Below are 144179 nucleotides of genomic sequence, written 5' to 3'. Positions count from 1 at the left end.
GTTCACCTGCCACCTCAGCACTGAGACACCACATGAGCTTTCCCCTGAGAGAGGGAGAAAAAAAATAAACCCAGATGGAGCCAAGGAGCAGCTACTGATGGCCAAAAAAGCTGGGGCTGCTTTTGCAGGCTGAAGCAGGTAAGGTCTCCAGCAAGGCTAAACAGAAACCAGATCATCACTGCATCCCCAAGTTTTGCTTCAAAGCTGGGGTTTTAATGCATTTTTCAAGTTTGAAGTAGAGATTTTTTTTTCTGTGCAAACAGAAGAGGATAAAACAGCATCAGCTGACATGAAATTATATCTTTCAAATAGTCACAGTGGCTCACATAGGCTCAGGTGGCACAAACTTTCCCATTCAAGGTATGCAGAAACACCTTACAACGTTCAGGCCACTGAAGGTGGTTTGTAGACAGATACTGAACCACCCTCACTCACAGTCCCACCTTCCCCCTGCAGCCCTCATTTTCAAAGGGTCTGATTCATAAACACACAAAATCCAGGGAGGCTTCTCGTATTGCTTCAAAAGAAACCTCAGGGACAGGCCTGCCTCTAAACGCTTTCTTACATACGTATTTACATTTCAGTGGAGAAACTGTATAGGTCACCCAAACCGTAAACTTCACCAGTTACGCTGCTGCTCTGGTGTTCACTTGAAACTGAGTTTTGCTTCACGATGAGATTATTTTCTCTTCCTGCACACAGCTGCCAACCGCTTCTTGAGCCTTCTCAAGCGTGGCACGTTTCCTTCGCTGGGAGAGAATTTCTGCTTTTCAAAGCACCGAGACCCTCCCCGCACCCCAGTCTGTCCCCCGGTTACTGTATACAGCCTCTCAGAAGACCAAAAGAAATGTGAAATGCTGACTTGTTTGGCCCTTTTGTATTTTTTCATTGGCTTTGTTCATTAACTGTACGTGTCTAAACTTGCCTTTGCTCCCCAGAGCAGGCACACGGAGGTAACATTAGCACTTAACTGCAGAAGGGAGCCCAGCTGCTGGTTTGCGTCCCTCCTTTGTCCCCAATTCTGAATAAATCGGCACCAGTGATTGCCACTGACTTTCCGTTGCAAAACAAGAGCCCTGCTAGTCTTGAGAGAGTTATGCCTACTTAACCTGTCTCTTTTACCTTATTTTTACTAGCATGGTAGAGCTGGCACATGCGCCGCGCTGTTCCGTTTCGCCTTTGCAACGCTGCTTTTCATGTGCATACAAATAGACACGGTGTCACAGGTCACAAAGGGCCAGGGAGGAACCAGGTCATACACTTGAGAGAAGTCGTCTTTCACTCAATAGCTGACAAATGATGCTAAGCAAATCAGAGATCACAGGCTTATAAACATGTAAGAAACTGTGTTTATAAATACGTGAGAAGTTTGTAAGCGCAAATTTATATAATTATATAAGCTATATATTGCACATAACCCATAATATATAATTAATATAGAATTAATAATTATACAATTATGCACAATTATATAATTTATAATTATGGCATTTGTAATATAAAACCCCATTTATTACAGATATGTAATAGAAACACTTCAGAAATTTTGTAATAAAAATTTTACTTGGTAAAGCCAGCTATGAGGTTTCTCTGCAATTCTGGAAAGTACTTTTTACTTCAAATTTACACCACGCAGTGAAAATCTGGTTTATAGCTTCAGCCCATTCAATGTGTAAAAATTTTGCCTGTAAGCAAGCGTTTCCGGAAGCAACGTGTCTGGGCCTTATTGTTTTGCTCCTCAGACAGGAAAAGTATTGTACTGCGGGCAGCCTCAGCAGCTGCCCTAGCAAGGGCGATTCTGAGATACGACCCTCATGAGTCCTGCTTGTCACAGTAATTCTGCCTAAGCTGCTGCGATTTACCCAATTTGAGAACGTGCCACAGTGCAAGTGTAAATTGAAACACAAAAAGAAAGGAAGAAAAAATAAAAAAAAGAAGAAAGAAAAATAAAAAGAAAGAAAAAAAGAAAGAAAAAGGAAATAAAAAAGAAAAGAAAAAAACAAAAGCACTTAAGCTTTTCATTTTTAAGCAGTTTTTTTTTATTACTTCTCCGCACATTTCTTCCCACCTCTTTTTATCCCATTGCAAAGTAGCCAAACTTGCCTAACACCTACACAGGTGGCAGAGGTGCAGAGCTCAGCTTTGATGTTACACTCTGGATCGGTGTAGCTTCATGTGGGGAGAAAAACAAACCCTCAACCATTTCTGCTAACCGAATTCCATCCTCAGGGTGCAAGCGCAGGAGGGGACGTCAGGAGGGAAGAAGCTGCGCTGTGCTGTTCCCAGAGCAGCGTTACTGCAGTGACACCACAAATGTACAGACTTAGAATCATAGAATAGAATCGTTTCGGCTGGAAAGGACCTTTAAGATCATCAAGTCCAACTGTTAACCCAACACTGCCAAGTCCACCACTTAAGATCTACTCGCCTTTTAAATACCTCCAGGGATGGTGACTCCACCACTTCCCTGGGCAGCCTGTTCCAATGCTTGACAACCCTTTCAGTGAAGAAATTATTCCTGATATCCAATCTAAACCTCCCCTGGTGTTTACTTCAGGTTGTTTCCAACCTAAAGTATTGAGGGGCTTGGATTTGGGACCATCCATTTGGCGCCTGGACGCCCCACAAGTTAGAAGAGATTATTTTTTTTTCTGGTGCAGCCTGTTACTTCTCAATAGAAACACCATTTTTAGAGATGTTCTCACAGAAACCGTGGACACCAATGTCATGGTGAGCTGCTTCTGGTCTTCACCTTGTGGTGTCAGGTGTTGGTTTACTGCAGGATCATACAGGTGGGGGAAAAAAATGGGACAAGGCAGAGAGGAGAGACTCTACAGTGAATTATACATATTTTGCACAAAATACAGCTAGTTTATTCACAGCTGTTATACCCTTACAGTCTGGTCTATGCAGTCTAATCTAGGATGTATTTGCTCTCTGGTATATATGATACAGATAATAATTTTAAAATATTAGGGGTAAAATTAACAAATACACAGATCATTAAGGAAGAATAAGAACATAAGACCTTCACCTACATTGGTGGCAGCTGGAGTCCTGCCTGTCACACTGGAAAGAAATAGGAGCATTAACCATATCCGATAGGACACCAAGGCTGCGGGTTACTCCATGTCTCACTGGTGTTACTATAATTTCACATTTTTCTGGAGTACATGTTTCAGCTGCTGTAGTTTATGCGTGATTATTACTGAGCTAGATACCAACAGCCCCCTCGCCTGTCTACTTTACGTGCTTACACTGAAGTCCTGCCTTGGTGACTGGCTCCCTGTGGACATTAGCTACCACAGGCTGGGGGCTTATTTTAGAGGAGAACAGCCTGCACAGTGTTCACAGCGTGAAAGAAAAAGGCATACCAAAGTTATCCTGGTTTCTTCCCTTTCCCTCAAAGTCACTCCTCTCAGCTGTCCCCTTATGTCCTTCTCTACTTAAGCCCTCTGACAGGCGATGGATGATGCAGAGCACTCGCATGCGTGGCCATCCCGCCTGCGTGAACACGTTGCCGTGCTCCTTGTCAAAAGGACATCAGATAGCGAGCAACGACAACCAAGTCCCCTCCACAGTTTTCAGCCCAACCAGACCCGAGGACTCTGCACTATCAGGTTGTTATGGGGCTTTGGCTAGACTGACGGGAGTGGTTTGCAAGCCCAAACTGATGGCTCTGAACTTGGGACTCACTGGGAATGGGGGAGGATGTTGGGATCCAGCTGGGCAGGCAACTTCCCACTGCCGCAGCCAGCTTTTCCTCCCCTGTGTTTTCTGAGGCCCCTTGGAAAATCTTTCAGGGAGGCAGAAGAAAGAAGAACTTTTACGACACAGTTTACTTGTCCCAGTATCTTGACAACCCCAGGAATTGTTCTGACTTTAAAAAAAGGCTTTGATTCACTAGCTTGATAAATTATTTTTATCTAATGCTTACACAAAGTTTCCTCTAAATTTTGTCTATTGAAATTGTAGCAGCAAAATCAGTCTGCTACAGCTTCGGTGGCCATTCCAACTCTCCATCCAAGAGCTTTCATTAGGAATGTGTGCAGGGAAATGCCTGGGACTGGAAAAAAACACACAATTCGGTGACTGCAGAATTTACCAGTTAGCTGAAGCAGAATTAGATGACAGCATGATGCGACTGCTTTTTGAACCCTGCGTCTACTGCCCTCTCAATACATGTATTTCTTTTTTCTCTCCTTTGAGGAAGCCATCTGAAACCCATCTCGAGCGCAGCTTGAGACAGACACACGGGGATGATACTTGGTAAACCTATTTTTTCACATGCTACCTGAAAATTAGGATTTATTTGTCATGCACATCTAACCAGCTGATGACTACAGCACTGGCTTGAGTTGAGAAGGCTGCCCTGTGCCGGTGTTACTGTTATATTATGACCTAAAGGGCATTTCTCAGGGTTAAAGCAGCCACACTCTTTGCTCTTTTAAAATAGGTGTATCTGGGGACAAGAGACGGGCTCCAAGTGTTTTTGTGTCCAACCCCAACACTCGGCAATAGCCTGCAGGTCACACGAAGCAGCAGGTTGGCAGAGGGGTGCGCAAGTGAGCTCCCTTTGTTCTTCATCTCACTCCCCTCGGTAAAAACCAGCTGAAACAGCATTTCACACGTGTATGCACGCAGCCAACCTGTAAATGTCAGGGCTGGGAGAATGGGTTTACTCCATTAGCCGCCCTCTCTGACAGACTACCATGCAGCACTGTGAGATAGCAAGGTAAATTATGCTTTTCTCAGCAAAAATCCTAAGCCGCACGCCTCCACAGCCACCTCACATACAAAACTGGAGAGGATAACTCAAGGGACCATTTACTGGTACCTCTCATGCACGTTAGAGCGTGCACTGTGAACGTGTGGTTTCTGGTTTGAGGTGCTGCAATTAAACCAGGAGAAAGCAATCAGTGTAGGCTCTGACCTCTCACGCTAGATGTGTGTTAAGTGCACCATCATTAGCATGCCAATTATCCGTGAGAAAATTGGCCTGTAAAGCCTCCATCCCTGTCTTTTCCTGGGGGAAAAAAAAGTAAATATACTTTCCATCAACCTGCTAGACTTTGCCTATATCTCACAGTATTCAACATTTTTTTCCTGTTTGCAGATTTTTGACAGGATTTCCAATGGAAGTGCAAGCCACTGCTTTGCAGGTGTGGGACTCTGAACAAAAGGCTGATGTTTCTTCATTCTCCTCCGCATTTTCATGGAGGTCACTCACAGCTCACCAAAGCGTCATCGGCCGAGAACAGCAGCGCTGTGTTACGGAGCAGCCTGACCCAGCAGCTGCCAAGGCGTAGCCCAGGATACCCTCCCCACACCAGGCTCCCAGTACACCCCTGAGCTCTTCCAAAGCCAGGAGCCTACGAGTGCCCCCCTCTCAGATGCCAGCCGGGGGTGACACCGCTGCACCGCGGTGGAGAACCCATGTGGAGAGCCAGGAAAGCTTTATTCACATAGTCCCTGGTTCCCCAGGGCACCCCATATACCTTTGGGTGAGGTGTACCTTTGCTAAGCAGCATTCCTGGGCAGTCTCGTGAAAGAGAACAGGGCTGCGAGACAGTGAGATGAGTACAGAGAGAGAGCGTGAGAATACATGTGTGTTTGGGGGCCAGGGGCTGTGCAATCTTCCCCACATGCAGCTGTGACCTTGTCCTGACCTATTTAGATGTCGTTCTCGGGCTCATGCCCCACTTACTTACCCAGTAAAACTGTGTGTGATTTACTAGGTGTTGGCCTTAAACAGGCCCTCCCCACCCTTGTTCATGGGAGATAAATTACTTGCAGCATAAAATCTTGATCTGACACTCCTTTCGTGGTCTCTTCCTTGCCCATTTTGTGACCTGTACCTGATGCTGCTTAGACGCCTCCAAGAGCAAAGTTGGCATTTGCTGTGTCACAGCGCTGGTGTGTTATTAACCATATCACACTTCTGCAACATGAGTTTAATAAACTGAAATGCCAAAGTATTTCTCTACAGTTTAATGAGTAATTTCAAGCTGTGACAACACAAGGTTTCAATTTTTATCTGTGATTTCAGCATAGCAAGATTTACTATCTGCTGATAGGCATATTCATATGAAGACACTGAGCAGCACAGAAAAGACTGATTTTGGGCTTACTGGATTCACCATCAGCTTCCAGAGAGCATGGAAAGCTGGGAAGGCTGCTTTGGCCAGTAAAGTGGAGGAACTAATTGGGTACACTCTTTCATCAGGAAACAGCATCCAGTTCTGAGCATCGTGCTTTGAACAAGCAGCCGAATTTTAATCTGGAGAGAGTTCATAAAACCACCAACCTCAGGGACCCTGAGGAAGCGGATCTCATCAGAAGCTGCAGCTGACACATGAATCAAAAGTGACAGTATAAATGCACAAGAATATGCTTTTTTCTGAAAGCCCAGGAGACTCCAAGGGCCCTAATGGAGTAAGTTGTGAACTCAATGCAAAAAACCCAGCCACCATTAATGCCCCCACAAAGCAATCCCGAGACTGCTCTGACCTACATTGCTCTTACCATCCGTGCTGCAGCTTCAATCATGCTCTGCAGAAGGGAACGCACAGCCCTCAGCTCTCGCCGCAGCAACAGCCGACGCAGCATCATTAGGAGGTCTGGCAGCCCACAGAGACATAATTACACACATTGTGAAGCAGTGACAGCGATGACAGGCTCAGAAGGCAGTCCCATAATCAAGTGAATGTATAGATAAGAACAATAATAGCATATGGTAACTCAGAGGAAAATAACAAGTGGGTTATTGAAATATGCTTCAAGGAGTGGAAAGATCAACTCATGAGGGAACTAAACTGGCATTTCTTTTGATTCAAGTTCAGCCTCAGCTATAATCTATACATTCAGGGTTATGTCCAGTTCAGACTACCAACAGACACCCCCCACCCACCACCACTTCAGCTAGATCACTTCAGACCTCAGCTTCAGTAGAAATATTTCAAAAAGTGAAATAGCATTCCAAAAGTGTTCAAAAGTGAATTTTTCTTTAGCCCATTTTTGTGTTGCTAAGCAAAGGATGTAGGAATCGTTCTGATTGAAGCTTAGACCCAAGGGGCTGAAGGATAATTTAAATCTTGATTCCCCCCCACCAGTCGTCATGAGTCACTGCACCTGTCTGAATTATGGCACATTGAAATGTATACTTTATAAGAGATTTTAAAAGTATTGGTAGTCTTCAGAATATGAAAAGTTTTAACACACTGGAAGTTACATATGAAAAAACCAGAAGCATCCCTTTAACGTTACACCTGTGGCCTCATCAGCTGCACTTGGTAGCAAGTTGTGCAAGTTTTGATTTTGGGGTGAGATACAGCATTTTATGCTAAATCCTGAAGCCTGTCGGTTTTCATTGTATCCCATTTACAGTGGATCCTTCTAGACAAGCATGCAGCAAACCAGCATCAGCTCTTGCAATACCTGCCTTAGAAAAAAGGAACAGAAAATACCTATAGACTTTCTGGGTGCAGGTATGCCTATAGTCCTCTGTAGATATGCGGACATTTATTGGTTTCTTTCCTCCCCCAAAATACGCAGCACGCACTTTGATGTCGTGTATTTGAATTCCAACAACTAGGGCAGGACCTTCCCAGCAATGGGGCTTTTTTCCTTCCTAAGTATTGAGCAATTTAATAAATAAAATAAAATAAAATTTTAAAAATCCCTGATTTGAGTTCAGTAATTTGGATAAAATTTAGATCATCCCGTCAGCATGTCTGGAAGCTGTAGGTGGACTGGGGGACACTGGACATGTAACAGATGCACAGGTAAGCTGTGTACAGGCACCAGCTCTACATCCAGGAATCCCACTCTCATTTCTGCACCTGAGCTGCTTGAAGTCAAGCCCTCTTCCACAGGACCTGGATTAACAAGGAGGATTTCACTACTCAAAGCGGAAGAGATGACGAATATGAAAACTATGACTCAGGTTCACTGAGAGTTCACAAAAAGCACCGGTTTGAGTTTCTAGGTGGAGCCAGACACAATACGGAGTCAAACCCTTTTCAGAAGGAAATGAATTTGCCGGGGTTCGTGAGGCTGTGCCAAGCAGATGCCCATGCTCCGGACAGGGTGCGAAGGTTTGCAGCAGCGTTTCCAACTTCATTCAGCTCTTGCTCGCCTTCAGGACAAGCTGGTGGCATCTGAAAGGTGGGGAGGAAATGACTGGGGATTTTGTTCGTTTTTGTATTTATTTTTTTTGGTGCTGTGGCAGATGAAAGCTTTTCACAGCACACATAACTCGCTGTCCCAGCAGCGTGGTTTCTGTGCTGCAGATGGTTTCCTGTGCGCTGCCACAGCCCGTTGATTTCTCTGTGTTAGTGCTGAAGTGCTCACTGTGCAGCAGGGATTTTGGTCAAAAACAAATGGGGTTTCAGTAAGCTGTCAGGAATCAAGTGCCCGGACGGTATGGCAAGAGTTATTTTACAATAATATATTGGATCATTTAAGTCAACATTAAGCTCCTTTATGCCTTTTGTTATTCTGTTCCAAAACAGATCCCCTTGTAATATTCCCACAGCTTAATACAGGACTTACTATAGTCAGAGGATCAGTCCTATTGAGTTGCCTCAATAAAAACCTCAGACACCACTTAGGATCAAATTCTACTCTATTAAAATAGTTTGAGTTGTGCTGGTTTTATGCTGTTGCAGCTCTGAAACATAACATAGCCCTTCAGAAAACAGTTTCATTTATATAGCACCAAGACCATGCGCAATAGTTTTCTCAAAGCTCTATCGGCTCTTTGCTGTATAATTTCTCTATTGTTTCCTGCTGTAGAGAATAAGATACATGTACGAATGGCTCTTGCTACTCTGCAGATAAAAGGTAAACAGTATTTTTATGATGCCTTTGATTTATACCCCAACGATACGTTTACTTACCAGATTATTATGCAGTACAGCAGTAGGCCCATTTAGCTATTTTATTCTTTCACTATTATAATTATCAAATATATGTGTATATTTTCTATACTAATCTGAAACACTGAACCCAAAGGGTATCTGTGCAGGTCTACTATGCCAAGTTAAAATCTTCCCAGTGAAAAAAGATATCTTTCAGGTTAGTCACTTTTTTTTTTTGCAACTGCTTCATTATACGTAATCCGTTTAATGCCCTTTTAGATAAAATCCACAGCTTGAAACCAACCATACAGTTTGGGTCTTCAAAAGACATCAGTACCAGACAGTGCTGCTTTGAATTATATGATAAAATGAGCTACAAGGACTTTTAAGCTTTTAATACAGCTGCTTCTCATTTACCACTGACATTGTACATAAAGAGATGTGTTAACTGAGTGCATCTTTTTGCATTACCTCCAGAAGAGTGAATCCCTTCGCTGTTTAAGAAGCAAGCACTGCATTCTTTCGCTTGACATGCGAAATTCAGATGACCCTGTACCTTTTCTGGTAGGGACACTTAGGGCAGCATAAAGGAGAGTTTTGCTTGTTTGGTTTAAATCACTGAATGCGTGTCTATAAAGTGACTTCTTTCAGCATTTAAAAGAAGTCCCAAGTGGTGGAATACAATTCCCCAAACTTTCATGGCATTTGACAGGTTTTCACAGCAATGTACATTCAAGAGTGATTTGCATTACATCCTCTCTCTCTGCATCCACATCAATGACTTAAATTAACCTCCAAGAGGCTGCTGTGAATGAGCACCAGGGAAATGCTCACACACAGTTGGAGATGTGCTCAGTATTCTTCAGGTACTTCCTTTTGCTTGCGTTGCTCCTTTCTGAGGACATATTGCTTCTTTCACAGTGTCCCAGTGAAAAATCCTGAAATAATCCTGACTAGGGAAACACATTCATGTGGTTCAGCCATTTTTCATCTGTGCCAGACCTCCAAGAAAGGTGACTTCAGCAGGGCTGAGATGTTCTAGGACTGGCATTGATTCAGGGAAAGCAAATCCTTAAAATAAATAAGTAAATAAAAATCAGTGAGTTTATTCCATGATATTTAAAGCAAAGAATTAAACTTGTAAAGTGGATTACAGGGAAATTCCAGCTGGAACAAACCCAAGGATTGCCTCGTCCAGCCTCTGGCTCAAACCACGGTCAGCTGTAAGGTCAAACCTGCTCACTCAGAGCTTTAAATGTCCTTGATATGGCATTTTAAAGAGGTCAATAAAAGATTCCTTAGTGCCTGCACTAATACCCAGCTATCCCATCTATTATCGCTGAAAACGCTGCAGTTGTAAACCTTCCCAGCAGATGCCACTACAGTAAAGTTGTTATACAATACATTGACAATCAATATGAAGACCTTTTGTTCCTTGGTACATCTTGGTACCTACCCAGCAGCTTCACAGAATTACTTAAATCAGAAGCTGGTCATTGGAATGAAACCCCCCAAATCCTGCACCACTGCCATCCCTCCCAGGGGACTGAGTTTTCTTGGGTTTAGCACAGAAACAAAACCACAGCATTGCAAAGCCTGAAGGTATTACTTGATGCAAGCAGCAGGGCTGGACGTGGCAGCAGCTGGTCACTGCATTTAACCTACCCTGGCAGATACTGAGGGGGACAACGAGGGCCATGACCGAAACCTCAAGAAACAGCCACACTTGGAGCATCCTACCTGCAGTTTATGCTGCCTGAATCCTCGGAGACCTGCTGGTGCTCAGGCAGCCTGAAGCATCTCAGCTCCTTCCATAAGGAAGGGACTAGAAAAGGGCTTGGGTTTCAGTTTTGGTTTGAGTTTTTTGTTGGTTTGTTTTTGAAGTTTCTCCATAAACTGTTGCTTCTTGATACAAGAAACCTGGCTGGGTACAGGCATCGAAAGCCAGCAATCAGCAGGCACCAGCAGCCATGTCTAGGGAAGATCAGGCTCCGCCTCAGCTGGAATATTTTCTTGGTCAGGTCTCTGTTTGGCTCTCTTACACTTTTCAGAGAAGGAAAGTTACTATTGCTAGTAAACTGGCTGGACAAAACATGTCTGTCCTTGAAGAGGCTGTGGGGAAGCAGTGGTAGAACCCATCTGCCTTTCTTGGCCTACGTTAGCTAGAGACAGTTACTCAGTGACAGGAGAAGCCCAGATGCAGAAACAGTCCTGCCTGCTGCCAGTTAGGCAGCCTGAGAAGCCTGATAAGACTCAAAATGCCGTGCTGGGGCTTGACAGTAGTGGCCTATGACTTATCCAAGCAGCAGCTCGCCACAGCAGCAAGGCAGGCAACACCACGCCCTGACCTCCCGCAGCTGCCTGAGGATCTTTATTTTTTAAATTAAACTTATGGTTACAAAGGCACCGTAAAGGAGATAGGAGGGACATGATGTACAGTGGGTCATGTACTGTAAGAAAGTACATGACATGGAGGTGGACCTTCAAATCGCAGAACAATAATTAAGATATCACCACTTCTGAGGACAGTTGTGGTGGGCAGAGGAAGGTGCGAAAACATATCTATAATGACTTTACTGAGAAGGGGGAATAGGAACAAGGCAGACACTTAAACAAAAAACATGGCATCCACACAGTTCCTGGACATCCTATGAACTAAGGGAGCCCATCAGCTTCTGAAAGAGATGGAGAGGGACACAGGAGAAAGCCACTCTGCTCCCAAGAGGAGAGATAGGGAAGTCTCCCCTGGGCTCTTGGGTTTCTCAGAAGGGAACTGCTCTGCTCACTATGCCCTCGGGGAAGGAGGCGCATCCACAGGAGCCCACAACTTGTTTAATGAGTCTCTCTTCCTTTGTAATTTCACAGATCTCAAGTTGGATGATAGAAGCCTACTTATGATAGCACCCAAACCACCAGCTGCGAAGCAGTCAGGGAACTAGAACAAATTCCTTGGGAGAAAAAGAGCCAAAAGGAACAGCTCCTTGAGCAACTGTGGCCCCAATGGCCCTGTATTGTCAAGCCACAGCCTGAAAGAGACAAAGCCTTCATCCTCCGGAGATGCTGTTTTCTCTCTCTGTCTACTATTACCTAGGCTGAGTAGTTTAGAGTTGAAGATCTAACCCAGGTGTGAAAACTGAGATGGTGCCAATCACTCCTGAAGCTGTAGGTTTCCTTTAGGGCTATCAGCACTACCCTTGGGAATTAACACTTTTGACCTTCTCCTGTTCCCAAGAGGTGGTGATTTCTTCAGTCTCACCTGGGAAAAAGAGGATGTCTCAGCACCACTCCTCAGGTACTTCTCTGCCTCTCTGTGGACAGAGCAGACTTTTAGTGAGATTGCAGATGGCATCAGTTGTGCAGCAAGGTGCTGAAGATGCAGTAGCTCCCCAACACACACACCACCGTGTATTAGCACCAACGTTCAGCTAAACAAATAATATTTCCAGGCTCCTATCAGCAACAACTCTAAATTTACTAAATCCCAAAGCCTTTTTGCCCCACCAGCCTTAAACTCCACTAGCCATGGGATGGTACCACTTGTACATCTCTATTCTGAACACATTGGCAGGATTAGCAGCTTCCACAAGGCAATTTTCTGTGAACGTAGATTAACTGTATGTTTACGGCACATGAGCGTGTTGCCTCATGGCAGGAAATAACATAACTCAAACCACAGAACCAAGATTTCCTTCCCTCTTTTTTCTTTGCAATTTTAGCATCAGCTTTTTCGGTCAGCTCTTAGAAATACAATGGTGTCACGGTGAGATTTTTGTTAGAATAAAATGCATTTATTTTACTGGTTGATTATTTGAAGGATGATTATTTTTGCCTTTCAGAAAATTCTACTTGCACCTAACACCAAGGGCTGAGATCAAGAGCCATTCAGTCACTGGAGTAAAATGAAAGGAATAGAGGAATCCTTCAATAAAATCACTTAGAAGAATGAATGCACTTGAGTAAAAACATCACTAATTTGCACCAAGTGGACATTTGACAGAACTGAAGCAGCAGATGCAGACCTCTTCTCCTTTCCCCCCACCAACTATTGGTATTGATGATACTCTACCATCATCACTTGACATTTTAACTGCTCCTTTTGTAACTCAGCCTGGTATTCGTGCATGCTCAATCTAAATTGTAAGCCATGAGTAAAGCAGACTAAACACAGAGAGCGTGTCTTGCTGCCCAGAAACAAGAAGTCCACTCATCTGCATCTTTTCCGCTCTTGCAAAAAGCAGAAGCCATTGTAATTGTGGGCTTAAGTTAAGTAAGAGTTAAGATTTATTTATTAAATCCTCTAATCAAAATCCCTTTCTTGCCACAGGCTACTGTGTGTTCTTGCATAGAATTTCTATAGACAAAATCTCCATAGATGTAACAGAAATGTGGGTATGGATGGGACCTCCAGGTGTCATCCACTGAAACTCCTATGATGAGATGGGATCAGGGAAGCCTTGGTCAACATCACTGAGATCTTACTATAAAATCCTCCAGAGAAGAAGAATGCATGTTTTTTGTAATCCGTTTCAAGCTTTCACCCTATGAAATAATTTTAAATAAATAATTTATACTTAAATAAGTAATTTATACTTAACTTAAAATATTTTTAACAAATAATTTAAAGACATTTCTTAATAAAATAGGTCTTCACTGCATCTAATGAAGATTATTATCTTTCTGAAAAGCAGCCATGGAGAACATGGATCTTTATATCTTTATAAACAAACCTTTCATGTTGGAAGACCAGTGTGCTTTCTCAGTTGTCTCTTTTCTAGAATCAACATGTCCAGTTCTTTCTGATTGATTTTCCATGAGGGTCGCTCTAGCTCTCTCATCAGCTTGTTCTCTTAGCCCTTGACTGAAATCAATTAATCTACTCCCCTCCTCCCTAGTTCCAGGTTGGATGGTGGATGGGGTGAATGCTACCCATGCCACCCATATATTATGCTTTTAAACACCTCTCCATTATTTCATGGGGGTTTAGTTTTGTCTTTCAACAAATATTACATCATGGGCTCCCATCAGGTGTGACACCCAGCTTACTCCCCGTTTTCCTCACAGCATCCCATTCCCCCGCCTCCACACCCACAGCACCAGGTGAACGTAACACAACTATGTTTGTGTGTTTCTCTTGCACTCCGGTACTCTGCAGTTCATCTGCACTGGATGTCATATTTAGATTTTTAGGCCATCTCTTCAATTTATCACACTTATTCTGAACTCTCAGTCATTTATTTAAAACGACTAAAAGAAGTGAGCCCAGGACAGACGTTCATCTGGATTCCACGTGATAGCACCTCTTCTTCCCTCTCCATTTGGGCAGGGAAATAAATATTCTTTGCAAGTATCTTCTTCCTCCAAACCAGTTTGAGCCATTACCATAACAGTAGGGAGCTCTAGACTACCCCTTATGTGGTCTTGGGGGACATTCTCAGAGCATCATTAAAATTAAGATACAATCTTGATATCTTCCTCCTTATCACCTAAGCACATGACCTCATTCAAGGAAATGGTTTGGATAGGTTTGTCCTCTTCAAATCCACGATAGCTTTTTTTTTGTTTTGTTTTAAGCCAAATTACTTTTTGAATACTTACAATTACATGTTTTAATAATTTCAGCATCTTTTGAGGATCAAAGCTATACTGATGCGTCCACAATTCCTCCAGTCCTCCTTTTCCAACCCTCTTCTCATTGGTAATGCAGACTGTGTTTCCAAAATCAGCTGATACAGACAGAGCTTTAAACAATCATTTATGTTCAGACATCAAACCACATATTTCTGGAGCCTATCAAATGCAAATTGTAAGACAAAGATGCCTTAGAAAAGCCTCTTTTCCCATGCAGTTTTACTGCTGCTTCAAGTGCAGTTGTTCTGCAAAAGGGATTTGTAGGAGCGTTGTAAGGCATCATGCTTTTTGCATCAATCTTTCTATGACTTGTTCATTTTACAAACTCAGAGACAACTCTTCCAATTGTCAGTCCTAAACATTAATCTTGCCTCTGGAAGTCAGCTGTTTCTTTTCTGGGAACCCCACTGCTATCAACAGCAATTGACCTTTATTAGCAATAGCAATCCCACAGCTGGAAATATCCCAATTAACAATTTTGGGGGCAATGCAGAAACAAGAATGTAGTTCAACATGACATCATTGGCTCTGTGGGATAATAGGCACTAAAAAAAAGTCCTCCCTAAAGCCAGTAGAGGCATTTGAACTGAAGTGTAATCTTCTACCTTTGCTGACATTCAGGAAAAGAAACTAAAATTATGAGCATAGATGCAAGCACCCAAAAGTCAGGAACTGCTGGTAAGAAGCTGGCCATTTTACACAGAGGAATTAAATAGGCATTAAAATATTCAGCCCTTACTCCAGGGCTTCTTCTGAACATGAAGAACAGTGCTGACCAACAACGCCTGCAGTTGGCGTGAGGAGCTGTACTTGCTGTCCCCACAGCTGCACATCAGTTGGGAGGACATAACTGCCTTTTATTTCCTCTGACTTACCCCCAAACAGGTACAACCCTTTCTCCAACTCTCAAACATTGCCATCATTGCTTCCCAGTTACTGTTTCATGAGATTGTCTCTGCCATCGATGACGTTTTTGCCTTATGTCTGTCTTGGTCCAGATTTATCAGTGATACTTTTGTCTCTACATCCCACACAGACTGCCATTTAATCAATCCCAGTATAGCCTGAGATCATAGAAACACCTTTGTTCATTTCTTTAAATTTTAAACAAAATCTTGTGTGTTTAGGAATAGAAATCATATGTCAGAGCATCTTCCCTTTATTGCCCCATCATATTTTTGCTGAAGGTAGCAGGGTGCAAACACCTCCCCCCCCCCACCATTACAATTACAGAATCACATTAATGCCTCTGTTCCCACAGACCTTATTTTTTGTCTTCACTGGCTCCAGCTATTTCACACGTAGCCCATGACATAGCACAATACTGGGCATTGTATGTGGAGTGGAACTGCCCTGTGATTTACTCCAGCTGCTGCCTTTGCTGGGTGATTTCACAGCAAATAATTATTTGCTTGTTAATATGAGTCATGTGAGTAACACTCCAGTTTGAACATTCATGCGGGGATATGCTTTTATTTTTAAATTGCATTCTTGATACTGGAGTAAATGCTTGGGTATTTGTACTGTTATGTCCTAAGGCTCATCAGATATTTTTTTGGCTTGTTTAATGGCAAAGAGCATTATGCCAAGCAGCACAGTCCACATCGCCTGTCCCCTCCTCCGTAACTGCTGCCAGACTATTTTTCCATTCATTACAGCATCACTATTTTTGGATATAACTGAATAAGATCCTGATATGGTGGGACTCTGGCTGCAGTGAACCAACACAATACTAGTGTAAGATTGCTAATAAAGCCCCAGTGAACTATGGTGGGGTGCAGGTCTTCTGGAACCTAAACTTAATTACTACAACCAAAGTCACCTTAGCAAATATTTGCAAAGTAGCTCCATATCTAGAGGCTCAGAATCACTCTTTGGCTGATGAGGCGTGCCAGAAAATCCCAAACTCTGACCTGAATTGAGCAGGACATCTCATCTACTGTAGCCCTGGAAGCTCAGTAACTTTGAAATATGAAACTCTGGATCAGAGTTCATTAAAAAAAAAGAGACTCTGAAGGTCATATATATGATCAGTAGTGCAGAAGTGTCTCTAAACTCTGAGTTGAAGACCCTTTTATTTGTACCAACCTGTATGAATCCCTTTATCCCTCAAAACATACAATTGAAATACACAGCACACAAAGGAGGTAGCATGCTATGGATGAAGGACAATTGAGGCATCAGCAGAAAAGAATGCAACGCCATAATCAGTATTTAGGCACAGTGGTATTAAATACCATAAGTGAGAGAAGGAGAGAGAGAAGTTAAGAAGTCAAATAGTCAAAGTCAAGGCAGAAAGCCAGAATACACAACTGACCCCTTAAAGAAGCTCACCCTGCTCCAACAGTCTTAGAATGTGAATAACCTGTGTGTAAGATAGCATCACATGGCTCCAGACCAGCATCATTTTCAAGAGCAGCCTCAGGGCCCTCCCTTGTTTGCATCATGCTGCTTTAAAAGGCTGCAGTACACAGCACATTCAAAACAGTAATAGAGAAAAAAAAACCTCTGATAGTGAAGAGACAATTCCTGATTGAAGTATGGGGAAAAGCACTGCATCCTCTGTAGCCTGAGGGATGGAGTTGGGGGTGAGGGCTGTTCATCAGCTGGCATTTGGATGAACTGGCAGGGGAACGAGGTTCTAAAGGGGGTTCTAGATCGATTTATGGTTCTGGGCTGGGTTCTGGATCACATTCTAGGTTGTAGGGTGGTTCTAGAGCAGATAAAATGGGAACTTCCATAAATGCTTAGTTCAGCAGCCTTGACTTCATTAAATTAAGTACATTTCTGTAAACCGTTACAGTATTGACGTCGTATTTCTTCTGTATCTTAAGAGGCCAACAAAACCACTCAAATCTTGAGTTCACAAGGAGCTACAAAAAGTCTTCTGGGAGTATTTTGATAGTTGAGCAACGAAGCTGCATTATTTGTGGCAATTTCTGGAGTATATTCTACTATTTTGCACAGTGATCCAGCTTGAAAATTGCATAATTTATGTTACCCATAAGGCGTTAACACTGCATGGGTAAGAAATCAAGATGGCTCAAAGATCTTAAAAAACCAAATGAACACACACACACCCCCGCCCCCCCCCGCCAAGACCTGCCTTGTGCCAGCAAGCTCCATTTGCTTTGGAAAGAAAAAATGCTGAAAATACACTTGCCATTTAGAGCTTCTGCACTTTATTGTACAACAGTCATCTTTATCTTCACAGCACCTGGGAGAAATTTAGGTGTCCAATTTTGTACTGTTCCCTACTATGAGGTTTTCATATGACAAAATTGATCAATTTTAAGCCTGACTTGCAAGAAAATAATTGTATTTGATCCCCTTTGCATTTCCTTCCCACCCTGTCCTCAGAAAATCTTCATATCTTTTGTCCCAGTGAAGATGGATTCTATTTGGGAAGACCACCTAGATAAAATTAGTAAAGGACACCACAAAAAACACAACTGTGAAAACTGAACGATGGAAAACAGTAAATTTAAAAGTCTCTTTAAACCCATGCAAACATTGAGTGAAGTAACCCAGTCCCCCTCTCTGAGCATATTTAGGCCTGTATGTTCCCACGTGTTGTACATTTATTAAAAGTGGAGACGACAGCCTTTACAACGTGCTTCACAGAATCACAGAATGTTAGGGATTGGAAGGGACCTCGAAAGATCATCTAGTCCAATCCCCCTGCCGGGGCAGGATTGCCTAGACCATATCACACAGGAACGCGTCCAGGCGGGTTTTGAATGTCTCCAGAGAAGGAGACTCCACAACCTCTCTGGGCAGCCTGTTCCAGTGTTCGGTCACCCTCACCGTAATGAAGTTTTTCCTCATATTTAAGTGGAACCTCCTGTGTTCCAGCTTGCACCCATTGCCCCTTGTCCTGTCAAGGGAAGTCACTGAGAAGAGCCTGGCTCCATCCTCATGACACTTGCCCTTTACATATTTATAAACATTAATGAGGTCACCCCTCAGTCTCCTCTTCTCTAAGCTAAAGAGACCCAGCTCCCTCAGCCTCTCCTCATAAGGGAGATGTTCCCCTCCCTTAATCATCTTTGTGGCTCTGCGCTGGACTCTCTCTAGCAGTTCCCTGTCCTTCTTGAACTGAGGGGCCCAGAACTGGACACAATATTCCAGATGCGGCCTCACCAGGGCAGAGTAGAGGGGGAGGAGAACCTCTCTTGACCTGCTAACCACACCGCTTAACCAGATAAGCTAAAGGTTTCGCATCTCCAGAAACATTTTAAACATATAACCAATGGCTACAAAGACTTTGGCTCTTGAAAAAACACTAGTCTTGAAGTGATGTCTTTTGGTATCAAATGCAATTCCTGCAACCCTCACCGTCAAGCAGGTGACAAGGCCAAAATGATGACATGAAAGGGGCAGCTCATCCTTAGCATCGTGCTAGATGCTCTGCTCTCCCTACAAGCCCTCTGCTCACACTTCAGGAGTTTTCTTTGCAACCAAACTCTGAGATCATGCATAACACAAAAGCAGTTTGGAGGAAGAGCTGACACATAAACCAGCTATATCCAATTTCTGTTATCTGACAAGATTAAAGTAACTGTGAAAACAGAATCCCACCAGCAGTCTAATAATACTGCTCAAGATCACTAGGGACACTATTAAATGCTGTAGCAGAAAGGTATGCATCTGCTTTTGTTCAATTACAAAAATCAAGGAAGCAGAAGTACTAAGAAAAACCAGCTCGCTGTAGCTTAGAGGAAGGTTGCTGTGCTAACAAAGCCAGGAGCACAATCCGGAATCCGTATTGTGCATCCTTGACACAATACTCTTTTCTAGGTGAGGTCAGACAACCTGGTGAGGTCAGTCCACCCCTACGCCAGCTAGAGCACGGAATTTAAATTTATAATACAAAGTTAGCTGTGGCTTTAACACGTAGTTTGTAGCTTAACTAAAAAAAATGCCTTTGAACTATAAAAAAGGCCTATTTAGCTTAAATAAAAATGCTGTCAGGCTTACAGGGTTAGTCTCTGCAGCTGACCTAAACAGGGCTTTGTTAAATATGGCTATGCTGTTTCTAACTGCTGGATGATGGCAGGCTCAAGAAAAAAAGCCAGTGAGCTCAGTATGTCAGCAATGGAATGACCATTACAATTATTTCCTACTGCAACCTATGTGGAAATTAAGTTTCAGCAGCAGTATTTCAGCTCTCAGGTTCTTGTTCTGGTTAAATTGGAGTTGTTCCCTCAGCAGTATGGGGCAAATCATAGAATGGTTTCAGTTGGAAGAAACCTTAAAGATCATCTAGTTCCAACCCCCCTGACACAGGCAGGGACACCTTTCCACTAGACCAGGTTGCTCAAAGCCTCATCCAATCTGGCCTTAAACACTGCCAGGGAGGGGGCACACACAACTTGTTGTATTTTCTTGAAATAAGCTCTATGTGATGAACATACATGAGACAGGATGTAGAAGTTCATAAAGGAAGGAAAGCATTTTTCACATTGAGCATTTAAGCAGGCATATGGAGGCCTCAGGTTTTGGCAGGAAGGTTAAGGTTTGCTTCACAAGGTGGGCACTTGTATAAACCCAGGCCTGATCACAAAGAGGTTGAAGGTTATTCCTATCTCCAGGCAGCCTGGGCTGATCAACCACCAGACCAGCTAGCAACAACAAAGCAGGTAAAAAAAATAAATAGGCTAGAGAAACTGAAATGCTTTGTTCCTGCCTCAAAATCCAGCTCAGGCTCTGCCATGTGTGAGGCAGGAGAGGACAGCCTTGGACAACAGGCAAGTGAGAGGCTGCTGAGGGAGAAGTTTTTGGGAAGCCTGAGGGAAGAACATGAATCCCTATCCATGTGTCTTCCTTTAAAGATGAATTTAAGCCTAAAGAGACCATAGCTGAACAGTCATCCTCTGCCTTTTCTGAAGCTAATTTAAGACTAAAACCAGCTAAAGTTATTCTCCAGGTTTTGAAGGGAACAGTTCAGCGATGTTTCAATTGCACATTAGGATATCCCCTAGGCTGAAGCTATGATGACTATGAAACAAATCTATTTTGATTTTCCTCATTGTTCTACATGTTGAGCACTCTTGTTGAAAGCAAACCATCACAGAGCAGAGACTTCTGGTTTCTGCCCTGTCTCAAGCACTTGAATTACCTTTCCACAACAACAACAACAACAAAATCAGTACTCCATTGCTAGAAAAAACCTACACATCTTACATTCATCCCAAATAATCAGTATTTATTTCAAAAATAAAGCTGATACTGTGCTGTATCAAAATAGCACCTTTTCTAACCAGGAAAGCATGGATATGAGGAAGAAAAGTTAATGCATTTTCACCAAGAAACTTGTAATACAAGCTTTCCCCCCCGCCCCTTTCCAAACCAACCTATTTTCAAGAGGAAAAACTGAAATTAACGGTTCTATGTGCAGTTCATAAACTACAAAAGGACCATTTTAAAACCACTGTTTGCAATGCAGAACCTCAACCCAGCTCTGATGCATCTTTGCAGCACTGCACTCAAGTTTTCCTCCATGAGCATCAGCTTTGGTAATGACCTCTTAAAAAAGAGAGACTCTGAGATAACTCTGTAATTGGAACATTTTCATTTTTATTCCTTTTAAAGCAGACATCAAGCCATTTCTGAATTATTAGTGAGGAACTTCTCCAGCAAAAGCTGTTTTCCTTACCTCTAGCAAATTTAGTATTGCTGAAACTCAGTAGTGGAGTTCAAAAAATCCTGTAACACTTGTAATTGCTGCATCACTCTGTAATGCCGGCTCCAAACTGCACCTGCTGACGATGCCAATCCAGCTCCTTACTCAAAACCGAGACGTTACTTGTCAGTAATTGCTATTAATTTATTCAGTATCTGTATCTCAGTTATTTATCACATAAATTTTAGTTGAGAAATACTGCCAAATGCCTTTTATTCTTTACTCACAGCACACTACAGGTGCTATATTGCAGTCTCGTTACACCATGTGAAGTTACTAGGCCATTCATAACATGCAACACTGTTATGTAAAGGCAAACCATTCCAGAGTATATAAACTGGAAGGAATTAAAAATAGTGTGAGCCATTCTGTTGCACCCCTGATGGTATTAGAAGCAGGATTCCCAACCTCCAGTAAAAAAGCCATTTCCTGTAATTCAGGTTGTATTTTATTGCTTACATATTTTTCATAGATGCATAAAAAATGCTAGGCTGTATTTACTAGATAGTATAAATACAAGACAATTACATCTGATGCTTGGAAACATTTCAGACTAAAAAGACCAAACTCTAATACAATGTGTACTGACTTCAGAGAAACTGAGAAGACTCAGGGCTTGAAGATGTCCAACATTTTTATTCCTAATAGCTGAGAGCATATATAGAAACATTTGTGATTTGGGTCCAGTTAAACAAAGCACGAAACCTATTATTGCCTTTAGAATAACGTGCAGGGTAAATATATAATGACCCATTTGCTCTAAAGGTTGCAGGCTGACTGATGGACACTTAAAGGCATCATTTCTTTCTCTAGAAGGCCAATGACTTCATGGCAATGAAGCTGTCCTTCAGCAGATATATACAAAATGTAATTAACAATTTATTACGCAATGAAAAAGCCAAGACTTTACTGCTGGCGCAGGCCCTGGTTGTGCTCAAGTCTTCACAAGAGAGGCTGTGCTGGGTCTGTCTGCACAACGTTCAGACCTCAAGCTGTAACCCTGCCACGCTCTGCACTTCGGAAGCCGTGCTTAGACCTGAACTCCTCTCCCTTTGTGTTAGTCAAATACGTAAAAGACGTGACTTCGGTTATATATTTCACCTTACATTTCTATGCTGTTAATGAAAAAATAAAAGCATTTATGTGAAAAGTAATGCAGCAAGAAAATGCAGTATTTTATGAAGTGCTCATTCCCCTCCCCTTGATTACTATTATTAACACTGTCACCTCTGGTTTCCCTCAAACACAATGTTTGGGAACACATGAAACCCAGTTGCTCCAACCAACATTCATTATTTCGATCATGCTACATGTGCCACCATCTTCAAGGCCTTTTACTATTCTATTCCTGCATTTTTGGCTGTCAGAAACCCTCTCTTCTGGAGTCCTCTCATTTGCCTACCGCTGCTGTGGACTTGCGATTTCTTTACCTACTTTCCCTAAAGGTGCACTACCCCATTCCCATCCCTAAGTTCACCCCTGGAGATTTCTACCTTCAGGTGACTTTCAGATGCATTTCTATTACACCATGTCACATAGCTCACATGAGGATTTTCCTTTCCAGTCACCCTGTGCCACTAACTGCAAGAGGTAACCGAGCCCAGCCATTCAGCAGAACTCAAACAAAACTGCTCGTTCCCGAACGAGAGCACAGAGCATCTCGCTGACTCTAGTATAAATTCTTACAGCAAGTAGCAGCTCACCAAGTATTACACAAGTGAAACAAGAGATGGAAACGCATTTGAAAAGGAATACAAACAGATTTGAGTAAAGAACTGAAAACTGGTGTTTTCAGTTACAACCAATAAATTACAGAACCTGCATATTTTCACCTTGCAAGTTATCATTCTGTAAAAGTCGTCTTTGAAGAGTGCTTTTCTGTTTTGTTTTGTTTTTTTTAAATAATTTATTTAAAGAGTACTTGAAAGCTGTCAATAGTATGCAGCCTGTGTGTTCCCCTTTCACATAGCTTGAGATCTGTGTGGGAACGTGACCTTGTGAAGACTTGGTGTGAGTTTGTCACCACAACTTCACAAATGTTTGCTTGACTCCAGAGTATCTGAGAAGAATATTTAAATCTCTGAAGGATATTTTTTTTCCCCACGAACCAGAAACATGACAACCAAAGCAGATTTAAAGGCCTCATCCAGCAATGCTGCCTCCAAAAATGTCCTGACCACACATTGACCCACCATGTTAGAGAGATACTCCAATCTCCCAACTTACTATTCTCTTTAATAACAAGGACTTTGGCAGGGGCAGGGGGAGAAAAGACAGCAAGCATTTGATTTCCTTTTACTGCTGGAATAAGGCCTTCTGATGATGAGACAAAGCCCGAACCTGCACATCCCTAGCTAACTGCACTCTCCCTTTGGGTACACAGTATTTATTAGGCACTGCACCTCTGATGCACCTGAACTTCCAGTGTCATGACAGGATTGCACTCCTCAGCTTCCCCACTGCTTCTGGGTGTGGTGGTCATCTCCTCTTTACATATGCTCCATTAAGTCACGTAACAGTGCTCATTTCAGTTTTCTAAGTGACTAACTCCTACTTCAAAAGTCACTTTTGGGAAGTCGAACACGTAAACTGGCTCCGTAACAGAGACATCCACTCCCATACAACTAACAACATATAGCATAAGGGTAGGATATCAAAAGGCTCTCACCTCTGACAATCCAAACACTCTGGCAATATCTGAGTTAAAGAAAATCATGTTTAAGGCTGTGTTATATGCAGAATACAAAGCTTGGCCCTTCGTGTCAGGCTATGACGAGCGTTGCACTAATGCAGATCGTTCCAGTAATTCTTAAAGAAGATCTGCTGACAAAACCAGCATATGTGCCAATAGTATTTCATGAATGCCAACGCCTTTCTAGCATCGCAGACACCCAGCAGGATCAGCTAGTACTCCTCAGGCTGCATTTCTGTAATCGCTCACTCTGAACAAGGGAAAGGATTTCTCACTCACCCCGTGAAATCCCTTGACGGACCAACTCCATCGGGGCTGGACTCCTCTCGGGCCCCTCTCTGCTTCTTACACTGTAGCGTGTTGTCAGCCTGTGGGACTGAGAGCCATGGAGAGCTTCTCTCATGAGTGGAGCAAAGATTACTGGGCAGAGATAAGGCACATTTTTGGTCTATTTTGTCTCAAATACAAGCATCTTTCATAGCAGAGATAAAGGTCTCAGCGTAAGAGTCACATAAAACTCTGTTTCTCATCTGCTGCAGCCAGAAGGCTTCGTGGCAGTGACAGATTTCCCTAGATCCACGTTCAGGAGGCATTTATGAGAGTGTTTGCAGTCCCCCTTCCCTCAGGGCTGCATTTCAGCTGATGGAGCTGGTTCTGCAGCATCACAGGACTTAGCCACAGAGGGTCAAGCTGGTTTCACAATACAATACTGGGGAAAAAAAAGGTCAAGCAGCAGATAATTTACCTTCAACACAGAGGTAGTATCTTTTCTTTCTTTGTTTAAAATGTACTGGGCCTACAACGATGGGCAAGCAGCCTTAGGATTGCCCAGAAAGCCACCTCTGCTGCCTATCTCAATTTGCAGATTCCAGCAGCATCCAGACTGGGTTTGAAACCTGTTTGTAAGTTTTCAGGCCTCTTGCACCCCCACTCATTTCTAGCTGCTTCCTTCCCTGGAGGTATCAGCCTACACTGAACACTTCCAGAACTCCCTTACACTTTATCATACACCTGCTTCCTCACCACTTTTCCCTGCCTGTGTCAGCAGCTTGTTCAGCACACTCACAGGGCAGTTAGCATACATAACTATTGCTGAGTTGAAGGTTGTTCAGAGAGTAGGTAGGGACTTAGGTGGCTCCAGCTGGCTGGTGATAAGACATTACACTTAAGATGGTAAACATAGGATGGTGATGGGAGATCACTTCCAACTCTACTGTGCTTAAGCAGTTGCAGAAGAGACCTGCAGTTGCAAAGAGAAGTGAAAATGTCACACCAGTAACAGCTCTAAAATAGGCTGGGAAGGGAGGAGAAAAAGATCCACATAACTGAACCACAATGATGGCAAAATTAAGTATCTCAACAAAGAAAACTGCTGCTGAGAGTTGCAGCAGCTAGAGCAGCAATACAGTTCATCTGCAGGAGTTGTTCCACGTCTTTGACATTTAACAGTTTATCAGGGTAGGAAACCAGACAAAGAATATTCATTGAGCAAGATTCAGGTCACCAAGTTCCATAAAATAAACGTTAGAAAATGTATTTATTGACTGAGAGTTCAACTGGGATCCATTTATAAACTGGAGGCAATTTTACAAAGCTCCTTGACCTTCAGCAGCACTGTGATGACCAACTACCTGAAGAACTACCTGTGCAATGAATTAAGGTGCTGATTACCAGGTAACATGCAGACACTAGTGCTATGTATTTAAGGTTCTGCTGAGCTTTCCCAACATCTAGAGCTACACCTTTTTTTCCCTATATTGGACAGTTACATCAAGTTCTATTGACACTTTTTAAAAATTTAGATCATAAACCCAAATCAACTTGAAGAGATTTCCTGACATATCAATTTCAACGGTCTTAGGTGACCATCTCCAATTAAATACTTAACTCCTGTCAGGCATTCATATGAGCTAACTTAAAGAAATACTATTTTGAATGTGGAAAAAAAACCCCATATTGTGACAGCTGATTTAACAAACTTACTTCTCTCTCTTTATTAAGACTCTCTTAGATGGATGCAACTGAGCATTAAATAATCCTCAGCACTTCCATATCAAAAAATCACTCTCTATGACAAACAATTTAAGTAAGCTTTGGCCTATTCTGCAAGTACTTTGCACTGGCCCCAGATCCAATAAAATCACCAACTCCTTCCTTTTTCACCTGCTCTCTATCAAAAACTCCAGTGATAGCCTACACAGACTGTAAAATTTAGAGTTCCCCAAAGAATTGTTAGTCTTGGGTACAAAGTCAGTTTGGAAACTTTTTCCTTGCTCCCCATCAGCCCAGTCTTGTTCACCTACCGAAAACAGAGGGCATCTTCTCTTGATTTTGCAAACTTTGTATGATTAGTTGTAAAAGACATGCTGGCAAGTAATATTTAGCACTGGAACTGAGCCTAATTAAAACAGTTTCAGAAAAGCCTATGTGAAGTGCCGATAATCACCAGTTTGATCAACCGCAGATCACCTTCCTACTTTTGTAATACACAACTTTAAAAAATAGATACCATACATCTCTTGACACCAACGGACAGATTTTGTAACACTGTTTAGAAATTTAAATCAGAAGTTTTTATACTTGTTGCCTAAACACTACCCCAGTAATAGCAGACCATTTTAGAATCTGGTGATAATTTTATTCAAAAAACCCTTTATAACTCATTAAGGTTGGTGCCAAACTTGGCACTAATACCAATGGTTTGCCAAAGCAGGATTAGCCCATTATCTCTCTGAACGAAAAAGCAACAGCAGAGAAGTACAGCTTTCAGGATGCTGAGCCAAGGACATCTAAACAGCCAGACTCAATATTCGGCCATAAGACAAATTGAGAAAAACTGTCCTTAGTGTACAGAAAGCTACATTAATCTTTCATGGTAGGTTTTCTTTATTACCAGTATTGAAAATAAGTCATGAACATAAAAGCAGGAAAAGTTGGACTAACTGTAATTATTTTTCCCCTGGTCTTTCCCCCTCCCTCCCTTCCAAGTTCTCCATGGATAGAGACCAAAGTGTATGCTGTGTGAGAATGTAAATCAAATAATATATTTAAAATGGATTTTTAATTTATGTACAGCAGTTACCGTTCATCAATGTTACACGGTCCCTGCAATTACATTCTTTGTATGGTAAGTCTTTGCTTTTCTCTACTGAATCTTCTGATGGAGAAACAGAAAGGAGGGGTGGAATCAAGGAGTAAGGAATGATCAGTCATTACAAATTTTGGGAATTTGAATAGTAAACCTCAAAGAATCTTCTGCGGAGTTCCAGAAATAACTGGTGGCAACGTGTATATATTGCAATTTTATTTCATTCGCTCAAACAAAATGTTAGCATGTAAGAAATTTAAAATGACACAGTATGATAAAAATAGCAGAGAATGAACGGAGAAACTAAAAAGAAGGTAAACCTAAAGGCATGAAAAGTCAACATTCATCAGTGATCATCTTCAGTCTTTGATTGACACTTGATGCTCGATAACTTTTTAAAACAATGAACTGGAAATTATTACGACTATCTGAAGAGATTTCAGCACCAGCACTAAGATTTTTACATTCAGTTGGTTGCAGTTGACTTGGTAGCCACTTGTCTATAGTATAGGTTTATCACAGGTCAGATCACAGTGTTGAGGAAAGCAACGTCTTCCTGGCATTAGAAAGGATTCCTTAAACTGCCCTCAGCTTAAGATATCCATTGTACAAAAGCACAGAACCACCACAATATGGTTTTTAAAGAACTTAGTTACCAGTAAGCAAAATAATCTTAGCTTCTGCAGTTCATTTTCCATACTGAAATCTCTGGAAATGGTGCAACTGTCAGTAGGACAGGAAATGTCTACAGTAATCTTTAATTCAATTCGATTTTCTGGAAAGAACCAATTTGCAGTTTGCGATTACAGAAAGTATGTATGTAGAAGCAGCACAAAAGACAACATCTGTTCCTTTTTCTTTTAAACAGAAATCATGTTAATTGTAGACCAAGGCACAAAACGTTTAGTGCATAAGCCAGTTCCTTGCACAATCTAGTAGTTCAACCTTTAAATTTGGACCACTTATACCCATTCATGCTATTCCACTATGCTACTCATGAACTCTCCTAGAAACAAACCAAACATGACTTCTGACAAGGGTAAACGTCCTTAATGCTCAAAAAGTCCGTGTAAAACAAAAAGTTACATCAAAGATGAAAATGCCTCCTCTTGTTTTGAGAAAAACAGTACTTGACAAGCTTACTATGGATTTTTTTTAATGCCTTCAATAAATGCATGCAGAAAAATGTTTTTCTTTTTTTCTTTCTAAGAAATGATTAATAAATGGAATTGGGCAATATTGCCACTTTAGTCTTCTCTTAGAATTTGAACCTATAGAAACAGGAAATGTTCGAATTGGAGAAAAATTTCCCATTGAAGCCTTTCTCCAAAGCTGTAAGTGCTGTTTTGCTTTGGAGTTCAGCACTTAAGACAGTATGTTATTGAAAGCATTTGTCCTACGCATGGAGCTGCATATACTTTTAAGCTGAAACATTAATCTCTCCAACAGTTGCAAGTAAACTTTCCTTTTGGATCAGCACAGATCCCAAAGCAAACATGGCACTCTTACGGCTCAGGAAAATTGACAGTGCAAAGGAAAAGGGAAGATTTTGATTAATATTCTTTGTCCAAAGCACTATAGATTCAGTTCACAGAATTTCTATTCCACTGAACTGTAACACATCAAAAAAAATTTTTTTTTAAAATTTAGAATTTACAAGCATAAATCCAAAATCCCTGTGAAACAGAAAGGTATCACCTCCCCTAAAAACGATTCTCAAATTGTTGACCGAAACCAATGGCATACCATTGCTGTCTTTCAAGGTTTGGGTTGTGTGGAACTGTGGTGTTTTTTGTTGGTTTTGAGTTTTTTGGAAGGATAGATAAATTAGGAGGAGAAGGGGACATTTACTGTGACCTGATGCTCCATCGTTCTAAGGTAACTAACTGCTGTCCTGTTTCGTTAAACAACCAAAAAAGGAGTCTCAGAAAAGAGTGAAGCAGGGAGTCATGGTAAAAAGGTAAAGGACAACGCACTTACACAGGTGCATCCTCAGTAATTCAGATGCCTACAGGTTTGTTCTCTCACCGAGAAATGAATTAGGTTCACATGGGAGTTTCAGAACCATTACAGAAGTATTTCTGAATTTCAAATAGAAAACTGAAAAAAGATACAAAAGCATTAAGTACCTGGTTCCATTAACATGGTTACTGATAGAAGTCACGTCTTCCTCATTATTACACATGCATGTAAGATGAAGAAAAAGTGTAGAAAGTAATAAAAACGTGTCACCTTCCCCCTCCCTCATCCCACATCTTTCTGGGCATAAATTAAGCCTTACAAATGAAAAGGCTACTCTGTGACATGCAATTTTTCTTTTAATTAAAAAGCTGGCTGTGTTGTGTTACATTACAAAAATGTCCACATGCATAAATCTAAAAAAAGCCCCAAAATCTACTGTAAATCTACAACATACTAATGATTTACATTTGACTGCTGATTCGCATTATGTAGAAGTCTTAGATTTGGTAAAGCATTGTAACAATGTAGGAAGGCATCTACATCTTTAAACTCTGGACTGTATTTGCTTTTTTATTTTCCTATAAAATTGCATGAAGGCTAACTAGAGAGGCTTCCTATCATAAGATTCCAAAATCTTGATATGTCATCACTGTCTAGGTCATTCACTTACAAATATTGCCCTTTAATAGCACGCGTTTCTAATTGTTCCATGTTTTGTGAACTGAACTTCTACACATCTGATCTTTTAAATTATTCATGGAAATATCAGATATGATAGGAAGACAAACCTGAGATACATTTGAAGTACAACAGTGTAACTTGCTAATTCCTTCATTAATAAAGAAAACCTCTCTGAAAAGCCTTCCCAAGCTTTTTCCCTGTTTTTTGTCTTAACAACAAATTCTGAAACATGTGCAATTTTATCTTGACATGAGTAGACTTCAAAGCACTGTGATCTTGTCTGATAGGTGTAGGAATTTCTGCATAATCATTACAGTAACTTTAAGAGTCTTTTCCACCCTGCTGTAAAGGTCAGAAAAAAGCTGCAAACTAGGAGGGGAATAGCATATCACCAGAGTGATGTGTCTGAAGCTTTTCAGAATAGGTTGTTTCTCCCTCCTTCCAAGTGTCTGTCTGTCTCCGTTTTCTTCTAACAGCTCACAAAACGTAGTCAGTTTTATACCAAGTTAAAGAGTCACATCGGCTTAGTACTAGTCTTTCTATGCAGTATTCGACTTGCTGAGTTCCTGCCTGATAGCTAGAGAAAAAGAGAGAGAGAGAAGTTAATAAATCAAATAGTCGAAGTCAAGGCAGAAAGCCAGAATACACAACTGACCCCTTAAAGAAGCTCACCCTGCTCCAACAGTCTCAGAACGCGAGTAACCTGTATGTAAGATAGCGCCACGTGGCTTCAGACAAGTGCCATTCTCAACCAGGCAGTACCCTTTTTCCTACAGTAAAATTTTTGTTAACATCATATTTTTCAGTTCTGCATCTCCAGCAAGTCTATGACCTTACCTGATGACAACCACTACCACTGGGATTATCAAGGAGCATGTGTGGGCTCATTTTATTTTTTTTTCGTTTAAGAGCAGCCTCAGGGCCCTCCCTTGTTTCCATCGTACTGTTCTAAAAGGCTGCAGTACAGAGCACAGTCAAAATACAGGGAAAAGCACTGCATACTCTGTAGCCCAAAACCAGCCAGCTCCTTCTACAACATCAGCTGATGACATTTGATATTTTACCAGCAGTGGTATCAGTTTAATATGACTTCCCCCCCTCCCCATGTTGGTACTTTCCACAAAGCAAAAAAAAAAAAAAAATGCACACCAAGGCAGTAAAACAAACACAGAGTTTTATTTACTTCTTGACTGACGGACCTTTAAGATTATTCCTGCTCAATAATTTCCCTTAATTACAGAAGACTATTTAGGAAAATATCTTCTGTTGAAATAAAAATGAAAATTGTGAGAATTCTTTTCTCTGACTCTTACGTTACAGACCAAAGAGGGGAAGACTGACAGCTGGAAGCAGAATCTGAGTCTGAATATTACCAGTTTTGAAATATGCACCTCAGCAGCTCTGGACTATTTAAAAATAACCCACCTACCACCACACGATAGAAGGATAACTGCAAATCACTCAAATACAGCATCCCTCCAACCACTTCTAAAAGACACTTCTTGGTGTCAATGTGCTATTAAAACAAAAAGCACAGGAGAGAAAACATACAAGCACATCATTCAGAACAGGTCTGGCACAAATGACAGCATGCCACCAGAATAACAACAAAGCTACTTTTACCAATATACCATTCTCGGGCTAGAAACACAGTATATTTACATTGTTGTGCACCTGTAGCTACTTACTCTAAGACTGAACAACAGCAGCAAACAGATTTGATACCTACCATCAATGAGTTCTTCCTTTAATTTCGTTAACTCCTTCCTCATTTCATCTAAAATGTCCTGTGGTGTCAGAGCATAAATAATAGATTAGTTTTGCAACATGAATAAATTAGTTTTGCCACCTGTAATTCTCTGCTGAGAGAAATCCAAAATTCTTCCAACTGTTCATCAACCTTTAGCCCTTCTGAATGCATAACCCAGCCTTTAGCTTCCAAGTCAACCTCGCAAACCTAAAGCATCCCTAAAACATTTTTACTGCAGGTACTATGAAGGACAAAAAAAAACAACCTTCTGTAGAAGTCCTACAAATTGATTCCTGTAGAGCTTATGAGAGAAGGGACATACTGAAATGAGAATATTGCACTAATGTAATTGCTAAATAAAAAAAAAAAGTTTAAAAAATACTTGGCACATCCCTTTAAAATAAGAAAGCTTTGCTACAGATGAAATGTGATGTGGAATGCAAAAAAAGTAGCTAACTAAAAACCACAAGCCAAGGACATATTCAAAGAAAAAAAAAGAAAAAAAAAAGGAGGATCAAGTTATCAAGGTATTCCCAGTTGCCAAGTGGATGTGAGGGAATGAAGGTGACAGAATGAAGTGCTGTGCCCCGCTTGCTGTTTTCTCCATCCTTTCATCTAAATGATGTTAACTGGTGATTTGGTGACAACATTTTTTACAAGCAGAGTGGGGTGTAGTGTCTGTTTCTGCAGAGGAGACTGTCACCTCCTGCCCAAATCTGTAGTCAGTGGGAAACTCATCCAGAAGATTTCAGCTGCCTCTTTTTCAGCTTTGGGGTTAGCATGCTGTTCACAACTGAGCGTGCAATTACTCTACTGTAGTCTCGACTTGTTGAGTCCTTTATGAGCTGTTGGTGGAAGACATGCGTGGAGACACCTTCCCTGCCTGAAGTCATTCCTGGCATAAGAACGCGTACCAAAGCTGCCAAGGTAGGTCTCCCAATTCGCCAAGTCTTAAGACAAGACTCTTGGACAAGAGGCAAGAAGCCTTGGAGCAGCAGCGTGGCCACCAATTGCTGGGAAGGGCAGCGACAAGCTTGCCACATGTCCAGTAGAAATAGAATGTGAGACGATTTTGCCTCCAGAGAAAAGAATCTTAACAGAGGCAGTGAGAGGCAGTGCACTGGAAACTTGGGAGAGCTGTGCTTTATGGGATGACAGGATCCCCATCCTCTGCACCTTCAACTTCAAAGAGCCACAGAGAAAAAAAAAAAAGCACCCCATGGAAAAAAAAAAAAAAAAAAAAAGGAAAAAAAAATGGAGCCAGACTCTATCACCACCAGCATTTCACGGAACCTGGAGCAAGAGTACTGCAAATCCTCGTGAGAAGATGAAATAGGAGTACCCCCTGAACAACACCCCCACGTGCTCCAGAGCCACTCACATAGCCAGAACCCAATCTAGAACCACCAACCGAGATGGAAGATGCTCTAGAACTGCCAACCAAACTGGAACGCCCTCTAGAAATGCCAGCTGATCTAGAACGTGATCTAGAACTGCCAACCAATCTGGAACATGTTTGAGAACCAGACCACCGAGCAGGAACACACTCTAGAACTGACAACCGACCAGGAACCCACTCTAGAACTGGCAATCTGTCTGGAACACGCTCGAGAACCAAACCACCAAGCCAGAACACACTCTAGAACTGTCAACCAATCCAGAACAAAAACCACCAAGGCGGAACATGCTCTAGAACCTCCCTCCCCACTCAGGGACTAGCCCGTTGATCCAAACACCACTTGAGGAAGATCCCTAACCTCCAACTCCACAATTCACATCCCCTCTAAAAACCACTGCTGCCAACACCACCACCATGGCCCTACAAACAACCAGCCCCTGAACCTGCCAAGTCTGGAACCCACCCACTGTACAACCAACCACTGCTCTACAGACCCCTGAATGCAGAGCCCCCCAGCAACAGCAAGCACATCACTTTCCCCTTCTCAGGGACAGGGATCCAAGTTCAGCAGAGCCTTGCCTGGAAAATAGGCAGATCACACTCACAATACACTGCGTGCTCTGCCAGAAAGTAACTATCACCATCTCAACATGCTCCCCAAGAAAAGGAGCTTCCACCAGCTCAGCATGGGCAACCATGGCCAAAAAACAGTACCAAGACCTCAAACATGACTCCCCATATGTCACAACTCAGATTAGCACTGAGAAAGCACAGTACTGCTTTTGCCCAAGCCTCACTCAGCAAGCCAGCTACCCCCAGTATATCACAACAGGGCAAAAATACACAGCAGCATTCTTGCACATGGACAACACCAAACACCTTACACAAGTCTGCTCGGATCAGCATCAGCTCAATGCCTCAGGCAACAACTACTCTCAGAAGGACTTCTGCACTGAAAGCACCTTCCAGCGGCCGCAAAGATGATCATTTTAGGGCCTCCTCAGCAATGGAGGACTTCTCAGTAGTCAGAAGAACACAAATACCTTACAACCACTTGCTCTTCTGGGGGCTCCTGTTCTTAGGAGCATCGAATGTCTGCTCAGTCTACAGATCACTGATGCTCTTAAATGATAGCTCCAGTCTTCATACAAGTCACAGGAGATCCCTTGTTGAGCCTCTGGTTGCACAGGTTTGTCTGTCTGGCAAGTGTACTTGACAAAGGCCTGTCACCTACAGGTAACTGCTACCAAACAATTTCCAAAGCATCCCATGATATCTTTTTGTCATCTAACAGCAGGTGGCTGCCACCTTCTTCCCATAAGACTCTCCTCTGCTCTTAGCCAGGATAGCTACACGAAGGGTGGTATCACTGGATGCTCTTTCACCACCAAACCAAGACCATGGGTGCTTACATCTGATATAAAACATGGTCATACTTGTTCTGCTAGAATTGCTCTGAGGGCTTGTTGTTTGTTTGCTTGTTTGGGTAGAGAGGAGAAGAGAAGGAAAGGTTTTCCAGGCAAACCAGTTTCCCAATTCCATCCATAGCATCAACACCATCTTGTGTGTGCTGTCTAATGCAAAAGCAGGAACAAGCATCTGTGAGAAAGTAATGGGGCTGTGTAAGCCGCCATCCTACAGTTACAAACCTAAGAATACAGAAACACGTTTGGGGAAAAATAATGACTAATAATTACTAAATCATTATTTGAGTTTGGAAATAGTTAACAAAACTGTTAAAAAACAGTTAAAAACTGGTATTGGACAGCTTCAAGTCCTTATACCCAAGTTTTCGATTCAAAGCCTTATATACATACCTGCTTCAATCTGTCATAATCTAGACCTTCTGACTGTACTCCATTGGCACTGGGTTGCCCCATTGGTGTAGATTTTGGTCTGCAGTACAAAAAACATATCCATGAATTACTGGTTGCTCATTATTACAGGATACATAGGACTTCCTCATCAAACTTGCTAACATTCATCTATCAACACCATAGTGAAGAATCAGAATGAAAAAAATGTTGGGGAGGGAAGGGGTGGGAAAATCAGGCAGACCCAAAATACCACACAGAATAGAAAGCAACAACCAAGAACATTTTCCACATACTGGAAATACGATGTGAATAAGAGTTACTAATTCAAAACAAGAACTCTTCAACTAGCAGACGGATTTCACCATTAGTGGTTTCTGATTTTTTCATAATGGGCATGAAAAGCTGAACTCCTTCAAATGTCAAACACTTTCCCTTCTCCCTTTTCAACTGCTTGCTCATTTTAAAAGAGGCCCTCTCAAAGAAACACTCTTGCTAACTAATGACTACATGTTGATGCTGCAACTGTATGAATGCTGTGTAATTACCCTGGCAGATTTCCAACATTTGACAGGACAAGGCTGAGTAACCTTATCTTACTCCCCTCCAACCTAAATTATTCCATCAGTTGCTGTCTACAGCTACTGAAAGCAAACACTAACAGCAGCAAAATTAAAAAGATAATACTTGAGAGGAAGTTCTAGTGTTTTGGACTATGTCATGTTCAATGTTTGCTTAGATAATACTCTCCTAAGACATCGAAATCTTGCTTAGCAAGATTAACTTGCATTTTTAACACACATTCCAGAAGAAGAGGGTTTTCTATCTTCCCACTTCTCTTTCCTGATCCCTTCTGTTTATACAAGGTGTAACTCAGACTTATGTACTTGCTACGCTTCCACAGGGCCTTGCATACCTACAGCTATGAGCAGACACAACCCAGATGCAAACAGCAGGAATACATAAATGGTTCTCCAAAGGAGGGATGGATGGACGGGTGGTGTGGGACAAAGAGGGAGGAATATTCTGCTGTTCTTAATTACTTTGTACATCTTGGCTAACATTCTCTCTCCATTACTCTATAAAATGTTAAGCCAAAAGAAGTTGACAAAATTGCTGACAGTTCATGCCAAGAGGTTTCCCCAATGTTTAGAATTATCACAGTATGCTAATGTTAGGGAAGGGCAGGGTCTAAACTGGGTCCTATGTGATTGTCTTTGTATGTGGCATCTGAACAAAAAAGCCTGTCCTAAACTCACTGTTTCACTTCACAATTCTTACACAGAAGGAATTCATTGAACACTCTGTTTTTCTGGATTCATTAGCTGAAGGTGCAGCCTTATTTATTACAATGGAAGGTGGCCAGGAACAAAAAAAAAGCAAACCAGCAGGAAAGGCAGAATTCTGCACTTTATCTTCTCTCAAATACACAGTATAAAACTATCTTTTTTCAGTATGAAGCAGAATGCGTGAGGGACACAAGCAGTATATCCACTGCTTTTATTTTTCCATTTATTTATGTATTTTAAATTCAGCTAACACAAAAAAGCTGTGTTCTCACTTAGAAGAAAAAGAATAGTGAACCTGTATATATATATATATAAATTTCTTGGTTTGTTTCTACAAAACCACTACCTTCAGCTTTCATGCATCTTCCCTTACAAGACAGCAGTTCATCCGTGAAGAAATTGTCTGATTACACTTTGTTCAGTACGAGCAGAATAAGCCTCACACTGGATTATCTTGATAACTTTCATAACCTACAGGACTATTTTCTTATTTGCTAACTGAAGGAAAACACTCAAAATGTGACTCCCAACAGAAAAGGGCACACACACTAAACCATCGTTTTGATACTACAGAAACTTTCTCAGGTTTGTGCTCTCCAGCAGATACTTCTACCTCTTGTAGGTTCCCAGTGTGAAAAATGTTAAGGAAACAACACGGGACGCAAGAGTTGCCTATTTTTCCTCCCCCTAACCTGTTACAGGGCATGCCAGTGTCATCAGAGAGCCTGGCACATTAAAAAAAATTCATAAAAACCTTCATACACATCCATAGCTATCGAGTAATTCTGGTGACAGGACATTTTAAATTGGTACACCCTAGCCCATTCATTTTTTGAAAAGGCAATAACTCCAGCATAGGTGGTAGAAACCTCTCAACAACTTTAACACTTCAGAATTACTTCTGTGCACTGACAAGTTAGTTACGTCAAGCATAGTGGCACCCGTTTAGGAAAAAACTGCCAGCAGTTTAACCATGCAAAACAGAGTCAGCAGAAGGGAATGTATAACTGTCCCTTCGCTGCTGGACTTTGCATCAAAGCAGAGAGGTGCAGGAACATCCTGTGTTGTTATACCAGCTCGGTTCTTCCCTCGGGATCACAATACTCAATTGCTACAGCTGTTTAGATATAAGTTCCAAGAGAGAAATTGCTAACATTATTATTGCTTGAAACACACCGAAATGAAATACATGATCCATCAAGTAACACAGAAGATGAAAGATTCAATAACTTGATACTGGAAGAAGCTGGCAAATAGAATTCCCCTTATAACCACCAGAAGATCTACAGTGTGCGCTAATGCTATGAAGACAAACCACAGTTTGGGATCTTTTACAAAACTCTTTAGATATCGACAGTGCTTAATTCATTATGAAAGAATTCCTTGCTCAAAAACATTCAATATTAGATCTTTGGCAATTGCTGCTTCATCATGTATCTGATATTTCAAGTGTTACTTGCAGTTTACACCTCAAACTGTGAACGCTGACTTACTCCACGCAGAACAGCATGAGTTTTTCAGATTCTCCATCTATAGTTTCTGATCATTTCCACTATTGCTTTGTTCCCATACACTGTGGCATTACAGCATTTACCCAGCATGACCAAAAAAAAGAATCAGTGTCCTCTCAAATGCAATTCCTAGCAATTGATAACAGGCACCTACTACGTGCCTTGGGAACAACCCAAACAAGAATATACTTTAATATTTTAATAAAAGACTTATGACTTTACTATTTTAATGAAATGACTTTAAAGAAGAGCTCTCCACAGACAGACTGCTTCATGTTTCCTTTGCCTCAGATCTTTAGAATAAAAAGACAGCTCTACCATCATCCCACACTATATACTCCTGCTACCTGTCAAAGATCTCAACAGGAAAGCCTCTTTATAAACTCTATCACTCAGTCTTAAGAATGTATTCCATTTTTTGCTTTCCAAAATGCAAGACATTCTTCATTCAAATATGAAAGACCGTAATTTGTAAACAAGATCATTTCTGATCTCAGACAAATCTAGCTGTCTTCCCCCAAAATTATCCTGTTTTTCCTTCTTCAACTTGCTCAGAAGAACAATTAATGGTGAATGCAAAACATTAACTACTGAAATTTAGTGAATAAAACATCCCAACCATTCGATCCTAAGATGGTTAAAGAGCTCTCCCGTGTGGTTTTTCATAGCATTGCCTAACAGGACAGTGAGGCAACCTCATAGTCCCTAAAACACCTTAAATCAAGCATGCAAGATAAAGATTTTATTCATGCCAACATGCAGAATACACCACCCAAGATAAGTAGCTAAAAGGGGAACTTTTCATACAAAAGATTAAGTAGTCACCACAACGAGTGCCTTCATGAAAAACAAAGCTGGAATTTGACTCAGTAATTCTGAGGGGCTCTGTAACACATGTACCTGTAGAAACAGGTAAAACCTGAAGGCTTTCAATGTCAGTATTTTACAACTACCACTACAGAGAGTGAAACTGAGATCTACAGATTAAAATACATGATGTTAATTCTAGCTTGTGAATATGTTCCCAACAGAAACATTAATTTATATTTAACAAGTCCTTTTCTAAATTTTTTTTTCCCTTTCTGATGTTTGAGACAGGCAAAATCTATTTGTTACCTTTATTTAATCTGCAAAAAGCAGATGTGAAAACTCATCTGGAAAATTAATTTCTATTCCTGTGTATCTAAACTCATTCTTGAAAACCTGCTTCTCAAAACACTGCAAATGTTTCACTAAATCCTAGCATATCCAACAGGAGTTTGTACCTTTGCAGGTGGCGACTGCCAGAAAACCAGTATTTAATATGAATTCACAGCTGGTTCTTAAGCCATCTCAATTTGCCTTTGATACCATCTGCTTTTAACCAGTCCAAAAATGGGCTCAACTGGACAAACAAAATGTGAAGAGGAACCTGGTCATGCCTGTGGTGATTACCAATCCATGTAGAAAAAGTCCAACCCTGAACTGGTCAAAATGGTTATTACAAAGTCTCAAATCCCAACAGGATGATACCTGTTTAATGAATCATAGAACCTGTTTTCAGAAGCAAGCAGATTTTTCCATGGAGATTCCCGTCTATGAAGGGGAGAAACACTACCTTAACAAGCTATAATAGGTCTTAATTTTGTTCAGTTTTAGCACCTTAAATACCATGGAGCTTCACTACTTGTGTTCCAAGAGTTCTGTTTGAATGTTTCAGGAAATATTAAAAGCACATAGTTTAAGTCTTTTCAAAGTCTGCTAAAAAAAAAAATGCCCGATTTTAAACAGGACACTAGTTATTTTAAAATACTTAGAATGTTCATTCTGAATAACAACTCCTTCATTGTCTACCTCTTTGAAAGCTCTGAAGAGAAAATTTTGCTTACTTGCCAGTTTCTTAGGTATGCTTTGTTTTCAATCCCTGTAAATGATTCATATCCTCTCTGTAGAGGTCAGAAGCAGGTTCTTGAGCCTTACCAGGTGAAAGATATCCCCTTTTGGCAAACATGGTATTAGTGTTTCAAATAGCAGGGCTCTTTGACTAACTCACTCAAAAGAAAGTTACTTTAACAAGCTGCTTGCTGAGATAGACTTGGCAACTGTAGAGAATTAAGATAAATGCAAGGATATTCAAGAGAGACTTCTACTAATACCTTTTCTTTCTCAGTCCATGGAAACATTCCTCATCCTGCCAGGGCAAACTGTCAACACTGACTAGAGAATTGTACCAGCAGTCTTAAAATATATGCTATAGCACCTTCCAGCAGGTTATGACAGCACTGGAAAATAATACTGACATTCGATAAACATGGGATTCTTATTTTGGAAGTACTTTTAGAGTATACACCCAGTGAGGCTCTCATCAAGCTAAATTCTATCAACATTTTCCACTGATAACTGAAGACAAAAGCTTGATGGAGAGATTTTTCTCAATATGTCTCAAGAGAAGTCTCAGACTCCTCTGTACTCCTGTACTCCTCTATGTCAGAAAACATTTTTAAATGGACCGCAGTAACCTCTGAATTTCACTGGTTGAAACAAGATCAATGCAATAGGATGCATAAAACAGTTTACAAGAAGCTACAGCTGTAGGGACAGGTAGAATGAAGACTTAAGGACATCCCAGACTCCCCAAAGGAGTCTGATATGAAGAGTTGCCCTAGTTATTAATCCCTTCACTTTCCTTTCTTCAGTTGCTTATCCATAGGGTATCTATAGCTAAAGGGCCAGGTCAGTAACTGTCTTAAACAATATGAAATATAAAACGCTCTTTAGGATTCCTTACACAAATTATTTCTGTGACAAGTTCCCTCTCAATGCCATGTATTGATACCTCAACCTGCTTGAAAACAAGAGACCTTGGTTAAAGCAGGTAAGACCTACTGGGGGGTGAGGGGGAAGAAGGTAGGGGGAAGTCAAGGCTAAAGGTGCTTTTCTTACACTGATAGTATAGCAGAAAGGACATCACCACCAATGTCACACGCTTTCTGACAAAAAACAAAGCAAGCAACCAGAATCAAGGCTGCAGACATTTTAAGATCCTCGAGTTAGTTACTTCTGAAGGACAGACAACGATACTAAAATAGGCTGAGAGCATTTAGTCCTGAATTTTAGAACTGAAGACCTCGATGGCAACCTCGACGACAAGTAATGCCACTTAGAGAATAATTGGTTTTTCTTCTCTAGTCACCAAATCGTGCATAGCTGTTTCCAACAGGCCAGAATTTTAAGGAGAATTCAAGTAATTTCAAACACAGCATTCTCTCGTTTAACACGTTCTTTTGTTTTCTCTCAAGAAGTTCAGGTAACTTTGTCAGATTTTCACAGGTTGAATCCTTTAACCTCTGTATGCAGATTATACAGGAATTCTAAAATGAACCATAAACCTTCTGCTTAATGTAAGTGGCAATTAAATATACTTTAAAAAATTTTTAAAAATTGCTATAGCAGCCATTTCACTGTTTTGCATTACTGAAATGCCTACCGAAACACCCACTGCTACCAAAGTTCCTGCTGACAAGTTACCAAAGATTGGTTAATGCACTGAAGGATGCAGAATATTTCTACGCTTCTTTAGGATGGACTTCCTGGGATTGGTATGAGACAGCTACTGAAAATTGTCACAGAAATGGTAAGACTTTATCATGATGGCTTAAATTTCTAGATAACCATTCTATGACTAGCACAGAAATAGAAAAGAGAAAACCTGTTCACTAGATTTACTACTGAATACATGAATCACAGCACTGAATTTGGTTTTCCCTTGCAGGGAATTTCAGATTTTAAAATGTAAAGAAATATAAAGAATTAAGCATTGCTGTAGGCAAACATACACCTTAATAATCAAAGTTATACACCAGCAATTGTTAAGGAATCTTTTTAGGTTTTACTTTTGACTTTACTGTCAAGAATTTCACTTACTAGATTTCTCCAAAAGCAACTCTTCATTCTTAATTAAACTGTCAAAAGCAGTTTCACAGCAATAATTTTAAATCCATACATTTTGCTTTTAATAATATTAAGGTGATTATTGCTATTTTAGTCCAGTATCTTTAGCAACATGAGAAACAACCGCAAACGTTAAGGAAAAGACAGCTGCTACAAAAGGAAGTACCTGGAGATAACAGGTGACTTGCTTCCATTCACTGTATTTGTTCTTTCCCAAGGCTTTCTTGTTAGCTCTAGAAAACATAATAAGAAGATTAAAAACGGTCTTTTTCTATTCTTTGTGTAATTTATGTGAGGAAACTTCAAGTACCTGGCAACTTAAGTCAGCCTTTTTTGGTTGGTTGGTTTGTTTTTTAAACTACATTGCATTAGTTCTTTCATATTGAGCTACCTCCTGTTGTATTCATCTTATTTTCAGTCATACTACCTTTTATGTTCTGGTAGCATCTTAAAGTCTAACTTTTGTTCTAGACGTAAATGCCATTTGATTCTTACTCCAACTGGGAGAAGGTCTGCCCATACTTTATGTATTTTATTGCTTCAGTTGTGAAACATGGAATTCTGGAACTATAACCAAATATCCAGCTTCAAATATTGGGGGAAGATGTTTTTAAGCTAGAGGAGTTTTCCTGAGCTGTTAATGAATTATATAAAATTAATTCAGTATCAATTTCAACGAAGCAACAGCAGTGATGATACAGCCTCACACAACTAGAATACCTTTCAGCAACAAGGTATTTATTTTCCAAAGTCTTCTCCCCAAAAAGATACTTCTAAAGTTGCAATATATCATTTCCCCCTTTCAAAATAATACAGACTCAAAATGAAATGTACATTGCCCTGGGATCCAGAGGAGATTGTAGTTTACTTACCATCTGTGATACTAGACAAAGTGTTACTGTGCATTTCTTCTCCTGTGTGAGCAGCTTGTACTCTATGGGCAAGCACTCCATTATACACTGCAGAAGAGGACTTCTGGGCCTAGTCTATAGGCATGAGTCTAATTTGTAGTCAAGTTTAAAAAGCCCAACCTATCATCATACATGCTGATGCTTCACTTTCCATTATGGAGCCTGCTTTCAGTTCTGCTTAGAATCCTCTCCAATAAACTCTGACTCACTATCCTGAGTTTATTACCATGATCTAAAGTCACATGTGAAAGTTAGCTTTATTGTGCAGGTTGGTTTGTCAACAGCAGACAAACAGAAATCACGGCCAAAACAAGGCAAACAGTTCAGTTAAGGACTGCTTATTTTGTGTTCTTGCATGGTGAATGAGATATTTTTTTTTTTTACACTTTAGCGGTCTCACCTAAGCCCTTCCTCAGGACATACTTATCACCACAAATGCTTCATTCCTTATGTATCAGGTTTTCATCCCTTACAATCTGCACAAGTTAAAATAGTCTTTCTGTAGTGTGAATTGTTATTACTTACTTGCTATCATTACTTACTCAGGACTTTAATGTGCCACTGATCTTATCAGTCTTTATTTCAGATTTGGGGTTTATTTGTTTGTTTTGTTCCCTTTCTTTTGTATTGCTCAGCTCTGCTAAGCTGGGCAAGCTGAGAGGCAGAAATGCCCTTTCGGAGTCCCATATTGACCACGAAGTTCTCTGGGATGCAGCTAGATACTGAGAAGAATATCTGAATTGCAGAAGTCTGCTAGCACAGCCTGTGACCCAGCCAACTACAGGTTGCCAGTGCTAGTAATAAGTCTTGAGCTTAATTCGCTATACCAGGCTTCAGGACTTGTCCTGCCATTGGAGCTATTTTAGCTGTATCTGCAAAACTTAGAAACTTTTGCTATGGCTGCAGCTTGCTCAAGGACCACACAATTATGCCTATCTAGCTGAAACAGCAACATTATCCAAGGGTCATATATCTGTTGCCTATCCCATGGTTTTGAGCTTGTTTTGTTTGTATTATTACCTAACATGTTTTAACTTAGGTTTTACTTAGCTTTATGTGACTGTGTGTTTCTTCCCCTAAAAGGAATATACCATATACAGAAAAAGACTAGTATGTTTAAGTAATCATTGTGTCACACTCCCTGTAAGCAACAGGAGAGAGAGAGAGTACAGCCCCTTAACTGAGTTGAAATGTATCAAAATAAGTGCAAGGACACCCAAGCTCAAGACAGAAAAAATGTCTCCCCTTTCAACATCATATTCCTCCTGACAAAGAATGTGGAACTCTGGTAGCTCACCCCAACAGCACAATGTTACAATGATGAGGCACAGCATTACCAGAGCATTTTACATCATCAAGAAATGAAGTGAAATCTCTCCATTGAAAAAAAACAGTCAAACCTCTGGATGCATTTGACATTTTTAAAAAGTTTGATAAGGCATCTTATCATGACAACCAATTAAAGGAACCACTTCACTTCCACTGTTTTTCATTTCTCTCTTTGGTGCCTATATGATTAGAAGAACTGTTCCAAGAGCAGTCATTTCCCCAAAGCTAATTTCGTCTCTGTGTTTAACAGAATGAAGCAAACTCCTAAGCTAAGGATGAAAAACTTAATCTGTATTAAGTAATTTATTGCCTTGTAGTCTAATTTCTTTAGACTACTGGCTGTATCTCAATACTAACAGTTTTCCAGTTATTTCCATCTAGACACATTTAGCTCCTAGCTCTCCTTTTTATCCCACAGCCAGTGGCAGCCTGTCTTTTGTTCATCCTACAACAGTGGTTTTCAATATTAAGGCCTGCACACCATCAAGTGGCTGAATCATCTAGTGAAGAAGTATACACATGGGGAAGCAATCACCAGAGAAACTAGAACATACTGAAGACTGGTATATTCATTACCCAGTCATCTTCCTTCTGCTTCCAGTATCTTTTGAGACGACAAACTGCAGGTTATATGGCACATCCTCCCCCTTTTGTATGCACATAGGGGGAGGCGGCCAGGGAAGCTAAGGGTACAAGAACATACTACTAAAGGACAGGAAAAGAAAGTCTTGAGTGTTACTTGAGTCCTTGTAAGACAAGCGTTTACAATATGCATACATATGTATGCTGATATCTTGGCCAACTACAGAATTGGTGAGATGTAAGCTTTCCTTACTGACAGCAGAAGTGTTGGCTACACAGTTCCAAACTGCCACAAGCACACCTCAGCAGAGGAATCATGGTTAAAGAATTTCTACTCCATGCACTTAATTGATTTAGAAAGGACACTTTTAAGGGAATCTTTACTGAAGTACCTGGAAGCGGCAACTGTTTCTGTCTGACTCCGATAGTCTTGTAGGTCTGCCTTGAAGGAAACAAACTATTGTCCCAACTTGTGTCCTGCAATAACTGAGACAACTTGCTTTCACATTCACTACCAACTGCTTTCCATGTATCAGCCCCATAGGTTTGACACAGGAGGACCCTATACCAAGCACAGTGTTCCAGTGGATGTTCTTTTTATCTGTCATCATCTGAAACACTTCTGAACCAGGACCCATTCTACAGCAAAATGCCAGGCTGTAATAATGGGAGAAGAGGCAGGCTCCAAAATTCAGTACAGCTAACTGAGATTTGTCATTAGGTTTTAGCATTATAGAGTCACAGAGTTCACAAGCCTGTGCTACTTACCAGGTGTGCTTGTTGAAGAAACCTTAGAAGTTGAAGACTCTGATTCTTCCTGATTAAAAGGAAGGAGAGAGGGAGAAGGGAGGGAGGAAGAAGAGAGAAAAACAAACACCTTTGACTCTTGTGAATCTAACAGATTCATCTCAAGTGTTTAAATATTTATTTCACTTTTTATATAGATTTCATAGAATTATAGAATCATTTTGGTCGGAAAGGTCCTTTAAGATCATCGAGTCCAACCATTAACCTAGCACTGCCAAGTCCACCACTAAACCATGTCCCTGAGTACCACATCTACTCATCTTTTAAACACCTCGAGGGATGGTGACTCCACCACTTCCCTGGGCAGCCTGTTCCAATGCTTGATAACCCTTTTCAGTGAAGAATTTTTTCCTGATATCCAATCTAAACCTCCTCTGGCACAACTTGAGGCCGTTGCCTCTTGTGTTATCACTTGAAACCTGAGAGAAGAGACTAACACCCTCCTCACTACAACCTCCTTTCAGGTAGTTGTAGAGAGCGATAAGGTCTCCCCTCAGCCTCCTTTTCTCCAGACTAAGCACCCCATTTAAATGGTTCTGCTCAATTGTATGTAGAAAATGTGCAAGCACCTCACAAAACAGTGGTTATGTGTGTGTATATATATATACGGTAAAGTATGAATAATCTCTCATGTACACCATTAGAATCTTTCTCATAACCTTGTGTTGAATAATGTTAAGTAGATAAAATTTCTCAACTCACAGTTTTATCTTCTTTCTGCTCTGGTTCTGTTGATCCCTTTTCAGCAATTCTTCTCCTATAAGCAGAGACAAAAATTACCAAGATCATCATGGCTTTAAGATGGAAGAATGTTGTTTAGTGCAATTAAAGACTTATACAGCTTGATAGGTAGATAATTGAAAATTAGTCTTTAAAAAAGTACTTTCAAAATACTTTCAAGGGCAAAGCCCTCCTGCCAAAGCAACTGTGCAATTCTTTCTTCTCTTGAAGTATGTATCCCCTCCCCTACCACTGCACAAAAACTTACACAGAAGTACTCGATTACACTCAAGTAAAAATGGCTATTCACAAAACTTTACCAACTTCACAAAGCAACCACATAAGCAAGCTCATGTTTATTTGATCGTTAGCCAGCTGCAAACAGGCTCTCAAAATCCTACCTCTACAATGACTAAGCAGCTGGAGCAGAGCAGAAACAGCTCCTTACCTCCTGGCCAGCAGGGCGCTCATTTCTTCCATCAACCCACTGCCTCCCAAGGGAAGTGGACCATTTCCACGGCCACTGTCTGTTTTAGATGAAGCAGAGCCTCCTCCTCCTCCACTTGAACTGGAGGAGTCTTCACCCTTCGTAACACACAAAATAACAGTAGACAGGCAAATAAAATGATAGCTGACTTAATGAGAAGCAAAATTCACAGATGAGAAAGAAACAACTGTATAAAATTGTGATGGGCTGGTGGTACACCCTGTAATGCTTTTTTAATCATGAATTAAGCCCACCCCAAAAGTCTTGATACTGCTATTAATGTTGAACAAAAATTACCACCAGCTCAGGAAGACAGGATTTAGAGACAGGAATCCAAAAAAGAAACAAGAGTTGTATTTACCCGTGAGACTTTCTTAAGTTTGGCTCCAGCAAGTGCAGCTGCTAGTCCAGTTAAAGGGCGATTTTCTTCGGACACGAATCCCACTGAAAATCCAGAGGTGGGGAGGGGGGGAGCAGGAGGTGGAAGGGGAACAGGAGGAACTTGGCTAGGAAGTGGAGGAGGTGGTGGTGGTGGCGGCGGAGGCCCTGAAGGTGGAAGTGGAGGTGGTGGTGGTGGGCCAGGAGGAGGTGGGGCTGCTACTGAAGACTGAGCTGGGCCAGGGGGTAGGGGGGGTGGGGGAGGAGGTGCAGGCGGTCCTTGGACAACACCTAGTATCAAAAAGAAAACAAATAGTCTACATTAAGGATTTAGAAAAGAAAGATCTTATGTCCATTGAAATACTAGTTCTTTTGCTCAGTGTATGAGACATTAATACTGGTAAGGGTCCTTTTTACACGCAAGAAAACACTGCAAGTTTCAGCAAGAGAGAAGCATTCTCATTAAATGCACTAAAAATATTACATAGTGTGCTATAAGAGATCAGACAGTTTCAGAGACTTTCATATACAAAACCCTTCCAGTCAGGTTCTATGCTGCAACCAAGAAGAATCTTACATCAGGGAACAGGCAAAGCTTTTATAAAGAGTCAAGTAAGGGATGAGCATCATACCACGTAGGAACAATACTGTTTGTCCAAATGGTGCTAAACACAGCATGACTTTTCATTGCACTAACAAGCATTTCACACACCACCCAAACATCTGAACCCTTGAACTGTTTGAGTTCCAACACTAATTTCTAAGCTGTATAAAGATCCCTCCTCTAAAAAACATTCCAGGAATCGACTTTAATAATTTAATACAAACACTAATCAGTGAGTTAGAAGACTGACACATTTTAAGCTGATGGGAACAAGCTCTTTATTTTTTATCTATGATTCCTTTAATGCTTTGAATTCACATCAATATGCAATACAAAATGCATTGTGAAGAAAGCATATTCTGATGATCACTGTGTTATTATTATAGGAACAGTTTAAGAAATTGTTACTAAGAAAACTGCCCGACACATCTTCCCCTCACCTTGCACAAACTGCCACAATCTACCAAAAATCCTGCGCAACCACCTTAAGCAACATCTACAGGCAGTAATTTCACAGACGAGTCCTCCTGGTTTCCTACTCTGCTAACCACTGTGTAAATATAAAAGCCTTTTAAACTCTCTTGGGGTGACTCACCATCCAAGTGCACACTTTTATTCCATACTACAAGTAAGGCCATTCACCCTACTTCCACTCCATCACAGAGTAGCTCACACCTTCATTTAAGACAAGAGTATAGTATAAACATGATCTACTCTGCATGGCTTGTGTTGATGAAGCCAGTCTGCTCATCCCCCAGGAGCCTCTCTGCCCACACCTTTAGCTGAGCTACTGTAGACTTATGTACAAAGACCTAAATCTATTAAATCAATATAAAAGCAGGATTCAGGTTAACAGAGACATTTACATCCATGTAAAACACATTTCTATCATATTGGTAGTGTGTCCCTTAAAACTGTCACCTGCTTAACCAAATGTTTTTTCTGAAGTCTATTCAGCTATACTAGCAGAATACCACAGGAAGACCTGTCTATGTACATATGCACACATACAGCCATATATCAAAATACGACCACTGTCCAGAAAGAAATGGTGTAGTTGTTACATTCTACTTTCTAAATTTGAAACTACACAGAGTATCAAAGCGGTTCAGCTCATTTCTCGCTCAAGGTCATCCACGTGTCCAAAGCCACACATACATTCTTCCATGTTGGCTGCCATTAGGAAACTGATGATGCTGCCTCTTAACGGCATGTTCCAAATAAACTAACAGTGCAAGATTTACCAAGCAAGTATTCGACAACCTCTGTTCTCGAGAGGTGAGAGCTTAAGAAATCAGAATTTTACTTATGGCAGGCCACAGAACACCGGCTCTCATCCATGGAGCTTTCAAGTTTCCCTTACCCCATTTTTCCAAACGGTATTTCGTTGTGGTATTAAGATCACTGCAACTTTGGAAGCATTGTATTAATTCTTCGGGGCAGTTATGGGCTTCAAAACCAATTGGTTTCGACTGCATTCCTGATTAGTGCATTAGTAGCAATAACAGAAAGCCTTACCCTGCTGGGTCGTAGTTTCAATCGGCTGAGAGGCTGCCTGCAAGACTGGCTCAGAAGCAGAGGAGTCTCCCAGCACAGAGTTTAGAGAGTTCTCAACAGAGGCAGGGGTAGCTGCAGAGGGAGAAGGGAGAACACTAGGCTTGGATGAGGGAGTCGAAGCATTCGGGGAGTTGGGAGAAGGAGAAGCTTGAGGTCCAGAGAGTGACAGAGGTGGAAAGGAAGGCAGTGGGGGGGGAGGAGGTGGCGGAGGTGGAGTTGGACCTGAGGTAGAAGGTGAAGGAACCGGATAAGCCAGGTTTTCAGGAAGCCCGTTAGGAGCCGTGGGAGACGTGGACGTTTGGGTCACTGGATTAGAAGCCGACACTGGGAGGACAGGTCTCGGACCGGCAGCTTTGCCTGGTGGACTGCTTATCATTACTGGAGGAGATGGAGGAAGGGGGGCAAAACTGGGCGCAGACCAGGCAACAGGCTTTGTATTTGGAGGCAAAGTTGCTGGGGCATTGACAGGAGAAGGGGGCCGAGAACTTTTGTTCAGTGGACGAGGAACCGTAGCATAATGGGGGAGAACAGGGTGGAAGGCTGAGCCTAAAGATGTAGCAAAACGTGATGCAGAGTGCCTTAGAGGCGGTGTAGGGGGAGTGGAAGTCGGTGGTGCAGAAGTCACTACAGCGTACTCCGGTGTGGCCTCTGACATTGGTGCTGAGACTGCTTTTGCATATGATGGAGGAGGTGCTGAAGGAGGCTGGCAACTGGAGTAGTCAGGAAGTGGAGTGCTATACGGGGAGTTGTCGAAAGATGGAGCTGGACAGAAGATGGAAAGCAGCAGCAAAGGCAGGATAAAAAAAAGGAGAAAGAGAAAAAGGGAGCTAATGAAGCAACAAAACCAGCATTCAAACAAAATGTATAAATGTAGACTACAGTTAGTACCAGAGGATTAGGCACAAGTGAAAATACTGTTAGGAAAGTTGTACATATTATCAACAGGTACTTTTAAGTTTTACCAACTATTTTTGTGCCAACATTTTAATTTACAAGTACGTTCTAGAGTGAGTTTTCTCAAATCCCATCTGTGAGATGGATTAGGTATAGGGTTGATTAATTAGTCTTTTATCAGCTTTTATCTTCTTGTTTGGTTGCAAACTGCAAGCAAGTGTAGTGATCTTAACATTTGTTACAACTCCACTAACAAAACTCATACCATATGCAGCAAGTATCATCTTTCTCTTGCCCAGAAAAAGCTCCATTGCAAACTTGAAAGTACTGGGAATAAAACTACCAATAAAATCCTCTGCTTGAAAATGACTAGCTCTTATATAGTATTCCTTGACTTTTACCATGAACTGGATTCTTATGTAAATTGAGTTTGTTACTAAAGAACAACCAAGTGCTTGACTAATGTTCCATTATATTACCAAAGCGAGAAGGCTTTCAGTTATCACTGGATACATTTCCGCAGGCAGTGCATTATCTTATCTACAAATACATATAATACATTTCACTGAAATGTTACTACAATGATAAATTAAGCAAGACTTCATACTGAAAGGCATTTCTCACACTATTACTTTGCCTTATATAGGTACATACCTGCTACATTAACATGCTCAACCTGATATGTTTAGGGTTTTTTTTCCAAATTATGTAACGAGAATACATCTTGTCGAATAGAGCAAACAATGATAAGGTATTTAGAATTTTAACTCATCATACTTAAACCAATGTTGGAGGTGCCCAATACGATTCAAGTTCTTCAAGCAATCAGAGAGTACAGCAATGGCATGAGCAAATAGTGAAAAAACATTTATTTCAGAGTTAATGGAAAATTATGACAGGAAAGTCAAAGCTCTTGGACTTCTTGCCATAAAAAAAAGGCAGCAATTCCAGCAAACAGAAGCCTGAAATACTGACTGTCGTTACACAACTGTACTCACTGCCCTTTGTCGCTTCTCTCCCGCTCCATCACCCAAACACATAAAGAGCAGTCTGGTACTTGAATACACTCAGTTTTGAAGTTCTTACCAGCATTTGAAATTCTTCTCTCTCTTTCCCACTCCAATTGTTCCCTTTCCAACTGTTCTTGCCGTTCTCTTTCTTGCCTTTCCCGTTCAAGTCGTTCAAGTCTTTCTCGATCCTGCCTCTCCTTCTCTTGTCTCTCCCTTTCTAGGCGCTCTTGCCGTTCCCTTTCTTGCCGTTCTCTCTCCAGTTGCTCCTGTTCTAGGCGCTCTCTTTCAAGTCTTTCCCTTTCTAGCCTCTCTCTCTCCAGCCTCTCCCGTTCCATTCGTTCACGATCCAGCCTCTCCCGTTCCAGCTCCTTCTGCCTCTGTTGCTCTTGCAACTGTCTACAATTGTGAAAAAAGGAAAAAGACTAAGCTGCAAAGTGAAAACCAAAAATATCAAGCGACTGTTAGAGGACAAGAAGAGATAAACTTTGCACCAGAGAGACAATCTTTGCACCAGCGAGAACAAAAGCACAGCTTTTGTACCTACATAAAATTCTTAATTCTACATGTAATTTTTCTGAGCTGGATAATAGTTTTATTATGCTTACAGTACAAAGAATCATATATCCAATTTCCTCTTAACTAATTTAACATTCTGAGAGACAGCTTTCAAGAGGTAAGAACAGAAAGCTGCCGCTGCTAATTTACTAACTGATACGATCTTCCCAGTTTGGGATATGGAGTTACATTTGTTCTTTGCACGGTATTTTATACTTGAAGCAGTGAATAAAAGTACAGTGAAATAGCAGTAACACAAAACACTCATTAAAAAAAACATGCCCAAACAAATTACGTTTTTCAGGTAAACTAGTCAGCTGGTATTTATCCAAATTTTACGGAAGCATCAAAATGTACCCGTGTCCCTGTCCACTTGCACAATACTACATGCACGTACAACTTAACCAGCATCAAGATGAGAACTTCCTAAGGGTAAGAAGGAATCATGCAAAAGTGGCTGCAAGAAAGGACTTTCCTGCAAAAACACAGTGGGAAAAGCTGTAAACAACCCTTTTGCTTTTTTTTCCTCAACTTGTTTTATATTTTTTAATATAATTTAAAAAAAATAAAGAAGATATATGTTTCTAGCTGGCTAAAACACAGCTTTTTGATTTTCATAGCTTCATCTCTTGGGGGAACTCACTACTAAAGCAAAACTGAAGCACATCCTCCTCAAAGCTGTGGCCAGTATGTTCCTGTCAGTACGTATCACTGAAAATATCCTTACTTACCCTTCTCTATATGAATTTTTATTTTCAAAAAAAAAATCATGACATTTTAAAAGAAAAACTTGTGTATAAAGCACACAGCCATTTTTTTCTGCCATGCTTCAGATGCAAACTGAAGATAGCTTCTCAACAAAGCACAGACAGCTTTTAACTATAAAGCAAAAAGGAGACGTAAATTTTGACACCTTAAGTTACTAGATATGTATTTGCTATAGACTGCCACTTGGCAACCTTATTTGGAAAGGTCATTGGTAGTACTATATGCTTAGAGCCATATAAAACTGGTCTGAAAAAGAAGGGAACTTCAGCTATTTCACTCCTATTCATGCCCAGAAAATACTAGCAGAACTGGAAACCCCAGCCCATGCACTGTTACTATTGAAGTCCATCCTCTTTCAGACCAATGTTTTTCCTTTATAAACAAAAAAACCTAGTAAATATTGACATTTCATAATTGCTATAAGCAATTATGTACAGCAAAAGGACTTTTCCCTACTGAACTTGTTGCCCTGCATCCTCAGAAGCAGCAAAATAGTTCTGCTCCTGTATCAGCTCTTCCCTCAGCTCCTGCTCTCCCATATAACAAAGTTGTAATAGCAGTCACTAAGAAACTAGGGCTGCAGCTCAGCTTGTTAAATGCTTGATTTTTAGCCCCTGAAGTCCACCAAAAAGTCTGGTAATTGACTGATACATATTTGGAACCAGTAGAGGATTTCTACAAAATATCAAGAGAATACAATATAAACCACAGACATTTAATCTCCAAAAGAGATATTAATAATATTTTTGGCATTACATTTTTGCTTGCTCTGTATTGTACAAAACTAGTTTTACTATGTGCTCTTTTTCCCTTGGATAAAATCTATTATTAGAGGAAGGTGTGGTTTTCATCACGGCTAACTTCAGCTTGGTCATCTTAGGCTCTTTATTTGTAAAGGAGAGGTGGATGCACATATGTTTGTAGCTAAAAGGCTATTCAGAGCAGGAGTTAACATTTACAGACTCCAAAGCAGCTTTATTTTGTTCATTCTTTTTCATTAATTTGCCAGAAATTAGCATATTCTACCTAGGAATGTACACACTGTTATTCCTAAAACTAAAACGTAGATAAGGCATTTGAGGTTATAAACATTTCATGTAATATTTACTTTATAAAACTAGAAGGTATCAATTCACTGGGTTTAACAACACACCAAGCAGTTGCCAGATATTTAAATTTTCTTTTTCTTAAGTTCTTCATTTCTTTACAGAAACAGAACTTCGATATAGGTCACTTCTCACATAAGAGCAACGTCACCAAGGCAGTTCTGCAATAAGCCATACCGAGAGCTGTGCCATTTCATATTTTCATAAGCAACCTAGAAAAGAAACAGCAAGGTGCTCGACTAAGCTCCTTAATATTATTTAGGACAGCACGGATGATGGCTGCTTATCAAGAACTACTGATGAATTTTCTAAGTCCAAGTAACTGGGCAATAAAATTGGCAAATAAAACTCAACTGAGATATAACTGAAGTGATGCAGAGGAGAGAGGGGAAATCTGCTAAATTCATATATAATACGCTGGACTCGAGATGACTACTGACTCAGGAGATATTAGAGTTACAACAGATAGTTCTATGACAACATCCCTTCATTGATGTGTTCTGTTCAAATACATAAACCAGATGCTACACATTAGGAAAGGATTACAGAGCAGTATAGAAAATACCATCATCCTGCTTCACAAACCCTGCATCTCTGTTCCCACCTCAAAAGGGGGAAAACAGCAGAACTAAAGAGGCTCAAAGAGCAGCAACACTATGATCAAATGTACTGAACAGTTTCCATTTTAAAAATAACTAAAGCAGCTGGAATTCTGCATTCTGGAAAAGACAACTGGAGGTCTATAAAAATCCCAATACAACAGCTGGGAGGAAAGATTCGACACAATGCTCAAAAAAAAAAGAGCACCTCTGCACATCAGGCAAAAAAAAAAAACAACCCACCAAAACAAACCAAAAAACCACCCCAATCCACCACAAAAAAAACCCAAACAAACCACGGGATGTCATTTAGAAAACAGAAATGGTATCATCCACAAGAAGCTGTTGAACCAAAAATGCCCAGAGGATGGGAGAGTAGCAGAGGGAAGTATTCCAGGCATTTGCCCTCACCCAGAAGGGTTTTACTTAAAGCTTTTCTACCTATTGAGAGGGGTAAGCGCGCATGTGTGTATATGTATGCACTCTATATAGGGGCAGTTGGAGATGGGAGTGTATATAAATGTATACTCTGTCGCTATATAGCATGTAATTACATGCAATTTTAGCTAAAGCCTAAAATGTATGCCTAAATCAAACTGTTTGTTTGGGATTGACTAGTTCTCCTAATATGTGTTAATATGTTCCTGAAGCTTACCTGGGGGTTTTCTCCTCTTCAGAGAGCTATAAAGACACACTACGCACACTTGTCATCACAAAATGTACCTAAGTGTTCATACACTTTAAACCTAATCTGAAGCAAAAAATATTTCAGTCTGCAAGCAACACTATCAAACTGTATTGGCTCTCTACTAAGTTATAGACAAAGGGCAGTGAGACAACCACTTTCATTTACACAGGACCTGAATTTAAAAGTTCTCATTATTAAATAAATATTGAGTGATTCAGTATTTAACATTTTATTTTTGTAAAAGAATGCTCATTTTCCATTCCTTCAGGAAATAAAGGAATAAAACCAGATTTTTTTTTTGAAATGTACATGTAAAAATTATGAACAAGTTGAGCACTTTGCTTACAATACAAATACTCTGCCAAGAGAGGGCAGCAAAATACCTTGCAAACATTTCTTATATAAAATTCCCTTATATATCCTTTTCTTACATAAAATGCAGTGAACTATATGAGATGAAATACACCATTGTTGAGAATAATTTTAAGTTTATTCTCATTATATATTGCTGAAGCATCCCTTTGTGAACAAGGAAAAGCAAAAAAAAAAATAAGAACCCCACATACCACAACCCACTACATTTTTACAGTCATTTGAACAATTTTAATAAACCTTTCGAATAGAAAAACAGAAGTGGCACAGGTCAAAAGATCAGTATGCCAGTAATGCAATTAAGTGGCTTTAACACAACCAAATGAGCAAAGATGAGTTTTGTAAGCTAAGAAAGAATTACAGTTTAACAAGTGTTACAGTTGTAGCTTAAAAAGATTAAGAACTCGTTTTGCTTATTAAAAAAAAAAAAAAATAAATTTTTTTGCATTAAATCCCCCGGTTTTGTTTAGTTAGCATTAGATAATATAATTTTATTTTAAAATTTTGTCAGAGATCAAAATTATCTTATGCAAAAGTATTAGTAGATTAAGAAGAGTCATTACACATCAATTAAGGCATTTCTGAAATGTCAGGACTTCGGCAGTTCTAAAGCACGAGAACATTCAATAACATTGTGAAAGCAATACATGAAAATCCTTCAGCCTAGTACTAGTACAGTATCTAGCTACCAGGAGAACTTTTGAAAAAGCTAAAGAGGTACCAAAAATGCCCCAGAAAGCCACCTTAGTGAAATGCTCACTATGCTAAGGCAAAGTGATTCCAATTATTTTAAAAGTATGAATTACTAGAATCTGAGAGCTAATTTACATTGAATAGCTGGGACTGCTATAAAACTGTACAGCATGTCAATCATACGCAAGGTACACGTGGGTTAAGATTCAGAGTCAACTTCAGAATTTCAGAACAGCTCCTAGCTTTATCACAGTTCCTATTCATGAAACTTTCTTTTTGGATTTTAATTAGTTTCATGCCAAAAGCATCTTAGGAAACTTCACTTTTGGGTGTTCTGGGGGGGTTCTCTTTTTTTTTTTTTTGTGGTGGTGTTTTTAAATTAACTTACTTTAATATTGCAACAGCTTTTTAAATTATTTCCACTCTTGCCCTTATACTTTTGTCCAGTTAAGGAGGTATTATCAGAGGATGAAGAAAGAATCATATTTACAATACTAACATGACTTAACTCTATCCTGCAGTTCTTTGGGCAGCCAAGAATCAGGAGCATGACTATATTCTTGAAATAACACAAGGAGAAAAATGCAATGATCACTGTTGCATCCCTGCTGTAGAAAAAACAAATTCCATGATCGTGAAAGTCATGTAGGAACTTTTCCTACACGACAACTGCAAGACAGAATTGCAGTTAATGTACCCAGCTACACTCAAAGCCTTCCCAGTTTGTTCTGAATCAGATCATAAAAGGGAATAACAATTAAGAAGTGCTACTGTCTCAGCTCTTGATGTTACATGAAATTGGCCAATACCACACGTACACCAAGATCACTTTCTATTATGCCGTTAGCAAGTAACATCACTATATTCAACAACTAGTGTGTGTGATGATCAACTAGGCAGTACTACATGGGTTGAAGGCAAGACAAAGATCCCAATTACATTAAGAAACTTCAGTGTTTACTGGCAAAACAATATTCTGTGTCAGAGCAGACTTAAGAGCCAGAGAGAATTTGTGCTTTTCTGAAACACTCTTCACATTTAAGCCTGTGTCTTGGTCATCTGCAGAAGAGTTACTGCAAGTGTCTCAGTTTGTGGAAAGACTGTCCTTCTCCACCAGAGCAAGTATGCCTCAACACTAAGCAACTCCCGTTACGTCAAAAACCAGAGCTGCTGTCACAATGGCACCAAGGGAAAAAAAAACCTACCAGTAACAAATCCATTGCTGAAACAAATTGTGAAAGCAAATAGCTGTCTGCTCTGGCAGGTCACCTTGTTTCCTCAAGTGGAAGTTTTTCTGTACATTCACATAAATCGTCAGGATTCTAACACTGGCTTGCTTTGTTCTTGGATGTGAGATCAAGCCATTAAATTTTTTCCTAAAAAGATGATAGGGAACTGCACCGAGAAGACCATATATCAACCTGAATTCAGCCACAAACCCGAAGGGCTTCTTGTCATGAAGCCAGATACATTAAAAACAGAGGTATTTCCATGAACTGTACAGACAAAAGCATCTTTGTATCACATCCAAATTCAACAGGCACTGAGCTGATAGACATTCCAAGATGAACAGAAACTAGTTTGAAGTATTTAATTTTAAAACTCACTGTAGAAAACAAAGATCCAAGACAAAGCCTGCAAAAAAAACAAAATATCTCGAAGAACAGACCTGACTGAAGTAATTGCTGCATTGAGTCAAGAGGTCAGCTGCAGGCAGATAATACACAGTATTTGACAGCTGTTAGTCATAATTTATGAACACACCAATTTCATATTCCATTCTTTCTTGGCTGAAAAACTTTGTGTCAAAGCAGGGCGTCAAATCACTCTGATAGGAATACTAGCCCTGTTTTGTCTGCTTAAAGATACAACAAGAAAGATGGGGGAAAAAAAAAAATCACTAATAAGATGAGTGTATTGAAAGAGGACACCAAAAAACATCACTTGAGCCACTGAAAAAATAATGTGGAACTAAAAGCTGGACATAAGCCAGCAATGTGCGCTCGCAGCCCAGAAAGCCAACCATATCCTGTGATGCATCAAAAGCAGCATGGTCAGCAGGTCCAGGGAAGTGATTCTCCTCTACTCCGCTCTCGTGAGACCGCACCTGCAGTACTGCCTTCAGCTCTGGGGCCCCCAACAGAAGAAGGACATGGAGCTGTTGGAGGGAGTCCAGAGGAGGGCCACGAAGGTGATCAGAGGCCTGGAGCACCTCTGCTATGAAGACAGGCTGAGAGAGTTGGGGTTGATCAGCCTGGAGAAGGTGCCAGGGAGACCTTATTACAGCCTTTCAGTACTTAAAGGGGGCCTACAGGAAAGCAGGAGAGGGACTTTTTACATGGACAAGTAGTGACAGGATGAGGGGGAATGGTTTTAAACTGAAAGAGGGTAGATTTAGATCAGATATTAGGAATTAATTCTTTACTGTGAGGGTGGTGAGACACTGGAACAGGTTGCCCAGAGAGGTGGTAGATGCCCCATCCCTGGAACCATTCAAGGTCAGGTTAGACAGGGCTCTGAGCAACCTGATCTAGTTGAAGATGTCCCTGCTCATTGCAGGGGGGCTGGACTAGGTGACCTTTAAAGGTCCCTTCCAACTCAAACAACTCTATGATTCTATGAAAACAGATGCTCTTGAGGGGAGATTTTCAGGCCTGTCCCCTATACGGTGTTTTTTGCTTTTTTTAAAAAATAGTTTCTTGCTTGTGCTGTTACTCATTCTAAAGCAAACAAACGTGGCACGGCCGAAGACAGACACAAGGATGACACCCAAAAGGCAACACAAAGGTTGCTAGACTATTGCTAGCTTAAAACATTGCAGTAATGTATTGTGTACTAACTATTCTGAAAGTTACCATTAAGACATTCTGTATAAGAAACCAAATGTGATTATACAAAAGTATTAAAGAATGTATGCATCTTTCATTCTGTGCTTCACTACTTTTTAAAAAATATTTAAGTTTTATAACCCAACACAAACAAGAAAACTAGGAATAATGCTACTATGCCAAAGTTCTAAAGGTAAGTGTATAATATCAACTGTAATTAAACCTGGATTCATCAATCCAAACCAATCGAGTTGTTTAAACTGTGTTGTTGATCTGGCCATTAAGTTTACATTTACCAATTAAATAAATATTAAAATATGTGTAAACATCAAAATACCTCCTCCAATTTAAAAAGTTGCATTGCAATGACTAATATTATGAGGAAATGTCTGTGATATTCCAGTCCTGGAGTTTCAGTATGCCTAGGCTTTCAGGGCTGCTCTGAGCTCTTGCACCAGCTCCTCTAACCGTGCCTCAATCTATGGAGCAATAAACAAGACAGTAATGTTTGGAGTTTTATTCTAAAATGCTGAAAGCCCCAGCATGTGGGCATAGATAGCATTATCTAATCCAACAGCCACTACCTACTAGAATACATCTCACATGATGGCTCTCCTCCTCCTCCCACCACTGAGTCACTGCAACAAACAGAGCAGCTGGCTGCAAACAGGCTACACAATGAGTAGCTGAGCTCGAGGCGTCAGCACCAGATGCAGGGTGACCTCAGCTCCATATGAAGCATGTTGTAGTCTACAGAAGAGCAGCTACCTAGTGACCACAAGGAACTGCATGCACTCTATGGACATCAATTTAACTAGATACAGTCAACCTACTTTATCACTGTGCCCTTGTGGCCAAGAAGGCCAATGGCATCCTGGGGTGTATTAGAAGGGGTGTGGTTAGCAGGTCGAGAGAGGTTCTCCTCCCCCTCTACTCTGCCCTGGTGAGGCCGCATCTGGAATATTGTGTCCAGTTCTGGGCCCCTCAGTTCAAGAAGGACAGGGAACTGCTAGAGAGAGTCCAGCGCAGAGCCAAGAAGACGATTAAGGGAGTGGAACATCTCCCTTATGAGGAGAGGCTGAGGGAGCTGGGTCTCTTTAGCTTGGAGAAGAGGAGACTGAGGGGTGACCTCATTAATGTTTATAAATATGTAAAGGGCAAGTGTCAAGAGGATGGAGCCAGGCTCTTCTCAGTGACATCCCTTGACAGGACAAGGGGCAATGGGTGCAAGCTGGAACACAGGAGGTTTCACTTAAATATGAGGAAAAACTTCTTTACGGTGAGGGTGACTGAACACTGAACAGGCTGCCCAGAGAGGTTGTGGAGTCTCCTTCTCTGGAGACATTCAAAACCCGCCTGGACGCGTTCCTGTGTGATATGGTCTAGGCAATCCTGCCCCGGCAGGGGGATTGGACTAGATGATCTTTCGAGGTCCCTTCCAATCCCTAACATTCTGTGATTCTGTGATTCTGTTAAAACCGTTTCTAGAAAAAAAAGAAAGTGCTTTAACATATTGATTATTTTGAACTTAGCTGCTAGTTTCAGTTTTAATAGCTTAACCCTCTGATCATCTTTTGCACGAGTTCGGAAGAGATGTGTCTGCTATGGCCCTTCAAATTTGCAGGAACTTATCTGAATAATAAAAACTGAATATCAACGTTAAACTTGCTCTTCCGTCTTTAATATTAAATATTTATTCGTCATTCCAAAATTCAGCATTTACCCCAGAGCTCACTCTCCTATATGGTCACATAAATCTACTGAATAATGCTTATGTACCATGGAACGAACACACACCACCACCCAAATTTGATAATTCATTTACAAAGAGAAAATATAGTCTAAATCATGTCAATACAGATTGCAAATTTCCATCAAACACAGACAGCCTCTACTGAGGCCAAGAGTCTTCATGAATAAAAAGCACACTTGATGTACCAATAACATAACTTCAGCAGAAGCGATGAGTATTTAACCTCTTTGCATCTTCCCAAACTCTCAGTTGCATGAACTTCACTTGGCATCATTTAAACTGAACTCTTGCTATATGCTCTCACTAAAACTCTTACCAAGTTAGCTTCATTTTTTTCAAGTGCTGGACAGTCTGGATAGCTTCTACCTAAGCCTACTGCACATCATTTTAGAGAAATCCAGACGAGCTAGTCAACTTCATAAAATGAGCAAGAAACAGACACTTAGAAGATCTGCAAAGTTTGACTGTTCAAAGGCAAGAGGTTTGTGAAGTGAGTTTATGTATATGCTCTGGAACTGACAATTACTTCCAGTTTCAACACTGATGGACTTATGGTTCTTTCAACACTAGTGAAAGGTGAGACTGTTTCAAATGATGTCTTTGTTAAAAATTTGTATCAAAAAACACTTCACACCTAATTTAATGCAAAATTATAAAGGCATTTAACTGACTACATGTATCATGATTTTGAAACATTAAGCAAATCTAGAGGTCATTATAGCTATTTCCAATGTTCAAGCAGCTTTCTCCTGATTGCTCACCACTGCATGTAGCACTTCCACTGTCAATTTGATTTTCTCCATACACTAGTATTAAGACATCCGGAACACTAGTATTTGGTCTACGGGTTGGCAGTTTTTGCCCCCAAAATGTCTAAAAACAGGAAACCACGTATGTATTATTTCTCATTCCATTTTGATCATCAAAATCTGCAACACCATCCAACTTCTCCTGTTCTTTGTGCTCATTTATCTTAACTCACATCAGCAGCAAGGACTTGCTTTGTTCAGCCAAACAGCAAATAAAATTTGATTGTTCCCAGCCCTATCGATGCAGGAGGAACTGCCTGTTCTCCTGTTCCTCGCACTTCCACAGCAATCCTCCTCTCCTCCACCTTAACTAGTAAATTCCTGCTTTACTAAAGCCCAGGAACACCACATGAACAGCCTTTCTGCTTTTGCAAAAGCAAATATTATCTGGGTACAGTTTACTGTGCTATGTTTTATCTAGTCAATTATTCTTTTCTTCAAAAGTAGTTCTAAAGCTTTTCACATTACCAAGGTCAAACTAACAGGCTTTAATTTCCTTGATCAAAAGAGATTTAAGGTCTAGCAACAAGCTTTTATGTTATAAGCTCAGGCTGCATTAGCTGGAAATAAGAAAATAAGAGAGAGAACTAGGTTTTATCAGTCAAGCAAAAACTAGTAACCAGCCACTAGGATAAAGACATGAAGAGGGAACTATAAACCTAAAAGTTATTAGATACAGGAATTCTAATAGACAAAGGTATCTATTAATGCTCTTTGATCAAACCTCATCAAGACTAGTTTTCCTCACCTTGATCTTTTCAATGTATTACATAAACTAACAGAACACTTGAACTTTTCTAGCAGAAGCCACATTGCAGAAGTCATCTGTGCACATTAAGTTTTAGAAAAAAAATAAGAATCTCAATAGTAGAAAAATCTACTTTCATTGGCAACTCCCTCTCCGTGGTATATTCTAATGAGTATAGTCAGGACAGAACTAATTTCATAAAATGGAACCACAATAACCAAAAATCTGGAAAAATGTACAACAGTTTCTAATCCCGATTTTATGTTTTGCATTAAAGAGAAAAAAACACCACAGAACTGAAAATTTTGCAGCAACAGTAAGATTTCAGAGACACATTTTTAAAAGTGTTAACTAAGATACTTGTCAGAACAATCCTTCAAGCAACATCCATATTAAATTGCAGCAATTAAGGCAGCAATTTTGCCAATGTAGTCAAGAGACTGCTTAATGGAAGAGCGGCTCTTAGTCTGCTAAACATGTCAATGTTACCCAACATCTACAGCTATTCAGTACTGTAAGCAGAGGGCACCCATTACCTCTCCATAAAGCCAGTTAAGTCTCTGAAAGCTAGACTTCACAGAACTAAGTAAAACTTTATTACTTCATTGTGAATGGGAAGAAACTGTGAATGGAAAGAAAATTAGAGGCACAAAAAAAAAAAAAAAAAAGGTCATTATTATACCAGAACTCTGTTTTCCAGAAACTTTGAGGGCAAGAAAAAAATTAAGGCTTTAGGATGAGCTAAACAACACTGATGCGTCTTTTTGCTTCTGTCTCCTGTCCTACCACGCAACGCAGAAGCTAGAAAGATTCAAATGGCTGCAGGCTGCCCCATGAAACTACCTCAGCAAGCTCAACTTGAAAAGTTTACACTGATGTAACTTCCACCTGCTGGAAACCCTTATTTTAGGCATGGAAAAAAAAACCCCTTTGATTCCATCTCAACCATGTCCCTGGGATGCAAATTTCATGCAGATCTTGTAACATGCACAGCACACAAAACAACCATATGACAGTATTCTACTGATCACTCTCATATTCTAACCCAAAAAGCCAACTGCTCTATTACATTCAGATGCCTATCTCAGATTAGAACTGTTTGCTTCGTTATAATCTAATCAATTCATATGCCTTTAAAGAAATCCTACTTCCTCAAAGTAAGCTGTCGGATAAATGGCACAATTTCAAAAACAAAGGAAAACTGAAAACAGCACATCTAGCTACTAACTAGGGAAAGGTCATGGACTGTGGGAAATCCGTGGAAACCAAGCTACCAGGGACACAAAGTGATGGGTAAACTTTCCTTCCTTTAAGTTATTATAGCTACATTGCTACTGAATTGTTGGATATAGGTTTTTTTCTTTCAGTTTTTCCACACGTTTTCAAAACAGCTCAGGAATTATATATGTAACAATTACTAATCTACGGGGGGCGGGGGGGGAAGGGGGGGGCAGGGGATTCTTTTACCATAGTTAAAAATTAATATTAGCAAAATCCCAGAAAAAAAAATGCTTCTAATTTTAAAATAAAAAACATTCCTTTAAGTCTATCAGTTAGTAAGAAACTGCTACCCTTGTCAGTCTCTGAACTTTCTAGCACAGTCACACACCAAGTTTTCTTTAATGGTATCATCTCAATCCATGATATAAACTAAAACTGCAAGCAAACTTGAAGTAATTAACAATGACAAAACCTCCTAATATTCCACTGTTGCATTTATGCAAACTTCTAACATTTTTGAGTACTTACGACAGGAGTCGGTCAAGTTTTGGTCCATTGCGTCCCTGAAGGACCACAGGCGGCTTGTACACCTTCATTATTCCTTACAATCAATACACTTTCTCTGTTTCTGGTGTTCTTGGTCTCTTTATTTATGAAGCGGTGATGATTTTGAAGTTATTTATAAACATTAACTCATTAAATTCCCAAGTGTCATATTAGATACCAACTCAGTGACTCATATTCCTGACAATATATTTACCATGGCTGGAAGAGAAGGTAAATTTACATGCACGAGTAGCACACAGAGGCATGCCATGAACTAATCTTATATTTTAAAATGGTATTTGACATTAAGTAACTCTGAAGTTACTAACAAATACGTATGTCAACTGAAGTTGGCTCTTTATCAAACAATCAGTGGATTTTATAAACACTGCCTGACTACCACTCTGACGAAATGAAAAATAATCCATGTAACAAAAAGTATCTTCATTTTTAAGGATTAAAAATGGAAGCTGGAGTGTTTTAATGCTTGTTATTACTGTACTTAAATGAGTGCAAGTTATGGAAAGTTAAGAGTTATCTTCAAGCATGCCCTACTTTGACAGGGAAAGCATATACCATGTGTTAATGTTTCTTAAAAGAAAGTAACAAAGTTATCAATTCATCAGACAAAATTATTTCATCGACCGCCTTATGTGTCTCCTTGGCCTCAAAAACATCAGTGTCTTAGATCACACATCTGGTCCTAATGGCTTTACAGATTGTCATCACTGCATAGTAAACAATGCAAACATTCAAGTAAAAGGCTCTGCAGCAAAATAAACAAAGTAATATTACTACTTTAGCACTTTTACTCAAAATATAAGGCACCTAAATCCTTTCTAAAATAGAGAAATATCTTTGAACCAAAATAATACACTTCTGTTGACAATGATCTGATTTAATTCTTCAGTTCCCAATTTCCCCAAGCTTCTTGAACACCAGTTATAAAAGTAAAGGAAAACATCAGATTAGTTGAAGAGCTCTCTTGAATAGGCTATTCTTCACCAGTCACTCCTTTGGCAAAACATTTCTGAGGAAATGTTTCTATTTGTACCTAGGAAAACCCTGAAGCTACAAGCCATATAATTTCACTTTGAAATTAGTCCTGCTTTGAGCAGAGGGTTCGACTAGATGACCTCCACAGGGTCCCTTTTTCAACTTCAATTCTTATGTAAGCAGACTTTTTTCTCAGACTTAGAATTTCAGGAAAATATTTTTTGAAATGATTCTTCGACACAGGAGTCAGTCAAACACTACTGAATCCAGGTACACTTAAGGGGAGGGATAAGAGACTGGCACTTAAAGACAACTATTACCAAGCCACATCTTAAACAAAACCCCCACCCCACAGACACACATTTCATGAAAAACGGACTTAGCGAAGCCTGGCTTTCTACTGATCCATCACAAACCCCATGTTCCTTCCTACATGGTAACATTCACTCCCTTCTCTTGCATTCCCTGTAGTCTTACTGCTCCCCACAGAATTCAATTCTACCCACACTGCCTTTACCCTTTACTGAGACTGGAAACATCACTTGCAGATGTGTTAGAAGTAATACATACCTAAACCTTTTCTTCCCAATTATTTACTACTCTCTACATTATGGTAGTAAGACTATTGCTATTACAGTCTGAAAGCTGAAAGACAGTTACCACAGAAGAGAAGTTCTAACTTAAGAGTTAACTGAACTGTATTATAACCATATAGTTACAGTAGTAAAGATGTAGATAAGCCTTTGTGAAATGTTTTAACAAAATTACATGTTCTTCTTAGGCTTAATGACACAACAGCAATAGACTTTCCACAGACAATCTGGCTAGCAACATGAGTAAACCCTCATTCCAGTTGTTTATCCTTTTTTAGGGGAAAAGCAAATCAAAACCAGGACCACATTTCAAAGAGGGCATTATATTAGCTGAAAACAAGTAGAGCACACTGATCAAATGAGAAAGTGAAGCCATAAGAGTGCCATCTGATAACATGTCCTTTACACACAAAAAATTTCAAGAGAGATTTGCAGAGCTCTTAATATGGAGCATCACTTTTTACTGAAGATAGATCTATCTACAATGCTTCTCTGAAAAGTACTTCAGGATTATAAATTTCAATTAATACAGCCTTCTATAGGAACAGACGGGAAATAAAAATAATAAAAGCCAGTACCGTAGAACAGAAAATATCAAAAGAAAAAAGCTTTTTAGAAGTCTGTCAAAAGAAGTGACATAAAAGACCTTTATCATGACAGCAGACTTGCACGCAAACACATCAAACAGATTTGTAATTAGCTTCTTGCTATTTGTTTTTAAACAAGAGGACTTTCAGCTAAAGCGATCCCTGCTCAGATTTAAGAACATACTGCAGAAAAGAGACGGACAAGTATGACCAATTTTGATGTCAAAACTTTCTTCAACATGTATAGCTAGTTTATCAAAGCTAGAATATGAATTATTCCCAAATTAGCAATCTGGTTCTGCTCACCTCTGCATAAACAAACTAAATGCAAAATATCAAAACAGAAAAAACTTCAATGCCAGTTAGACCCATCACGTTACAATATTTTCCCAGTTACCACTGAAAGCTATTAAGTGCATTTACACCATCAGTCTGGACCACTTCCTATTTATTCAAGGATACTGTTCCCTGCATCTGTACTGCTTGTGACCTAAATCGCTCCCAGCATCCCTTCTGGAAGGGAACAGCTAATCTCCTGGGAGTATTTTGATGGTAAAATAATCCAGGATTGCACCACAGGCAGCATGCCTGAGACAGCCCAAGGTCTTGTTTTTTTCACTTAACCCTGTCTGACAGCACTATCCTAGAAGACTTTGACATTTCACATACCAATATCCCAGACACACTACCTACAGCACTAGCCCATGTTGCCATGCAACAAGAGCGGGAATATGGCAACCAGAAAGTTTGTTCCCAGAACTCGGGTACATGATTGATACGTGGCTATTATTAAAAGGAACTGCATAAAAACCTATGTTAAAAATGCTACGGGTCTGAAAACTATCCCACTGGGCATGGGACAGGGTACAGTGGCTTCACACTGAAGGGAACGGCTTAGCTTGGAGGAGCGCCGACTCCTCCGGGGAGGAGGGGAACAGGGACTACTCCCTGAGGGCAGCTCAGTTATAACCAGTATTGCTACAGCTGAAAGTTAAACTACTAAAGGTTCCATAAATTTACACACTAAAAGCAGAAAATGAAGGTTTCTTTGCTAAAGAACTAATATAGTATAAAAGTGAACAAGCTTTCCAATACAATATTTTGACCTAGTGCATCCACATTTAGGAAGAAAAATTGTCTTTCTCCATGATGATTTAATTCTCTACTTCTAAAGGTTAATTAAAACTTCCTTCCTTGCTTGCTGCTTTTCTTCTTTATAATCATGCATCAAAAACTGAAGACACAACAGTCAATGGAAAATTAATTAGTCTGGTTGAAAATTAAAGCAGTGAATTCTTCCAGGGCTTCCCATCTGATTGTCAACTCTTATGACAGGACAATAGCAACTGCATTGTTTGAATGGGTGGAGATCATGAACAAGGGATCTAGCTACAATCAAAGTTTTTTACACAGGAAAGCTGCACTACTGAAAACTGCAAGCATACAAATGCTGCCCGAATGCAAGAGAGCGTCTTGACATTTAATTTCTCATCATTAGTGAGGAGTTACTACATACTTTAATTGAACAGCTGTTCACTTATAGTACCATACCTTCTCTGGATTTCCAATTCTTCTTGTGATGGACCATTTTGTACTTGAGGGGGAAGCTGTGAATTCTGTCGAGGCAATGTAGGACCTGAAAGTGAGGACAGACCATAAATTAACAATTTGAACTTTTACTTTTCAAAAAAGCACAAGATCAAGGAAAAACGCCAGCCATCACATGACATTACAAGAACTGTTTACTTCTGCTTTTTAAGCCAAACAAGCTCAACAACATAATACAGCAAATAAAAACGGCAACAAATGCTACCTTACATATTTGCAGCATGGATTTATTTCACATGGATGAAAAGGTTTCACAGAAATGCAAAATAAATTTTATATATGATGGGACTTAATAAAAGCTTTGAAAAGCACTCCAAGTCTGAGATTTTCTTAAAACAATGAACAAGTACTCTTGGAGGAACAGAAAAGGCTCAAAAAATTAAAACACTCACCTAAATAGAACACTGAGGGGGGGGGGGGGGGGGGGGGGAAGAACAGGAGAAAGAAAACATCAGAAGCTTATCACCATATCAAGAGAAGGAAGATAAAGTATGTTTCTACAGGTCACACCAAAATTTACTCAGATTTTAGCTCATCAACTTGGATCAAAGACCTTCCTTTGTGGATAGGCAAGTATTGTGTCCAAAGGAAAAGAGGCATATAGCAAATGTACAAACTGTGCATTTTGCTAAGCACAAAAAATGCCAAGGAGAAGGACATGCAAATTCATCTTCAACATTTACTGATGGGCAATTCTGAATCATACATCTTTCAAATAACTGTATATGCTAGATCTGTCTTCTAAAAACAAAGAGGCTTTTCCACTTTCCTCACAAGTGTATTTACAGCAAAAGATTATTTAAAAATAATTACAAGAAGTGAAGAACGAAGAAGTGTAGAATGGAATACAACACATCATGAATGTACTGTTTCTGTAAAAATGGGCAGTAAAACAGGAAATTTTTTAGACCATAGCTACACTTAAGATTATGAAATTTATAAGCAAGCAGAATTAAAAACAATAAAAATGTATCCAGTTCTGAAAAGTTCCCAATGCAAACAAGTAGTTTCTAGCTGATATTCCACCAAACTACTTAAGAGTGATGGAGTTGTAATGAGATCTCCCCCATCTCAAATATCAAAATGTAAACTTTGTTTGCCATCTGAACTTGTCAAAGTCATCCAAAAACATGAAGAGATCATGTGTGATATATTGATACATCAAGGACAGGCGATCTGCCTCGGACTCTGCAAACGAGTGCCCTGTTTAAAGGCTATACAAAAAGGTTCATTTACTCAAACCAGCATAGTATTGTTTCCACTGTGGTCATAAAGACAACAAATCCTGAAAATTATAAAAGTGTATACTAGCTACTGTATCCTACAGTTAAAAAGCAATGTGAGAACTTATTTCAAGAAGATAAAAGCAGGAAGTGTACTACAAAGGTTGTGTCGTCCTTATTTATTCTGTTCAGCAAGCGTTAGGTCCTCATACCTAAGTACACGATGTCACCCTGGCTGTACTATTTTTGCTTGGAGTATCTCCAAGAGATACCCACAGATATACATTGATATTATTTTTAATGCAAAAGATTTAACTGCAATGAAAATTAATAATTAAGTTATCAGTAAGTAGAAACATCTGTCATATTGCTCATCTACTTTTCTACTTTATAACTTCTGAAGTCGCAGGTCCTCCTCTGTCATCTCCCCTGCATGACAGGTGGTAGGTAGGCTTTTATGCCCATTAAGCCATGACCACAGCTCCCAGGCAGCCGGGCTGTTTGCTGTCTGCACCATGCTGCAGCCTTTCATGGACTTTTAGAAGTAGACACAATCTGGCAGCAGCTGTGTTGCTGCTTAAAGGTGCTATATACCACTACCGCTTGCCACGTCTAATACAGTCCTTTCCCCCAGATCAGCCATTTCTCAGTATGAAACACATTGACCTAAATATTAATAACAAAGAACAAAAATAAAAAGAAATGGTCATACTCTGGCCATTTACCGACTGAAACTATTTTGTACTGAAAATATATCAGGAATGAAAACCTCAAACTTCCACCCATTTAATCTTTAAGAGTATTTAACAGTCTTTTTGAACAGGGTATTATGCTGCACTAGCTGAGCGTGGACTGCCACTCTACAACCTTCTGCCAGTGTCCCCCCAACTCTTTTTTTTTGCTAGCACCACTGGAAACCAACCATGTAGCTTCACTTGCACTAGCTGTTCAAACCAGCCTAGCTATCAGAAATCCTGTTCTCATAGTCTCAGATTTCATTGTAGAGCACTCTCTGTCAGAAAATCACGTTCCCCGTAAATTCCATCAGCAAGCCAAGCTAGCGTAACCTGGCTAACCTACTCGAGTAAATTATGTGCTTCTTTCACAGCTATACATGCAAGACAGCCAAAAACTATCCCCTGCTAACAATTTAACATGGTGGTTCTAGTCCTTCTTATATATTTTTGCCATAAGGAAATGCAACCTGAGTATACCAAAGGCTTTCAAGAAAGCAAAGTTCAGCTATCAAGTCATTTGGCCTGTTCTCTGACAAATGCCTCTCTGCAAGCGTAGATTCTTAACAACCACCGTACTAATGGACATGGCAAGTTAAAGGTACATACCAGATGGAAAAGTATGTTTTATCCTATAAAACAAAGTTATGACAGCAAGCCAAAATGACTACTTCATTGCTAAAATACAACTGTCTGGACAGCGGGACAGATGGTATAATAAATAAATAAGGATGTAGCTAATAAAAAAAAAATATCTCAGTGGCTTTTGAACACTTCAAGATACTTCAGAAACATCAAGCCTCAAGAGAAATATTCACAGATATTTCTGGAAAAAAAATCTGATCCTTTTGCAGGATCACTTTATCTTCAGAGACCAGCACAAGCCACGTAAGAGACAAGGCTGAATGGTCTATTCAGTCTGAGGTTTAAGGAAAGTCTAACATCTTTCTTTTTCTAAAGAAAGCACAGACTGTGCACTCCATGGCACACTGACAGACAGGGGATATAATTTCATACTAATTTGTTCAGCAGCCATTCCAGTTTAAATGCTTTCTGTTTTTCATCTTATTCTCACCTTTGCATCACCCTTCCTCTATGACAGTTCAGGCAACTGTGTAGCAAGAGCTGGATTGGAAATCCAATGCATTAAAAATCCCAGGGGAAAAAGCCCTGCAAGAAGTGTTTTCACCAGCTAGATCAGGACCAGTTCTGGTTCTTCACACAGTCACACAGACAACTAACTATGCTGGCACAGCTCACAGAACGACATCAGACTGCTAGGGGCTGCTTGAGCCAAATTAAGCATCCCCAACATCACTCTCTTAAACCACAATCAGAGTTGTAGTTTATCAAACTCCTTAACTTCATTTTCACCTCCAATTGACTCCATATCTCCATTCAAGAGCTGAATTAATTCCAGTTGCACAATCCTATGAAAGTATAATTAGCAATCTGGAGATGGAAACACATGGTTTCTCCTCCCTCGATTCTTTTTCTTCATCAGTTCCTTCAATCTTTGCAATTATGTTGTCTGCTTTGGAGTTTCACAGAATCACCGAATAAGCTAGGCTGGAAGAGACCTCTGGGATCAGAGTTCAACCTTCGACCTAACACCGTGTCAACTAGACCATGGCACCAAGAGCAACATCTAGTCTTTTCTCAAACACCTCCAGTGATGGTGACTCCACCAAACTCTCCACTCTCTTTTAATGTCACCTGCCTTATACTAGCAGTGTTCACAAAGCACCTGGCTGACACTGAAGACATCACATTTCTGTGAGGTAATAGCCCTAAAAAACCCTGCGTATCTACTGCTCAAGATAGGAACAATACATGTACTACAGGTTATACAATGAGCTACCATGTGTATGTTCATTTAGCTGGACAGGCTTGCTCAGGAGCTGGTAACGTAAGGATTTGTGAAGTGTCTTTTTGGGGACTGCTGGCAGTCAGGTCACTTGAAATCTTCCTCAGAATCCCGCAGGCCCTTGGGTTCAAGAAAATCAAAACACACACAAAAAATCCACTCCTGTAATTACTGTACTGTTCAGAATACAGCATTAAAAGATAAAGAACAAAGCCTAGGGAGACTTGCTAACTAGCCTGCAGCACAAGCAAAACGGCACGACTCCTCTAGACTTGGACTTGTATTATGGACTTAGAAGGAAGACTATGATGGTCAAGAACTAGGGCATTAACAAGCAACAAAACTATTCTCTAGTACTTCTCTTTGGGTGAATCATCTTCCAGCTAAGACTTCTCATTCCTTCACATATCTACTTCCTCATACACAGCTACCATTTTTTAAGTACCTTCAGTAAGTACCTTACTCATCGCTTTGATTTATTTTAGCAGAGTGGTAACTATGTTGCATTTTCTACAGAGAACCTAAATGCTTTCCATTTCACTTCACAAGCACTTTTACCTGATCAAGGCAATAAAACGGGACAAGAATAACAAAAATATTCATTAAAATACATTTGAATTTAAGTAGAGATAAGCCTCCTGTCAATGCCAGCAGAGCCTTGGAAACCGAGTGCTGATAACCTGGGTGAAACGCTTGGCTCTGCCCTAGCTTGCTGGGTGACTTCGAGCAGGCTTGTGGTTTCCCCTCTCTGCTGTCCTTCTATGCATGTGGAGACAGAGACAAAGCTTTGACAGTAGAGTACTATGATTTCTTAATGAAACTACAATATCACAACCTTAAAAAAAGCAAGTATCGGAAGTTAAATATAATGATATCATCTACTGCAGGATATTTATTACTTCTTTTTCCCCGTTCTGTCAAAATATGTTTAAATAGTCATGATGACTGTCACTTTTTACATATAATACTAAAGAAATGAGCCTTTCTAACAAAGCTGTATTTCCACAACTATGCTTGTGATTCTATGACAACACCCTGTTTCTGAAAGACAGCAGATTTAATAGAGCTAAAACTTCTACTGGCAATATTTTTAAGACAATAATATGAAACCTCAAGAGAAAAATAAAATTAACATTCTGCAATGTTTATTAAACAAAACTTTATCCACAAAAATAATAATATACTTCTATGTATGTTTCCTACGCAGTCAAGACCAACTACCAAATTTTAATGACGTTCTTTGTGTCACCCACCCAAACTTTAATGCGTTCACTTGATACAACCCTAATCCTGAAGAACGACACAAATCAGAAATACCACACAGGTAACACTTAAAAGTGAGTATAACTCTGAAAACTTAACAACTCTCCCTTCACCTCCAAATACCATAACTAAAATTAATGATGCTTTCCATACTCTTTATGTGCAACTAAAATGGAACAGAAGTATTTTCTCCAATAAACAGTTAAAACTTCCTTTAGGTTAACGTTTTGGCATATAAATCAGGATTAGTTAATCAGGATTAGCTATTGTAGAATTTAGTATAACTACAAAAAAAATATTTAATCAACCCCACATTTAAAAGGAAAAGAAAAAGATTACTAGCAAAAACAGAGATATTATCCAACTTCAGACAACAGAGGTAATACTCCATCATGTTACTCCCATTCTGACAGGGAGTGTTGACAGCCTGTTCCAGAGGCTTGCCAAGAGTACAGGTACAGCATAAATACTTCATTGCAGTAGAATCATTTTTCTATCAAAACAAGTTTTAGCATGATATGAAGCACAACACTAAGAAGAGAAGCATTTGAGATCTCACCCTCTGCCCTGCATATAAATTTCTCATTTCAGTCTCCTATAGTCTCTACACATATTCCAATTAGTTAACCTCAGTTTTTGTTTCAGTTTGCATTTCCCAAAGATACTAAATTATTCAGTCTATGATATGAATAAGTGCATTCCCCTATCAGCAAGGATTTAATGAACTATCTTTGCTGTAAGAGAAAGGACTGCACATCACTACACAGCTATGGAAAAAGCATGCATCTTTTCCCCATAAAGGTTTGATTATTTAATAACTGGACAACCTAACTTCTAGGGTTACTAATAATTTCAAAGAAACTTAACCTCCATTTTTTTCCCCCCAAGATAAGACTAATAAAATAAAGAGACCCTGGAAACAAACAAAAAGTTTCTTTTTCCTCCTCCCCATTTTCCTACAAATTAAGTGTCATCTAAGGCAATATTAGAACAGCTTCACTGAAGCCATTCCTGTCCTTGCCTTTATATCCAGAATATCCCAAGATCTTGTCAAGAACCAATATATAACTGTTAAAAATTAGTACAAAACCCATCATGAATCTTACACACATGTAATTCTATTAGAAAGAATTAGAACAGGCTTATTTACGGTTGTATGACATCCTTCACTTCTTCTTTTGCCGCTTTTATCTTCTGCAATGAACAACTCAAAGTAACTCCTCAAATGCAAATTACACATATATAAATCTCATAATTAGTTTCTTATTCTCTTAGCAAGGCTTTCCTGGGACTGAAGACAGATGCCACACAAAACAACGGCAATTCCAGCTGAACTAGAAGGCACTTTTTGCAGCAAAACTCAGTATGATACCCCTTTGTTCCTCCCATCTCCCAACGCACAACTCCTCTACTTGCCCTTATTCCTTCAAAGGAATAATCCTTTTTCTCATACATCAGAGAATTTGCTCAGCCATCTAATTTCCCTTCATTGAGGCTTTTCTCTCATTCCAGAGTCACTTTGATTGCAACGCTGAGCTCTACTTTATGCAGATATGAAAATTTCCTTTGTAACACAATGCCAAACGTTCGCAGAAAGCAGTCATCTGTACTCTAGACAATTAAGACCAATTACTGAGTATCTGAACACACTACTCGCAGCCTTAAAGCCAGACATCCTCTTCAAACGACCTGTTAAACTGATGGCGTGTACTCGTCATTTGATGAAGGTGTACCTTTTGACCACCTCAGACAATTATTTAATGAGTAAATCTTTCAAAATTTTCCCAAGTTAGTGCCAGAAACAAATCTTGGTTTGTTTCTAAGCACATCTCCTAAACAGTATGGGGCAGGAACTTCTGGCATTTGTAGTGTACCTTAAAATTCCAGGAGAAAGTGCAGTCCTGCGTTGTTGTCTTTCTCTTCTGGATTTGCAGGTGGCCTACAATCTGCTCAACTAGCCAGCAGGAAAACAGGGTCTGGTTGAACAGCTACTAGCTAACACAATCATTCAAACCAAAACAGAGTGAAAACACTTTGACTTCTACATTGATTTAAATAGAGTTCCAGCATAAGAGAAATTAGGACAATCACATGATCAGCACTGCAAATCAGGGAGAGAAAAAACGCTAGAGACACAGCATATTTCACAATTTCGCTGAGAAATTGCCAGCTGCAGTAAAGCCTTTACTCTTCTCCAACTTCGAACACTCTTATTCTGAGCTCTGAACTCATTAGAAGGACGAAAAGCCCCTCACTGCATGCTCAGCGGAACAGGCACCCAGTGTCTTCGCCTCTGCTGCTGCAGATCCACTAAAGGGAGATCCTAAATTAATCAACCTCGAATTATGCTGGCAACACAACAGGTGAAGATGCCAACTGCAAGCAAACATCAATAACATTCCTCAAATATATGAAAGAGAAGGAGACCATATGATTTTTTTTTTTTAAAAGAGCAAGAGAACCCTAAGTAACAGCTGACTTGCAAACTGAAAGGATGTCCACAAAATAATCTTTAATATTCCTCAGGAGTCGTTTAGATTTCTGTGAACCTTTGCATAAAGCTTAAAAGTAATCTACAGCTTTATGAATTTCTGAACAGTATGCTCAGCTAACATTAAAACTGCTTGCCTTTTATGAATAAAATACAACTCAAAATAATCAAGCTAATAAAAGAAATTGCCAAAATGAGAAAACACAGCAGAAAATAAGGACACTGCAAGAATAAAACTTTAATTGTAAGTAATTCTAGACTAAAAGGGAAGTTATCTATATAGGATTTCTTTATTTTACTTGAGTAAAATGGAAATTCTGGAGATTCTATATGCTGTTTTAGATATACCAGGAAACACAGCAACTTATATAAAGTATTAGAGACAAGCTGTCCTCTTCAGGTACAGACTTTTGAAGCAGCATCATCAGAACACCAACTAGGACTGTATGTGTTAGAAATTTTTAGAAGTCCAGCAGCTAAACTGGAAGAAACCAAACTATCAACGCATAATGTATTGATCTTCATGTATCAACAGAAATTCCTTTCATAACATATACCCCCCAACACCTTTTCAAAAAAGGCTAATTTGTTTATAAAAAGGGGGACCAGCTGCAATTCATTTCCTAAAATGAAGAGCTAATATTAGAGCCTCAGAGCCAGTGACCTGTCTACATAAATATTCGGCTATGAGAGAGATGCTGGGGCGGGGGGGAGGGGAGCACAGGGAATGAACACCAAGGATTCATTTCTAGCTGCACTTTTAGGAAATTATACCAACTACAGAGGAAAGAAATGCATTCAATATTGAGCAAGGAGTCCAATTAGTTTGTTTCTAAACTGCAAGCTACTTAGCATCCTATTTCCATTATTGAAGCAGGCATGTTCAGAAAGATACTTGATCTCGTTTACTTCTTATGCTCATACAGGTCAGACAAATTAAGTAATACGTAGATCATACACTGACAAACCTCCCAGATGATAAAACTTAGGAACACTTGTTGAAAGTATTCTACACAGATACATTATGAACATTTATCTTTAAACATTGTCTGGAAATGGTAACAGGCTTACAAAGCGATTCTATATGCATAATTATGAATTTTTTCCACAAGCAGCAGTGGAAAACTACTCATCTTCAGACATCTGCTGAAGCGACGCTGCTAACATTAACTTTGTTTTTATTTCATCTTGAGGTAAGCTAGAGCACCTGTATGTCTGTGAAATAGGTAAGTGATAGCTAATCTTAAACAAGCCAAAGTCCTCCTTGGCTGACAGAAGTTACAGAAGAACAGTTATTTCCTCCTGTGCTGATGGTATCCACCATTAGCTTGTGATGCAGCTAATGCACTTTGACTTGTACCTACCACTACCAAGTCAAATCACAGGAAAGAGAAACAAAGCGACTGTCTTACAATTCAGAAAACTTAAGAGATTACAACCAGCCACTATCAAACATAATTATGCAACTCAATTCACGTCCTTGTCAGACCTACATCTCAAAGCCATTAAGAACAAACTAGGTAGACCACAGCACTGTAGCCAGCAGCCGAGGCATGATATTACAGTCATACTCAACTCTCATTTCATGAACCACACAAAAACCCACCTGAAAACAAAACCACCCCCCAATCATCAGGGATTAACAGGTATTAAATTGAGTGAAGCAGACAGACTCAAACTGAAGGGCCACTTCAGAGATCAGTGAGGAGACTACTGCCAGATTTGGAAGAAGTCACGATTTGGGATGAGTGGAGAACTTAATTCTAAGTACAGTGATTTTTAGACTCATTGCAAAGCTCAGCTCTCCTCCTCCTCCCTCCACCATTTAAAAATTACTGAAGTGATGCAACAGGAAGAAGAGTTATTTTCATTGAGCTGTTTCCTTCTGTGCAATTACATTCAATTCTAGGCTGTCTGAATGAAGTTTTGTATTACTAAAGTTACATTTAAAGAAACCCCTAAAAAATATTTTAGTTTTATCCAAGTCTTTACAAACTGAAGTGGCATCTTCGTTCAATAAAATTTCTACTACTGAAGAATATAATAATGTAGTTGTTCACCCACATATACCTTGCATAAAGCAGCAAGAGAACTAGTCATTAGACAAATCACAATAATCCATGAAATGAAAAAACAGATGCACTGAACAATTAAAAAATGAGCACTGTCATGCCTGTCGATGTCATTTTAGCCTCTCTAGTAGATCAGTTTTAGTGTTAGGAGGAGGAGTTAAATTAAATGATGAAAATATATATATATATATATGCGCATATATACACATATACACTTGTTTGAAACATGTACCGAACTCTTCAAGTACAGGTAATGGGAAACAATATAAAACCCTCAGACTTGTGGTAATCAGGCCTTTTCAGACTTTAACATCAAATGAGTAGAAACCAACATTTCGTGTGTTCCCAAATGTTGGCTGGGAGACAGATGATAAACAGTCAGAATGCAAGAAATGCTTACAATCAAGTAACCCTTAGGGAAATGAGAAGTGAGGGACTTAGAGGAGAAAATATCCAACTGGGAGGCAGGAGAATGGGATACTTAACTGGATTGCTTTAGCTAGCAAAAAAGATACCTTGTACCTCTAGCTACCCTTTATTTTTTTGGCCCCGAACGCTGCACAACAGCATAAGCACTGCAGAATATATCATCCTTCTTGGTCTAGATAGCTTAGTTTCGAAAGGTAAGTCTTGAAAGAACTATCAGAATGAAAAGCAGCCTGATAAAGTCACCCTTTTTTGCTGTGGTTGAGACAGCCACTAGTAAGGTTATCTACAGCCTTTCTCTCTACAAGAGAAAGAAAACTGGCAGAAAAGTGCTCTCTCTTGTTACATGGGTGATCTTTAAAGTTTAATGAGAACAAAAGAATTCTATTTGGTTACAAGAACACAAAAGCCTCTTGAAGTCTTATAAAATAAAAACTCCTTCTGTGTGTGTCCCAGTGTTATACTGATCAATTTGCTGTAGAGCCTATCTAGAATATATTACAAACACCACCCAAAGACTGAAAGCCACTAAGTGTTCCACCAATGGTTTAAACCCTGTATGCCATCCTGTTCTCCACCTAAAAGAGAACAAATTAAATGACAGATCTGTGGTCTAAATTACATGTGCTCATCTGAATGCTACCCCTGGATCCAAGGTCTCCAAGCTAGAAAACTCTGTATGGTAAGAACATTATCTTACAGTCAAAGAGGATGACCTGCATTCCAAAGTTCAGAGGAAAAAAACCTAATGTTTTTATAATAAACCAGTACTCATTGAGAAGAAAAAATACCGATATACATTAAGAACACTGGATGTCTCTAGAAATCCTGAAAACTACCCTGATTAAGAGGTATGTGTTTCTTGGTCAGGTGTTTTGGGTTTGTTTTCTTAAAAAAAAAAAAAACACAAAAAAAGGCAGTCAGCAAGTTTCTATATGTAACAGATAACATGAAAATCTATTTACTTGTTAGGAATTGCATTTACACAGATGGCAGTCAAGTTGAGAATCACTATTAAGAAGCAGTAATTAGGTAGACAAAGCACCCGAATAATTAAAATGGCTAGAGGCTGAATCGTGATTAGAAACAAGGCTTATTGACTTTTATGCATAAACATTTGAATTTTTTTCATCTCTATTTTTGAACAATCTTAAAAAAAAAAAGTTAAGAGACACTTACCAGCTTCCTGTGAATTTAATACTTCTAAGGCATGCATCATGGCACTTGCGAAGACATTGGCATCTTCTTTGCTGCCAAAATTCAGACCATACACCTGCCTAGCATCACGCCACTGGTGGAAGGTCTGTGTAGCTTGATTGTACTTCAGCCCTTTTGGAATGGCACAATTTATTACCACCTATAATCATTAAAAAAAAAAAAGTTATGTTTAAAATTGCTATTTCATCACAAGTTTCAGCTTCACGGTGATTTCATTCCCTAACCATGTGGGTTAATTCCAGTCCCACTATCCACAAGATCACAATGTTGAAGCACATAGACATTTCAATTTTAATTCCAATGTCGCATAAAATCAGTGATGAGACTACACAAAGGGATTAATGAGATATTTTGTGTCTACTTTTGTAGCTTAAGCATTCTCACTTCAAATGATGATGTGACGTTTTGTAACAGCAATGTAGTAATATCAACAGTTCTGGTTTTTAGTAGCAGACTACTTGATATGAATATGCATTTGGATTTCAGAAACTCAGTTTTCCATTAACTTCACAGGGTACTTGCTAGAATTACGTTTTTTAACCAAGTTATCTTCCCACTGTGGCTGCTGCACCCCTTAGCTTGCCGTGCTTTCAGTAGCAGTTTATGTGGACTTCTACTATGCATCACAAGGTATCATTTTGTAAGATCGTTATGGCTCACATAAAAGGTGATAAATTCAAGCTAGTAGGACAACCGTCTATTACAAGCCATCCAGTAAGAAGATCCCATTGCACTTGGATAACTATATCCTCTCACCTTTTTCCACTGAATAATGGGAGAAAAAAAAAACAGGTTTGTTCTCTGATGAATGTACACAGATCATTTATTCTTGGAATAAGTGTTTAACTACAGATCACAGAGGAGATTATCAGTCTCTGCTTCACGTGTGTGATAAATGACCAAGAACAGACCAAAAGAATTTCATGAAATGCTGGGAGAGAGGGAAATACATATAGAAGCTTTCCTCAAACAAAAAGATTAGATCTTTAACCCCACCCCAAGTATCACAAGGCAGAGCATATTTCAAGAGTGTTAAGTTTGCCATTTAATCAAGATCTAATAACTTCATCAAGGAAATCAAGATGTAATCCTTGTTGCTCCCTTCTCAACCTCTCAAAGTGGTAGATGATCAGCATTACCAAATGTCAGAAGGTTTTTTCTGAATGAACTAATCTGTGGAAATGAGAAACCATGCATCCAACTTTTCATAATATAGGAAGAGCTACAAGAGAATTGCTGGTACCTACGTAGACTGCAAATAAGAGCAGAGAGTAGCAAAGAAAAAGTTCTTAGGTTGACACTTTGCCTTAAAGAGAATCAGATGACCTCTGTGTAAACGACTAGACTTTCTATCTGTCTGTGGAAGGAATGGTAAAGAGCACACAAGGACTATCAACTTGCATGCATGTAAAGTGCTTAGTTTATGGGGGAAAAGCCATAATACAGTTTTGCTGCTTCAGTTCAAAACAAAAGTAAATTTATTATTTACAGTTCCCATAATTTTACTGAAGACCTATTTCTTAATGTTAAAAACAATCACAAAAATAGCTTAAGATTCCTATTCCACATTTGCAGAGATTCGCTTACCTGATGATCCTGAATCTTCCTGCCCACTACTCTGAATGTGTTGTTGCCTGTGTGATGATATATATGAACTCTGCTGAATCCAGTTGATCCACCAGCTGGTACCCATTTCTTATTGGCATCATCGTAGACCATTACAGCAGCTCGTGCTTGGCAGATACTCTGTTCACTGTTAAAATACAAGTATTTTAGAGTAGAACATAAAATTAGTTAAGGCAAATCATCATCTTTTTGGTTAACTTTTTTTTTTAAACTCAAAATGTTAAAGTCATACTCACTGCAACTTGCTGAAACATCCACCTTTCTAAATACAAAACTGCTAGCACTTTGACTTTTGGTTAAAGGTGTTCATTCTGAAAAGTTGTGATCAAGACAAAGAGGCCTAACTACTAATGAAAGAGATCAGGAAGAGATTTACTACTTTTTTTTTTGCACTTCTCCCCTTGCAGGTTTTCTTCCCCTCTTTCTCCTCACCACCAGCCATGAAGTTTAATTAAATGCCATAACCATATACAAAGTTTTCTGCAAAGACTGGCCAACAAAGAATCTGGAGTCACACTAGCTTCATACAGTTTACATTTTCCAGTAGAAATTACTCCTACAAGAAATGAGCATTGGAAAGCCCTTGCTCTTTTTAACATACATAGAAGAAAACACACAGAGGATGAAGTTCAGCACAAAAAATTTACCTGCTCATAAATGAAATGCTTTTTGGTTTTGACATATTTTACAACAGTTGACACCTAGAAAATGTAACATTTTCTCCCTGAGAAAAGGTTCTATTGATTATTGAAAAGCGCAATTTCATCAGTAGCTAATCCCGATTATGGCCGTCATCCAGAAGCTAAAGTACAGCCTAAAGTTAAAAGGGAGCACATCATGAACGTCATCATATTAGAAATACAAGAAAGCAGAACATACCATAAACACACTATTTATTAGGAGAGGAGAGGATGATACTACGCAAGTTGTCTTTACGGGAAATGTCCAGATGCAGACAGGAAATAAAAATAGAAAGGAATGATTTCTTATCAGTAAGTCAAATTCTCTGAACATGCCACTCCAGCACATCCAACATTATAGAAAGCACATGATGTCTGGCTTGCAAGGAATGTGGCCTGCCATTTGGAAAACTGAGAGGCTAAAGAGACATGCATTCTTCATAAATTACAGATGGAAAGTAATGAAATATTTCTTCATATTTTATGAACAAGGGATGACTCCCTCCCCGTCTGTGTTGGTTTTTTTTTTTGTGGGTTTTTATTGTTTAGTTGGTTGGTTTGGGTCAGGGGCTGGGGGGGTGGGGGGTGTCTGTGTGTGTGTTTGTTGGGGTTTTTTTTAAAAGACCATGCTGAATTTCCCAATATCTTATTTCCATCTCCCAGCACAGGAAAATTCAGCAGTGTATCCAGCTGTTTTGTTAACTTTCAATACTGACATTTTTGGGAAAACATAGCATCAATTTCTAGCACACTTTCCATGGCACTCCAACAATTTTCAAGGCTAGGGGAGAAGAGAGAATACTGAGATCATCTCTCTTATGCATGGGAGAGATTCAAGATCAGATGAGCAACTATATTCTTAATTTTAAAAACACACATGTTCTAGTCTCATCACCTATTCAACCACTAGATCAGAGTGGGATAACCACCTCTAATTAGACCATCCTTTTTCTAGCCAGAAATTAGTTCAATACAGGGATAGTAAAATTATAATATATATATATATATACAGTACTTCTTTTCTAAGCATAGTTCATCTTATACTTTACAATATAGACTGAAAGGACCACGTTTGATCCAAGAAGAAAGATTAGATGCAAAGACAATAAAATTAGTTACAAGTTTCAGGTGTTTCACAGTCCCAATTAAGAACATGCCACAGGTAAATAAGAATGTTTCCTCATCTGAGGACAATGCCAAGAACCTACTGGATTTGTTTATTTTTAGACTATTTTGGCACACAACTGTCTTAAAGTTCAAACCCAGAAACATTCTGTACTGTTCACAAAGTACAGAACAAACAGCAGTGGTTTTTCTAAAATGCATAACAGTATTACAGAAAACTTCTGTAAAATTTCTGAACCTGAAGTAAGTTTTTGCTACATTTGAATTTGGATCAATCACAGGCATGATAAACCACAGGTGACAGGACCTAGGTACTGATTTGGAAGCAGAGCCATGTGGTTTGCAGGGTTCTTGCCAAAAAATAACTTCATCTCAATTGTGACAGACGGATAAAAAATATCATTTAGATTCTATTAAAATTTGATACTATGAGTATAAGCTAATATGTTCCAATTACAACGAAGGTAGAACCAGAGTGACTCAGTAATGGTACAGTGATCACAAGACTTAATTAATAGGACAGACCGTCAAGTTCAGACGTTCTTACTCAGAGCGTTCTTGTTCTTTGCCCTGCCATGTCCTTCCACAGGCCTAAGGTTTTCTAAAAGCTCTGGTTTTACATGATTTTATTTAACATAACAAGGAATAAAAACCTGCTCATTTTAGAACTATTTGGTATTCAAGTGGCACAATTCACAAGCGCAAATAAGATGACCTTGAGTAGAATTTCTAGCTTTTCTTTAACAACTGTTAAACTATTTTTAGCTCCACTTCTCAGGCTATGCCTTATAACTAGAAATATTACCCAAGTCTAGCACTCAAACATTTCATGCTCCATTTAAAATAAAAGAATTTTCTTAATAGCAGGGGATTATTCTTAACTATATAAAGATACAAGATGATTCACATACTTTAAAAAAATGACAAATACAAACAATTTCCAGTTGACCTATTCAATCATTACACAATAAGCCTTCTGCCTTCATTTCACACAAATCCTATAACTAAAATGTTAACGTTCCAAGTCTATAATTTTCATATCCAGGTACCAATTTGAAGGTGACACGCTCCCCTCCTGACAACAGTTCCCACCACTCATCACTTTGTTTATCAGACTGCAGCAGAAAGATGGAAAAATGAAGCTATCACTATCAGAAACAAATTAAACCATCACAGCGTGGTCGCCTTTTTCCAGGGTTCAATAATTGCACATTACTAGATGTAGGGGAGACTAATTCAATTTCTTTCTCTTAGTAAAAAGTTCTGCACTCCAAAGTGATTACTTTTTGTTTTGAAGAAAAGCATGGAGGGAGGAGCTTTAGCAAAGAAAAATCTTTAGGTCTGCTCTTCAATGAACATTTGATAGTTTAATATTTGAATATAGTATATAGTATATTACAGCAATTAGACACCCTAAGTCTCAAAAAAAATTTCACTTTTTAAAATTAAGATGCATACCTAAACTCTACTAATCTCAAAGGGTTACACCCAATCTATCTTTGACGGGTCTAATGAAAACCAAGGTTAGTCTTCTTTCCATGATCCACCTTTTCCTACGAAAATGCCGAGTTTAACATATAGACCGTTACTAGAACCTGAGCCAGTGCCCTTTACATTCCTCTACTGTATGTGAACTTAAACTTCAGTTCAAAAGAGCAGGAGCGAAGTGAATCAGAATAGTGTCATTTACCATATTTCTTGCTCTTCAAGCTTATTACACATCCCTGCTGTACTTCTAACAGGAGACAGGTCTTCAATGATCTCAGTGTTTATACATGAACTCTTCACAGTCCACAGGGTTTTCTGCAATAGACATGTCCCTAGGACTGCAGAAACTGACCATAAGATGTTAGAAGATGACTTACTTCATTCACTGCACCAGAATCACTTTGGTCTGATCACAACTGCCTTTTTTACTGACAAACTACTTCAGCACTAGTGGGAAATAAACAAATTGTTTACAGTCATGTTGCAAGAGAAAAGGAAAAGGGTCTTCATCTATTTGCCATGTCATCAGGCCTTCAAAAGCATCCTACAGGGTTTACTTGCCTGTCTACAAATTTTTCATTTTTCTAGTATGCCGTACTGGTTTAATGGTTCCAGAAACCATCGCACTTGCATTAGCCTACACCTTCCCAACATGAGAGCTCATTAGGGGATGCAGGAGAATGAGCAAAGGGATCCATCTCCAGCTTCAAATGCTACTGCCAAAACACACAGCTGCTCAAAGAACTGATTGCTAACTTATTAGGGCAGTGGGCTGGGGAACTAAAGAGATAATCCAAATATTAACTAAGAAAAATTAAGAAATTGTCTGTTTCGAAGTAAACTTACCAAACTAAGTATATGAAATTATACGCAGAAAAAGGCAAATTCATAAAAGGGAACATTCATGCAAAACAGTGCTTACCAAATCTTAGGAAACAAAGTGTACAAGCTCTCTTCCCCAAATCTAAAGCTTGACAAATAGCTGGATAAATACGTTAGGAGTTCTTCCCTAGACAAAGATGTAATGCTCTGATTGTTAAAGCCAACCATTATCCTGGCTGAGTCCACCTACAGTAATACCATATAAAGCCAAAGACAGGGTGGTTGGTTTTCATTTGGGGTGGAAGAGTGGGGGGAGGTCTGGCACTCAAAAGGCACACACAAAAAAACCCACAGTAGTAATGACTCATAAGCAGATTATTCTTATGGGAGAATACACTTTCCTCCTCCAGTAATGAGATCATGGGGAAAGCTCAAAAACCATAGCAAACTGAACCCTAACAGACACCACTCTTTCGTCCAAATGGAATGTGTTCTTTCTTTCACATCCCAAGTCCTTCAGCTCAGTGCACAGTGACACCAATGCGTAGTCTGCTGATCTAAGCCTTTTTTTTTTTCTCTCTCCCCAAAAAGTGGGTGCTTGGTTTTCCTCTCTCAAGAACTAAAAAGGATAAACAGACTTAAATGATCAAACTCATATGGAAAACAGCATGATTGCAGCCACAGAAAAGATCATTTAAATATACTAACAAGAGCAAGGAAAAAGCTGTGATTGCTCCAATTCTCAACCTTTAGTATTTTTGTCAGTGACGTAACAATCAGGTTTTTTGAAAAATCGTATCCTGCTACCACTTCTTCTGGTGATTCAGGGTTTTTTGGGCTGGTATGTTCTCAGTTTACAGAAACGTAACATACAGAATCACAGAATCAATCAGGTTGGAAGAGACCTCTGGGATCATCGAGTCCAACCATTGCCCTGACACCACCATGTCAACTAGACCATGGCACTAAATGCCATGTCCAGTTTTTTCTTAAACACATCCAGAGATGCAGTCTCTGTGGGCCAGAAAGGAATGGAAAGAGATGCCAATTCATCAAACACCTGTTTAGGATTTTCAAACCATGTGGCACAAAGCTAGAAAGAAAATCAAAACATTTCTAATACTAATGTCTTAAAATACACGTTTTCAAAAAGCAGCCAAATGCTGGTCCAGATATCAAGTTTTATGTCTTGGCAGTGGTGTTTTGTAAGATGATTTTCCTGGCTTGTTCCTGAATCCCAACTGGCACACCACAGTGAAAATGTGTGATTAAAAAAAATACAGGGTACTGTACCACTACTGTCTAGTAACTAAAACAGACACTTTGTAGAAAAAGTTGTCATGTATTCTAAGCTGCTCATTTGGCTTAACTCAATAGTTAACCTACTTTCTAGCATCTTAAAGTTAACGTAAAAACGTTTCAAATGTCCTCAAATACGCTCCTCACATTCCGGTCTGCTCAGAACCTGACTGCACTCAACTACATAGATTAATATGTGGTTTTGGGAATAGAGGAAGGGTTTGGATTTGTTGTTTCTGGGGGGAGGTGGAGGGGCGGTGAGTGGGAGGAGAGGAAGAGCTTTGGGTCACTTAAGTTTTTAACTCATACTCCACTGCTTTAATTTTACTCATTCTTTGAACTTCAGCACTTTAGCCAAAAGCAAATCTCAGAGGAAGCTGAGTATAAGAAGCACAGTCCCTTGCTGCCAACTAGACCAGCATCCATGCCACCACAGGACATCATGAAGCAATATAATGCACTGGGGCTCAGCAAGGGTTAACATAGTAGTTCTTACAACTAATTTTCTCTGTAACTCATCCTCAATTGAAAGGTGAGAACCTCCAATTTTTCTGCATTACTAAAACTGAGCTGAATATGCTGCTGCAGGGGAACATTACGCGCTTGGTACAGCAGAAGGAACTACGCCGTGCTATCCTACTTGCATCCAATTTCCAGTGCTGTGGCTTGCCCACTCCAACACTTCAGCTAGCACAGAATTTACTTGCTATTCAGGTTTTAGAATAAGACTAATTTGAGACCAGCTGATTTATCTGACTGGTTTTCATGCAAATTCTTCTTCTGACACTATAACCTCCCTGAGGACAAGAGTGGTTGTTGATTTCTTCTAGCAGGTCAAACTCAAACAAGAGTAGCTGATCAAATGGGAGGTGAACGTGGAGGGAGTAGTTCCAGACTGCTTCACTAACAGCTCTCCTGCTAATGAGTTAGTACTTGCCTGTGCCTAGAAAACTTTTGATTGATAACCGAGAGATTCATTCATCTCTCCCACTTTTTCATCTCTGATAACCGAGAGATTCATTCATCTCTCCCACTTTTTCTTCTCATGAATTACTCAGAATACAGATTAGCTGCAACATCAGAAACCAGAGGGAAATCCTGTATGAGAAAGTCGTACCTAGAAATAAAGCTACTACTGCTGAGGAGCAGGGGAAACTGAATCTAAGCACTGGGACTAATAGCTGGCAAAGGAAAGGTGATTTGCTTTCGGCACAGCACTCTGCAACACTCCATCCAGAGTTTTAGTTGGTACACGGGTTACTGAAGCTAAACTTTCTTTGCTCATTGCACACCTTCCACCAAAAGAAAATTGCTTTTCATCTCACGTATGAAAGCATTTCACATTAATTTAAGAGCAGTCTGCTCTTGAAGCAAGTGCAATTTACAGAATAACTTTCTCTTGTTGCTATAAATTTGTTCCTTCAAAATTTTGCAGTTTTAGCTTGCCCCATAGGAGCAGGTGAATATCAAACAGGTGAAGAAAATCATCACAGGACACTCAGGCAGAAAAAGAAACATTATTTAGAACAATAACTTGATGTCCAATTCAAGTCTACCTTTCACACAGAATTATCGACTTATAACCCCAGGAATTTTTTTTTCCAACACTGTTTCACATGCCATATTTAACGTAAGAGTATTTCATACAATGGACAAAGTAATTTTGAGTTGGCAAATCAGTGTTGTCTCTAGGTTTGTCATGTGCTGATTCACATAAAAATTCACCTGTTCTTTTCATTAAGAAACGTTATTTCAGTTTGAAAATGCATGCTGAAGTCAGATTGAAATGCTCACAATCTAGAACAGTATTCTAGAAATACTTGTCATCTTAAACTTTCTGTATAAATTGTTTTTTAAATGGACAATAACACTTCAGAGAAAGCATACAAGCTGCAACAATTTGGAACGGACACTTGAGAAATTGGAAGAGAGAACGTGTTCTAGCCAGAGACAGTGCAAAGAGTGGGAAAAGCCACTGAAGTTACATGAACATTTCAATAGAGGAAGAGTACTGTAAAGTTTTGAACCATCTTAATGTATTAACTGGTGTTGTATTGGTGGTCCACTGTAACAAAGTGACAGGTGGACTTCAGAGTAACTTGACATCAGTAAGTGCTAATCCCTACTCTATTAAAACTCCAAGGGAATTAGGGATATCTAAGAGATTATGATGACAATCACACCAAGAAATAGCCACACTACAGAGACGAACCCTAATTTAAAAAAAAAAAAAGAAAAGAAAAAAAGACTGACAGGAATTAGTAATAGCAGACTGAAAACCACGGATTTTGAATAGCATGAAACTAGTTGTATTGATGATGGCTAACCGTATATATAATAAGCAATAATATAATATGCTATAATATTACTATATTATTATATATATGTGACTAATTATTTTTAGTTACAATCTCCATCTTAAATTTAAATTCATAAATACTCTCTGAAGTCAACCTTCCAATTTTCATCTCAAACTGAAGATGACATTAAGATACCTACCATGTACACATTTCAGGCAAGGAACTATTTAACCAGTACAAGAAGTCACTTCTCAAATCTTAAACTAAAGAGATTATATCATTACCCAAAACCAGGTATCAGTTTTCAAACAGGAACAGAAATTCAAATTGTTTAATACACAAAGGAAGGGGTGTTTTTTAAGCAATTACTTCAGCAGACAAAAGGAATGACTATTTGATGTATTGTTTTTTTAAAAAACAAGAATAAGATTCTTAACTTTTATCATCCATAGTACTCATTGCCTTCTATAAAACCATGCTCAAAACTCTTATCTAAAAAACCATGACCCAACTCAGGACTTTATCTCCGTCACTTAAATTTTCCATAGGTTACCTATGAACCTTGATTTTTTTTTCCTTTACTTGTTTGTATTACTGTACTATCCAGATATTTATCTGTTTGTGTGTCTGTTAAGAGGAACAGTTTTTCACTGCTTGCACTTCAGGTTCAAGGATTTCCTTATAACTAATTTGGATTGAAAAAAAAAAATGCAGCACTAGAATTCTATGTGTGTCCAAAAAGCATGCTCAGCCTTGGTACAGACAATACTTTGGATACTTACAATAAAATGTGAAGTTTTAAATCTCAGTGAAGAATTTACTTTCACAGAATCACAGAAAGGTTAAGGGTTGGAAGGGACCTCTGGAGGTCATCTAGTCCAACCCCCTGCCAAAGCAGGTTCACCTAGAGCATGTTGCACAGGGTCGCGTCCAGGCGGGTTTTGAATATCTCCAGAGGAGGAGACTCCAAACCTCCCTGGGCAGCCTGTTCCGGTGCTCTGACACCCTCAAAGTAAAGAAGTTTTTCCTCGTACTTAGAAGGAACTTCTCATGTTTCAGTTTGTGCCCATTGCCCCTTGTCCTGTCACTAGGCATCACTGAGAAAAGTCTAGCCCCCTCCTCTTGACACCCACCCCTAAGGTATTTGTAAGTGTTGATAAGATCCCCTCTCAGTCTTCTCCAGGCTAAACAGACCCAGCTCTCTCAGCCTCTCCTCATAACAGAGATGCTCCAGTTCTCTGATCATCTTTGTAGCCTTCACTGGACTCTCTCCAGTACTTTGAACAATCAGACACTATAACATCTGTCCAAACTTTACTGTCAAAAAAATACCAGGTTTACTTAAAATTCCAAGTTATGAGATGGAGAAATAAAAGCTTTAATATACTGGAATTTTATACACAAGATTTGGTCCTTGCCTAGTATGCAAACCTAGCAATAACTTCATGGAAATACCTTATTAAAAGCCTTCATTGAGCTTTGAGATAAGCTTTTCAATGAAGTAGCCTGCAAGTGACAAAAGCAGTATTTTCCCAGAGTCTTCTAGAATTTTCTAGACTTTTCAGCCTATAAAGAATCGTTAAGATCTTTTTCAATAAATGTTTCCAACAGACATTTTGGAAAAAAAATCAGAACTACACAGTGGCTGGCTATTTCATTATAATGCATTTGCACTGGGGGGGGAGGGGGGTGTGGAATCTTTCTAGCCATTATTTTTATGCTGGTAAAATAAAGTCTTACAGTTAGACTCCACAGAACCATGAAATAAGATAATTCAAGTTTACACTTTCTCCATGTGCTCATCCATATCCTTGTTCTCTTTTATCCTCTTACACAGGGTGTTCTCTTAGACATGGCATTTTTTGTAATTTCTCCAGATATTTTTCCTGAAAATACCACATTGTTACAATCAAATCCATTTTTCCACTGATTCTTCAAACACATTTCTCAAGGGCATTTACTACTTTACTTATATTAAAAGGTTATGTGGAATCGATGCAGTAATTTAAATAGATTACGTTTCCTCAATGAAGATTTGATGCAGTGGCACTGCAAGCCAAAGGTTTTGCCACAGTAAGGCTAACAAGTGCCTGGATAGCAATTTTGCTCAACAGTAAAACAGGAGCAGAAGATTCCAACCATGATCTTTCATCCATCTCAAGACAGATTTTTATCAAAAGTCAGCTTCTCAGTTTGCCTACCTTTTGCCAAAGCTGATCGAAAACACGCTCTACAGCACAATCTGGGAATGAGCCGATTTGTAAGCACCGGGGTACGCTGTAAATGAACAAAGCTAACAGCCATAAGATCAATAATACCTTTAGTCAATATGAACAACCACGACAGATTTAAAAGTTCAAATCTTTTAACTTAAAGGTCTTAAAGACCAGCACCAAAAGACAGCCAGACACATTCCTTCTTTCCTACAAATAGCCTATTTTTGATCATTTGTTGTTTTCCCTGCTACAATTCCATGAATCGGAGCCCAGTCACACTGTGGAAAGCCTTTTTAAGTGGGCACGAAAAACAACACCTTCAGCAACTAGACTGACAGTTGATGATTTCCTGTGAAAAACCACTTAACATACATTTCCTATCTTCTATACATGTTTTAACAAAAAGTGACCTTATGTTATTTCTTAAGCTTTCAACACATGGTACAAATCACAGCTTTCAGAGTCCAGACTCCCCAGGCAATCTGAGTTCCTGAACACACACTGCAACAGAATCCATCATTACACTGCCATCGCTGCGGATCATGTAACTCATTTTACTTTCAGGTAAAGAATGCCCAGCTCCTCCTGGAATAGTGCGATAGTAGCGTTTCTACATTACCTATTTAATACAATGGCTGCCTCTGATGTAGAGAGCTGTGTAAAGGGAATGTGGCTGATCTTTGACTTAGACATTATAGCCCAAGTATTAATACATAAATATGTAATTCATAGTTCATTACAAGAAAGATTCTTGTCTGAAGTGTCTTTCTAAAACTTAATTTCACCTAAAAAATATGAAAGTAAAAATCATATTTATTAATTGAGCACTTGTTTTTAAACACTGAGTTGACATTAACATGAACTAATCAAGGAAAATGTGGGTGAAATGAGACAGGTTGTGTAGCAGCAAAGGACACAAAAAAGGCTACATGTATTTGCCTTGGTCTCTGCCGGCAAGTTTTGTTCTCAGACTTCCCAGGTCTGCATGAGTACTGGAGTACTACCTGTGGTAGAAGAAAAATTAAATTAGGGGCCCCAGTTAGATAAACTGCATATAGCAAGTCTATTGAATTGAACAGTATGCACCCAACAAGGGTGGAGGTAGCTAGGTGGTGACATCGTGAGGCCACTCTAACATCTTTACAAGGTGATCAAGACAAGTTCCTGACAGTTGGAAACAGGCAAATGTCGTGACCAACCTCCAGCAGTGCAAAAGCCAAGGTCTGGGGAACAAGAGGCTCAAATGGTTGCAGTAAGCAGTTTGATGTCTAACTGGTAAGCTATTACTGGTGAATTTCTCAGAGGTCAATACTGGCTCTGATGCTGTTTAACGTCCTTGTTAATGACCAGGAAAATGGGATGGAATGCAACTTCAGCAAGTCTGTAGATGGCTTTCCCTAAATTCGGATAGATTGACATGCTGGACAGTAGAGCTACTGTTCAGAGGAGTCTCAGCAGGTTGGAGAAACGCGTTGACAGAAACCTCAAGAAATGCAAAGGCAAAAGCAAAAACCTGCACCTGCGACAAAATAACCACCACACTGTAGAAGGTGATTATTCCCCTCTATTCAGACCATATGTGGCATATTGTGCCCAGTTTTGGGCTCCCCAGTAGAAGGAAAGACTTTGACAAACTGGAGCAAATCGAACAGAAAACCATTAAGGGGGCTAGAGAAAAGGATGCATGAGGAGAGTCTGAGACAGCTCTGTTTGTTCAGTCTTAAGCTAACGCAGGAACGTAACTACCATTCTCAACTACTCAATAGGTCATTACAGAGAATACAGAGCCAGAACCTTCTCAAAAGTGCACAAGAGAAGGATAAGAGGTAATGGTCAAAAGTTGCAGAAAAGGAGCTATCAATCAGATAAGAAGTTGCGCCAAGAAAGCAATTAAACACTGGGGACAGGCTGCCCGGAGAAGCTCTGCGATCTCCATCCTTGGAGACTTCAAAATTCAGCTGGGCAAGGCCTTGAGCAAGTCAACCTAACTTAAGAGGATTGCCCCTTCCAAGTAGGGGACAGGAGCAGATGAACTCCAAGAACTCTTACCTTGACTAAGTAGTTCTATGGTTCTAGAAGAAATAAAATTCCTTTGAGAAGGTCCCACTGATTTGCAGATGTATCATAAGTACCTTATTTATGACAATAACTGCCTTAGCACCTCATTTCATTGGAATGTTCTTCCCAAAAATAGCATCATGCATTTCACTCTTGAAGTTCCAACCAGTCTCTCTTTCTGTACCCTATAAAGATCTTAAACACTAGCAGTTCTAATGCTCAGTGTCTAAAAGTAAGAGGTTTAAATAAACTGTCGTATTTGTATCAACCTGTACTACTAAATAAGTGTCTGAATATTTAAAATAGCATTTTAGTAAGCTATTTTAGATTGTTATGATCAGCAGAGTAACTCACTGAATTTGATTGTGAAAGGGAAACAAAACACTACAGTTCTTAACTATGGAAAGAACAAGTGAGAGCAAAATAAAAACCACTGAACTCAATGATTTGGTAAGTAAAGATCCAAGAGAAAGCAGATCCCTCAGTGTCCTCCTTTCTAGATCGAACCAGCCAAGTTCTCAGTCTGCACCAATTTGTAGCTCTTCCTGAACTTCTCATAATTCTTTCTATTCTACTATTAAGAAAACCAAAATACCCTGTGAAACTCTTAGAGGTATAATGAAGTGAGACAGAGAAATTTGAGCACATTACTTCAACTGAGACACTGCTCAGAGTAAAGTGGAAGGATTACTCCAAAATCTTATATGCAATAATCCTAATGTGGGCCCCACAATCCCCTTTTTAAAGCACCCAGCAGATGCATAGACAAGAATCAAAATCATTACTCGCACTGGAATAAGGCAGAAAAAGTAAAATGTGGTTTTAAAAAAAGCAGGCGATAAATTGTTTTCCATGTACAGGAAAAAGAATAAGAAAAAAGCTTTAAGAATAAAGTTTGGTCAAATATGAGAAGAAATTAAGTCTAATTTTAGCAATGCTCCAGGACAGTTAACAAAGGAGTTGCTAGAATCCCCTTTCATTTGAGATTCTTTTTCAGAAAAGATGAGACAAACACCTGTCAAGGCTGATGACAGGATTACTCACCTCCTTCCTCCAAGAGAGCACTAATTGATCAGACCGGTCCAGCTTTCCTGTATGACAGAACTCTTTGCATCTTGCCCTTCCTTCTGCCCTCATGCAAGGCTTTCCCTTTTCATGTCTACTGTGCTACCTACTGCAACCACCCCACTCTTTCACCTCCTCTCTCCTGTCTCTCTCCCTCCTGTTCTTTATGCTTTCTTGTCCCAGTAACTGCCCTTACCTCACTCACTCCACAGCCCTTGGTTAACATGACTGACTCCTCAAATCCCCTCCCTAATCCCAGACAGGGGCCATTCTCACTCCTCCAGGTGAGGCCGTCCCTCCCCATGACCAAGCCCAATACTAACTCCTGCTCCTCACCAGCGTCACTGCTTCCCAATCTCACTTGTCTCCATCCCATCGCACATTACCCCTACTACCAATCAGCAGTGAGATGAGCTGCACCTATACTGCTCTTCTGAACCAGCAGCAGGCCTGAGAAGCGCAGATCACATGGAGACCTGCACCTCGTTTGCCTGGAGGAGATGTTCACTAGAGACACCTCTCCCTGATTTAGAAACACTGGACAAGAAAAGGCCTATTTCATAAAATAGTATTCTTTTTCTGTATGCTTCAAACACTCACCTGATTTATGGCCTGCCAGAAAAAGAACTGTAAAAACTGACGACTAAGTCAGAAGTAGCTCACAGGGCACAGAATTTATCATTACGTTCACAAGAAAGCCATGGAAGAATTCAAAACTGAACAAACTTGTTCTAGCCTTATAAATGTCGGTTGCTTTGACACAGTATTTACTAAACATTGCAGAAGAAATGTGTCAGCATACCTTTTTAGAGCACTGAGACACTGAAAGTTATTAACTTTTCTTAAAAAAGGAAAAAAACTGCATCTTCAATTAAAAACCCTAGCTTCATCACCATGACATTGGGCAAATACCTCAGTGCTCGCAAATATCGTGCCTGGTAAGTCAGCACAGATGCACGTTGCTCACATAGGAGGCCACCTTCCACTAAATAAACTAAACTCAGTTTTTAGTTTGCACAGCAGTGCCTGATAAACACCCTAATCTCCTTTCTACCACCTAACCAACCAGCCCAGTGAATACCTCAGAAGTACACAGTATCCTACACAGATGATTTAATTTCCAAGCAATAATGCTAGATGACACTAAACATTACAGATGTGCTTATGACCATGTCAACGATTCTTCCTAAAGACTCCTAGCATTTTCTAAAACCACTGTAAAATTAGAAGAAAAACAACCGGGGTAGTTTCAAGTTACTGAAATAAAAAGTTTACTAACATTTTTATAGGGATCTACAAAATCAGAGAAGCATCCATCATGTTAGTAATCTTAATATTCTGAAAAGGTATACTGTACTTAGCACAAGGCTACTTTCCACTCTTCACTAAAGGCAGCAACAAAAAGATAAAGCAACATCTCAATTTTCTCAAGTCAATCCTGAAACACTTTCTGTTCCCTAAAATAAATGTACTGCTACAAGCTTAATTGTGTGCCATATTTATTCTACTCCATCTTATTCTTCTTTAGAAAGCAATACATGTATTCCAAAGTGTATGCAAGAGGCAACAATTTTCTCTGCTTGAAAGACCTAAATAAGTTTCCTAACCTGGCACATTACCACAGCAGCTTAGTAAACTGTTCTAATATTCATGCCAGCACCTTATCTCTCTCTCACACACACACGTATATTTTCAATACACACACTTCACATTTTTAGATTTGAAAGCAATTATACACAAAACTCACCTGTAAAAAAACCCAGGAAATATTAGAAATAAGAGTAACTGATAATATTAAATTAACAAATTGTAGAAATCTCTTAAACAGAAAAAATTAGGCTAAATTAATGTTAAACAGAATCTTACAATTTTCAATAACTATTTCTGAGACAACAAAAAGTGAATAACATCGTGGTAAAAGTACCTATGGTCAGTCAACAAGACAAAAGACGGAGCCTTTTGTGCAATAAGCCTTGCTTCTTGCATACTCTCCTCCTAACAAAGCACGTAAGATCGATTCACGAATTTCTGAAATCTCTTAACAAGTCTGTACTACAAAATATTTCAAACATAAACACACCTCTTGACAATCTTGTCCTTATTTCTGAGGGTTCCAGGATAAGGCAAAGTTATGGGCCTTATTCAAGCAACTCTAAATAGGCAAATTCTTAAGCAACCCAAGACCAGTCACGGTGTAGTAAGCAAACACTGATCTGTAAAAATTACTCCAGCTACAACTGCTTCGTTGTACAGGAAGATCTAATGAGCATTCTCATGTTGCGCATTCAGTACATTTATGATAATCTGCAAAACAAAGGAATACTGAATTTCCACCTGCATGCCTATCTACAGTAGAGCTCTACTCCCATTTTTGAGCACAGTTTTCCACATACAAATTCCACCACAATTCAAGGAGAGGTTATCATCATCAAGGTGACACAATCTGGAAGCATTTGGCTTCCATATCAGTTATGGTTTATTTACATTTGCCTTTGAACACACTCAAAGTTATCACCTATATTAAAATATGAATTCAACTGTCATGCCAAACTACTGTACTTACTCACTGAATAGCACATTTTTATTTCACTCTTCTCTTCTTTGACACAAATTACTTTTTGGCAAGTCTAATTCAGCCTTATTTTGGATAAATCTGATTCCTTTCCCACACTACTTAATCTCTAAATATCACTTTTTAAACCAGTGATTATTTTTTCACTCCTCGTATACCCTACTTATTAGTAACATCCTTCTTGAAATGGTTACTCACACAGCTATTTCAGAAGCCCTTCTTCCAAGTTTGACTTCCAAGTCAGTCAAGATTTTAGCCTCTAACTTGAAGAAAGTCCTGATTCCACCCTACACACCCCAATTCCTCACCTCTTCCAGCAATTTTTACTAATACACGTCCCTCAAGATACTAAGGCTTGTCTTTTAAAAATCTAGTCCCTTAGATATAAACCCACTTTCATACACTCTTCTATTAAATGCTGCTTAAATTAACCCACAATCATTCAGACCTGTGATCACTTTTCCTCTGAATATCCTTCATATAGTGTTATTCAACAACAAACAGTAAAAAATTTCACATTTCCCAAAGTCTGAAGTCTGGCTTCATCAGTTATGATTTTGATGACAAGACAGTAAAGGTGATTTTATCTAAAAATTCTACCACTGTTTTATGGTAGCTGTGCTTGATTTAAAAAGAAAATCTTTTTTCAGAAGCTGGTGGAGGGATTCAGATGATTCTGTCCTGTAATATATGTGCTACCGTAATTCTAACAGAAGGGACAGGTTACTTTTGCATTAATGAGGCTATAAGCAAAAGGCTTGAAGTGTTCCACTCTTCCTCTCCAAACTAGCAGCCAAAGAACAGCACAAGCAGAAATATGAAAATCAATGCCAGAATTCAGTGCAAAAGTATTTTGAGTCTCAGTGACCCACTTTTAACTTTGAACACCAACAGACGATTGCAGTAACTAATTCAATCTAGTTAATAATTAACATTAACATTTGTGCATTCATTACATCTAATGTTCTGTCCTAGAAAAAGGGATGATCTAGATGCACCAGGAACGACTGAGTAGAAGCTCTTTGAGTTTCTCACAATGTCAGCTATAGCATGCATCTCTCACAATAAAAATTAAGCAGCTAGAGTGAAGTGGCAGTAGGCACACAGCCCTTGAACAGAAGTGTATCACTGCAGAAGTGCGCCCTAAGCACTTGTTTGAATGGGTTTTATCCATGCAGAGCAGCTAGTATAAATGGACATTTGAACTGTCATCTCAATGAGTAAAACAAAAACTATTTTTCAACATATCTTGCCTCTCTTAAATAGGTTTATTATCAAAACTCTATAAAAATGGTTACCCTGTAAAAAAAATAACAAAGAGCAATCTTACTCCAAGTCAGAAAACACACACATATAAGAAATCACTAAAATATGATGCGAGTTCACAGGAGTTACAAAACTGATCAACACCTTTATCATGACCTTACACACTTTTTACAGAGAGCAGCTCTTCTAGTATGTCAAACCTCTTGGCAATGTAGTTATTGTCTAAGATTGCAATACTTTATCTCCCCCATTTTAGGATGTTTCGTTTGTTAGCTGCTTAAATATTGTCAAGATCTACCTTCACACCAGAAACAGTTACCAAGTTAAATGGCGAGAAACTGTGTTTGCCTTGGTTTCCTGGTCTAAATTCCTAGGCAATTCAGCTGTCTCCCCAGTTGTTGTCTCTGCTTTGCAAATGCTCGTGTTTTGAGATAAAACCTGAATTTTAAGATTGGAAAGTCAACTCCGTTTCACAATAACTTTAATCTTAAATATCCTAATCTGTTAAACACTAAGATCTACAGTAATAGGAACATACCCACATTCATCTTAAGAACTTCTGTTCCATTACAATACCACCTACCTCTACACCCAAGTTTCAGAACAAACTGCATCACATCTACTGGTGACAGCAGCAAAAGGAGACTGTATTTCTCAAGAGTCCTTTCAATTTAAAACTTTCCCAGACAGGACAATTCATACCTTTCTTAAGTATATCTGCATGAACAAGCACAAATAATTACTCAACTAAATCTAAACCTCTGCATGTGAATTTCTATTTGTATTTAGGCACAAGATTTGACTCCAGAGTGGGCTAAATCTGCAGACAACATTACTCAAAAGAAAAAAGCATACGGAACTTTATATTTTCATATATTATATTGTATACATAACGTAGTATATAAAAAAATTCCATTGTATAAATCTTTTATACACAATGGTATTATCAGCATTACTTGGGAAGTCCCTTAAAGTTCTGACAAAAATATTTTTCCCTTTTAGGGCAGGGAGAAAAGCAGTTACTGGCTTCCTTCACTAGAAAAACAGGAAAATAAAGTTTTCAAAACAGCAGTAAGATCAAAAAACCCTGATCTAATAAGACTGCATTTATTACATTACTATCAAAACTAGAAGAGATATTCAGACACTTTTTTCCTAATATTAGTTATAATCAGATGTCAGTTATTTACACTCTTTAAGGAGTGTAACTCACTATACCTTATCTCACATTGAAAGCCCAGTATTTAAACCAAAAGTAGTACATAGGTTACTACTACTTTGTACTTAATTTTTGTGCTAATCTTTTCTTACCTAAGTGACCTCAGTGAATCATTACGTAAGCAAATGCTTCTCATTAAATTGAAAGTGTAAGTTCAGTCCAGAAAGCACCAATACAAACAGCCCAAACAGAACAGCTGCTCTAGTCAATTAAGGCTTTTATTCTGGGGTTTTAATATCAAAATTATTAAAAATACAGGAGAGGAATAAAAAGCTAGAGACCTATGCTAAAAAAAATTATTTGTAATCTCCAACTAGAAAAAAGAATATTTACAAGCATAATTATGTATTCATTGATTATTTGTGCTAATAAAGTATTTAGTGGAGTAACTATAATGCAAAGGTGAGCTGAAGAACAATTTTGCTCACACTGGAAAATTAAGACTCCTTATCAGCATATCCATTGTTTAGGTTTGTGCTAACTGCAAGCGCCAGAAAGCTTTATCTGAACAAGGATTTTCACTAGTTCAGCTAATCCAGCAGTAATTATTGGAAAATGCTATTTTAAAGTATAAAAGCAGCACAATCCACTGGCATCCCACGGGCCTCTTTCATTGTACAAGACGGCTGTTAGGGAGCTACAAATTTAATGTAGCTTTCATTACTCTAGATCAACAGTCCAACCATTGTATTATCTTTCCTCTCCAGCTATAACTTCCTTTTAGAAACCACCTTTTCCAGGCAATCTTGAGTTATTTTAATCAGCCTTTTAATTTATGTTACACTCTGCAATAGTAATTTAAGTGCTAAGATATGGTAAGCTCCATGACACAGGACAAAGTTCTGCTATTTTCAGCATTTACTAACAGGTTGGGTTTTTCCAATGTCATGACACCTTTCTAACAGGTACATTCAGAAGTTTAATCTTTAAACACCACAGGGAGTGTCTTGCCTCTTCCCTCTTAACAGAGGCTTTGTGAATCCTACTGTCTAACCAGGACCTTCGAGTTCTGCTTGCAAACAGAGTTTTGAGGCAGCTTGGGGTTTTTCATTTAGTTTTGTTTGTTTCTTTGGGGTTTTTTTTGTGGGGTTTTTTGTTTGTTTGTTTTGGGTTGGTGGGGTTTTGTTTTTTGTTTTTTGTTTTTTTTTTAACTCAGGCTAAAGTCATATAACTACTACACTGTAGTGTACACATCAGTTTGATAACACCAGCTACACACTTAACAAGACTTCGTTGTCTTCACTTGTTACCTGCCCCACAAAAGCACTCTTTTAGGTAAGCAAAGCACAAGACAAGGGGCACAACACAATATTCCATTTTCAGACTAGCTAAGCATTCATATTCTGGAATATATTATGGGATCAGCTGCAAACTTAAGGTAAGCAAACAAAAACAGGCAGACTGTACTACCAACCTTAAATATGTATTTTGTGGGGAGACACATAGAAAAGAGAAGGTTTATTATCAGTTTTATGTCGTGTGTGCATATGCTACAACCACAGTTCAGTTAGCTGAACTATTATATTATAGTATAATCCATTTTCCATTTATGCACATTCAATTGTCCAAATCCACTTTTTAAAAAGCATATGTTGAAATGTAACAGTGACATTTCGTTAATGTAACATGAACCAAAGTCAATAGAACTTAGTTTACACTTCTTCATGCTTAAAACAAAAAGGTAATGTTGCAGAAAACACTAACGAGCTTATTATAGACTTCAGAAAATTATATACTTTAAACTTTTTTCCATTATGACCTTTTTTCTCCTCTACATCAGCATATTTGTGCGCATTTTTTTGTTTTGTTTTTCAAGTTTATTGTTATCTTTAAAAGCAAAAAGGTAAACTGCTTGTTCTCCCTCCTTCTATGTACAAAGGACAGCATTCCCTGCATCTATGAAGTACCTAAGGGCTGTGAGCCACTTGTTTTGGAAAAAAGGCTCCCAAGGGCTATCAAGCAAGACTGTTGAGATAAAGCCTTTCAAGACTTACATCAGCGTTTCCCAGACACTACGTGTACCAATAAGTGCAGACTAATCATATTTTGTCAGACTGCACACTACTTCTGAATCCATCTACCAGCATGCCAGCGAGGATAATGTAAGCATAAACTATTAGAAGCACATGCTACTCCATGCAGCTCTTCTGCTTCTGCATCCTCCACACAAGTTGCTTCAGAAGCACTTCATGGCTATTTACAAAATTAAAATTAAGACAAATGGATTCATAGGAAGCAAAAACAAGCGGGGGAGGACTCAAGGTTCTGCTTGCCAGCAGCAAGCGAACAAAGCAGAAAGCTACAGAAAGGCTGTTTCAGACCGTAGGAGAAAAGAAGCCCCAGCAAACTGGCTAGCTACCCTGTCAGCACAATCCACTGAATAATCCAAAATCCTGGTTTGGTTTAGAAACCAGTTACTTCAGCTTTTATTCCAGCAATCAAAGGCTGCCAGTGACCTAGGCAGACTAATCAAATCCAGGCCTTGTTAAAAACAGTAGTTTGAATGTCAATAGCTGTTCTTCTTACAGTACTTGGTCAGACTGACAGCATCATCTGTACTTAAAGCAGGACACAAAGTTTATTTAAATCTAGATATGGCAACACAGCTCCCTCCGCTAGCAGGGACATCAGGCAGTGTTCTTTAACAACTATTAATCTGTTAAACTAAGCAGACACACACAGAGATGTTCACAGGACCAAGAATTAAAAAAAAAAAAAACAAACAAAACAAAAAACCAAACAAAAAAACCCAAACATCTAAAATCAACACAAAAAGCACAAAACTTTGATAGTAACATTAAAGAAAACATCCAAATGAAAAAATACAGTAACAAGCACCAGCATGCAGTCTTACCTCTTCCTGCTCAACAATGGCCAGAAAAGAAAATTAGTCAACACATTTTAAGTGAGCCTTCAAAGCAACTGGAAAAGTCTGGGCACGGACCAAATACTAATCTCAGTTCCTCACAAAACACAGCACATAGTGGGACCTACCACGAGCACCAGTGTTTCCTTCATCTCAACACTTAAAGAAACAGTTAGAAAAGCATTCACAGGGATGAAGCAGCATCCTGAACTACCCAGAACTACTGTTGCATTAGGTAAAGATGTTCAGTTTACGGAGCAGACTCATGAAAACACAAATGAAGTCTTTTATATAGCAGCATAAGCCAATAGGAAATACCTTTATTAAAAGTTTTTTAAAAATTGTATAAAAGACAGATGTATGAAAAGGAATTTCTTCAAGTCCATTAAGTAACCAGCATTCATGCTGTAAGATCTAGAGATGTTAACACTGGCTTAGCTGAAACAATTCAAGTAGTATCACTGCCAAGTGAGCAAGAAGTTCCTAGCGAGAAGCAAGTCGACCCCAAAGTATGAAAAACATGCTCATAAAAACCTAGATTCTCAGTTAGCTGTGGAATGTAAGATTCAGCATTTTACAATCTTTTCTGTGACAAATCTATTGATGAGTAGCTTGTCATGAAATAGTGCATGTGAAAAAAAGTTGTAACTGCTAGTGGTCATTTGGGAACTGTTTGTAATAATCTGGCTCAGGTAACGCAGGCACATACAAGACTATATGCAAAGTATCACCTTGCTACCAGGAGGGACAAGAGATCACACAAAAGCGAGAGGCACTACCTTTCATCATTACCCAACGTACTCTGGCAAGAAAAAAAAAAGCAGCACTGCACACAAAGTGTAGTACAGTTTTATATGGTTTTGATATCTAAAACATTACCATATAATTAGTAAAATGGAGGCAGATGAAAAATATAAAGGATAAAGAAAAACTAACTTCAATTGGCTTCCTAAAAACATGAGCACAAAGTAGTACGCTTTGGACTACAGCAGACATACAAATTGGGAAAAGACTTGGGAAGGCAGAAGTGCATCAAAAAAGACATGGGGGTTACAAATAAGAGAGCAAACCATGCAATGCAGAGGAAAAAACCTGGCAATGTACTAACAACATCCTCCATAAGCAAGATTGAGTACCAGGAAAATTCCCCTAACAGTAACAGCAATGAAATACTAGAAGAGACTATTCAGAAATATTGTGAAACCTCACGGAAAATCATTTAAAAAGTTAGACATGTCAAGATAAGTTTATTTGATTCTTGCTTCTCAACTCGGTATTTTAGGAGTGCCCATGTGCATAGGTAGCCCTTGAGCCTTGTGACTGCCAGCGCACATTTCCAGGCAGAAGTCACAAGCACCCCTTCCTGACACCTCTGCAGGGAGGGACAGAACCCCATTGTATGGATCCCCCCTTACCCAGGCAGTGATCCAAGTCAGCACCTTCACCGCCCCAGCGCACTCAGCTCCCAGGTATCTGCTGCAGATGAACCCTGCCACAGAAGAGACGGACACTCGGCTCTATGCAAAGCAGGGTCAAGATCCAGCAGAGTTAGTAAATGCATTGCAGCACTTAGTAGGTGCTGGTTTTATCATTTTCAGATCAGCAGGCTGCTGTTTTGGAAGGTACGGAGTAAGAATCAATCAGCCAGATGAATCTGGCTCAGGTGTTACCAGAACATGGCTCCCGTCCCACAACTGAGAAACACCCAAGGAGCACGCATAACTTCATTAGGATCTGAAGCTACAGCTGAACTAATTTGCAATTACAGCACCAGCTGGTGGCCCAGAACACCATGCTGTGTCATTTGAGCCTCTGCATCACAGCCCTTAATATGTGTGGCAGTAAGAAACCAGGACACCCAGAATATCCCGAGTTCCTTTAACATTTGAAAGACAAAGTTAAATGTAAGAAACCAACTGATCAAGGTTCTAAACACTCGCACTTAAGTTAGTAGTTTAGGACATGGAGGACAGTCTTCTCAAAAAACACACACTGAATTCAGAATACCTCATTAACACAAGTGAGAGACAGCTTTATACCCTTAGACATGTTCTCACTGTTTTCTCTCACCCTTCTCCAATTGATTTGCATTTGGCTTATATGCCTGGGATAAACAGTCTCTAAAATGTAGTTGTGTCTAGAAATGTTCCTGCTAAATTATGAGTTGGCACCTGATTAATTCCGAGTCCCAGGATAACAAATTATGGAATGAGCTCTTTACGGTTAAAGCAGAATGTTCTGCCTCCTTAGATACACCTTCCACAAGATACACTGAAGATTTTCAGGGCTGCTAACAAATAAACAACCTCTCTCCCAAAAAAAGAGGGCAGTACTTGCATAGTAATAGTCCTAATTAAGTGTTTCCCATATGCTGATGGATTGTATGTTTTCAAGGTCAAAAAGCAGCATTAGTCCTAAAGATTTCAGACAAGTTATCAAAGACAAATGTTCTCATTCCAAGTTTCAAATATTACATATGGTAACACAAGTAGAGATAACTTCTTCGGGGGGGAAGAAACAAAACAGAAATCCTTCCTTTACCTTCATAGGACGCATTCACATTAGTGTTCTGAGAACCAGGAGATATTCCACACAGCACTATAATACATCCTTATGGACTGCTGTCACAAATGATGGGAGATGGGGAAAGGAGAAAAATGAGGATGAATAATCAACATCAAGTGTTATCTGTCTTTATAATTTCTAGAACCCATTAGCCTTTAGCAGTAACTTTCCTTAAAATTAGACAACCAATCCCTAAATAGTCTAGTAACAGACTCTTAGTTGCAGTTCCCAACAATTTTTAATATAGTAAAAGTTATTGTTCTTGTTTTAGTATTACTGTTGTTAAGTTTCAGTTGTTTCAGATTATAAAGGTGCCTGGTGAAACTCATTCCGCTTTGGTTATTCAAATTGAGTTTGTTCCAGCTGATAACAAGATTCAAGTTTTTCCCTCAAACAGTCTTGACCTTTATCCGCTTCTTTTACAAGTGCTGGGGTACAGAAGGTTCCAATATTCCTGAGCATGTACAGCTTCTCTTCACATGTAGTACACTGTCAACTTTGCTACCGAAATGCTCAAAACACTCTGTTGTACTTGAGCTGTTCTAGAAATGCGAGGATGTTAGCCAGCACAAACATCTGCAGGAGCCTAGCAGTTGCAACTATGGCAATTTAGTACCTGTTTACCACCTTACCTGAGGTTACACTGTCCCTGCAGCACAGCTGCATGAGCATACATGCATTAGCCTCTCAGATGCTGCAGTCCACCTTTAAGTCTAATTTAACTTCAGTTATCAATAACGTCAGATGTTTATCCTCTAGGTGCTATTACCATCATAGCAATAATTAACAACAAATGTTTGAGCAACCAATCTTGCCAATGTCACTGAGAAATCAGGCATCAGTTCGCCTCTGAAATCCTACAACATTTGGACAAATTTTAACACCTTGGGACAACTCTGATAATTACATTCAAACAACTGACCGCTGAAGGTCGAATAACTATTAACTCGCTCTTCCTAAAAAAAGTTCGAGCATTTTGCGTTTGTGGTATTTGGTGTTGGTTCTGAAATCTGCTGTTTGCTCTCCAGAGCTCCAGCCACTGTGAATGACCTTACATGCTAGATGTATAAATATGTATAAAGGACGAAAAGGAAATGCAGAACTTTCTCTTCTGTTTTTTGTTATAGATTGGTCTGAATCTGTCTGCAAGAAAACAGAGAAGAAAATTGTGTAGGAAAGTTTGCATAGGTGTTCTTTGTCCCAGAATCAGGTTGGTGCTATCTACACTCTCCTTTTGTACACAAAGTCATGTTTTTTGAAATACAGGCAAATGGAAGCTTAGACAGAATTAAAACTTGCATATATCAGCAAGTCATCAAGAACATACAGCAGATTTCAAATGTTTTTGAAAGTTTTGACTCCAGCATACATGGAGAGGTTACACTTTTAACAAATTGAATTTTAAAAAAACCTGCCAGAATGTACACAAGGTCTGTTTACAGAATGCCAGCTCAAATTCCTGCTCTGTGCACTTCATTTGACTCAAAGTGCAATCTGAAAGACAACAGGTCCTCGTTCTTCACATACCAATTTTTAGCTTGAATCAGTGAATACATTATCTGAGTTTAGCTGTAATGGAAAAATATATCTTTAATTTAAAAGAAAGAAAGAAAATCCTCTCTCCCTAAACTTTTAGAAGTACTTCAAATACTTTTTGATATCGTAACATCACTTGTTCTAAAACAGTCTCCAGTCTTAAAAACTATACAACTTTGGCAGGAAAAAAGCTGCCTTACAAAGCCCACATTCTTGATTTTCAGGCTGTTCAAAATAACTTTCCATAAAGTCTTATGCCTTAAACAAAGAGTCACACCCAGTTTCTGATGTGTCTGAAGCTTCTTTATGATAAGAAGCCAAAGTATTGACTTCTATCATTGTACCACGTTTTGTATAGTTTTAAGTGGTATCTACTTAAATAGCGAGTTCTTGCAGAACCCACTTAAACTTTTCCCAACAGCCAGGCAAAGCAGCCTGGGTGTGGCAGCGCTTGTGACAGAAAGCTCCCTCCAGACCCCTTCTCCGGTTGATAACAAAGCCTGCTAACAGCTAAGAACACTTAGAAAGCACAACTTCAATACACCAGTATTTTCTCTGAAGATAAAGACGTAGCATGAAATTAATACATACTGTAATGATTAGTACTGTAGTCTAGGTTTAGTTTACCTGATGTAGCCTATATTTAACTCACCTTAAATCTTCATACTTACATTTAACAATCCCATCATTTTTATTTTTATTGGAAAAATATTTCTTCTTGCTTAACACTTTGTTCAGTTTGTTTTCTCTACACCAATGTAGAATCACAACCAATGTACATCTACAAATGTAGAATCACAACAGCCAAGAAATGCTGTTCTCTGCAAGATTCATGGGGCGATGCCAGCCAGAATCATGTCTACCCTTCATCAATATTCAATTTTGGGTACTCCAGTGATAAACCAAACGATTCAATTATAATAGCAAGTTGCTATAAACAGAATTTCATTACCAATCTGTTGTCACTACAATTTTAGTAGGAATTCTTATTTATTGCATTTTTTTATTTATTTTAATCTATGTCTTGCATTATATGTCTATGAAAACAATTATCAGAACAAACATTTATAGCACATTCACTTATTAAAAAAAGAAACAAACAAACCAACCAAACCTTGAACACCTTTGCAGTCAAGAAGTTCAACTTCCCAGGACAAAAAAAGCACATGGAAAGAAGCTACATTCAAAACACCTAACTATAATTTTTGCATCTAGCTGTCTGCAAAAATACTGCAGAGAAACAAAATAGTTAAATGCAAAGTTTGGCATCTTAATTGGATCAAAGAGATAATTCATTAAGTTCACAACAGTTCTTCAAGGAAAGAAAAGGCAGAGCTTTTACATATTAAAATATTTATCCACCTTAAAATGGAGTTCTACACAAACCATTTATAAAGGTATCTCATTGTGGTCAGCATATATTCTCACGAGGTGCTACCTCTTCATAATGCTAACATACAAGGAAAGTAAGGCCTTTTCTGCATCATTCACTGTTCCAAAACATCCAAAAGAACCTAGTTTGGCCTAAATTTGAATTATATAACCGCACTTCTTTCAACAGAAGCTTTACAAGTGTAAATAAAAACAGCTTTTGGTCCTGACGTGGAAACTTAATTGAATTTTGAATGAACTAGAAGACAACTATGTCTTCTTACACACTGCCATGTTCATTCTTTACACCTAGCAACTGTCAGACAAAAACAAATAAGAATTTTGCTGTAAGTACAGCTTCTGTGTGTACAGTAGATGTGAACCTTTTTAAACAGCATTTCAGGTTCCACACAACAAAGCAGGAAGAGTTACTCATCAGTTTCTTGCCTGTACTTCAACATTAGACTATTAACCTCTTCAATACCCAAAGCTCACAAAATCTCCACCTTCCATCACTGAAGTTACTCCTGTTCATCATAACAGAGGATATAAGAGAGAAATCAAACACAAAACCTTCATTAGTGTCAGATTAAGACTCTAAAAAAATCAAACATTTATGTTAAAATTCCCAGCGTAATCCTAACATTCATGATACACAAACTATGCCAACCCACAAATATAAGCAACAAGAATGTAACAGCCAGCATACAACCTAAAAGAGGAGTAATTTCAAGCATTTCACTAGATTTTAACTGTGATACTATAAATGGTGGGGTTTTTTCCAGGCAATAAATACTTACACTGAAAACCTCAAGTGTCAAGTAAAACACTTTGATAAAAGTCACACTGCATAGAGCGCTGCCACCATAACTATCTTCTGAGGTCACCGTGTTTTCCCCAGTTTGGTTTTACAACTCTCATAACAAGGAGATAGAGGAAAGGAATGTGGAAGAGTCAAATGATACTCTTACACCATAAAAATCTACTGACTTTTCTCCTGACCTACAAGGGACCTGTGAAATTGAAGTTTAAAAAGACTTAATACTAACATTTCTGGATTGCAGGTCTAAACTTGCAAATTTAATATTCCTCTATATCACAGGATTTGTTTTGCTCTATACACAGCTACCTAGCTATAGTTAAAAAAAAAAAAAGAAAACCAAGCAAAACTACACTGACCTGTAATACGAGTAAGGAACCTCGGTTCGTTACCATTCGGCAGCAGAATGGTGACCTGAAGCAATAGTTGCAAGGAAGCCCTGCTCTTGCATAGTGTAAATAATACACAGGAGCTGTACAAGTTTCAAGCTCTTCCCTCCAGCCATAAAAATTACGCAACATGTACTGCCTCTCTGCTACATGCACGAAGAATACTTTTATAGAAACGGTTTCATAAAAATATTACAAACTGCTAGAGCAATCACTGAAGTAACCTGTCAAAAAATTGTCAAAATGTTTAGAAAGATCTTTCCTTACTAGTGCAGACCTTTATTTGCTAAAAGGAATAAATTGGAAGGTGCTATTTGGATAGTCTAAACTACTTCATCTGCATATCCACTTAATCCACACTAAGGGAAATTAATGCCCTTTTGGCCTTACAGTAGCACAAGCAACATGTTTGCTCCTCCTTTTCATTTCACTTGCCAAGAAATATATTCCCTATACTATACTACATACCATAAAACAGACTGCTTAGCAGAAGCAGAACTCACAATGAGGAGGAAGAGTGAAGCCGGTTGCCAAATTCAAACTTTTGGTTTGACTTAACCTCAATTCCTACCACCTAAAGGTTAAAAAGTTACACACAAAGACAGTGAATTTCTGGACTTTGTTGCTACAGGAAGTTATGGAGACAGATAAGATCAGCAAGCTAAAAAGGGATTAGAAGAATTCATGGATAACAGGTTCTTAAAAAAAAAAAAGGAATCAACAAGCATGTTCCAAAATGTCTCAAATCAGACAATGGATTCCAGGGTGCTGGCAGAGGGGGAGGGAAAGGGATCCCTATGTGGCTGCAGGTGGTTTCTTCCAAGCAGTTTCTCCTGTTGCTACTCTACAGGACAGAGTGTGGGACTAGATTGACCATTGGTCTGCCCCAACAGGGCACTTCTCTCATTTTTAGTGCTATTCTGATGCCAAAAATCTCTCTAGTTCACACAAAACCCAACTCCTTCCGTGTGCAGGGAATCCTAGAACTCTGAGATCTGCATTGTTTGAATTATACATCCTGTTTTCCTTGTTTTGTTATCAAGGGAGTTACATCTAAGATAGGAAGAGAAGTCTTTTAGATTAAGAGTTGTTTTCTATTGTTTTAAGTAACCAGAAGGAAATCCCAGTTTAAATAAACAGCCACACTGCCCAGAGATCAACACTGGGGAAATCTTTGCAAGCTTTCTTTTTTTAATCTGACTTTAATTTTAGATACAAGAGCCTTCAAACCTATTTGTGTGATTGCATAGGTAATCTATTGCTACACTACTTTTGATATATTCTTATCTAATATTTCATAATAAAACACTCAACCTAAACCAAGCCCTAAAAGCACGGTTCTCTAGTTATCAAGCAACATTGGAAAATCATTGCTACATGCCCCTTTAATAGCATGTTTTCAGATATAAGAAATTTAAAAAGAAAACATGCTGAAGTACAATGCAGACTGAATTTTAGACAATGAACAGATCTGTGTGCGCTCCACGATGAAATTGAGGAGAGTTCGGTATCCAAATTTTACACCAAAGGAAAAAAAGAGATTATGAGCTCTTCTGCAACAGGCAACAGCAAAGGAACTCGCATACGTGGGTTAGTGACACTGCTATATTTATAGGCTAGATGTGAACAATCTTGTCCTCATTACTATCACACACACAGAGAGTGTTTAATCTTCGTCATAAGGAATTACCCAGTAAGAGCGCTTATACTCCAAAAGACTCTAAACCGAACAGGAAGGCTGAACACAGTGAACTTTATAGGCTTCTAGAGATATACTGCCTGCAGTCTGCTTGAGAATTTAAAAGCAAAACCAACCACATAAGTTATGGTCTCCTGCATCCCAGCTCCCCCACAGCTAGTAAAAGGATGGGAAGTCTGCCAATACTATCACCTTTAGCTACTCAAGACAGTTGCAGCGGTGCAGCAGGTCTGGCTAGACAATGTCAAAAGAGAAAAACAACAACTGCTCCTGCTTCAGTTGGAGAGCTAACAGATGCAGGGCATTCCATGGATCCAACAGAGCTGCAAACAATCCCACCATTTTTCACCATGGTCACACAGAGTACACGGGCTACGTCACTGAAGTTCTCCCCAAACTGGGGAAATACTGGGGGATGTCTTGGGGCTTCTGCAGCTGCTTGTTAGAATGGCTCTTTAGATTATAATCTCTGAAGACAAGTGTAAACCAATAGATTCTAAAGTGGTGTGAGCCGACCAAGCCTTGCCTAAACTGTAGATCAAGACATTCTAAAGCTAGGAAACAAAAGCTCCCACTTTAGACAAGAACCTGTTTTGCAAACAAGACATATCAAAAATTTTAAAAATGCAAACTAAATTTAGGATAGATAGTTCAGCTGAAGTCTGTCTAGTTAATCCCAATCACAGAAAAAAAAAAATTAAAGATCTTTATAAGAATAAAACAGCATTTATTTAAAATAGTTTTAATTGACATTACAAAAAATAATGTTAAATAATAATGTTCGATTATCTTCAAAACTTTTAAGACAAGAATAATTGCAAAAAAGCATATATACAGTTTTAGACAAAAAATATGCTTCTGCTTCTAATTTCCACAAAGCTCACAATGAACTACAATTTTAGCAAATGCTAGACATCACTCATAAGCATTTATTGAAGTTTAGACAAAGCACAGATCAGATAAGCTTCATAAACAACATCTATTTTGACCAAGAATAATTAAGTTCCAAAATCCTGAACTGAGCTAAATTATTGAGATTAAACACAGAAAACAAGCAGAATGGCTATATGCATTAACACAAGTTTTAAAACTCCACTGCCAATTAAGTCCTCTTTACCCTATTAAATTTTTTGGTAGCAGCTCCACAACCTCTGGGTTACAGACCCAAGCTGTAAGTATTGCCCTGTGGATATCTCCTGATCATCCCATCTACAGTACCATCCCAGCCCTACAGTAATCATCTCGAAAGCGCACTTGGCAGGTAGAGCTAACAAAAACGCATTAACTGCCAAGTGAGCAGAGAAAGCATTTGTTTCATTAAGAACTCCACCGACAGAGGTTTAAAATACAAGTATCTATTTCAGATTTTCATTTGTGCCTTTGCTGGCCCTGCTAGTTAAGATGTACAGGTGGAGTGAAAACTAGCACTCATTTTTTTGAAAGGAACATTATGCTACTGCTAAGGAAAATGGTCATTTACCTCATCCCTCCGGATTTTACTTAGTACAGTAAGTTAAATCCTTTCAGTACATGCATTTGCTAGAGCTGGATAAAAAGACTGGACACACTCCCCACTCCTATTCCCTTTTTTATCTGCTCTTCTGTATTATCTATGAAGCGTTTTAATCCTAACATCCGATAGGCAGACAAGCAGCATGAAGTTACTTGCTTAAACCTAAAGATACTCAGCAGTGTACAGTAGATTAAAGGAACTCCATGAAAAGACCATAACTACAAACAGTATCTTGTTGCAACACTAAAGGAAAGCAAAATGAAAAGGCTTACACATTTTTGAGCTATTTTGCAGACAGCAGTTGTCATACTGATATTTTTTAATGAAATTCACCTAGTTTCTAGAAGTAAGTAATCCATGATTACCAGTTTAAGATCTTATCCTCTAAGTGTACCAACTAGCTACACAGAAAATTAGTATTTGGTAACACTGTGTAGCAGTATTTCCAACACTTTCAGGCTGCTATGAAACACAAATAAGCTGTGTACAAAGAAGGCAAAGGTTTAAGGATCCCGTGTTTAACTTGAATCCTAAGAAAAACAGCAGCACCAACTATTAGTAAAAAACTGTTAACAGATAACAAATACATCTTCAATGTTACTTAAGAACTAATAATGTCAAATAAGTTTAGTTTCCTCTAGGTCTTCTGGAGTCCTACACTGATTACCTTTGAGAAGTAGCAGATGCTGTAGTACGCCTTGTTTCTTGACAGAATTTACAGGGCATTTTCATGAGAAAGATATACACAAAAATTACTGTAAGGAGAGCAGAAAGGAGTTTTGAAAACCATATTCAGATAGCAGCTATCGATGCTACACTCAGAGAAAACATACCAAGTGCAGTTTTGTGATGCCTGTGCTGCAGGAGAACCATAAAGAAATGGAAGAGTACGCTTGCTATCATCAGAGAGGACAGAAGCCCAAAAGAAGACGCAAGCAGAAAGGTGGACAGGGTAAGAATTCTGAATAATACTGGCATACGGGAAAAGTGACTGGAGAAAAAAAAGTTCAGGTCTACATTTAAATATATTCCAGTGAACAGATGTAAACTAGTACATGACAGACTAGACAGCAATCAGCCTTGGCTTCGAAATGATGTAGCCCAAGAGGACAGTAACAACTGGCAGGAGGTCTAGAAAAAAAAAAAAAAAAAAAAAATCCCACAATGAAAGATTAATGAAATTGGTGATTTTAATCTGGAAAAGACTTAGGAGGAACATAAACCCTCACATACACTAGAGGTAGCTTCAAAGAGGAGAATAAACTGTTCTCTACTGTCCAGTTAGTGAGTATGGAAGCCTTAACATACAGAAAGAAAGATTTAAATCACGTAGCGAGACAAAACTCCAAAGATAATTCAGAATGGGAGTAAATTTCCTGATAGAGGCGATACCATCTCAGATTAAACATACATTTAACTGAGGTGCCCAAACTGCAGTCTATAGATCAGTCTGCAAGAAAAATCTGTCTGCCCAGCCCAGTCCCTGGCATCATTTTTCCACAGAGCCTCCCAAGATACAACCAGAGAGCATGTACAGTTATTTTGAAAACCTGTTCCTTGCTGCTCTGAGGGTATCACAACACCTCTCTCCTTAATAACCAGGCCTGCATCTGCCATGTAGCCCAAACACATTAAAGCGATCCATTCCATCATTCATTACAGAGCAGTTGCACCTCTAAGTATCTAAAAGGAGTTACCTAAGTGGACTGTCCCATTACATAAGACAGGTCAACATTACCTGTCTTTTAGTTATGCTGTAAAGGAGAGATCAAGACAGACCAATTCAAAGCATCTTCAGAAAAAGACACATGGCAAAACACTAGAACAATGAGCTTAAGTGTCAAGGTTCTTCCTACTCCTATCATAAAAACTGACAAATAAATATTGATGGATCTTAGTTTGGCTGAAGTTAGCAACTGATTAAGCATAGTATGAGCAGAATGCAGACTCCTGGACTTAGAGTGTTCCTCTCTGGTAAGCACACACTGTTATAACCACAGCTCCAGTTTCCTTCACGTGCATGCTCTACCAGCAGGACAAGAACTAGAGGTAGCACATGCGGTTAAGAATCTAGCTGTTCCAAATCTACGTGTATTTCAAATATCATGGCACATTATGCTTGGCTTATTATTTCAATTTTTAAAGAACCTGAGAAATTACACTGTAATATAGTTTAAAAAATAACCTTCAGCATTTAAAAAAGTACAAGAGTTAAGAATGACTAGAAGGTTCTGGCTGCTTATATATGAGAGGAAGGTGTGACTTAAGGTTGTAAAACCATTAAAAAGTCTTAGTTATATACTTACTCATCTCACCCATCCCACCTTCTTTCTCAGACTACCTCTGACTTAGGATAGATGGACTGAGGAGTAAATGAACAGTGAGCAGGTTTCTCCATTATTCAATGTGTAGTGACTTTTTTGCACGTTAACCAAAACTTGTTCTGAATACCAAATTCAGAAGTTATTCACAGTTTAAGCAGAGTGTCATAAAATCCACCATGGACAATGCCCTCAGACACATGCTGTGAATTCTGGGGTTGTCCTATGCTGGGACAGGAGTTGGACTCGATGATCCTTGTGGGTCCCTTCCAACTCAGGACATTCTATGATTCTATGATTTCAGAGCTTCAAACTTGAACATGCTTATTTTTAAGAAATTAGCGAAAGTTAGAAACTAAAGGAGAAACAGATGGGAAGTTGTCTCCTCCATTGCTGAGCTGAAGAACAATAACTGCTATACCAAGTCTTCTGATCGTTTAATCCAAGATGATCTAGGGCCCTTTGTCTTCAGTGGCCATATAATGTTCTCTGTGCTTTGAAGGATTAAGGTATATGCTGAGTATTTTAATGTTTTGACAGATCAGGCCCACAGTCTTAAGTTAGTCAGTAGGGAAACAAGTCAGGACATAGCTCATGAACATCCCTGACAACTCTGAACAACTCAACCAGCACCAAAGTACAGAAACTCTTTGAAAAATAAAAAGCAGTCAGTTCTTGTGGAAAACACTGAGCTGAGACCATGAAATCGTCTTCTCTTCAAGCAGTTCCCTACCTCATTCATTAGAGATTTCCCAACCTCTGCAACTGAGAAAGACAACCTAAAATAAAAAAAAAAGGAGCCTTCAAACCTCAGTCTAATTCCTTCTGCAAATGAGAATCCAGCCTCTATTACAGGGGAGGAAAAAGAGCGTATAATTGTTCACATGCATACACATTCTTTTTACATAATTCTGCATATAGTGTATGCATACAGGTATTAATTAATGACCAAGAGCTGGTAGGCTAGTGTGACTGAGCACACATACATAAAGAATGTATTCACTACTTTTCAACAGCCAAATAGAACTTTGGACTGCTGGTATCAAATATACAGGATTTGCCCCAGTTTCATTTCAGTTTTGAGAGGGAAGATGATGGATGTGAAAAGCTGACTGTTTCGTAATAGCCCTGTTTACAGCAGCATAGCACCTGAGCTTAAAAAAAAAAAATAGTATGTACTACCCATACACTGATTACTTTCATCTGGCAGCCGTTAACGTGGAAATGGATTGTTACTTTACCTGCTGCATCTTTTTACTCATTTTGGATTGCTGCTCCGTCACACTATGAAGCACAACAGTACAAACTCCTCAAAGTAAAAAAATAAAATTAAGAAAGAAAAGATCAAAGCAAACAATCTCTATCCCAAAGTTATACTTGGAAAATTTCTATGGAGATTTTCTTTAGCCCTGGATGCTGTCAGCAAAATCATAGCTGTTACCAGACTTAGAGGAAAAAGGAGAAGGTGGGCTACATGATAACAGAAATTAAGAGATTACTCCCACAACATTACAGTTGGATTTAGGGTCCAATCAGATAAAAGTGGAGGGGTAGTTTAGACACCTGAAGATAAAAATAAATTGATTAGTATTTTAAAGCATTTAACTTTGTCCAACAACCAGAGTGTTTTCAGAACATCCATTTTCTACTTTGAGTTCCCTACCCAAGTAGCCTACCAATGTACTACTTATAACTTAATCTCCAATTTCCCCATTTCCTGCGCATATTTTAAACTTCTCCCTTCTATAGATTGAAATAAGTTCATTTCCTTGAAGTTACAGATAAAACTGTTAGCTTCGCAATTAAATTACTTTCTGCCCCCTCCTCAAGAAGAGGAGGCAGTTTTATGAATTCCTACTGTTTCCTGTGCCAAAAGATACCACTAAAACAAGTCACCATAGCACTGAAAGCCACAGGCGGTACTCTCATTCTCGCCAAACAGTTCTGCAACAGAAGCAAGGATTCATCTTCCCAAACAAGAAAGCAAAAAGCCCCCAAGTATCCCCAGCCATGTCTTTAAATTATTTCACTGTAACAGAGCTCAGGTTTGATCTCACCAAATACAGAATGCCATAAGAATTTTTTTAGGTTGCATCAGGTTCTTTTTGTGTACACAGAGAAGTTTTTATTGGGTCTGCCTGGGAACAGGCTTGCAATGCTCTGGCACTGAGCTCTGAATTAAGCAGCAGACTACAAGAAAGAAAATGGTATTATTAAGGCTGCTTGCTCCTTTAAGGATGCTTTATATATTAGAGGCATCCCCTTGGCAAAACGAGCAAGAGGATAGTACTGAGAGATGTTTTGAATCTTTCCTAACTTCATTTTGACTCTTCCTTTCGACTTCTGCTTTATCAAGAGGTCACACATGTAAGCAAATTTACAATAACATTAAGAAAACCCAGTTACTTACAAATCTACTTCACACTGACAATTTAAAGAGATGTTAGACAATGGCATATTTCAATTCTAAGAGCAGAAAAAGTGACAATATTTGACTTGCTAATTTTAGTATCTAACTCAATTTCATCTTAGATTTTGTAAAGCTGGCTTTCAAAATCCACAATGAAATTCAGAGAACTGCTTAAAATAAGACGATTATTATATAGGATAAACGTCATAGCACATAAGACAACGCGTGCATTTTGTTCTTAAAAGCACAGTACTAAAAATCCGCAGCTTTCAAATTTCTGTATTTCAGTCATCTATATCGCATGACAGCCTTTGAAACAAAGATCAAATTAACATCCTTCTAGCTTTCAAATAATATTTTTGCCTTCTTTTCCACTATGGAAGTCTAACTAGATTATAAAATAATGCCTTACCAGATGTTGTCATTTGTCCATTACTTAATTACTGGTTCAATTACAAAGCCATAGAAGGTAATTTTCCCAAACACGCTCTAAACGTTTATTCCAGAATCCATCTAGAGCGAATGTAAAGAGTTTGGACGCTGAGATTGGTTGGTTTTAGCAGTGGGGGGAGTGGGGAGGTATCAACATACTCAAATATCAAAGTTATTTCTAATCGTTAAAAATTAACTGGACCTTTTGGTTTAAAGATTCATATAGTGCCATCTGCATTACCTTTCTGTGCTTCACATTTAAAGGTTTTCAGAATTCATAGCCTGATATTTTTTTTTTCCACACAAGAAATTTCTCCCTTTTGAAGTCCTAACACGTTGCTTGGCAATACCACCCCACCTCGGGGAAGATAACCACCACCCCTTTTTGTCTGGTCGGAAGCCTGATGGCATTGCACAGGTGTCCCATCCACCCGAAAACAAAGAAAGGCTCTGCAAATACGCTGACGTCACCGCAGCTACAGCAAGCACCGGAACAGAAACTCAAATATACACTTCGTACCCCAGTCCTACGGGAAGTCAGAACCATACCCTCCTGTTAAAGTATATCAGGAACGTGCAGAGATATGTGCTGGGAATACAAATTTAATATCTCCTGGACTAAGTGACATTCTGTTTGTTGCATAGCAACAGGAATCTACTGCAGAAAAACAATATGGAACTTTTTTTTTTTACTTGCCAAGCCACAATTAACCCCAGTCTTCCTGAGAAACAGAACATCCACGGCATAAACATTACCCTCGACACCAATCTAACCAAAGATGCTATGTCCAACACTTACTCTGTTTTACATTAAAATGATTTTGTACATTTAAATGGTTGTAGGGTATGGTGCTGCCGAGAGAAAATTCAGTGCTACAGTGCATATGGCCAGCAACATTTTAATTCTACAGTAATGTCCAAGAAAAAGTTCTTAGATGCATAAAATTTCCATCCTTAAGTGTGGAATGCTTTCATCACTTTAGACCAGAATTTTGTCATACTACATAAAAAAAATTAAAGCTCTCAAATTCTACAAGAAAAGCCTATGGCTTTATGTCTAAATAGTTTTGCTTTGTTTTGTTTGTGTTGTGTGTTTGTTTGGGGGGCTGGTTTTGTTTTACAAAAAAATAAAAATGAGCATCAACCCAAACTACTTTGAATTTAAGATCTGTTATGAATTTTGAAGCTAAACTATATGTAGACATTTAAACTGTGTTCCTCTTCACGGGAGAGAAAGTTTTTTGTAAGACAGTACAAATTGCAAAAAATCTCTCCCCCTTCCCTGAAGAATAGGAAAATTATGATCACTCAACTGGTTGGGAAATTGATACACTGATACATCATAAGTTATATGAACATATGCAACACCAAATTGGGGAGATTCCTCTCTCAGTTTTTCGTTTCTTTGTTTTTTTTTAAAAAGCCCTCTCCATTCCCAGACAAGACCATGGTAAGCTCCCTGAGAGTTACAACCAAAATATCTAATGACTGGGCTTTGGGTTGAGTCCACTCGCTACACCCACCCCAACTGCAGACCTACTTGAAGACAGGGAGCTCAGTTCAATCTAGCAGGAAAAAATGCAAGATTTCAAATACATGGATGTTGAATACCAAGACTGCCACTATATAAATCACCAAAACCTGAAAGCATTCCTAAGAGTTACACTAACAGCTCAGTCTTCATCGTAACATCACTTACAAAATATGTGCATTTTACTTAGAAGAACAAGTTAACGAAAAAGGTTACGAAGGTCTTACTATATAAGGCCTAGATAACATAAAGCATACCATTAATGAACAAGCTTACAAACACCTCCCAATTCAAAACAGCTAAGGACTTCTCATACCATACAGTCACTTCTCTCCCTCTTCATTCACAGCTAGTGAGCCACAGAACAGACCAGAGAGAAATCAGATACCTGACTGTAGGTGAAGATTGTGCATCAAATATTGGGAATCCTAAACAAGTGAACACCTTTATACATAGGCAGCACACAGAGGTTAAGTACGTATGAGAAACAGTGTTTTCTTTTTATTGTTGGGGCAGGGAAGAGTGTAAGAGGAGAGTTGCTAGTTTTGCATCCATCTGCCCTAAGAAAAGGATACACATGAATTGAAGGCAAGATACTCAGAGTATTCAGAACTAGCTTAATTGAACACTCTTCTATCCTGTGATGACTAACTAGGGACTTCAACGGGGCAAAAATAAAATCCTACTATTAGCTATCATTAAACATTAGTCATGTCTAATGATGCAGCCCTTGCAATGCAATCCACTTTCATCTGCATCCTACAGATTTACTATACACAAGTCACACTAGTGACCAAGACCACGTCCCCACACAATAACACAGATGGGCTCCTCAAACAAGGCACTCTTGAGCATTTTTTTTTCCCAGAGATTCCCAGTAGTCAGATGCTTCAAAGGAAAATACATCTTCACACTTTACACAGGAATAGTCACATTTGAGAAGTATTTTCACAGTTTTACTTTTTGACATTTTCTCTGCAATGCAATCTCCACTGCCTTTATGCAGACATCATGTTTGCAGAGTAATGCAAAAACAAATGGCAATTTAAATAGTATCCTACAGCGGTCTACCTGTTTTCAAGCCCCTAATTCCTTATTCTTTGAAATAAGGATTATGTCAAATATTGCTATTAGGTCAGACATCAAAGGTACGAGCTACCTAAAAAAACAAAACACACATCAACATTTACCTGTATCTGCAACATGCCTGCAACAATCCACACAGTGCAAAATCTCCACATGGTGTCTCCAAAGAATTGAATAACTTTCTCAGGAACTCGTCACTTGAATGTCTGAAAGCTTGCCCGTGTCCCGTTCCCCACCACTGCAGCAGTTGATCTAATAAAAGATATTGCCTCTCCCTATAAAACCTTTGTCTTGTTTATATCCTTAGAGCAACACAGCTACAGCAACAGTATTCATAACCTGCAAGACAACCTTTGTGTTTATCTTACTGACATCCATTTGCGGATTTAGCTACTGTCGGAAACAGTGGCAGTTACAGGAACAGAGAACTGTTTTTTCAGTGAATAAGAAATGTACAGCAAATAAAAAATATACAGGAATACCCTTTGGTTTTAAAGTTGCCTGTATTGTATGCCAAACCAAGAAGTCTGAGATGGTCTTCCAAACTTTATGAAAAGACTAAGATATTGGCAAAATACAAAATGAAGTCCCTGAACCCAGCACTCCGTATCTCGTCACCTCACAACTTAGTTGTAAGGTCAGATATAAAGTTCAGCAGTACTAATTTTTAGAGTAACTCATATATGATGCAGTTAACTGAGCTAATCACTAAACTAAAGGCTATTAGATTCATCACACCATATTGTGGAAACTAGAACAATGGTAGTACCACAATCCTTGAGATTACAGCATGAGATCTTTAGGGTGCAAAATTTGTTTAATTTACTTCTTTTATGTATTTGATGCTTTGGTCTTCTCTCCCTCAATCTCAAGTCAAAATTCTCATCTGAAACCCACTACTGCATTTCCAGACAGTAGCTAAAAACCCAACGAGACCACTGAAATGCTACGAAACCTCATTTTCAATTACTCTTCAAAACATGTAATGCTGAAAAACAGCTGAAGTACTGGATTCAACTTCTGCTTAAGTTTATTAGCAACAACTTACTACTCAAGCGCTCTGGCCATTCGTCTGCTCCTCCTCCTACTCTTGATTAGACAAGGATTCCCTGCTAGATTCTCCTCAGTCTTTTCTTGGTCAGAAGAACATTGAACAGGACAGGTCTTTCATGTCTTCACTCACCCCTCAAACAGCAGGCTCTAACCAAGAGAAAAGCAGTGACTACTATATACAGTGACTACTGTCTCCAAACTCTGTTTCTGACCAGATGGTTCATATCTGACTAGGAAGGCAGCCCTGTGTTCAAAAGATGTTTATTTCATACACATACACACACTAAACGGAGATACAAAGCATCAGCTACTTCCTCCACCATCCTGCTGCTCTACTCACACCAAAGTGATTCGACTAAATACTTCACTGTAAAACAATAAATTCAAATATAATAAATAGTAGCTTCTTGAGTTCTGACTATATTCAGAGACTTTTATCAAAGCAGGAGTATTCTGAACTAGAAACAAGTACCTCCAAAAATAATTTAAAAAAAAAATTCAGTATTTTTGCTGGAGTAGTACATAACTACAACCAAACTATACCTGTTCTTAAGCAATATGTTCAGTGATTAGACTTACACATACAAATGCTGAGCTTCAGCACTGATCATTTTCCTAACAGCACTGTCACTCACTACTTTATTATCTCTGCCTTAATTAGGTCCATCTAGATTAGGTTCCACTGTTTTGTCAGTCTGGCCACACCATCTATTTCAGACAATAGATAACTGTTTATTCTGAAGTTGTGAAGTCCATTTAACTTAATCCACAGTAGCCAAGTGCAGTTTTCTAAAAAATGGGCTTTGTAAATGCGTTCAAGAACACAGTACAAGTTTTCTAGTAAAGCTTCACTGTGTTCAATTTTAAGCACAAATCCAACAATTTAAAAAAAAAAAAAAATCTGTTCCATTAACTTAGGCTGAGTACTTTTATAGAAGAGTCAGCATTGTTTAACGGACTAAGGTTTGCCAAAAGGATCATACACTTTCCTCCAATATCAACAAGAGTTCAACACAGGAGAGGAAATAAAAGGTGTACACATCACTATGCATTGTTTAGAAAAGACTCCAGACTCTTAAAAGAAAGCAAAGAAGGCGAAAGAGATTTTTATAGAACAGGAAAATATACAGAGAAAACAAGTTTTCAGAACAAATAGCAGTGTATATTGTTCATTGTAACACAGTATTGACATGAACATCTACAGTAGCTAGAAAGGAAAAATTCTTTCTAGCCTATAGTTGGAAGCTTGCTACCTGAAAAACGTATTTAACAAAAGCTATTTCAAGAGCTAGAAATTTAAGCAGCAACACTACCAGGTTCAAGGCCTAGATTTACTCACAGCATACGCTTACGTCAGATTCGCAAAGCCAACCAGAAAGCTGAATGGAACCTAAAAATACTCACCGCCTCTTTCCACCGATGCCAGTAAAAATACCACTAACACAACAGTATTGAAAGTTTTGTTGGAAATTCGTGAAGTACAACAGGATCCCAATCATCTTCCCATTTAGTATTTGCATTTTCAATCTCATGCAATAAGAAAAAAATGCAACTTAAATGGAAGGCTCCACAATATATACAATCCTAGCAGATTTGACCACATACGAAGACATATACTGGTCTATACAACTGAAATATAAAAGCATTTATCAGTAGCCAGATGAGACCACAATAAAATGTTCCCTTAAATACATGCCCTTCAAAGTGTTTCGTTAAAAATCTGCTATCACTGTACAGTAACCTGCAATCAAGTGACAGCTCAGTGGCCTAAAAAAATTCTACATATTAAACTATATTTTAAGAAGTTGCTTTAAGGAGAATGACACATCCATAGAAACATATTTCCTCTAGAAAGAAAACTAAAATATTTCTGTAGTTGTTACAAAACTGCAACTAAGGCATAATAGAGGCTTTAGCTATACCAATGATTACTCTTGTTCTTTTACTATTCTGCTTAATTCCCACATTCTAAAACGTTTCCTTTTTTAAACTAGGTGGCTAGTATACTGGGAACACACAACCACCTCACCTTCTTCATGGAATTTGCAATAAGTATATATTACTTAGTAACCTGATTCAGGAAACAAAAAATAAGTTTCAAATTTGTGAAGAATAACACAAGAATGAGAGACCCTTTGAAACAAAACCCTTCCCATCTTGTTTGTGCTGCAAACTAGGAGTTTCAAGAGTTATTTCTGGCAGCACACCAGTCCAGCAAAGTAGCATTTTTGCATAACCCTCTGGAGTGCAATCAGTTTCCACTGCTATCTCCCATACTTCACTGGGTGTCAGCACCTTTCTTTACCATAATTTAAAAAACAAAAAAGGAAAAGAAAAAAAAATAGAAGAAAAAAACCCACACCACTAACCTACACACTTAGCAAAGCAGCATACTAGTTTTGGACTAAAGTGAAATAGTTTCTACTGTTCTTCTTTTATATAAGCCAGCTTTGCCTGGAGAATTTTCAATACGTGAAACTAATAGCAGATTTTTTTTTTTTGCCTGAATATTGATCGTGTTTTCTTTCAATGAGTTCTGCCTAAAGATTACTCACGGAGGGCAACAGAACCTTACCTCAACTCCTCACATGAACTTGTGCACTGATTCCCAAAACGTGTGCTTATTACTAGCAGTTCAACTGGAAAGACTAATCCAAAGTAGACTGACAACTCATCTCACGTCACATTGAACAGTCCCGTTTTCTCCACCGGGCTCTCACTAGCATTTGGGCAGCATACCCAGGAAAATGTCACACCTTCTCTCATGGAGCAGTTCCATAAGCTGCCCATAAGTGTCTACAGAACTGTAATGTTCAGAGCAGCACATGTGTAACACTGTCAAAAGGCAGTAAGCATGATTTTCACATTCTTTTTTGGAACTTTTCAAACATTAGTCGTGAAATAGCTACAGTAAAGGAGACTTGTAGTAAGACATAGTAGGGGAGAGGCTTATCAATTATTAGAACAATTAATTACGAGTATCCGAAATAAAACTTAACGTTTTCCTCCAAAACTTGTATTGGTACAGAGCATCTTAAAACGAGGTAAAACTACTTCCGACTCAGTTACTTAGATATATATTTTAATTTCTTAAGTTAGAAAATCTGAAAGTTAAAATCAGGTAGTGCAGCCATTTCTAAATGGGGAAAAAAGATTCTGTATGCTATTCAACAAAAAAGCTACATACAAACCTCGTTCTCCTCCAGGTTTGTGAGAACAAGTGGGAAGTTAGGGCAAGGGAGGGACAGCAGCAACGCAACACCGGCTTTTCATCTGGCAGGTTTAAATACTGACAGATATAAAAGTGGCTTTGCTCCTGTATAAATGCTGAGAGGTGCCAACAGCCCAAGAAGACAAGGTAGTTTTATACAATTCACAAGGACTGGCAGGGAAAGGGGAGGGGGGGGGGGGGGTGGCAGGTGAGGTAGGTATCATCAAAAAATACTTAAAATATATTGAAGCTGTTCAACGAGGCTTGTGTGACTTCTGTCTCTGCTACATTTACTTTCAGCTACTGCTAAAAGTCAAAACTTTTGAATCAAACATAAAAAGCACGTATCTTCTGCTTTCCCTCAACACTACAGCACTCTTAAAACCTAAACATGTCTGGATGTTTAGAGAGTTGGCACGTGCATTTCTACACTGCTGAGCGGAGCAAGCATGAACTGTCAAGAGAAATTGTAGATGAAAGGTCAAAGCAAAGAAAGGAATAATTCTGTTTCACAAAATACATTTGCTCTCTAGTAATGAAAGCAAATGACTCTATCCAGTGGTTCAATAACCTGCTTTTGTAATAGTTCTGCATGAAATGCACTAGCATGGCAAGAAGCAGTTCTCATTACTAAGTATTGCCAATCACATGCCTAAGGCAGCACCGTGATACGTCACTTAGGGCATAAGTGTGCTAGCAAAGCATCCGCTGAAACAGGTGCTGGAAGAATAATTCCCCTCCTTTTTATGGCAGCGTAGAAAAAAAGACTTTTACACTATAGTGGTCTGAAGCAGGACACTAACTCGGTCTTGTTTTCTGACCTCCAACAACAAACAACATGAAGTCCTGAATTAGAGTCAAGAAAAAACTTGTACATACCCTTCCAGAGAGCATTCCTGAATTACACACCCTCCCAGACTGTTTCTAATTTTTAGAGGCTGACAACACAATTGCTAAGATGGTCATAAATAGCTTATTCTAAAAAAATTTGTATTCTGATTCCTGCACCCTCCATTCACACAGTAATCTTTTAAAGACTTATACTTTTACTATCAAAAATAATTCACTAAACTATCCAGAGACCTTGAGGGCAAAACAGTTGTCAGATCCCATATCAGGTGGGCAGAAACAACCCATCCAAAAATTACTTGCAACTGTCACAAATAAAGTGCTAGCTAAAGACCGCACTTCTATCAGACAGATGACTCAGTCCATCTGTTAGTTTACTTAAGAACAAGGAAAGTAACCTGAATTCTTGCATTCACCTGAAAAAAAAACTGCCTAAACCACCAATTTTACCCTTGAGATATGAGCAATTTTAGGAACTGTACTGGTTGCAGTTATGCGTATCCAGTCTAATTTAACTGCCTGCTTGCACTTCCAACATTTTGTCAAATATTTCTCAACTAAATTATGCTTTCTACTTCAAATATGCTATTCGTGCAAGTATTATAACTAAAGCAAAGGCACAATTCCACAGTGTTACCTTACAGATTGATGTACACAATAACGTAATGCCACCATTGAAATTAATGGCTTTGTTACTCTGGTATTTTACTACCTTAAATAACTGCAGTTACTGCAGTAGACTGAACCATACTACTGTCACTAATAATACAATGCTCTTGTATACCCACTTTTCTGGAAACCCTGGGAAACGTGTGTGGGTTCCTTCAAGAATTCCTAGTCCTAATGAAGGTACATGTTTTGTTACTTCTGCTGTGGGCTTTCACTCATGTATTAAAGATGTAAAAAAACAGTGAGTATGGTATTGGATATCTTAGCACAACATTTAAAATATAATGAAGACTTACTAACCCAGGCACAAGATACACTGACTTTTAAATGATAACATGAATTACATTCTAAAGCAACACACTTGAGCAGAAAAGCTGCTGAGTGTAAGTAAGTAGAAATATTAATATGGTTTAGAGACCACAAATGTAGCTTTTTTATCTTGAAAACACAAGTGAGGATATGACATGATTTTCTGAAAACTCAGAATCTATAATAATTTAGCTGCTTGCCTTATCTAAATACAGAATGAACATTCACCCATAGGATGCACATAGTAGCCCATGGTAAACACAAATTAATACACTGGGCTCTGAAAATACTAGAATTTAAAACTCTAAAAAAATACAGTTTCTGTCCCAGTTCCTGCAACTTGAGTAATGAAACCAGACTAAGCAGTCTGCTTTCTGACTAGCACACTAATGAAAAACAATTCTTTCCCACACAAAGAAATGGATGTAGTAATCCCAAGAGAAGGCTGTACAGTTTGATTAAAAAAAAAGTCAGTATCTTGGAAAGCTCATTTATTTTTATTGGAGTTAGTATACAAAATGAGCTAGATACCAAAAAAAAAAATTTAAGAGAAGTCAGTTAACCTTCACTGTAGAATCCCAACCCCAGCAGTAGAGTTACGTTTATCAGCTTCCATAACACGGATTTCAACATATGCTTCCATAGAAGTCTGTTCACACATGTTCTTTCTTGTATGAATACGATGGGAAGTTATGCTATCACTAGAACCAAGGCACCAAATTGTGTTGTTACCTAGATCTTAACTACCTTTTCCCCCCACCACATTCCAGTCAGCTAGTAAATGGAAACCTCACTGAATATGCCTATTCCTGGATACCTATTATGAGATAAGTGCATTCAGGAAACTATATTAAGAGCAGTACTTAGTCAGCTAGCCACAATACAATAAGAACAACAGGTGTTCATGGGAATCGGCTGTTTACCTACAGCGGGGGACACAGAAACACACAAGCCCGATTCAAGTTGGCTCCTGAACCAAGTAACTTCATACTTAGGGTAGACCATTTAACTGGGATATTTAATATTCAAAGTTTATCAGCAACCTAAAACCCCTAACAGATGCTACTCAAATAGCATATAATTTTAATTCAAATACAAAACAGACCTGCAAGAATTAATTCTTGTGTACTGCTGCTGTTTGTGTCCTACTGAATTGCTGTTTATTTTATAAGAAGAAGATGCTCTTTACGATGATGTTTAGTTTTATTTGACATAAGGAAAACCAGTTTGCTCTTTGGTAACTGACCAGCCAACCACCCAGACAAGGTGTGAGATCTTAACATGAAATCATCAGAATTAGTTCAGGCTCACATTGGCTGAAGAACAGGCTCTCGCACATGTATGTGCCAAAGGACAGAACAGAAACTGGGGGCTTGCTTTTTTTTCCCCCCAGCTCATCTCAGAATTTCTAGTATTTATTTCTTTTGTTCTTTGGAGCATCAACTGCATACTTACCTGCAGAACAGCAATGGCAGAATGCAGTTTATGCATTCCAGGAGACCATCAGTATCATGTCAAAAGTATGTTTTTAGTATTAGCTGCTAAGATTTAACACCACCTGCAAACAGAGGAGCTATATATGAAACAACTGATCACTTGTCCCATCCGCCTTGGCACTCCTCCCCAGTCATAACTTGACCGGCAAATATGCATTAAAAGACATTGCCTGAACAAAATACAGCGTGAAGATACTGTTTAAACATGTTTCAGAAATATACCGTCAATCCTAGTCTAAACAAGTCCACAGAGACAGCGTGCAGTGAAAGCTTGCCATTGTACTGGAGTCGGACCAATTAAAACTGAGTCAATTTAATAGTGCCTCCATAGAGAGAAAATACTTCTTTAACCACATCATTTTCTTAGCCTGTGTAGTTTAATTGGTACAGTTTGCTTCTTATTTCGAAAGGCTTGAAATGAGTGTTCTCAAAGTCAGATTTCTTTGAAATACCCAATGACCACTCAGAGTGACCATCCAGCTCGCAACTACACTTCCCTCTTACCAGCTTAACGCTTTGCACTCACGAGCAGGTAGGAAATTTCAGAGCTATAATATATTCATTTGCCTATATTTACTAACTGCTTCAAGTCAACTATTCAAACATCTAAATAAGCAACCTAAGGGTAGGTTCAACCTAGACACTTTCCTGTTACACTGGTTAAGAGAAATACTTGTGCTTCCTCCAAGCTGGCAGAAGTCCTAGCACACATACAGTTACATCAGCGAAAGAGCAGTCTTGCTGGTATAGCTTACTTCACTCGGCATCACCCGCACTATTAAAGTACTTTTTGTCAGTACGAAAACCAAATTTATACAAGGCTTCTCAAAATATTTATGCCAACTCTTGCTAGATTAACAGCAGTCATTGTGTTAAAGACTGTCAGGATAATTAAAAAAAACCCCTCTTGTTCAAAGGATCTGGGTATGAACTGTAAGTTTTGTAAGCTGTAACTTTTTATTTGCAGGGCATCTGACTTCTACATGAGCAACATGAATAAGTGAAAATAAATTATCACGAGACAAAACAAAGCTTAAAATAACACAGGACATAAATATCTACAGTTAACAAAGAAAACTAGAGGGAAATAAAGAACACAATTCTAAACAACACAGCAGGGAGATTGTTCCCATGCTTCCCGCTGCAATGCTACCGTTGAAGGTGTACACAGACTGGGGAGGGGGGACGACAACGACACCCTTAAGTTCAAAGAATGTAATTAGGATTTTACTGTCATTTACAGAGAATTCTAACGGCTCGTCAGTTTGTTGCAGCAGAGGAATTGGCTGATTTTCATCACACGAATCTTGCCGAGTTATACTCCAAAGGACCTCATGACTTACGGTCATCTTTAAGACAAAGAAGGTTCAAATCCAACTGCAAGCCAGGCAGTATCTTCCAGGGGAGAAGAAAAAAAAAAAAACACACAAAAAAAACGAGAGTAACTCTGTTTCCCCGCAGTTTCACTGAGGGACAGGCCTACAGGGAGCACAACGTCCCCGCAGAGCCAGGGCAGCGCTCGGGCTCCCCAGCCGCATTTCTCAGCGGGTCCTGCACCAATCCAGCGAGAAGATTATGGAAACAGAGCAGGCACTAAAGAGAGCTGAGGGGAGGGGGACGGGCCAGGGAGGCAGAAAATCGCCTCCGAATGAATGAGCCGGCGGGGAGCGGGAGTCCCCGGCAGGAAGGCAGGCAGGCACCCACCTCCCTCCGCGCCGCCTCCCCCGGCCCCCAGCCGCGGCCACCTCAGTGTTTACATCCGAAAGCTCCAAACGCGACACTTTCCCGGCTGCCGAGAGGGGGATTCCCCCCCCCGCTCCCCGCGACGCCTCTTTATTGATCACCCAGGGAAAAGCCCAGCTGCTGCTGCTGCTGCAATGCAACACGCGCCGGGGAAGGCGGAGGGGAAGGGGGGGGGGGAAAAAACACCACACCGGGAGAGAAAGAAAGGAGACGGGCGGCCGGGGCTCCCGCCGTGCCGGCGCGCACCGCCGCGGCCAGCCCGGAGGAGGCGCCGGAGCGGGGCCGCCCCCCCCCCGCCCTCACCCCGGCCCGGGCCCCGCTGCTGCCCCCCGAGTGCAACTTCGCCGCCGCGGGGGACGGGGACGGCGGGGCCGCCCCTCCCCCACCCGCCACTAACAATGGGCCCCTCCCCCACCGCGGGGCTCCCCTCAGCCCGGCCCCCGCCGCCGGCCGAGAGACTCCCCCCCCCGGTTCACGGCTGTGGAGCGTTAGAGGCAGAGGGCACAGACACCACCCCCCCGCGCCGCTCGCCCGCTCGCTCGCTCACGGGGCCGGCCCCTCACCTCATGGTGCTGCCCGGGGTCGCGGAGCCGCTCCCGCTTCCTCGCTCGCTCCGCTCTCTCCCCCGCCCCGCTCCGCTCCTCGCCGCTCCGCAGGGGCTGGCGCGTCAACGGACAGCGAGGCGTTAACGGACAGCGAGGCGTTAACGGACAACAAGACGTCAACGGACAGCGAGACCCCCCCGGCCGCCTGCGCCTCCCCGCCCGTCTCCGCCGCTCCCTCCGCCGCCGGGCCGGGCCAGACCACCGCGGGGAGCCGGGGGGTGGGAGGGGACGAGAGCGAGGTGGGGGAAAGGGGCGGGGAGGAGCGAACCAACGCGCGGGAAGGGAAGGGGGAGGAGGAGGGAGAATGGGCGGGCGGGGGGGAGCGCGGGGGAGGCCGGAGACACCGGCGGGCCTGAGGGAGCGGCGGCGGGCGGGGGGCGCGGCGGCAGCAGCGGCGGACGGGGGACGCGGCGGGGCGGGGGGGGGCGGGAGGAAGGGGCGGGACGCGGAGGCCGCGCCCACCGCCCCGCTGCCGCCTGTGCGGGTGAATGGGGCTCAGCGGCCCCGCGCGGGGGCGGGCGGACCCACCTACCGTCCGTCCTCAGGTGAGGCGGTGCCTCCCCGGGAGCTGCTCTTCAGCCCGCCCTCGGGACAAGCGGTCGCCTGCGACAGCTCGTTCCCCAGCGGCCCGTGCCATTGTCCTGCGGGGCCGGGGGACAGGCGGGGCAGGGCACCGCGGCGAGACCCCGCTCCCGGCCCGCCCCTCGGGCCGGGGGAAGCGGAACCGGGGGTGCCGGTGGTGGGGCCCGTGCCGTGGCCCGGCGCCCGGGAGACGCCCCGGAGCGGCGGGGCCCCCACAGAGCCGCGTCCCGGCCGGCGGAGCTCGGTGCTTCGGGCTCGCCAAGGCCGGTGGTGAAGCCGTCCATCAGCAGACCCTTCCCCTTCCGCGCCCCGGCCCCTCTGCGCCGGGGTCTGTCCGCTGGAGTGTGTAGCGGTAAGGTTGGGGTCTGTGCGTAGGAGAGCACATAGCCCGTGGCGTGAGCTCGGCAGGTAAATTACTCTGGGTCTGTGTGGCTCTTCCAATGGCCCTTCTCTGCCCTCGGAAGCGTGTGGCCTAGGGCACGTTTTCAGGGATACAGGAACGTTATTTCAGCTGTACATCTTCCGCTAGCCCCGCGTCTGTGCTAAATCCAGAGTTACGTTTTGCTGTTAGTACTCCCAGCGGATCCAACACACGGCGTGTGTAACGTCAGCCCAGCTCGTGTTCAGCTCATTTCTGTCAAGCGACAAATACCCATTCTCTTTCGTCTCCGTTAACAGAAGTGATGAGCAAGTATCTTTGCAATTTCCAATGACATTAAGGCATCATAGTGCTTTTGCATCTCTGATTTAATTTTTCCCTAACAAATACCAGCGTTTTCTAGGGTTTAGTTATTAAAAATGTATTGTACGTGAGAAATGTGTATATATATCTTCTTTATAAATTTGTAGACCTTGAGACATAAAAAGGTAAAGAATTTTAGAAATACATACATATCTTCTTTACATATTTCTGATCTACGTTTCACACATTGAAGTTTTTTTACCCTGAATCTCAGTTATTTGACACTGTGCGTACAACCGCTTCCTTGACCAGTATGATATGAGGCAGGATCATCCATTGTCAATTAATGGTGTGAGTAACGCAGTAAGAGAGGAGCTAGTCAATGAAAAAAATGGTCAATTGTTAGAAAATACTAATTCAGGAAAAAGGACAGGCTCTGAAAACTCTGAAGCTAATGAATAACAGTTTAGTAAGAAAATTAACATGTTTTTACTGGCATAGGGATGATGTCAATGAAAATGTTGCAGTAGAGGTGAATCACAAAATGCAGATGAGTAATCAGAAGAAAAGCAGCATCGTACTCTTAACAATTAAGTGGGTACCTTTGACAACAACGTAAACACAGTCCAAAATAGGTGACACAATTGAATCTGGTAAATAGATTTACCTTAATTGCTTCCAGCAAATACTGAGGACTCTTAAAGACTGACAGTGGACCTCAGTTCTTAAGGAATCATGAATTTATTAAGATCTGGGCTTCCTCTCACCGGAACATCCTCTGAATAAAAGGTTTGAAAAGAAAGCCATTCTGACAGTGAAAAGTATCTTGAAGACAGCCAAATATAAATGTTAAGATCTATATCTAACTGATATATCTATGTACATATCTATTGGGCTTCAGCAGATAAATCAGTAGAAGAAATGGCGGAGGTGGTTGGAAGAAGAAGGATTTTGTTCTAAGATCCCGGTTGTTCTATACCAGAAAAAATCAGGATCATAACGTGACCGTTCCGATACAACTGTTTGGTCATATTAGTCAAATATAAAAGAAGTTTGACTGTGACAGGTATATAAAAAACACTGAAAGTATGCCCGGGCTACAAGTCTGCCTGAGAGGGAATGAAAATAGCCAGAAGCTGTTACTCCTGCAAAATAACTATTATCGTTATTTGTGTTATATTACTTGGTGTTCTTAGCCAGATCAGATACGGTCATAGCTGGATTTCTCAAGACATACTCTGTGAATTTGTAAAACTGCCAGAAGAATAATTTTGCATGCTGGCATCGCAGATGTCACCAAGTGCAAAGTCATTCTGGACGCTAGCTTAGTCAAAAATCCCATTGAATTAATCTGTAACAAAATACTAAATCTGCAGTAACTTCATATTAGCAGTTACATGAGAAGGAGGGGAGCCAAAATGATATAGGGCAGAAATCAATTATAAATGTTGAGTGCCTTTTTCTTTCCAGGTCAATTTAGCGATGTTATTGTCAAGAAATTAAAGTAGTCTAGCAGAAGAACGAGTTAGTGTCGTGTACATATTTATGATACTGAATTATGCATTGAGAAATCTGTAATCTTTTATAGCGGGCCCGCATGTTCTTGAGCTGTAATCGTTCGATGTGTCCAAGTCTTTGTGCGATTCTGCCGTTATCTTTCTCGCTGACGGGATCCTCCAGCAGCACAGTATGGGTGTTAATGCCCTCCGCATCACCTCCCACTGCTCTCCCTTCTTCTGGAAATGACAAAAACAATGTGACAGAAAGCCTTCGTAGCTGGTGGTGTCACGCTAATAACCTGGGGCCCCTGACAACTTACAAGGCTGAGCCACGTAATGGCTCTTCTAATCTGTGTCCGAGGACCATGTTTGTGCCCTCCTTTCTCTAGATCCAAGCAGCTCAGAATACCCCAAAGCCACTTCGCATCCCTCCCTCTTGCATTTTCTGCTGCCTAGCTGCAACCGAGGACTGGAATTCAGATGTTTCCAAAGGCTAAGCCAGCTCAGGTTGAGTGGTATGGTGTGCCTCCTCTCCAAACAACCTGAATAACGAAGGCTTTTTGAATGCCAGAGAAGTGGTTCACCCAGGCATAAACCAGAAGAGAATGTGTTTCTGTTTAGTATCAGCCAGATGCAAGAGGCTTGGCAGGCTACTCCTGAGCAAACCCTGCCGAGTCCGTCGCATCTCATCAGCATGGATCACCCTTAATACAGGGTCATGAGGAGGATGCATGACTAATGTTCTGAAGACATTCGGGGAATCTAAAAGCTTCAAAAAGCAGACTAATCCCTCCTCTCATAGTGAGGTTTCTCCCATCTTCTCTGAACCAATTTCCCGCTTTGCAGTCTTTGTTTCTTTGGAAAGTCTGTTTGTATTTAAGAGGAAAAAGTAGCTGAGATCTTCATATGTCTTACCACAGTCAGTGTCCTAGGACAGCTGCGCTTATGCAGGATCACTTTGGCCTTCTGTGATGATCTGTAAATAGCATAATGCAGGATACACAGTCAGAGAGGTTTCTGGAGTGGGGGGGAAGTGGGTTTTTCTGGTGGTTTTGGTTTTTTGAAGGTTATTGTTCTTTTTACTTAATGTGTCTAGAGTCTGGTTTTCAAATATGTACAAAAAGATTTTTTCTTTCAATTCTTTGGATTATTTTCTGTAGAACTAGTATGGAAAGAAAATGCAATTTACTATGTGATAGAAGTGAGAGAACTGCAACAACAAAGCATGAGCTTTCTCTCTGGTGATAGTGAAGGACTTTCCAAAAATGGTGGACTGAAACAAAACGGCTCTGACAGTGTGCTCCTGTTAGTATCTAAGATTATCAAAACAGAAGTGAATTAAGTAATTTAATATATTATTTTCATCACTATTTATGTTAATCTAATTTATAAATGTATCTTTTGCTCTGAACGAGACACAGAGCTGACGCCTGAACCAATTCCATGAGGTCATGGTTAGTTGAACAAGATGAGGATCAGACTACTATACAGATGGTTAAAATATACTGGCTAGTATAATTCTTCCTGTCCTCTTCTTTTTTTCCCTCACACCCAAGTCATTTTCAATTTCAGGTTGCCATTAGTCAGCCGACTGCTGAAGTGTTGCATAGCAGACCATTAAAGGAAATGCTTTCAACCAAAAACTCTTTAGATTTCTTTTATTTATGAAATTATGCAGTATTTCTCAGCCATCATCTGGGGGAGGGGGAGTAAACTATCTCTAAAATTCTTTAAGAATGCTAAAATAAACAATTGTTGGCAAGACTCAGCAGATAACAACAACAACAATATCCAGCAAGGTCTTTTCTTAATGGAATAATATTTTTGTTTTGTTGTAGAAAAGGCAAAACAACATCACCAGAAAAGAAAGCAAATCTTTTCCTATCAAACACAGTCCTTTGACTCCTGAATGTGAACCTCAATCTTCCTACCAGCATACCCTGCTCCATGTTATACCAGTAAACAATTCATAGATCTTCCAGCAAGCACCTCCGAAGAGGAGTGAAAACAACAGCTGAAGCTTTCCACTGTGCGTCTTTCCACCAAGGTTCCTAATGGTGCCCCTCGTACAGTCAAATAGCATCAGCAAATCTAACCACAAGCCTCAGTAGATGTAAGTCTGGAGTATAGTATGTGTCTTTCAGTCTGTTCCCAGTAGACTCAAATATTTAAGTGAAAATTCCTTGAATAAAAAGGGATTGCTTTTTTCCCCTAGAAGTATCATGAAAATAATTTGTATTGAGGTGCAGGCCATTCAGTGAAGGCTGAAATCTCTTTTTATGTAAGTACTGTCTATGAAGTGTAAATTGATGCATTGTGCACTAAGTCTAAAAATGCTTTTCTGACACTCAGATAAATTATGATTGTTGTTTTGACCCTTGTCTTTCATTCACCTCAACTCAGTTGCTGACTTTTGTGGTTTCTGAGATGACACGTTGATTTAGGACCACTGCGATAGACCAATCTCATCTCTTGGTTTCCATCTAATTTTATACTCTTATCCCCTAATGGTCTTATTTGCCACCAGCCTGCATTCTTCTTATGCATTACCAATAAAATTTATTCATTATGTTCTTTGTTCTCCCTTGCTAATGTCTTAGAACAAATTGTACTCTGCTGCTTTATCTTATGCTGGAGGAAAGTCCAGGCACAAAGCTGGCCCAGGATTTGGTTAAGATTGTTTTGAGCCATCTTTTCTTACAACTCCATATGAGTTATGTTTTAAGTTCTTCCACCACAGCCAAGGATTTGGGCCATTATTAATTAGTTATTATTAATAGTTGTTAAGTGCCTACAGTGCACTTGTAGCATAAAAAAAGGGTAGGCTTCTTGCCTAGAAGAGCTATTGCTCTAAGGGGATGTCTACACTGCAGTCTCCCATATCTGAGCTAGCTTTAAAATACTTAGCCCAGTTAGCTGGTATTAGTTATCTGCTACATTCTAGCTGAAACTGCATTGAGCTCTGCAAGACAGCTGCTCATCTCACTTCTTGGTCCAACACTGGCAGAGCTTTGACTTTACCAGAGCATGTTCACTGCACCATAGCCCTTCGTTCTGTCCGAGTTTAGGTAGGCAGATGCCAAAGGAGGTGGTGTAGCCTTTCAGTTGGAAGCCTGTACCAAATTTCACCAATTAAAGCTACCTTGCACTTTGCAATTTTATCTTTAACAGAAAAAAAAAACACCAAACCAAAATAATTGTAAAACACCTTGTGAAACCCTGGGAATATTCTACTCTGACTCCATTGCAAATATGTTCTGTCTTTTGACCGTCTTTCTCCTTTCTCCTCCCTTCTATTTTAGATGACTGACAACATGCTTACTATTGCTGGTTAGTTTCCATTCACTGCAAAGTTGGAATAACTCACGATGAAAGTACTGTCCCAGTTATAGATGAATGACAACACTTCTACTATAGCTGGTTAGTTTCCACTGACTGCAAAGTTGGAATAACTTGCAATAAAAATAATGTCCCGATTATAGATGAATGACAACACTTTTGCTATTGTGAGTGAGCACCTGTGGACTGCAAAGCTGGAAGTAACTTACAATACAAATATTGTTCCAATAAAGGTGGAAGCTTAGTAAGATGACCGTAACCTCTTTAGTCCTTTCCAGCACTGCAGATTTTGCTTTCTGGCAATAGCTATAGCCAACTCCATAATTTGGATTTCAAATTTAGTAAGTGATAAATCATGCATGAGACCCAAAATATACAAAGCAGCAGTTGCAAAAATACTCTTCTTCAGTATTTTAGAAAGAACATCACAAAAATGTTTGCCAAATGAATTAATGTTTCTATAAAAAGACAAGAAGAAATGAGCTCTTAAGAGATTACAACACTAACACATGCCATAATTATTACTATAACTAGTTAGCAATGATTTCAAAATTAAGATATACTCTATAAAATCAATGAGAAGGAATTCCTTGCAATTGGACCTAAGTCACGCTTCCAGGACTAGGGATCTGTATCTCAACAATAATCACACTCTCACACTCTCTGCTGAGTATTTATTCTTCACTTCCCCTGTTAGTTCAGCTCCCATGTTTCACAAATACAACCACATAAACAGTGATGGATTTTCTCCTGCTCCTTCCAGCCTCAGATAGAACAGAGCTGTACTGTACCCTATTTCCTATTTCACAGGTTTTTTTCTAAACAACTCATACCAATTGTTTGCCACTGACTGGCATGGTGCAGTCAGGAATTTAGGTACTATGGTCAACCAACTGCTTTCCGAGCATACCACTCACTAAAAAGTACTGCTGGAGAGTCTACATTAAAAACATAAAGGTTTTTGTGGGAATATGGCCTGTTTCAAATGCTTTCTGAATTCTGGGCTTTCTAACTGGCTAGTAAGAAAGCACTACTTTTCTGGAGAACGTAAATAAATAGAGGTAGGAAAAGACCAATAAAGAAACGTTCCTAACTAGACTGTTTCCAGAGTTTTGTTTAAAAAATGACCTGATACTATCTGGAATACGTTTCACTGTCAGGAAGTTGTTCTTTGTAAAACTTTCCTCGTTTCTCTTAGGCTTACTATGCCTAGATAAATTCTACCTTCCCTGTATTTTTCTCTTCTAATTTTATCATGGGCTTCTTCAGACATCAGCTATCCCTAAAACATCAACTGCTCTATGTCACTAAACAAGATTTTTCAATGTTCCCATAGCTCAGTTTCTCAAAAGCCTCCACTATTATTTTGTGGCTTTGTTCTAAGCTCCCTTCAATGTTTCTAGTCCTGGGTGTGCAAAACTAGTGTCTTTATTCAAGGTGCAGACAACTGCTCTTTGCTTCTGAACATGGAAACAGAAATCACGTTTCACAACACTATTTCCACCAGGGCTGTTGTGACTCTAAAAGATTCTGTGGATTTATAATAAAGAACAGGTAGCACCAACTGTGTGAAGACAGACTGATTTATAACCCTAAGGGATGCTCAGGCGATCTTTTTATTTAATTGTCATGACTGGCTGAACATTTCTAACCTTCTAATTTTGAATAGAGGTTGCCTTGTGCAGTGAAATGACTCTTACAACAATGAACGATTCATTCTGCTGTGACTACACCAGTGTGTGGAGGGGAAGTGCCAGCTTTGTAATGTTTGAAATTATTATTATTAAAACAACTGTGCAACTAGGATATTGGCATATCTGCAAAGAAATAAAAAGCCTTCCATCTCTTACCTGTTCATGGCTTAGAACCACCCTAAGCTGGTAGCAATCATAGCCATTAGCATCTGATAGGGTTGCTGTATTCATAAAGTCATCAGTAATATGAGCTGATGTGATGGTAAGAGAACATGCTCAGACAAAAAATGCTAGAAAGATGAGAAGCCGGTCCTTTTCCCCAAGAGGTGACTGATAGGGTGAAAAATGCAGAACTGAATGAGAAGCAATGCAAGATTTGCAAGCCTGTTCCTAAAACCCAGCAGCAAAGGAAATCCTTGTGTGGTCCTTTGAAGTAATGGCTGAGAATAACAGCAGGAAAAGAAGTGTTATTGTAGCAAAATTGTGGCGAGGTTATAATGCTAAAAAAATTATTAAACCCTGTAGGAATTAATCAGCATTTTTCCTGAGAAAAGAACAATATTAGGATCTCCAAAGGCAGGGAATGTATTTAAAAAAAAAAAACAAACACCATATAATAGTGTTTCATAGACCATTATTCTAAGTCTGATCTCAGAGAAACTATAATACCAAAGTCAGTCTGCCTTTGTAGAGGTGGGCTTTGTATTTATCATTTTAATTTTGGTTTTAAAACCAAAGGCGGCCAGCTATTTATTCTGAGCTGCTGTGCATCACCCTTCCATTTCTTAATTTCATCATCGAATCTCAAAAGACGTTTTAAAAATGACACATTACAAGGTTCATTTGACAAAAAACATTGTTCACTTCACATGCTTCTCCACAGTCTGGAATAAATGGCATGTTTGGAGGACAGCTGAAAAGGGAGACATGCCCCCCATCCCACCAAAGTGCAGGGATTCCTGTTTCATAATGGTCCTTTCAGTTTGACTATGCTTGTGGTAACTCAGAGCAGGCTGGAAGATACTGAAAGCCATGCTTGGGAAGGGAGAGGAGCTAGCTAAAGCACAGAAGATGAACTAGCCCAAGGAGTCCTAGGGGTGGTTTATACATGAATCAGATCATATTGGGTCACAGCACATCACTAGAAGTGACGCCTTCAAACCTGAACGAAGTAAGACTAAAAGCATTGCTTTTGAATCCTTGCCTATGACTTGTCTGGACATGTAGAAAATTTCACCCTAGTAAATTAATATTATTGGTTGCACTCGTGTTAACTAAGAAAGAGGTGTTCTTGCCTCCACTTACATATGGATCCCTGAGAAAACCCCGAAGCAGTTGATTTTTTTCAGGAAGATCAGCCTGGTACGTACTGCAGGAAGGTCTCAGACACAGGAGAGCTCAATGAATGAAATTACTCTGCAAAGCTCTTCGTTTGTACTATTTTCAGGCAAATTTTGGAATGGATCTTTTAACTGATAGAAATAAGCAAATTATCCTCATTATGTCTGCATTACAGTCTCACCCACGATGACATAATGCTGGTTTATATGCTACAAAAGTATCTGAGCATGTTGCTTTCTGTTTGAGTTGGACCTTCAGCACATACAAATCAGATGAGACTCTGACCCACATAAGCTGTGACCTTACAACAGGGCATTTCCTCTTCCCTTCAGTTTCAAACATAGCAGCTCATGTTTTCATTTACATGAAGATCTTTTACATCAATTACATCTGAATTTTATGCTATAATTAAGATCCCCTTGCACAATAAAAGTGGTTTGAAATGCATTAATTAATTACATTAAATAAGCACACAAGAGACTGCCTTGCAGTTTTTGTTCCTCCTTTTAAGAATTTTGTGAAGTTAGCTGCAGTTCACAAAAGTGCTCAGTTTCATAAGCATTTCTCCCTCAAATTCTGGGCCTTTCACCTTTACTACATCTTACTGGTTTCTGTGAGGGCTCTCAAGCAGCCACAAATGTGTTTCTGTTCCCATATCCTACTATGTACATTTGCTAAATCCTTTACAACAGGTTTTCCTCAAAAGCTAAGAACTTTCCATAACTTAGTTTTTACCTATCAGGTTCTGCAGATGTACTCTCCTGAGATGCTGACCTCACTCGTTTAATGATTTCTATCTGGCTACTGCATTCTTACAGCAGCCATCTGAGGGAGTTCTGACTGACTGTAAGGACCAGGGAAAGGCTTGTGTAAGTGTATTCAAAGGACTTAAATGTAAGAGCAGAACATCCACAAGGCAATTAAAAAAAAGATTCCTCTTAACTGTCCAATATTGCATGTTCATTGTCTCTTCTGCTGTTATTACATAAAGACACTCTTTTGTTTAATGTTAAATTTATTATTGCAGCTGTGAAATTGGATGAGAGTTTTAAATGGGTGTAGAAACTACAGAGTAATTGCACAGTGGTGGTCATTAGTAGGGGAAGACAGAAAGCAATGCTTAGTTGGGAACAGTGGTCTTCCATAATTCATCAAAATGCCAAGGTTTCTGAATATTCACCTCAAAAGAGGGAATTTTTGCTGCTATTTCACTTTACCGTGACTGTCCAAACAGGAGTATCACACAGAATTCTGCTTTGCTGGTTTCTGGTGTCTTTAGCAGGATGGAAATAAATGATGAAGAATCCCTGTGCTCACCAAAAATAGATCATTTGCAAAGCCAACTGGGAGTCTACGTACAAGAACAGGGAAGTGTTAGAAGCTATGATCACAAGAAATACAAATCATAATCCATGTTCAGAATACACGGCTAGTAGAGCTCACTCAAAGAGGTTGAAGGGATAGGTCTGATAATGCTGTGTACTGTGTTCTTCCTCTGCACTGCCTGTTAAGCTCCTCTGTGATGGAAGAAAAGATCTTGGCAGTCTTTGGTTTCATGCCTGTCATTACCATGACACTACCATACATTCCGTTTAGCATTGTATATGTCTTCCTTTACCTCTCGGCAGCAGCAACATCAGTTACTCCACAGCAAATGTCTCGAAATAAGCCTTTCATTTGAGGAGTCTGCCAAAATGAAAACACTTTTAGAAATAGACAACTGATCTTGTAAACAGAAATAAATCTAAAATTAACTGAAACCAAAATCACATGTTTCCCCCCCTACGCCCCCACTCAGGTCTCTGGGTGTTGGGAATCTTAAGCTGTACTCTCCATTCTGAAACTAAATTTGACTTGCAGTCTGAAAACTAACCTCAGACTCAAACTTTGGTGGAGTGGCTTAAAATTATATGTTCTATACTTAGATACAAATACACAACTTTATATTCATCTGTACTCATAAGTTGTTTCCTAGAAACAAAATGTTATGATTTTGGTTCAATTAGATTGTGTATTTTAATTAATTTCTAATCTTTCTCTGGAAGCAAATCATCAAATAGAAGGGGCATCTGCACCGTACTAATTGACTTAAATAGAAATAATGAATGCACAGCCTTTGGGTTCATTGAACACCTGGATTATTTCTCACTGAGAAAAATTAGACATCTATCCACAAGCAAATTTGGGAAGAGAGTGGTAATTTCATCAACAAAGCATTAGGAAAAAAGTGGGCTAGGACTACACATGTTTACTAGGTAGAGCCTCTACTCTACTCCATCCATGGTTAGGGCGTCACTTTGAAGACTGAAATGAAACAGCAACAGTTTCTTTCTTTCAGAGATTTCTGTAATAAAGGAGAAGGTAGGATCCAGTCCATGCATAGCCATTTTGGGAATCCTTCTGACTAAAATACTCCAGGAATTGTGTTTGCCACCTTTATTCCGACTGAAATAATCCCACTGAAATCTATTTCTTTTTTTTTTTTCCAGAGAGAATGGGTTTACATTTTATTAAAGGGATAACACTATGGTTACACCTAGAAAGCAAGAAACCTTTCCAAAAAAAAAGTACCTTGAACTAATTCTTACAGAATACAGACCATTTACATTGCAAAATTAATCTCTTGTACTTGGAATTTCATGTACAAAACGCAAACCTCATGAATGATTCCCATAAGGATTCATTTAACAGGCTTCATTATGTGGAGAGGGTATAAAGCAACCGAAGACCTAAAATGGCTGCTCGGCATTATGTTGTTCTGTGGCTGCTAGCGTGATTTACAACTATGCATTTTCTGCTCATTTCTTTAGCTTAGTGCTTAATTATAAATGAACAACTGGATCCTGGGATGATTCTTCTAGTTCAAAAATAAAATTAACCTGATCGAGGGACAGTTTTTTAACACACTAAGTCAATGAATTCTTTATAAGGAAATGCATTATTTGGGGAAAAAGACCCCAACCCCTCTCAGACCTTTCAGTTTTGCTCTTAAATGAAGAGTAAAGAAAGCTAGATGGGAAAGCAGACCACACAATTACACGTAAGCTAGTTTGATGCAGTTCAAGTAACTGTGTGGATAAGCAATTCACAACGCTTTGTGTGAACAAATACTTAAGCAACGAGAAGGTGACTAGCATGCTTTCGCTTGACTTGAACGTACACGTGCAAGAAATTTGTCTACTGACGTAGGTAGTTGACAACACGTGCAATCTGCAAAATCACCTTCAGCCTTCCTGACCGTATGAATCTTTCTGTCTGCTTAACAGTTGTGGTCCATATCTGTTATTAAATAACGTACGCAAATGCTGCAATCTCATCCCACAAATGAATCATAAATAATTACTGAGCATTTTTTTTTAATAGATGATGCAAGGCCCTGCCTCGGAGGCTTGCAGTCTACCTCAATAACGGGATAAAATATTGAAAATAATACACAACACTAGAAATTAGGAGGGGCCTGGCACTGTTCAATACTAAAGGCTTGAGAGAAGATGTTCATATGAAGAAAGAGGAGACAGAGCTGTGAAGTTCAAAGTCAAGAGGACATTAACACTAAAAAGCCATCTAAGTTTTACTTTCATACTGGATGCAACCCAAAGACCTGCTGGAGGGAGCATCACCTCTGTGCACGTAGCCTGTCCTTGCTGTATTTCTAGCTCTGTCGTAGCTAGACATGAATTTTAAAAATTAAACAGATTCATATCTAGGTAGGTTCTACTAATCTAAGAGATGCTCTTATGTGTTGTGGTTGCAGGTCCCCAGATGGGTGTGTGGATTGTCCCTGGGCCTTTTCAAAAACCCCAGCATGTGGCCATCCCCGTCTCTGTGGGCCAGTCCCAGGGGCGAGGGCAGATGGGGGAGAGGCGTCTGTACGGGCCATTTGCATCCTCTGACCACAACCACCAAAATAGCTCTCAGACCGTCAACCACAGTCCTGAGGAACAGAGAAGGTTCTTCAGCTCTCTCCTTGTATTACAGTTCTGGATTAGGCTGATTTAGCCTTATTTTTTGTAAATAAGGTACCAGGATCTGCCAGCAACATTCCTCTGATTTTATCTGATCTCATAAGAATTATTTTTAGTAAGAACTGGTTTGCCCTGAAAGAAAGCTATTCTCTAAAAAAAGCTTTGTACACTTAAGACATATGGGACAGAAGGAAGCCTGCATCTAGCATTACATTTTTTCCAGTCACCAGAAAAACCCTGAAATTGCCCTTTTTAGCAAACAGAAAAGATAAATGGGTTGGTTCTGAATTGAAAATAATAGATATGCCTTGTGCCATTCCTGACAACCTTTTCTGAAGTCTCATTAGCTCACAGAACACGTGCACAACTCCTACCTCTTTTTATAAGAAAGTTACACAGGTATAATTCCACTGAAGTAACAGCTGAATAGCTGTAGTAGAATGGGAGCTATTTCTGTTGCTTCTGTCACAAAACTTAATTGAAATAAATACTTTACAGCAGCAGCAACATCAGCCAGTCCCCCTTTCTGACAAGCTTACAAGCACTGCAGACATTGCTTGGGGTCATCATACTCTGTATTTTGGTACACAGACTTAGTGAATGGCATGCACGATATGCTTACTAAGCTACTTTGGATAAACATGGAAAAAATCTAGTGGTGTAGCTGTCACAGACCAGAATGGTTTCATGTGCTATGTGATTTGAAGGGAGATTCCTTTGCTATGTGTCATTTAGCTTTTATACATTGCTCTTGCTCAGTGTTTCATAACCATTAATTCTTTGGATGCCCGCACTGAGATTGTTATATACATATATGCATAACAAAATGAGAACTGTGCATTTTTACGTGATGTCACATTATAGTCCACAAACAGCTTTATTGCTCTTTATCATGTTTGGGAACAAAGGGAAAGGGATGCCAATGACGTATGTCTCACGTTAGGACAATTTCCTTTTCATACACGGAAAACAGAGCTCCTCTCTTTTACATACATTTTATGTACACACACATAGCCTTGGGACGTCAGGATCTGAGAAAAAACCCTCTCATGTTTCATAAGTAAATCAGTGACAGCCATGGTCACGTGCTATGTGATAAATAAGCTGGTGAGGTGAAGTCAGCAAAAACTGTCCTGAGTTAATTTTTAACTTCATTTCTTAAGCCAGGATCCTGCAAGTCATAAGGATCTTTGAGTAGGTTGGGCTCTGTCACAGGAATTAACTGTTGGCATAACTGATGCAACAGCAAGCAGCATCCTAGATCGTAAACGTCTTTGGGAAAAGAACTGTTTGTGTCTGTCCAGTGTATAGCACAAGAAGACCTCACTGATGACTGCCCTTCCTGGCACATCTGTAATGCATACACTATGCTTCAGTTACTGTTAATTCATTAAATCAGCTGACACCACGGGGAGAGAATTATGATATTTAGCGTATGATGAGGATTCAGGGTAACGTGGGATCTGTTCCTCCCTCCCATTCCCCTTGTGGTACTCCGAAACCACCCTCTGATGCCTCTGGTAATAATTTCCCTCTTCTAGGAAGGGTGAGAGACTGTAAATTTGTTTAGGGTGAACTGAGGTGTTTGGTTGCAATTTTCAAAGTAGACGTAGCTATTTTGTAAAGTAGATTGTGACATTATGGATAATAAAGACAAGGTTCCCTGTAGCTGAGGTTTTTACACTCTCCATTTAAGTCACTGTTTTCTAGCTGAATTACAGTATTACAATATTAGCAAGTACTAACTATGACGGCTGAAAGTTACCGTGCTGGGTATCCACCTCACCTGAATACTTGTGGATAATTCTAGCCAAAGTCACCCAGGCAAGAAAGAAGGATATCGTTTTGCCTTGAAAACATTCACATCCTTTTTTTTTTTAGAAATCCTAGCCCATCCGTACTCTGAAGGAGGAAGGGATCATGAATGCTGATATCAAGGAGGCACCTTTTGCTGTTCATACCACGAGCCTCCCAGTTTGGCCAAACCTCTGAAAATAGCTTTGCACTCATTCAGTCAAGAACAGACAGGCTCAGATTAAGCTTGTGTGCATGACAGAGAGCTGGGTGGGAGAGCAGGGGGAGCAGCCCTGTAGTGAGGTACCAGGGAGTACCTCGAGTACCAGGGACTGACTCATGGAGCTTGGAAGCAGGGGAGCCTGGGACGAGGACTGGGAGAAGGGGCTCCTGGCAGCTGGAACGCGGCAATGGTGAGGACTAAACCGTGAAGCTGAAAGGAGACTGTGAAACAGGGATGGAGACAAGGAGATATAAGGGTAAGAGGGAGAAAAATTGGGACTGTAAGAAGGAAAAGCTAGAGGGACTAGGAGCTGAACACTTCAAAGTTGTGTTAAAAGCTGACTCTGTTCCTAGCTGTATTCCCCCCAGAATCTGGAATAGAACCCAGAGTTTCTGACTTGCAGTATTTTTCTGTTTTTCCTACTGAGAACCACTAAAAAAAGTGAATGCCTTGTCTCCTTCAGCCTGCACAGAGGATGATACACTTCTGTATAGTAAGACATGTCCATGGACCTCTG

At 39.6% G+C, this 144179-nt stretch overlaps 2 protein-coding genes across 9 annotated transcripts; one reads left to right on the top strand and one right to left on the bottom strand.

The window, feature by feature from the left end:
* Positions 1-27155: 27155 nt before the first annotated feature.
* ENAH (ENAH actin regulator) lies at positions 27156-129146 on the bottom strand. Of its 8 annotated transcripts, none has more exons than XM_068399425.1 (15): positions 129076-129146; positions 79921-80086; positions 78295-78472; positions 66983-67067; positions 50646-50965; positions 48627-49427; positions 46488-46795; positions 46088-46224; positions 45622-45676; positions 44881-44929; positions 41457-41523; positions 38873-38935; positions 34564-34642; positions 31327-31384; positions 27156-30174 (listed from the first exon to the last, which is right to left on the bottom strand). In XM_068399425.1, exons 2-15 carry the CDS (start codon positions 80050-80052, stop codon positions 30137-30139), a joined length of 2370 nt encoding a protein of 789 aa, XP_068255526.1. In that variant the 5' UTR covers positions 80053-80086; positions 129076-129146; the 3' UTR covers positions 27156-30136. The 8 variants fall into 8 exon arrangements, with proteins under 8 accessions (XP_068255526.1, XP_068255520.1, XP_068255552.1 ...); XM_068399419.1 differs by lacking the exon at positions 129076-129146 and adding an exon at positions 128502-128876; XM_068399451.1 differs by lacking the exon at positions 129076-129146 and adding an exon at positions 128502-128876 and having other exon boundaries at positions 48627-48737.
* Positions 128848-129399, top strand: LOC137669442 (cuticle collagen 40-like). The gene has a single exon (XM_068411920.1). The coding sequence runs from the start codon at positions 128848-128850 to the stop codon at positions 129397-129399; it is 552 nt and encodes a 183-aa protein (XP_068268021.1).
* Positions 129400-144179: the final 14780 nt, after the last annotated feature.

This window comes from Nyctibius grandis, chromosome 1 (genome assembly GCF_013368605.1).
Source record: "Nyctibius grandis isolate bNycGra1 chromosome 1, bNycGra1.pri, whole genome shotgun sequence".
NCBI lineage: Eukaryota > Metazoa > Chordata > Aves > Nyctibiiformes > Nyctibiidae > Nyctibius > Nyctibius grandis.
The sequence above is the reverse complement of the archived record's forward strand: the minus strand, read 5'-3'. Positions and strand labels throughout refer to the sequence as shown.

What these genes read in the sequence shown, in the direction of transcription:
- ENAH (XM_068399419.1), bottom strand. An exon ending in TGAAACTACGACCCAGCAGG is followed by an intron (nt 46,796 to 48,626) that starts GTAAGGCTTTCT and finishes TTTTGATACTAG; the next exon opens with GTGTTGTCCAAGGACCGCCT. An exon ending in TTCTATGATTCATTAAACAG is followed by an intron (nt 34,643 to 38,872) that starts GTATCATCCTGT and finishes TTTGTACTGCAG; the next exon opens with ACCAAAATCTACACCAATGG.
- LOC137669442 (XM_068411920.1), top strand. Translation starts at nt 128,848, where the DNA reads ATGGGCGGGCGGGGGGGAGCGCGGGGGAGGCCGGAGACACCGGCGGGC.